The following is a 144,179-nucleotide window of genomic DNA, read 5'->3' as shown; positions in this document are numbered from 1 at the left end:
AAAGTGACGGAAAATGTTGTGTTCTTTGAAAAATCTGTACAGTTTGTCTTCAAGGTGTGAATTTAGTGAGAGATATTGTTTCCTACCACAAGGCTGTTTACACAAATGACTAAAAGTAGAGATTTTTACTCTGTTATCTAAAAGTTATGTGGGTTCTTCGAGCATTGGGGGCAGATTAAATAGCTGTGCAGCTATATACATTGAAAAAAAAACCCACAGGCGTGAAAAAGAACCGCTCACATCATGTCAGGATGAAGTTTGAGACTCAAAGAGGCAGAAAAGGTTTCAAATTGCATGAGATTCTCAAAAAAAATCTCTTCCCACCCCAGGCTGAGGTGGGCTGAGGTGCACCATGTCCTGAATCTAAAGGCTGGCACACATTACAGGATTCTTCAAACCTTCACAGATTTAGAGACCACACACTTGATGATAACAAAAGACAGATCACACAAGATCTCTCTCTTCTGATCTTATAGTGTGTGGTGTGCACAACGGAGCACACCACACTAACCAATTCTTCAGCAGAGTATCAGGTTCTTAAGCTCAATATTCCAAATCTCGTGTAGTAAAACGTGACATCGGTGTAAACAAACATGGCGGACCAACAGGAAGAGGCAATGATGATTGTTTTCGGCCTCTTACTTTCCGAAAAAAACACACAAAAAAGAAAAACGATTATGGAAAAAGTCATGGAGGCGGCGGCGGAACTGTGGGCTGTATGCATTACAGCGCGAGTTGTATTCATTACAGCGGTGAGTTTTTGCTGGCGTCATGCTTTTGTTTGTTTTTACTTCCTCTTCTGTCAGTCAGCTGAGTCAGCTCGCGTCTTGATTGGCTTTTGCTCCGGTACATGTGACATTACACACTCGGAGCATCACACACACTACAGGATCGCTAGTCACAAATATTAAACATGTTCATTATTCACAATCTCTCCTTCTGAGGCCTTCTAAGCGGCTCCGAAAGGACAAAATCACTCTTAACACACCCCACATCACAGGAAAATCACACACCATGTCGTTTGCAAAGATCAGACAATCGGGCCTTTTCTGGCTTTGATCGTAAGGGGGAGATCGGGACAAAAATCAGCCCGATTATCCTGTAGTGTGTACCTGCCATAAGGTCTGTCCAAGGGTGGAAGGAATAAATCACGGTACTATTTGGGGGACCCTATGATTTAGCCACCAATTTGGCTGCCCTCCACTATAAAAAAGCACATACTTATTCTTTTCTTTTTTAAAGTGTCATGAATCCCAACTCGTAGGGAGCATTGAAACTGCAAGGTAATATGACCATAGCTGACCGCTAAAAGCCATAATGGGGAACTAATGGCTAGCCTAAGACGATTTCTGTAAAGGTCTTGAATCATGACTACAAAGCTGTTTGAAAAGTAACACCAACAAACTGTGTCAACCTTTTTAAAAATGAGACTGATAGAAAAACTGTTCTCTTAACAGCAAAATAAACACAAAGATCCTTAACAGGCTTCATATCACCTTCTGACCAGAAGTGTTTCCTTTCAACACACCTCTTTAATTTTCCAGTGCTGCACCACATTTATATCCAATTAGTTTTCCAGCCGTGTTTTGCCTGTAGGTTATGACACTCTTGTTTATATCTGAAGGGGATTACAGGCCGGAGGAGTTTGCGAAAATATGCCGGTGGTTTGTCCCTCAGAGGTGATTTCTGTTTGGTTCAAAGAATGACAGATAGCCGCACGACACTTGAAAAAACCTGAGTATTAGTGAGGTGTGTAGGTTAAGGCATGTGTGAGTATGTTTGATGTGTGTCAGTCTCAATAAGCACCCATCGGTTATCAAAGCTGGTAGTTTCTGTCCCGTCTTTCTCTTCATCCCCTGTTCAATGTTTCTATTCCTCACCAGTTTCTCCAATCATCTCCCAACTCCATCTGTATCTGCTTTTTATACTGAAAGTATGCTGTCGTGAATGCAGTACAACATCAGTGCATCACGATGTATGCTTTTATGAAAGAACTCAATGCACTTGCATACGTCTTGAACTGTTTTTAAAGTACTTAAAGAAGCAGCATACTGCAGTCAAGGTTGTTCTAAATTTATCTCACTGACTTAATTTCCTTTTTGCGTTTTCCATCTGTCTCATTTCATTTTCTATCTTCACCTAAATGTTCCTCCTCCTCTCTACCTTTAAATCCCACCTCTCTCTGCTCTGTATCTCTCGCTGCTTTCAGTGTCCTCATGTAAACAAACATGACACACTGCTGTTCACTGCTTCAGTTTGTCCTCAGCCAATAAAAGCAGCTCTTCTGACAAGTGAAAGAGTGGCTGAAAAATAATAGGCACACACTCACTAAACAGATGACGGTGGTTTGGCGTGTTGTTTGAAGTGGCATCAAGTGCAGTTTCCAGGGCAAACATTCAATACTGCTGCTCACACAGATGCTCAAAGTGACCTTGGTCTGTCTGTGTATCCTCACATAACAGTGTTTGTGTGTGTTTGCGTCTGAGCCTTTAAATATTCTGCTTTCTGTTAGATGAAGCCGAGTCTGTGGCAGGATGATGAGGGCAAATGGCCTGTTGATCATATTCAGTGGTGCATGTGTTTGTATGATGTGCATGCAGGAAAGTAATGGAACATAGATAGTCATTATACACACGTTATTAAGTACCATGAATTCTTATGACATGAAGATAACCATTAATCAAAGCAGTTCACCCTTTCATCAAGCCATGTGCTGTATATGGAAACATAATTAACTACACAATGTTTCCCAGAGCCCCCATCAATACACCACAACCCACACCACCCACGCCTCACTAAATGCAGTGAGTAATATTTAGTGTAATTGCTTTAGTAACATGGAGGAAAGATGAAACAAGGGTAATGTGTTGCTTTTAGAGGAAGTATGTTTTATGGATCACTGATGAGGATCAATGGCTCTATCACTGGTTTTTTTCTGTTAAATGTGTGTTAAATCTATAAGCATGCGCCCCATTTACAGAGGCTATAGCCCTTGTTGCAGAGGTTGCAGGTTCGATTCCAGCCTCAACCATTTACTGCATGTCTTCCCCACTCTCTACTCCCCACATTTCCTGTCTCTCTTCAGCTGTCCTGTCCATTAAAAGGCAAAAAATATAACTTAAAAAAATAAAATAAAAATCTATAATCCAAGTGTATTCATTTGAAGTATTGATTTCAGTTGGACAAACCAAGCAGTTTAAGAAACACACAATGACACAACTAACAATTAATTTTATAAAATAGTGAGATTCAAAAGGAACTAATTTCCAAGCCCTTTAAGATCTTTTTAATTCTGGCTAAACAATCAGCCTAAAAGTAAGAAAACACTCAGAATTGTGTTTACATCCAGGTAGTATTAAAGCATTATGGCAGTAGCCATTAACTGGAGCCACAGCCCCTGCTAGTGGCAGGTGTTTGAACTACAGCGTGCACTCAACATATGGTGGGGATTGACAAACAATATTTGGGTTTTGGGCTGAAAATATAAAAATATTAATAACTGTGAAACTGTTCAGTAATTCTGGTGCCGACTTGCAAGTGTGACATCAGATTTTTTGTATTGGCTGTTTTATTACAAGTGTCCTAAGAACTTGTGGGCAATGGCATTCATTTGATTCAAACTAACAAATAAATAAATACTTCACTTTCTCAAGAAATAAAAGTGCTTATGTGGGTGAACAAGCTAATGTTGAGAAAGAATCTTCTAGAACAGGGGTTCCTAAACTTTTCAGCCCGCGACCCTCAAAATATAAGTGCCAAAGCCTCGAGACCCCCACTGTCCCTCAAAGTGATTTAATGTGGCTTCATTTAGCTGGTCTGCAGACAATTAGCCTACCTATATGAGCATGTGTCTGTGTTTCCTGTGCTGTTTATATGAATTATCCTACTGCTACTGATGCTTTTGATAATTCTCTGTTCACTAACTCTAAACTTAGGAGTCATCTGGCAAAAAGAAAGGCAGAAAACTCATTACATTTTCTATTTTCAAGGTTTTATTTCAAGTTTAGCTTCTATTTTTGTTGATATTTTTTTTACTATAATGGGTTTAAAAAAACATTCTGGAAGACATCTCATGACCCCCTATTTGTGTTGCGCGACCCCCCCGGGGGTCCCGACCCACACTTTGGGAACCCCTGTTCTAGAATATGTAAATTACAGTCTTGCACTAACTCTCTGAAGGGAGCACTACCAAGGATGTATGTATACAAACGTTATTTATTTATTTATTTCAGCTCCTACACACACATACACACAGAGACTAGTATAAATAGTGCGTCCATAATGGCAGCCATTAGTTATCAGCATCTGTCTCCTTGCTGTATCCTTCCACAGATCCCAGACCAGCAGCCCTGCGCTGACATTGAGGCCAGCTGTTTCTCTGCGGTCTCATGTGATTAAGACAAAAGGAGGACAGGAGCAATGGCAAATGTTGGGCTAAGAAAATATGAGAGAAGACACAACGTCTGTCCGTCCTCGTGAGGCAGACACGAAACTTTAATCACCTCACACATTTCTTCCATTTCATCCTCCCATCCCAGATGCCCACAGCAGCCAGCCAAAATCTGAGGAATCATTCTTTATGTTTTTCTCCTTCATTTTCTTTTGTCCTTCTGTGTCCTGTTTCTCCGCCCGTTCATTCCTCCCCTTGTCCTCCACTCTCCTTCCATCTTGTTGTCCTCTCTATTTATTACTTATTGACCATCTCTGTGTCACTTTCTGTTTCTCGTCCACTCTCTCTCTTTGTCTCAACGTGGTATCTATAAAGACAAATGTGACCCCACGGATATAGAGTATCTATTTTCCAGCCAAAGTCAATCTGCCACCATGTAACAAGGATAGATCCTCACTCGAAAGGACAGAGAGGTGGAGACGGAGAACAGAGGAGAGAGAAGAGAGAATGTCACAAGTATTTTCTACACACCGGAGCATCACTGGCCCAATCACATAACAAACACACGGCCTGTTTTGGCATTAGAGAGGATTTTATACATTAACTTGCCTCTTAAATGAAAATAACTTCCTCATTATTACTTTAAGTTGAGTTTTGAGCATCATCTCCATCAGTTATCTCACAAGAATAATTGTTGTTGTCTGGGAACAAAATTACATCACTATAACATCATCAGACAGGGTGAGAAACAAGCACTCAGACAATCAGACAGGTTGTAAACAAGCTAAGTGTCAACCTGGTCTGAAAAATGAAGGCCATGCAGAAGAGCAACAAACTGCAGTTCTTGGAGTTACCACTTAAGGCTGGCACCAAGAGTGAGTCAATCCCCATTAGACTTCATATTAGAATGTTAAACTTAACAGCAGAATTAAAAAATGTTATAAAATGGTCTGAATGAATATTAGATTATGAAAGGCTGCAGAGTGTTGATCAATTCCTGACATTAACATGACTCGCTATATTTACTTCAGATGCAGCAATAAGGTTCGTTAATGGTGAAAGCATACCGTTAGCTTTCAAGCAAAGATGGGATGGTTGTGACTTTCTAAAAAGGTATAAGTCAGTCCTCAAGACTTCAGATTGGTCTAAATTTCTTCTTTATGGTATGAGCAGGATAATGCCCAGTGGAGTTGTCCATTATCAAGAATTAATGGACTGCCTCTGCAGAAATGAAAAAAAGGTTCTGGTGTCTAAAGATAGTTTCTAGGGTCCCAGAGGATCGCCTAGTGCCGGTTAGGTCCAACCTCTACCTCTTTTATGACAGTCATGACCCAAATGTTTGATACTGCCGTTCATAGGTGGTTAGCAACCACTTTTAAACTGCATAACCCCAATCTGATATATTGGAATTAGGGCTGTTGCAAAATCAGATCATGATTACTGTGGCTGAAGAAAAATATGATAACAATATTATCACAGTATTTATGGAAAACTTGGGAAAAGCAACGCTCTCCTCTTAAGGAAAAGCAAGACAAGAGTGGGGCAGCACATTACTACATACTGTCTGCTTTACTAATAAACACAACTTATTTATTTGCACGTCATCATCTATTTCTTTTGATGGTCAAAGCTATGTTTAATCCGTGTTTTATCCCCCCCACATACACACACCCCAACCCCTCCTTCAATTCACACCCCCCAATTATATATCCATAGCTATATCCAACTTTGACATGTAAAATAACAAAATCCATCAAATGATCCATTTATTTAATTGCGGTTAACCACACAAATTGTCCAAAGTTAAATCAGAATTAATTGCACATTTTTTGTATCCCTTCTAAATGTATTTTAAAAGGAACTAATTTATAACAGGGGAGTTGACAAGTATACTGGCTTTATGTTTGACAATTGCCGCATGTATTGTATATGACTGATTTGATTTAACCGACATGGATCAACTCAAGATGTGACGCTACATCATGGGACCCACGAGCCTTGACAGCAGTGTGATAAGCTCAAACATGATTGATTTTTATGATTTGAAAAATGTGGAACCGGGGCCTTTAATAGGAATTTTGCTTCCATTTCTTGATAATTTTTTTGCTCAAGGAGCTTCATTTCTTCTTACCCTCTATAACGTTACTGCTGCACTGCTTACTGATTTCCCACAGGACGGCCGAGGGTCACAAACACAGAATGTACATGCGCTAATTGAGCTTCGAAAAAATTTGCATCACCTCATCTTGATGAAATCTTTCATTTCCAAGTGTAGTCCCAGTGTGTCCCCATCTTTCTGATAATGTAAAAAAAAAAAAATACAAACTGCTCATTATATTCACTTTGAGTTAAAAAAAAAAGGCATGCTTTTTTTCTGCTTTGGGAGTTTCTCTGGTTGTAGCTGTGGGAGATCTCAGCAGTTATTTTACTCACAATGTAAGCACACGCACAGATACAACTTCAGACATAAATCAGAGCCACAAAAACAAAAACTATAAAGAGCTTTTCCTCCCTGTCTGTCGTTTAGAAACATCGCATTATAGTAAGACTGAATGTAAGAGCATGCTGCTTGCTTTAATGAACTCAGTAAATGGCAATGTGTGTGGACAGAGGAGTGAGTAGCATACAGAGGTCGTGTTTGCCTCTGTGTGTTTGTGAGCGTGTGTGTATTCTGAGCATGACAGGGTAATCCATTCTGTTGTGACAGTAATTCTGAGGGATTGTATTGATTGGTCCTGATGGGAGCAGAGATATCAAGCAGAAGGACACTTGTCTCTGTCTGTCTTTGGCTCTCTCCCTCCCACACACACCCACCCACACACACACACACACACACACACACACACACACACACACACACACACATTCAGACACATCTCTCGAGAGGCCACATCGACGGATAGAAATAGAGAGTAATCACATAGTTAAGTGATTAGACGACCATTTCAGTCCGCAGTCTAAGAACTACTCTTTGCCGTGCCCTAATAAAGTCCATCGTGTTTAAACGACTGAAAGGGGAATTTGGTGGCAGCTCACTTTATCACTGCCCTGCAGGAAACAGATGTGCTCCACTGAAAAAAAGGTCCTTTTCATGTCAAAATGGGTCATTTAAAAGCTGCCTTTGAAGCCTCTGGAAATTTGGCTTGAGAAAGTAAAAATGCATAAATGATATCAAAGTCAAGGATCTCATTAATCACCCTCTTAAATGTGAGGATATGCAAACCCATAGCTTTAAAAAAACTGGATCAAAACAGCTCTCCATGGTGCAGTGTTTAGGAGTAAGCAGCATTTAGCAGAACAGACCTGTTAGAAATTGGATAAAACATTCATGGGTATGTTTAAAGTATAATTACCTGAATTAAAAAATCATTATGTTTTTGTTAACTTAGAATGAGCTTTTTATATCTACACAGGAGCAGGTCCCCTTCCACGAAAGATGACATCTTGCACCACCGTGTTTCTACATTAGCACAAAACAGAAAAACTAGTAACATATGTCTTTTTATATTTAGTGAATGCACCAGTCAGAAGACGAAGAAAAGAGGGTAGATGATGTGAGCAAAAGAGTTTCTACTGATGGACAGTTCTGATGGTAAAAACTTGACAAATCTCAGGAGCTTCTTGTCTCCAAAGGCCACAATTGCGGCAACAACGAGAGGGGGGAGAGCAAGGGAGGTGTTCAGTCTAGAATCTGACCGCTAGATATTGCTGGTTATCCAAATTTCTACATGCTGTATCTTTAAAGCTTTGTAGACCATATGGGTGCAGCCAATCCTGATTAGCCACAGCAACTATGCAGCCCAATTAGCAAAGTGCAGCTCTAAACAGCTGAATGAGTTGAATCATCCAAGTCCAATTAAAGAGGAAGTGTAAGGACTGCCATCTGAAACTGATTCATTCTAGAAGGTTCCTGATGATAACTCAACGTCACTGATTGGTGATAAATGGTATTCTTTGCTATCCATGTCATAGACAGCAGTTAGCTGTTTTTACATTACCTAAGCAAAGTAGCTAGCTGCAAGCATGTATCAATAGCATAGTGTTGCATGTTAGCTGAGACAATCCTCATTTTCTGAAGGGGATAGTTTTTTATCTTTTAAGTCAGGTTATATGAGTTAGTGGTCCTGTAAATGTATTGCTCACAGGAGATCCCGGTTAGCTTGGCCCCTTTGCTGAGAAACTGGACAGAAAACTGGGACAGAAGCTAGGCTATCCATTGATGCAGACAGGATCAGCTCTACCATGTCATTTAGCTAGTTTTAGTAAACACCAACCCCAAACAGTTATGTTGGTGTAAACATATGCTCTTTTTAGAAATAATTGCTTTCAGAGGTACGTTCATTTTTGTGCTATTCTCAGACACGACACACAAGGTTTTACTGTATTGAAACTGATCAGCTGTTCAGATCTGCGGCTCTTGTCTACACCTGTTGATAGCCTAGCTTTCATTCTGGTTCTCCTGCTGGTTCCTCATCAACAACATCAACAACAACAACAACAACAACAACAACAACAACAACGATGACAACGAAGGAACTGACTGGGTACCACTGTGGGTAATTTAAAATGTATCTTTGATAACTCCACTTAAAAAACATCTATGCCTTTAAAGCTATGAATGCAATGCTTAAATTTTTGCCCTTCACATTGTAAGCTAGTGCTAGATCATTGTGAAGCTAAACTCACCTGCCTCCCCTCAACACTCAAGATCATCTCGAGCAGTAAAAATAAGACAACCAGAAATTATTTGCATTTGTCTGTTAGTATTGCTATCAATTGTTTTTGGGTATTACACCAGCTCTTCCTGTAAACAGCCTAAAAGTAGCCACCATGTTACTTTTACTGCAATTGGATTTCATTGTTGGTTATTAAAATTTGAACAGAACATGCCCAAATTAAAAAAACAAACCCAGGTAAATTTGCAGAAACTGAAATTGGAAATACTTCAAAAGATGTTAAAAACTGTCTTCTTGGTAACACGGATGGTTACTATTTTCTTGGATCTGTGTTCCTCACCTGCCACTAACAGACAAAAAGGACACAGGTAAGTGAATGTAATGTCACGGGTCAACTACAAGATCAGCTGTGGCAGTTTGCCATGTCAGTTCAGCACTCAGGACATCCTCTGAAGCTGAGTGTGACGTCTGCACATGTGGCTGTCCAATAAAACAACACTGTTCAGGCATCAAGTCTTTTGCATTCAGACCTAACAGGCACTACTCCTCTCATTACTCTGCAATCGCTCTTTAATTGGTCTTCTAATAGAGCTTTTTATCTAGGCATTAATTGGTGTTTTGCAGCATAGCCAGCAGTCTTGTCCTCCTGCCAGCCAGACTGGGGGTCCTCAGGGCACTCTCAGGTGTCTGAGCTGATTGCCTACCTGCCTGTTTGCTCTCAATCTGTCAGCTCGGCGTCCACGCTGGCGAGAAAGGTGTTGAAATTGAATGAGAACATTGTGTGTGTGTGTGTGTGTGTGTGTGTGTGTGTTACCTCACCGATGTGGTATGCCATCCTTCAGGCGGCCACACGACAGGACCCATCTGCCAGCCAAAACAGAGAGACTGGTTGGAGAAAATCTGGCACAAACTGGTACAAACACAACTCACGTTACTTGTCAGCCTCCTTGTAACTAGTTTTTTCTCTCTGCCAGTCATCCTCCTCTGCTTTCATTCAGTTATTTCCCCCCTCTGTACTCTTTATTCATCTTTTTGTGTACATGCTCTTGTGATTTATCTTCCTCTCACTGCAAACTCTAAACCTCTAAAGTGTTTCATCTGGACAAAGAATTGTTTATATATATATAGTCTTAACTGAGATCAACTTTTGGCAAAAAAAAAAAAATCCAATATATTTTACCTTTAAATGAATACCTAGCTGTGTTACATACTTGATTCTGATTGGTCAAAATCTTTATAGTGATTAATTCTCAACAGCAAAAGCGTCTGCAGGTAAAACTCAATCATCACACACATCATATCAAATCAATCAGAGAAAGGAGTCCTGCACCTTTCACCTATGGCTGTTGACACTGTGGCAAACATGTTGCAAATGAGCAGGTTAATATCTTAACTCCTTGGATTGAAATGTTCACATTTATGCTAATTTTTTCCCACAAGGAGGCTGATAAGAATCTGTTCCTTTGGCTGTGTAACACACAGTGGGATTGGAGGGACGATTATTTGAGTTGTATAAACAAATCATCTTTAAATCAATATTTTGTGTGAACTTGTCTTTAGCAGGTAGCCAGCAGGTGATAAGCTCCCTATAAGGTTATTGTTAAGCGTTGGGGTCCTTATTTTCACAACTACATATTCACTTCACATTATCCTCTCTTTAAATCCCCTCTTCTACAATCATTCACTCCTTTTTTTGCCTCCCACTCACTCTTTAAACAGGTGGGTGGGTTCATACTGTATTCCTATTGATTTCTCTTGCTAAATAAAGGTGACTGCAGTGGGTGTTTGTAAATCTGTTAATGTTATATGATACATAGAGGCCTTATGTATCTTCATGTGACCTCTGGCTTTTCAGTGCTGGCTGATTCTACCTCTGGAATACAAATAAAGACAGTTCAAAAGTGTACAGTAGCACAGACTTGGTATTGAAGCCCTGAGAGGCAAGGAAAAAAAAATGATCAGTGATACTTTGTCTGATAGATTGTTTTATTCACCATTATTATGTCCTTAATTCAGGTGGAAACCCTGTCTATTCCTTTTTTTTTTTTCTTTTTTTTTTTGAGAAACAAGTGAAGAGGGATTTTTTTCATAGAATACTAAACTTTTGTAGTCATGATAAGACTGAACAGGGTTTGAGATAACCCCTTTTTAATGGAAGCCTTTTTCAGATTTTTTCCCTGTGAAAACAGGTTGCATTTTTTTTGTATGTAAAATGGAAAAAAACAGAGAAAAAAAAAAAGCTTCAGATGTCACACGTGATGAAACAAGGAGGACCCACATTCATACAAAAAAATTGAATTCATTAAACTAAAGATCTAAAAGGAAAACTAAGAAAACTTACTTGTAATGTCCAAAACACAAAAATCTCAAATTCACACAGAAGGAACAAGAGCCACAGAGAAAACTACAGAGACAGGTTTTACAATGAACCGACAGAGAAGGGAGGAAACACAGAGACTAAATACACACAAGGTGATCAGACACAGGTGAAACTTATGAGGTGCAATCAAAGCGGAGGGAAACACACAAGGGCAGGAGGTCAAACTAAACCAGAGACACAGGGAGCAAGAACTACAACATAAAACAGGAAACACTAGAGGCTTAACATGGATTAAAAAAACACAGAGAAAGAATAAAAGAACGCATGACATGGCACACAAGGCAAAAGACAACAAATAAAACAGAACAATACAGATACAAAACAAATAAGAAACAAAACTTAACTAAAGCAGCTCATTATATCAGGCTCAACCCTCCCAAGAGAACAATGAATAAAAGTGCACATCAGGCTCTTTTGGCAGAAACATGTTTTACATCTAACAATTACAAAAATATAAATAAATATTATTTTCTCCTTTTTCACAGAAAAAGCTAAGTAACTGAATAAATTTGTTTCTGGCACATTTTATAATCCACTGCTATAACTGTTTGATTATTATATGTTTCACTTATGAAAAATATTGAGAACTTTCAAGAATGATGCTTGCAGAATCTTATTTTCAGACTGTCCGTAAGCTACAAACACTGGATTAAAAACTATTTTTATTAGAATTAAAAATTAACCATTTTTTTCTCTTTTGCCTCTCTGGGCTACCGCAGTTAGACACCAGAGCAATACGATATTTAAAGAAGTGTGTTTTAATCATGAAATTTCCAATTAAAGCTACTGTTGGTAGTCGTGATATAAACATTAGTTTGGAGAGAGATTTCAAATATCAACACTACCAGATTTCCCCTACTTCTCGTGTGTGTTCTATGAGGAAGTAATGCCGGCTTCCCAGCCAATCAGGACAACGTAGAAGGGGACGCCACTCGACCAATCAGGACAGAGGGTCGGAGAGTAGCTCTGATTGGTCCGTGATAACGGGAATGAGGGAAATTATAACGTTGCTTGATACAAAGGCATTGGAAAACAGAGATTTCATCATAATATCAAATTACTTATATTACTGATGAGCACCGATGGGTATTGTGACTTTTTTTTCCAAACCCGGCACAAAAACAGTATATTTTATTATACCACATTCCTACCAACTGCACCTTTAAGTGTTATGTATTTGTGTGTCTGTGTTTTATTCTGATTGTATTACTGAATCAGGAAAGCCTCATTGAGATTAAAAAACATTTTTCTGAAAGTGTCCTGGCTAAGATCAGAAGCTACAAATTCAAACAAAGTTAGGCACATAAAACATGTAACAGTTGCAAATACAAGTGTGTGTGTGTGAGTGTGTACGTGTGTCTATGTTTGTGGCTGGGTGTGGGGGCTTGTCTGGCTGTAGTCTGCCTAATTGGAAAGTGATTATCAGCCTGTCACTGTTGGAGTGTTACTGACAGACTTTCTCACCAGGCAACAGCGAGTCTTTCACACAGCGACACACACACAAACACACACAGAGATTATAACGGCAAACACAAGCAGGTGCTTGTCCATTAATACTCACTGGGCTGATTCACATTAAGAACAAATAAAAACGAATAAACATTACATGAATACAACGCTGTACACAAATTTGTGAGGGCACACAGACAGATGCTCTGCTCTCTCTAACCTGCTCTGTCCACGCTCAGCCGGGCAGAAGGTAAATGTTTTTCTTTGAGCTTATTGAGGGTGAGCAGGTTTAACCTTTACTGAACATGTGGACAACAGCAGCAGGAGCCAATGTACACATGATAGACCAAACATGATGCTTTTAAAAAAACTGTATGGAACACTGCAGGGGGTTTTCACTGATTCGCTTTAACTGCTGTATTATTGGATGTGTGCAGTGGGTCAATACTAGATCGGTTTAAGCAATCAAGACCTCCATCCAGCGGTAAGCAAGTTTCTTTGAGGTTGGTACACACGAAAATATTCTTCAAATCTTTTCAGATGTTGAAAACGTGAAACACTACACATGATGAAAGATCACTCTACACACACTCAGATTCACTCACGAACACAGAGACTCACTCACCAGCTCTGCTGCCGTTTTCTGGATAGCAGGACAGGATGTTGTTCCACTTTTCTCTATCAGAGACGGTTGGAGTCCAGTGGCTCCTCAAGCTGCTCTCACATCTGTGCCCAGTAACTGTCAGTATTCCCAGACCCTCAAGACCAGCCTGAGAGGGAAACTGAAGTTTGTGTCTCAGTGTTCACAGATTGAGAATGCTAATGGAAACTAATGTTTTTGCCACAGTGTCATCAGGCAGAGGTGAAATGTTCTTCTGAGGATGGATAACATACAAGGTGTGATCAGGCTGTACATGGCGTCGCTTTTTTTTTTTCTTCTAAAGATATAATTTTGGGCTTTTCTCACCTTTATTGGACAGGACTGAAGAGAGACAGGAAGTGGTGATATCAAAATTTCAGGAGCAGGGCCACACCTCAACCGCGCCTCTTCTGTTTTCCACTAAATTCAAACCTGACAATTTCCTCCTTTCTCGCTCTCGTTTCCGCATCCCTCCATCCCTTCCCTTTCTCTTTCTGCTCCTCTCCTCCTTATCCATAGGGCCCTGAGGGGGTTCGTCGTGCCCGGGTGCTACGGCAGATCCCCTACGAAGCTTCCCCAAAGCGACTACAAGTTCAATATCGATCAATAAAGTAATCCGTAACCAATAGACTCTTTTTCAAATCTCATTCTGTTGTTGGTGTGGTCCTTGCTAGTGAAACGTTGGGAGTAGAGAGTGGGGGAAGACATGCAGTCAATGGTCGACCGGCCGGGAGTCGAACCAGCGACCTCTGCGACGAGGACTACAGCCCCTATATGTGGGACGCCCAGACCGCTAGGCCACCAGCGCCCCTGCTTTTGTTTATAAGAATAATCCTAGCAGGGTGAGCAGGACTTACAATACAATTTGTATTTTCCTGCCTTGACTTAATTTTTGTGCACATCTTTAAAGCTCCTGTGAGAAACTTTTGTGTTTGACAGTTTTGGTGCCCCTTCCAGGCAAAGCCATCTTAACTCATCTTGACTTGTTTATTCTCAGGCAGTGTCCTCTGACGTTCAGCTGCTTGTCTGACACCTACCCCACAACCACAGGTTACAGGCATTAAAATTACACCATAGAAATTGTCAGTCGTGTCGCTGATGGTCTTGTTTGCTTTTGTATATCATAATGAGGCATCACTATTAATCTCAGCCTGTTTCATAATGGTCAAAAAACTCCTCACAGGAGCTTTAACTAGTTTAGATGACATCATTACACAGTATTTATGAGTAATAGTCACATGTGAAGTGTGCATGCTGTGCAGACTTCTTTTTAGTCATGCTTTCAGTCCATGTTAAAGACTCGACTCAAACACACCCTCACACACAAACACTCACATACACCCATAACACATAATCCCACAGAGGTCCAGCAGCAGGTAATGAAGGGGCTGTGGTTATTAAAAAGACATCATCCATAAATTATCAGCCATATGTTACTGTGACATACAGTGCATGTGTTGTATATATTAGGCTAATTTGTCATTTTAATGAAGGTTGACATGAGAGAAATGATGGGTTGTACAAAGGCCACACAGACGGTGAGAACAAATACTCAGAAGAAGGCTTTATAGGAACTGAGTTATGATGTGTTTGATGGAGTTTGTCATGTGGGTAAAGCCTCAGAAAAACACACATCTATACATATTATATGCAATATTATCACCTTTATTGAGTTGTTAAGAACACAAAATCAGAGAGAGTTGAATTCAGCACATCCTCTATAGATCTATGGTTATTTTACTGAATTAACACACAGCCTTCATATCTCCAATCAGGGCAGGACTCAGGGCAGAGCGACTTTTTTAACACTTAGATATTAACAATTCTGTAATTATCATTAGTGTCATTACGCTCCTTCCTTCCCTCTCTTCCTCCTTCTCTTCCTCCGTCTCCCATCAGCAAGGTGTAATCATCAGAGTTATCAATCACAGTGTACTGCCGAAGGCTCACAACTGTAATACCTGTGATGACGGAAATGATTCATGTCCACCGCTTGCTCATTTATACCAACACAGACAGACAGCACAAGCTAGAACATCTATTCCCCGATGCACAGCTGACTGATTTTGATTTAGTGTTCAGGCAATTTCTTTTATTTATCTAGATCAGAGTTTTTGTTGGAAGTAAAGTGTTACAGTTATTGCTGTAACAAGTAAAAGGGGTTTCATAATGTTTCTATTATCAAATAATATCAGAAGTGTAGATAATTTCCTTTTTAAACAGTTTAAAGAAACATTTTTTGACGTGAAAGCTCACTTTCTGAAGGAATATTTTATACAACTTAAAGGATTGTTAATGTTTCCTGTTATATCTGGTGCAAACAATCTTTATTTACAGACTGCACTCAAAATGCTGTATTAGTTTTCAGGGGTCTGGACTTCAGTAAGAGAAGTGTTCTGGTTTCACATGTAGTTTGTTTTGTATCCTGACAAGGAGGACAATCTGCCTGAATGATCTCCATATGGTGAAAAGTGCTGCAAACACCCAAGTGATGCAAATCCACAAAGACATGCAGAAGTCCAGAACAAATGCAATGGCAGAAACGTACCGTGAATGAAAAAAAGTGCTGCAAAAACCTCGGAAACAACTGCGTCATCCGCAGAGGTGTTGCAAATGCATAAACCATGCAAAGACAAACATATAACATTAAACAACTGCAAAAGAAAAATGTTGCAAATCTAGACCTCACAACAGAAGTGCTCCAGGTCTGTTGGGTTGCAGTTGTCTGCCTCTGTCAAACACCATACCAAGTAGTGACCAATCACATGTAAGCAGGATTTTCTGTATGAAGGAGAAACAGCTTGTAAAGAAAGCAAAATAAATCTGTTATCTTATGACCATTGTTTATCTTGGGAGATAAACAAATGCATACAAGTGAAGCTAACAATCTCTTATAGTTCAAAATTTAACTAGAAAGACAAGCCTGTTGTCTAAAAGTCAGTCAGTGCTTAGCTTTCCTAACTTTCAGGAATGAAGAATAAATTATTGGTCCTGCCTTTTTTCAATTAACACACATAAAAAAAAATCATTGAAGAACTGGCCCATAAAGCTTGTTTTTTCTTTCTACAAATCCAGAAAATTGGCGTCTTTTTGGGTTCATACTAGTGATGAAAGCCAGAGTTGAGCCTCAGTGTAACTTGCTATTTACAGTGAAACTGAGACTCACCAGAAACATATAAACGAGTGCTACTCAGTAATGTAATGAACCAAGAAATGACTGTGTTTATTTCACACTTGGGCATGTTGTAAAGCTAGAGCTGAACTAGAAAACAAACAATGAAGCACACAAATAAATGTATTAGTCGCTAACTGCTAGCTAGACTGGAACACTCCAAATAGCTGGCCATCGTTCTCAAAGACATAGTTTGCCATCAAGCGAAACCCAATGGATTCAAAGTTTAGGTGCAAAACTGAAAAGATTCAAACTTTGGAGTTTTATTAAAGTAGAAGTTGTGCACAGCTTTAATAATAACACTACTAAGAAAAACTTGCAGAAAACAACTGAAAATGATGTTTTTGATGATCCTAAACAAGTCAACAAAGCGTATCTGTGGCAGGTGCAAATCTCTAAAAACAGCATATTATTAATGGTGGAGTGAGACTGTATTCCTGTGTGCAGTCTAAAGCATATGTTGCAAGTGGAATAATAATGTGAAAAGCAAGAGTATCATGTCCTGAGGTGGTGCGGCGGCCATATGCAGAACACTGTAGGGTATGTGCAGTCGACGCAGCAGCAGATTGTGAACATCCACTACTAGGCTAAGTTCCAGCTTACAGTATTACCGTTCTGTTGTGATTCTTTGATGTCTGAGAGTTTGGCAAAAACAGAAAACCTCTGCAAAAATAAAACAGTGGGGGAGTTTGGAAAGTTGTCCCTTTGCAATGAGAGGTAAACAGCATTTTAAATATCTGTAGAAATATTCAGATCAGTAAGTTAAGGCTGTAGTACCTGATATGCCTGGGGGTGGAAACTAGCTGTAAACACACAGTGACATGTTAAAACCCAAGGCTATTAAAGTTGGAAGTTGTAACTGTGTCCACATTGTTGATGCTAGGCAAGATAGTTGGTGCCAAAGTTCTGTCAAAGGGTAAAAGGGCAAGGGTAAAGGCTAATTTGGTGCCATCTATGCTCATGCAGAGTCGTTGAAAAATCAAAACATGAACTGAAAGATGATTCACAACTCTGTGAGGGACTGCGTGAGCAAATAGTTCAACAATTTCTGCAGAATGTTCCTCAGCATAAAGTCGCAAAGAATTTGGGGATTTCATCATCTGCAGTACATGAAGTAATTCCCCAAATCAATATTGCATGGCAGTGAGCTTCAGGCCCTCAGGTGGCACTTCTTTAAAAACAGACATAGAATAGAATAGAATAGAATGTACTGTATATTAATCCCTAAGGGAAATTCTGTTGTTTGGCAGATAAAAATCAAATAAAACAAGTAATTCAGGTGTCTGTCAGCTCATCTCCCATTGGCTAGAGAGTTAAGAAGCCTAATGGCTGCAGGGATGAATGATTCTCTGTATCTCTCAGTCCTGCAGCACAGAGAGATGAGCCGTCCACTGCTGCTGTTTCCCTGGTCCACAAAGAAGTTGTGAAGTGGATGATCTGTGTAATTTAGAATGGCCTCTAGCTTCTTCTGTTTGCATCTCTCCACCAAAGCCTCCAGTGAGTCCAACATGGTTCCAATCACAGTGCCAGATCTTTTCACTAGTTCGTCCAGTCGCCTCATGTCCTAGTGTTTTATACTGCTTCCCCAGCAGTAGTGGAAATCACTGCATGGTTTTAAAATCCCTTCCAAAACCTATTGTCTGAGAAAAAAGTTTGTCACTGTGTCAGATGGGGAAAAAAAACTGTACCATAAAAAAAGGAAACCATTAAAACATGATCCAGAAACGGCCATTCAAAATGGACCTAGATGTAGTGGAAAACTACTCTGTGGTCTGACACCGCATCTTCTCCTTTAACCAAAGAAGGCCAAAAATGGGAGGAGTAAAGTGAGGTACAGACTGAACAAATCTGTGCCACTTACATACAGCTCACGAGGAACTGGCACTGTCATGATTGATTTGCATACTGGTCTTGATAAACTGTGACTATAATAAGACTACAAGTTGTCATCTTCATAACAAGGTCATCTTTTTGACCAGTCAGGGTTTTTTAATGTGAATCACCATCTACAAACAACCTTTTGTGGTTCCGTGTTCCTGATCTACTACCCTGTTATCTTACTCTGTCACTTTGATCTACACCTCATCTCCTGCTGTCGCACTCTGACCTTCTGTGTGTCCGATGCGGCTGATTGTCTGCCGGATGTTTGGCAGACACCTGTATGGATGGATAGTGGTGTAATGGAAGCAGCTGAGGTATTGAGGCTAACAGAGCAGAGGCTTATTTCCGGTCCACTTTAGGATGAATAGGGTTCATCTATGTGAATATATGAGTGGGCTCATGTTAAGATGCCCCCTTTTGTCTTTGTAATGGCTGCAGTGAATCATTAGTCTCCTGGATGGCCTGTATTACAACTTGTGTCAGGTGTCCGTCATGCATGATCCCCCTTCCAACTAATTTTCACGGTCTTTCTTTCCTTCTCTCGCACTTTCCTGCTCTAGCTTTTACACTTTTCTCGAGCCTGGCTCACACAGAGAAGATGAAAATATGGAAGACGCTAAATCATAGCAAGCTGCTTAGCTACCTGGTTCATCCATTGTGGTCACAATATCTGTCCAACTCTTTTTCCTGCCAGTTCCATTGTGGTTTGTTTTACAGGACATGTTGTATGTCTTCATTGCCGCTTTTTTGTACTTCCCTCTTCAGTCAGCATGCCTCCCAATTGGCTTGTTTTCACAGAGCACATGCTTGGCTGTTCACGATGTCCTCTTGATGTGAAAATGAATAATTTTAACCAAGTTTAAGTATCAATTTAAACTTGAGGCTTGTTTCTGTGTCATCAGTCAGCTTGTTTTGATGTTTTTTGTCTGGCCCCTTGTGGCCAAACTTGAATAAAGCAGCTTTAAATATGTACTGGTCGAGCTTTGGTGAATGCAACAATGAGCCAGGGTTGTCAAAATAGCCCTCGGACACAAATGGATTACCACGTACAAACCACATGGAAAAACAAAAAATAATAACTCCCTGTGAAAGACAACCTCTGAAACAGGTTCCAGGTTTCTGCAAGTTGATTTTACTCCTGCATTAGCATAAGCAGAAACCACCGGCTGCCTAGAGGCTTGAAATCAAATTCACAAACGTTTTAATTTTTGTGATAAAATATGCAAACAGGCTGTGTGATCGCTTTAACCTCCCTCCCTAGCTTCCACACCTTCCTCCTCCCTCTCCTAATCTCTCAGTGGCCTCGTGTCAGTCATCAGCCCTGTGGTGAGCTCTAGGTTGCAGATCATGTATCAGGACAGGTGGGGGAAGACAGGGTGCTTTTTCTGGTAGACCCCCCTCTTTGGGTTCCCATCTGTTAGACAGTGGGGTCACACTGAACAGTGTTGTAATCTGCAAGTTGAGACTGCAGAGCAGGAAGAGTACTGATTAAAATCACTTATGAAGATGATTATAAGTCCTACATGTGTGTGTATAGAGATTGTCCTCACTTTAAAATGGTCTGGTGTTCAAAGGTTCTTCTTACACGATACAAGCAGTACAAATTTTCTATATAGAAATAGTCTAATCGTCATGATGGAAATATTTTGGACTCCTCTATAGTGTCTGGCAAGGACACCCTAAAACTCCTGGAAGTTGCAAATTGAGGCCTCCATGGATTGGCCTTGGTTGTCCAACACATCTCACAGATGCTTGATTTGGAGATTTTGGAGGCCAAGTTTACGTTGTCTTGTCCCTCCAGGCCACCTTTGTAAATATCTGTGGCATGCAGCAATGGAAGAAATATTCAGATGAGTAAGTTAAGGCTGTATAACCTGATGTGCCTGGGGGTAGGAAACTAGCTGTAAACACACAGTGACATTTCAAAACCCAAGGCTATTAAAGTTGGAGCCCAAAGCCAATTTAGCAAAAAGGTAGACTGCAAGAAGTACCTTAGTTTTGAAAATGTGTCCACATAGTCTAAAATAGATAAAGCAGCCTTCCATGACTAAAATGGTGCCAAAGTTTTATCTAAAGGTGAAAGGGCAAAGGTAAAGACTCATATGGTGGCATCTCAATTTGGGGATTTCATCATCTGCTGTTCATAATATAACTCAAAGATTCAGAGAACCTGGAGAAATCTCTTTAATGTGAAAACTGGCTTTTAGGTCGCACTGCTTTATTAACAGACATGACTCTGTGGTGGAAATCACTGCATGGGCTTAAAATCACTTCCAAAAACCATTGTCTGTGAACACAGATTGTCGCTGCATCCACAAATGCAGGTTCAAACTGGACCATGCAAAGAGGGAAAGTTCTAGGCACCTTCTCCCATTGCTCTGTGGTCTGATCCCACATGCCTGTTGTAGGCACTTCCAAGTCTTCCAGTCTGCAAACACGGATTCCCATGTGAAAGAAACTGCCATGCACAGTATGTCCTGACCTTTCTTGCACCAACAGCCTCAATTTTTTCAGCAGTTTGAGCTCCAGTTGCTCTTCTGTTGGATCGGACCAGACCAGCCTTTGCTTCCGAAGCACATCGGTGGACCTTAGCTGTCGCCAGTTCACTGGCTTTCTTCCCTTGGACCACATTTGGTAGGTGCTGATCACTGCAGACTGAGAACATGTAGATGCTTCCAAAACATCAACTATCAATGATATTCACTTCACCTATCAGTGGTTGTAATGTTATTGCTGCTATGTGTTTGTTCAAGTTCTATTGATTCAGTTTCATCCTCAGCTCTGAACTAGCTTGGTTGATATTTGTCTGATATAGCTGCACTGCTCTGTCTTGTCATACAATCATTTTCACCTTACCTTAGTGTGTCAGCGTGTTATATCATGTGCTGGTGGGAAGGTGTTTTGTCTGGTCACTAGGGAATGGTCGATATGTTATCTGATCTTGAAGTTGACATTAATCGATTTGTCACATACAGTAGGTAAGGACAAACGGGTGAAAGAAAGATTTACTTCATCCCTGTCATCCTCTGGTGCGACATTGGGGTCAGTGTATGATAGACGTCCATCTTGACCTCATCATATCTGGGTCACACTCAGCAGACTCCTCTCACTGCCTTGTACTGTAAGTGGACTACTTAAGACTTGGGAAACAGAGTCAGACAGTGGAGGCATGATCATGAATTACAACATGACTATGTAGCAGCATAGCTTAGCATGTCATTTGTGGTCATTGGGCTGGAACACACTGAATTTAAAGCTCTCCCATCTGCTTCAATCAGTCATCGGCCCTGTGGTGCACTCCAGGTTGGAGGTCACATATAAGGACAGTTAGGGGGGATGCTGGTTCTTGATGACCCCCTTCATGGGTTTCCATCTGTTTGACAATAAAGTGTCGGACAGTGTGTCCTATAATGTAAATATAATTTGCAATACGACCTAGCCTTGAGCCTGGGGGAAATGAAGACGCCATAGGTCATGCAGACTCTCCCCAAAAAATAAAAAACTGGAAGGACTGTTCAAAATTAGAGTTTCCAATTGGTCACTTGGAATCTAATGGTCAGGTTGGGTTCAGCACATTAAATAATAAATGTCCTAGCATCTACAGTACAGGCCTCGTTTGTATGCAGCTTTTTTTATATTACAGTAACTTTAAAAATGATCTAAAGCAGGGGTTCCCAAGGTGTGGGTTGGGACCACCTGGGGGGTCGCAAGACACAAATGGGGGGTAGTGAGATGTCACCCAGAATGTTTTTTGTTTTAGTTATCTAAAAATAGTACATTTTACCCATTATAGTAAAGAATATCATCAAAAATAGTAGCACAACTTGAAATAAAACCTTGAAAACATAAAGTGTAATGAGTTTTCGGCCTTTCTTTTTGCCAGATGACTCTTAAGTTTAGGGTTAGTGAACAGTTAATTATGAAAAGCATCAGGGAACATGTCCACATGCTAATGTAGGTAGGCTAATTGTCTGCAGACCAGCTGAATAAAGCCACATTACATCACTTTGAGGGACAGTGGGGGTCGCAAGTCTTTGGCACTTATATTTCGGGGGTCTCGGCCTGAAAAGTTTGAGAGCCCCTGATCTAAAGACACAGCTCACATTGATCGTCTCCTTTTGAGTGAGTACACTGTGCCAAATTTTACACAAGACAAATACAAGAAATACAGTGGACCATCTCTTTTCCTACATTGTCTCTGAATGGTCACCGTTTAGACAGCTCATTCGTCTTCTTCTTGTGTCACCTCAGGAGTTTCCAATTTTCACACATGATATTTAATCTAATACTCAGTTTGTCCTGACATTTGCTGAGCTTAACCATCAGCCCAAGAGGCCAAAACCTTTTGATATTAACAGTCTCATCGAGTCTCCTTTAGCACTACTCACAGCTTAGGTTTTCTTACACTACAAGCAGACAAACCTCAAGGGGCTGACCCCTGGGCTTAAACTGAAAATTGAAAAAGTTACATGATTCCTGTTTTGTCTGTCTTCATCACATTTATAAAGTGGTGTAAAGTCACACCAGGGAGTAGATCCTCTACAGCTACTGTTACCCAGCAGCCCAGCAGGTATTCTCAGTGAGATCTCATCCTTAAACCACGCTGGTTTCAGCATTTGGTTTCTCTCACCTAACCACATCATTGTTGCAGCTACACACACAACCAAGTTTGTGTACACGTGTAGAGACATCATTTTGGTGTCCCTCTGTGTGAGCAGGCTTACAGTTCTGATATTTGGCAGCAGGGGAAATGTTTTGGCTGAGAGTTGTCTGAAGAAAGCAGAGCTGCCAAAGATTAAAGCCAGACAGATGGTAACACACTTCCACGTCTCTGCTGTGTGTGACTGATGGTGAGGATGGTGTTATTTTATCTGTTTGTGTGCAAACACTAAAAAGGCAAAATAAAGTCTTTGGTTTCTGGATGGAACCTGAATTTGTTTAACAAACTGATGGTGTGTGTGTGAGTGTTTTGGTGTGAATTATCAAATTGTGCAAATTGGATTTATTTAGCCGATCATCACATGTTTCTTTGCTGGAGAAATCCATCAGTCTGAGGTGTGTTCTGACCAAATGCAAAGAAATACTTACAGCAGCAGTTTTAGACTATGGTAGTGTAACCTCCTCCCACAGCTCCACAGTAATCATATCTTTCATATACTCTTCTTTCTGTCAGTGAATCTCAGTAAACAGGTAACAGGTCCAGATACTTTCATTGCATGTATTACAGGGAAATGGTACCAACATATTCACGCATTTTCAACTCGCTATAAGTTCCTCTGCTGCTTCATCGCTCTGTCTGGTGTCTCCTTTGTCCACGCTGTCATTTCTGTGTAATGTTTATGCAGCCTAGAAAAAAGTAGCATACCCCCACAAGTTTGCATATCTGTTCAAATCTGAAGTGACTTCACGGGGACCATATGATTAACACCATCATTTCTTAATTTATTACATTACCAGAAGAAGATTTCTTTGATGCACTCTGACTAAAAAAGCCAGGGTGTAGCCTCTGTGTGACTGCCTCTTCACAGTGAAACTGAGATCCACCAGATACAGATGAGCAGGCACTCAGGAACATGTGAGTAGGCACATGAAATGGAATGCCGGTATGATCTGTTTCAGGTGAGTCTCAGATTCACTGTAAAGAGTCAGTCACACAGAGGCTGCACCCTGGCCTACAATGATGGTGTAATCCATATAAACCAGATTTTCTTAATAGGAAATAATAGGAACTGTGCCTTTTCAGGTCTGCAGAAGGACAAGCAAACAACTTTTTTAATACTTGCTGTCTTGCTATGTTATTATACTGTGGTACAATTTCAGTGTTAGGTCTGAACACACCCTAACTGAGAAGTTTGCTCTCTTGTCTTTGGAGTCCCACAGGGATATCCTCTGGAGCCACTTCTGTTTTTTTTTAATTGCTCACCACGTTCCTTCTGCTATTACAGCAGGAACAAGTTGTTTACAAAACAATATAGCAAACTCATGGACAAACAGCTCCAGTTAATACCCACTGATCATTACTTTGGGATTGTGCTCTATATTCTGCGCTTGTCAATAACGTGACTGCTGTCTTGTGCTGGGCAGGCAGTGCACAGTGGGTTACTGTAAAATACAACCCATCATCACTCTCAGGCTCCAGTTCTTCCACCCCTTAGCTCCTTTTTATCCCGTCCACTCTTACATCAGCCTGCCAGCCTGAGATCTCACTGAAATCCTGTTTCTGCAAACATGGCCTCTGTCCCTGTAGAGCTGCTCTGTGGCAGCTCATCCACACGTTACAAATGTGTTTGACCCTCCGTGGAGCATGACACAACACTCATCTTCGTATTCCTGCTGCTTTTTTTCTCAGTGCAGACACTTGAGCCTTGGTTTGTTCCTGTCTGAAGCCTCTTTTGAGATGATATTTTTATGCAGGTTTCAGGTTCTGAATTTTTATTTTTATTACTACTCTTTGGATTGTTCTTACTTTGATATAGCTTCAATTACTCGTTTTGAGCTGTCAAGTTAAGGCAAACAGACAGGCTTTTCTAAGACTGGATTTCATTCATTTATTTCATTTCATTTATTCCATTAATTTGTTTTATTGAATTGGGACAATGCACATTAATCAACATTAATGCATTGAGCATCAATGTAAATGCGCCGGACTTAGCACAGATGCTAAATTTCATCCGTAGTCCCAAGGCGAGTATCTACACAACATAGACGTAGTAAGACTTTCAAACCTCACAGCTACAAATCATACGATAGACAATTACAAAACAAAACAAAACAAAACACAGGCAGACAAATCAAGACTAACAAAACACAGGATGGCAGGAGAGCTTGCACACAGAACCCTAATACACTATGGGTGAAAAACAATTTTTGACCTAGAATGACTGCTCTGAATTGTTGCCTATCAATCCAGTTTAGACTCATTAAATGTGTTTTAAACATTAAAATCAGACAATATTTGTAAAAATTAAAATTCATATCAACACTTGACCTCCCCTGCAGCGGTTCCAAACAAACTCAAAAGTAAAGTTACTGCCTGAAACTAACAGATGCAACATTTCACAAAAGAATCCTGAGACGGTGCTAACTAACAGGGTACAAAATCAACACCGCCTAACCTGCCAAAGTCGAGTAAACTTTGGCTGTCACTGCATCTGTTACCACACCAAGCATTTCTGCAGGTGCAATTCCCAGTTCAATAACCTCTGAATAACTGAGAAATCCTCACATGATGACCAATTATAATCATAACTGGAGGATGAAGTCTTTTAATATTGATCAGAGTGTCCTCTCTCCTGTCCTCTTTCTATGCAATGAACCAAAACATGTCTTATTCACAAAGAATGGGGAAACACCCTCGAGCAGTTAGTGATTCGTCTTACCTTCAGTCATGATGTGGAAAATGGAAGAGGACCCAGAAAAATAAAGATTTTGATTATGAAGAAGAAAAAGTACAAATCAAACTTACTTAAAGGTCTAAAAAACTAAATCCAAAAGAAAACACTGGGAGCAGAAGGGAGACATACATCCAACACAGGGCAGGGGAAACAGAGAAAACTAAATACACAGTGTAATCAACACAGGTGTGGACACAGGACACAGGACACAGGTGAAACCAATCAGGTAAATCAAAAAGGGAGTTAAACACACAAGGGCAGGAAGTAAAACTAGACTGTAAACACAGGGATGGATCACCAATACCACAAGGAAGAGATAGGATAACTAATACAGAAAACAGACAGGGAGGAAACAAGGCATGCGTTTCAGACTGCTAAATATCACTAAAGATCAACTCATAACACCGTCTGCTCAGAGCTGGTGCTGCGCCATGATTTTCATGTTGATGTCATGCCTCTGGATGACTTTAAAATAACATATCTGGGGGCACTGGTGGCCTAGTGGTCTAAGCGCCCCATGTACAGAGGCTGCAATCCTCGTCGCAGGAGTCGCTGGCTCAATTCCCGGCCGGTCGACTATCTCCTGCAGGTCTTCCCCCACTCTCTGCTCCCCACATTTCCTGTATCTCTTCAGCTGTCCTATAAAATAAAGGCAAAAAGGCCAAAAAATATAACTTAAAAATAAATAAATAACACATCTTAGGAACTGAAGCACTCCGGTGGTGGATGTCTGAGACACATTACACATCGCTAGCATTTGTGGATTATATTTAAATATGATGTCCTCTTTGCATGATACAGTTGGAACCTGAATTTGTGGATGTGTTCACAAACATTTTGTTTTAACTTGATTTTGAGCCCATGCAGTGATTTCCACTACAGAGCCATGTCTGTTATTGAAACAGTGCAACCCAAAGGCCTAAACATCACGACCATCCCGTTTGGGTTTTTGGCCATGTTCCTTTTGTACAGAGATTTCTCCAGATTCTCGGATTTTTTTTATTTTCTATTATCTGATATTTTGTTATGCAGTTGATGAAAATCCCAAATCCTTTGAGATTATACGCTGAGGAACATTATGAGGCCCTTGAAGGCACACTTTCCCACACGTGGTGATGGTCTTGAGCTGTTGCACATGATGCACACGATGTGTTTTTTAATATGAATGAGCTGCCGGTGCTGGTTTGCTCCAGGGGGGATGCTTTGTTTAATCACCGAAATTTGCATTACATCTCTCAAGATGATTCCCAACGAAGAGGTAATAAGTTTCTTCTCCTTTGTGAGTACATCTTATATAAGTGAACAGGTTTAAGCACAGCCCAGCTCCTCGCAGCAGCGAGTGGGGGATGCCAACAGCTTCTGCTCAATGAGACACGAAACAAGAGCAAACTGTGAAGTGCTTTAAAGGTATTTCATAGGATGCCATCTTTATTTCAATGCATGTGATGCAAATAATGGAGCTTTATTTGTATGAATTACTATCTACTTTCACATCAAAAGCTCAATGTAAGTGTGACCTAAAGTATGGGATGACCAACATTGCCAGGGTGTTCATTTTCATGTGTTAAAACAAGGTTGATTCAACAGTACAGCCAGTCAGCTCTTTAACCTGTATTTTTTAAAGTTTGCCTTCCAGCAAAGCGAGAGAGAGATAAAGAACAGAAGAGGAGGAGAAGGATGGACGACTGATGTTCCCATTACTGCTCTGTTCAGTTGAACCCTGAAGGAGGAAAAAAAGTGAAAGAGCTGTAATAGCTGTACGTTTGTGGACAGAAGAGAGGAGTCTGAGTACTATTAGTCTTGGTCTGCCCAGAGGAGGAGACATTAGAAAGTAAAGAGAACATTTCATTTCACACACTTCATGTACAGTGTACTTTATATCTCCAGGCAGTTATAGTTTTCTTATGTTATGAGTCTATAGAAAAATGTGATCCAAACCTCCTGCAGGTGAGAAATTAATTGCCTTTTTTTTCCTCATCTCTGATATCACGTTCAGAGACAACACACGACTGAAGACAGATAAAAGGCAACTTGAAGGACGACGATTTGAGAGATCCTGTCAAACCTTTCTGATTGGTTTGACACGTGGCTCTTCAGGGGCCACGCACACCTGAGACTGGATCGCTTTCATGAAAAAAAAAAGGTATTTCATGTCAGTCAGTCAGCGCGGAGACGGCAGGAGATGTGGAGGTCATGCAGCTTCAAACGGTTGATTATTTTTAGCGGCAATTATGCAGAAATGTTTATCTCTGTTTGTTGTCAGTAGATCTGTTGAATCTGTCTGAATGGTTGACTTTTATGGACCTGTCTGAGAGTAAATTAAAAAGCTTGTAGACATAAAGGCATGTTCAAAGAGACCAAAGTGTAGTCATCAGAAATAGTTCAGAATCTGTGATAAGGTATAATAAAATTAAACGAATGTAGGTCACAGAAGACATGCTGTTGTAATTTGATGAAGGAAGATTGTGGGTCAGAAAAAAAATCTGAATCAGGTTCCTGCCACGTAGATTTATCCATAAAAGGAAATAAAAAAAAATATATATAGACCAAAATGGATATAAAGAATAACACTTTTATAAAATGATATGATACTAAATATATAATAGGTGTTTGAAGCTGTAAAAGTTATTTATAATGCAATCTTAATGGGTTCTGGGAATGATGAATGATGTAAAATGAATAAATGAAGCCTGATGAAGAACTCCTCTGATCATTTTATATTGGGATTGATTCATTTATAAAATGTGTCTTCTTTTATTTTCTGAAAAGATGTGACAACAGTTTAGTTCATTGCATAGATCTGGGTCTAACACCACCTCTAGTTTAAAGGTACAGTGTGTAGAAATGGGAATATTTAGTGGTCAGATTCCAGATTGGAACGCAAGTGGACAAGACTCTCCTGTGATTCATGATAAGTATGTTCTTCCTTTTTTAAGTTTTTGCGATCAAAAATGTCTATCAGAGCAAATTATTTTGTGCACAACAACAACAACAACAATCACTCTCTTCTTCAATTCAATTCAATTTGCTTTATTTCAATGAACAAAGACATGCTGTTGCCAAAGCACATAAGATTTATACACATACATTAAATATTATATACATTACATGTTTTATATGCATTAATAAACAATGGTGTCACCCATACAGCATATCTCAATGTCCTCACTTGATGCAGTATGCTCATAATAATATGCTTCTTCTACTTCTTCTTCTAGTCCATCTGTTCTATGCTACTGTAGAAACATGGCGGTGCAAGATGGCGGCCTCTGTGGTGGATGACCTGCTCCTTATGTAGATACAGTATAAATGACTCATTCTAAGTTAACAAAAACAATGGGATTTTTATATTCAGACTCATTTAAACATATTTAAGAATTTTATATTCCATTTCTACCAAGTATGCTCTGCTGAATGCCACTAAATACGACACACTGCACCTTTCAACTCAAATTCATCCTGATGCTTCTGTATGAGCCACAAAAGGAAATGAAACCATTAGAGAGAACATTTTTTATTTCTTCATTATGTAAAATCTGAGATGTAAGTTGCACCAATATCTCTGTTTTGGCAGGTCTCTCATAAGGAAGAAGTTTAAACAGCCTTTTTCATTTTAACCATCCCCCATGACCACATCCGGTCCCAGTTAATTCAAAATAACCACCACTTTTTCTTTCTGTCTCTTTGTGGTATTATTTTTTTATATATATATATATATAAAGTAAAAATGTAATATTTTTTAGAATTTAGCTGATCCTTTTTTGAACATAAACAATCCCCAAGTGTATTGATTTGATTTATTTTTTATTTTAGAACCAAAAATTAAATAGATGCCTTGAATTCCTTACATTAAGAGGAAAACAATTGGGCCCTCCCTATCTTATAAACCCCAGGATGACCCTGAGTAGATTGAGGGATTTATTCCAAACTGCTGTGTTAGACTTTAACCATCATCAGATTCCAGCCATGATTCAGAGGGACAACAAATAAAGCTTTTATCTCTTTACCTCTTTGTTTTTTCATATATCCAAAAGACATCACTAGAAACATGGACACACACACACAACCACACACACTCTCTTGGTTTGAAGTACTTTTAAGGCAGTGATGTAAATTTCCTCCCTGGACAGTTAACCTGAACTTAACCCCAATTACTAACCTTAACCCCACAATTAAGACAGAAACCACTTCACATTAGGCTGAATACAGCTGCAGTAAAATTCTAATGGGGACACCAATTTTGTCCCCAATTAGACATGCTGTCCCCAGTCAGCTGGTTAAAATTACCCTAAAAGCCACACACACACATACATGAACTCATACAGAAATGTCCAGGTGTATCATGGGAAACCTCATGGGCATGGTTTAGTTTGACTTTCATTTTCTAGCTATTGCACAGACCTATTTTTTTTATTCCTGAGGTTGGAGGGCACAGGAGATGGGGAGGGATGTAGAGCGTGAAGCCATTTAAGTGGGTTTGGGAGCCTCGCTGACAGTCTACAAACCTCACAGAGATATTCATTACTTCTCCTACAACCATCTACACTCTGGCTGTGTCCCTACTGTTTGTGCAGAGGGAGGATTGTTCAGAGCCTGTTGTGCTTTGAGTTTGATTACTTAACTTGAAAAACAAGCCTTGGACAGGTGATGCGTGTGTTGCAAAAGAAGTCTACAGTAGCTAGCAGCAGTAGTGGATAGAGAAGAGGTTTTCTTTGACTTAAATAACTTTGTTTCTCGTGTGATAAAGGATTAAACCTTGTTATGAATACTGAGAAAACACTATGAGAGTTCAGAGAAACACAAATTGAGCATAGTGTTACTGCAGGCAGGCCACAATACATCAGCTGATCTTAACACCTGCCGATATCAGTTGACAGCTCAGCCAATTACCATTGATGCATCCTGCTTCCTCTGCAAACCACTATGCAACCGGCCTCCTCCTTATTAAGCTGTGTATGATCTGACCAAAGTCATATGTAGTGTCACTGGTGTCTGCTTTGTTATGTATCCTGGAGGTATTCATTGCTGCTCTCTCTGCCTTGACTTTTTATGGACAAAAATTGGAGGGGAGGTGTGCTCTCCCCACCTCAGACTTTGGCATTCCTCACATAAACTTGGGAATTGTTCACTCTCAATTGCTCTCTACCATTTTTCATTCAAAGTACACCTTGTTTCTTTACCTTCTTTGACTCCTTAAAGTCCTGTACTGTCTGTTGTCTCTTTCTCTCTCCTGTTGTTGCTAATCGGGCTCTATTATAAGCGTGTTGTTGTATCAGGTTAGCGCCCGATGACAACCGGCCTCCTCCTTTTTAAGCTGTGTATGATCTAACCAAAGTCATATGTATTGTCACTGGCTCTGTGCTGCACCCTGGGGGTCTTTATTGCTGCTCTCCCTGCCTTGACTTTTCATGAAAAAGAAATGGAGGGGAGGTGTGCCCTCCCTGCCTCAGGCTTTGGCATTCCACATACGCACTTGGAAGGGCATGGAGCTCTCAGAATAGAGCCAAAATCGTCAAATATAACTTACTGCTGCAAATAATAATTATCTTTGATGAATTATTATGCACAACTTTCTACCTGGGGTTTATCACAAAGACAGCACGTCAAAAAATTCAAGATCAGGCTTCAAAATTCTCTTTGGACACCAGTGGGTGACATCGCTAAATCGTCCATGTTGTAGACAGTCTATGTTTACAGTGTTGATATGGCTCATGTGTTAGCAAGCAGGAGCTCTCAATATTAGCTAAATTGACTTGGAGTAATAATTTAACTATTTAGCAACTGAATAATCACTTTTGCCTGATACTGGTTACCTACAGTGGGTTTATGGGTGTTTTTGCTCTGCTGTGAAAAGCTCTACCGAGTAATAAGAGATCTTCATTTAGACAAATATGACAAAAGCAGAATGAATACAAAAAAGACTTTTAAGGTTTTCAGATTTCAAAAGTTTAACCTCAATAAAATCTAAGACTGGCAAAGCTTAAAGAATTATAAGAAAAGATACCACACAGTTGATCATTTTTGTTACCTCAGAGGCTTCAGACAATTTTATTTCAGTACAAAAAAAGAACTAAGATAGAAAGCTAGTCAGCACCTGTGTATTGACAGATTTCTAGATCATCCTTTTCATCACATAATTCCTTATTAAGACATAAAGACAGTCATATTGGGTAAACAGCCAAAGGCCTTCTAAAACAGACCCAGACATAGCGACAGTGTATAATGTGATTACACTGAATTAAAGAGTATTAAACGCTGTACTGCAATTACTCCCTTACTGCGTGAGCCTTTGTAATAGATGAATATATCAGGATTTATTTAAAATGCAGCCAAGCGAGCCGCTCTCTCATCAGAAATAAAATCAGCATGAATAAATAAGTCGACAACGGAGACGAGCCGGGCTGCGTGGTGATGAGAAGCGCTTGCTCGCTGGAAATTAATCGATGGAAGCAGCTTCCATTTTTCAATCCAGTGTTGTTTAACAAGAGAAGAGCAGCAGACGATTAACGTGTCTCAGATGAGAACTTGCTCTGTGTGGTTGGATTTTAAGTATTGTTCACTCTCAATGGCTCTATACCATTTTTCATTCAAAGTACACCTCTTTTTCTTCTCTTCTTTACCTTCTTTTACCCATTAAAAGTCCTCTTCTGCCTGCTCTCTCTCCCTCTCTTTCTCCCTCCTGTTGTTGCTAATCGGTCCCTGTTATCAGCGTGTTGTTGTATCAGGTTAGCGGTCGATGGTGTGAGGTGACAGCAGACAGGTAAGGATGAATGGAGTCCTGGTGGAGGCGGCGATTTGCACACGGATCAGTGGCGCTGCTAATTCAGGCATAAACAGATTCAAAAAGCACACAAAGGGACTAATGAAGCATGGCTGATTGGACAGTGCAGACACGGTCCTATCACACACATACACACACCGAACACACACACACTTTAGTGATACCCCAGAGAGGGATTCAAGCACACATTACAGAAATGGATACATAGTAAGTGTGCATTTCTGCTTTGGAGTGTGTGTTTACATGTTCACCTGCACATCTGTCTCTATACACTTTCTCTCCTCTCCTCTTTCCTCTTATCCACACTTCTTTTTCTCCTTTCCTTTATCTTATCTCGCTCGTCGTACTTTCCCAATCCTTTTTTTCTCTCCTCTCCTCTTATTACATTTGAACCAGTGAGTCTCCTCCTGATGCTGATCTCTCTCTCCCTGAGTGCTGACAGGTACTTTGGGCCTCCCATCCTCTTCTCCCCGGTGACTCAGACAGCAGAGTGATCAGAAAGGTGGATGTTCTTTCCTCCAGAAATGAACCTGTTCAGATACAGAGAGTGTGGGTACAGACATGTTAGAAAAAGAAAGTGTTTGCATGCATGCGTGTGTGTGTGTGTGAGAAAAAGACAGATTAAAGCCTAAGCGGAGGAGACAAAGACACAAAGTTCAGTGGGTCAGAGGTAATTGAGTTTCTGGTGATGTGGATTTGTTCCTTGTTACAGAATGTAAAGTTTACATATATGCAGTAAAGCACAGTCTGAATCTGTCAATACTCTGCTGGTTGAATCTCAAAATGTGTCTCGGTGTTTGTATTTCAGCCGTCCTTGCACAGTGAGCCCGACAACAGCACTGCATGATAACACACAGCTCCCTCATTCATTTGTATGAGGCCTCCGTATGTGCACAGCAGGGACGCCGACACAGAGGCTCATAGAAAAATAATAATCTCCTATTAAACGGGGCGACATCCCTCAAAAAGAGGCTGAGCTGGTCAATTAAATACATGAAAGTGTGACTGAGTAACCACTCATACAACGACCACTTCACAGGATGACATATACGCAAGAACACACCAGTGAGTGACTTTAAAACATCAATCACAGCTGACTGAGAACATATTACAGCAGATGTTGATCCACAGCTCAAATCCTCAGAACGTAAAAAACAGTGATGTCACTCACTGGTTTCTGAAGTGGTGATAGGAAGCCCAACAATGGTGGTTGCCATATTGGAAATGCTGACTCAAAGCCGCATGTGGGCTGATAGGTAGTACAGCCACTTCTAAATGTAATCCCTGATGTACCCAGACTTCTTTCATGCACCTGGACAATTTCTCATGATGATGATAATAGCACCTAAAATACATTACCCATGGTGCACAACGTTACACTTGCGGGCATCACCTGATGCTCCCTTGTCTGTTTTCACTGGTGAGTAACGTTGAGCTGGACCAATCAATCAATCTTTATTTATATAGTGCCAAATCACAACAAACGTTATCTCAAGACACTTTTACAAACAAAGCAGGTCTAGACTGTTATATCATTAACAAAGACCCAACAGGGTAAGATCCAGTCTCACCCCACCTTAATCCACCATGGGCATTGCACCTTGCAGTATAGCTAGTTACAGCTGCAAGGAAAAACTTCCTTTTAACAGGCAGAAACCTCAAGCAGAACCAGACTCATGTTAGACAGCCATCTGCCTCGACAGAGTTGGGTCTGACAAGTCTGTGCAGTGTTGGATAAAAAAGGAAAATCTGACTAAAAAGAAGACGACAGCGGTCTCATATCAGATGTAGAAACCTGCAGATGTAGAAACCTGCAGAACTAAATGGAAACAAGTCTTAGACTGTTACGTCCGAGCACGAAGGAAAACTGGTGTGTTCTGTCCACTGGTTATTAGTTGGCTTAACTGGCTCAAGAATTTGTCATTTACTGGACTAGTAAGAGACCCAGAACTAACACAACACATTGCATAGTAAAGTATGTATGCAGTCCGTTTTGTACACAAGGTTAAACAGCAAGTATATCTCTGGCCTCAATCATCACTACTGTCTTGATGCCCTTCTTGCCCTGTTTGTTTGGCACCATATCTAACCTTTTTTTACTACATCAACCTTCTGATGCTCCCCTCCTCTTTTGTTTTTTTTATTCTTCTTTTCAGACTTTGCTGGCTCAGTGTGGAAGTAGTGGAGCTGACCTGATTCAGAGTGAAGCTGCAGGAGTGTGTTTGTGTGTGGTGGGAAGAAAAACAGAGAGACAGAGAGAGGGATGACGTTCAGTGAGTCTGAGCCACATGAAACTCACTCTGGAGAAATAGGTTTTGTGTTTTAAGAGCAGGGATACTATCTCCTGCCACACACACACACACATACACACACACACACACACACACACACGGAAAGGTTGAAAACTCTATCAGTGCTGTCAGAGGTGGTTTGTGCTGACTCAGATAAGGTACAACCATCTTATCGGGCAAACTTGTCCCCACTCATTGGCTTCACTCTGATATCTCCCTCTCACACAGTCAGTCACACACACACACACACACACACACACACACACACTCACACACACACACACACTCATGTTATCACCTCTTCTGTACTGATGGCTCTCAGGTATCTGGTATTATTCATTATCAGCTGTTAGAGGCTGACCTTGTGATTCACTGATCAAATAAATGGAACATTTTTTTGTAGTTTAGTTTTAAGATAAAGTGGAATCAAACATTATGTTTAACCCAATTTGTTGAGATATTACTGCAGCTTCATGGTCAGGTTCTGGTGACGTTCTATAGACTTTACCAAATCCAAATTGTTTTTCCTTTTTTCTTTAAAGTTGGTAACTTTGGTCACAGACTCTGAGGAAATTCTATCCTAAGACAATCATGTCCGTCAGTCAGTCGGTCAATCTTTTTTTATTTGTTGTCTGATCAAAACAAAAATGATCTCATTACACTTTGAAAATAAAGTATAGCTCAAGCTCTTTGTAGTAAGACTCTAAATTGATCTACTAGGGAGCTAGATTTGGTAAAAGTAGCAAAGGAAACCTCAACAGGGAGAAACATTGAGCAGAACTGGAGTAATTTTTGGGCAGCTATCTGCCAAGCCACCTGTCCTCAAATTATGAGCCATGATGGTGTTTACAACAGCAGGGAGAAGGATCTCCTTCAAGAACTAATTAGCTTCAAATATTTGAAGCTAACACTCAAGGATCTCGAGAATCTGAATCAAGAATCTGCTCTGCTGCAGACTCTGCTGATGTGTGGGTTATTTGCAATTTTGTTTATGAGTTAAATGTGTGTTTTGGTTTGTGAAAAGGGGTGTGTGAAGTTTCCAGACAACTCAAGAGTTTTTTGTTTTTGTTTTAAACTTTTACATTCTTTTTTTAATTCTAACTGTATTGTATCGGATTCTTTTATTTGTCTTTTAGTCATTTGTTTATTTGTTTTTTTCTCATATTTATCTTGTTATGGTCCTATAATATAATATAAATGAATGTTCACACTTTTATTGGTAATTAATTCTTATTTGTTTAAATGTTTAAACACATTTGTATAATCAAATAATCATTTAACCAAAAGTTATAAATGAGCCCTGAATGTATACCTGGAATGTATGTAATGTAATTACCCAATAAAAAGATACGTGAGAAAAGGCTCCACCAGTCAATCCCTTTTGCGCAGACCCTGGTTCAATATACTAGTGCCTTATGGCAGCAGTATTTTGGCTTCACTTTGGAAAAAGATGGAGGTGTGTCAGTCACTGTATATAAATCACATGGACCTTTTGGCTTAATTGATGAAACAAGCATAAATTGGGCTTCTCTGCTCTCAAATGTGACTGTTGTAGGAACGTTTTAGGTTGTGTGAGTAAAACTGAATTGTCACCACCAGCTGTAGACGTTAAATAAATAAAGATATAAATGTGTCATCTTTGGGCGTCATGAAACAGGCTGAATGGGAGGACAGTCTTTTCATCTTCACATGGCAGTTTGACACTTTTACCGTGTATACGTCAAATCAACACGTCATGGAGGCTGCAGGGTGAGAATGTGCGTAGGAAGGTCACAAGTTTCTGCAGCAGAAAATGTGTCCTTCTGATCCCACTATTTGACCCTCATGGTGAACTGTACGATACAAGAAGAATATCTTAATTAACCTTTGTTTGGGTTATTTATGTGTGTTTCTTCTTATACAGACAGCTGAGAATGTGTCCTGGTGTCCTGAGGCTCATGTCAAACAAAAATAAATGTTGAACCTGGAGGTAAAAAGTGTTTTGGGTTGTTTCTGGGCGGTGGTGACAGAGGACTTGGTGTTATGAGCTGCTGTGTCTGTTTCTGCGACAAATAATCCAACAAATTTCCCCTGCCATTTATTGACTGATACCTCATACAAACAAACAAAAAACAATTTCTATCAAGAATAAGAAGGAGTAAAAGTGTGGTGTCTGTGTGTGTGTGTGTGTGTGATGAAGGTTGCTATGTCCCTGTGCCCACTGGGTCGGAATCATCGCTCCAAATTTCTAATAGTGGCTGCTTCCTTGCTGATTTCCTCGGGGGTACAAACTGAAATGGACTTTACTCAACTCAGGATATATCTGTGTCATTTTTCCCTGATTTTCTTTTTTGATCTATTGGTTGTCTTGATGTGCTGCTTCGCTAAACTCATGTTTTTGTCTGCAACACAATTTATCACCTGCTTATTGTTGGCACGCTTGCAATGCTGTTTTATGGGGTCAATGATTTTCCTCTGTGAACAAAATATCAGAAGCTTTAATCATGAGATGGACGTGCCAAGGCCGTTAAAATCATGAATATCTTACTACAGTTTGAACATCAGTAGTGGAGAAGACTTTAGTCTGATATTGGTGATGTTTTTAAATCTATTTTGTCCTTTAACAACTACAAAGAAATATGGTACATGTGACACTTCAAGCTACTGTGAGCAACATTCGGTTGGTGTGGATTTTGGCGCACCCTGTGGACAAAGCTGTAATTGCAGTTTTAGCAGCGTGCTCTGACCTTATAATGGAGGTAACGAAGGTCGTAAAGAGACATCGATACTAATTTTGAATCTTTTTCCTAACCAGCAACAAATTCCCATAGACTGTATAATACATTGACGCCATCCATTTGTTTCTGAAGCAGAGTTTTGAAGGCTATCGTCTGCGGTTGCCATATTGGAGATGCTAGCTCAACCCAACTTATGGTAAAGATTGTGTGAGGTAAAAGGATGGAGTTGAGGGAGGCTTTGAGCCTCCTCGCTAACAGCTACAGTTTGTCCTCCTGCCAAAAAAGTCAGCGGTGCTTCTAATAATGCAAACTTGCAATCTTCACATCTTCTAAACTGCTGAGTAATAAAAAAAATTTACTCCGTGTACCGATAAAGAAAGACTAAAACCATATTTAGAACTAGGGTGTAAAAATGTTTAATTTTGCTGTAAAGATTGTGTTGTGTTTGAATAGGTGTGTATGTGGTTTCTGGTACTTTTGGATCCAGCCTCTGGTGGACACTCGAGGAACTGCTGTTTTTAGCAGTTCCACATCAGCTAGATTTTTCACGGTCGTAGGTTGCCACATGAAAATTCCTCACAAGATCTTTAATACTCTTAACAAAAGAGACGATTATGTTGGTATATAAACTGGTGGCTGACTTGATCGTTAATGATTAATTATAAACGGAGAAGGGGTGGGATTCAATGAGTGTTACTTCTCCCCACTTTTTGTCAGATATGGAAATATAATTTGAATTAGTGATGAAAACGTTTTTTGCAACGTCTGTAAAGTTTGCTACTTTGTGTCTGTTGTTTTGTCTGTTAGTAGGTTGTTGTTTTCTCATGTTCAAAATAAACACTTTCAATTCAACATACTGTCTAACCCTTATAGACGTAGACTATCTTTGGGGGCGCCAGACTCTCCTGAAAATACTTTGAGTAAGTTGAATGAGACAAAATGTGGCTTCAATGGAAAGCTGAGAATGTCTTCTGTAACTGAGTTTTTAAAGCTTGTTGATAGGATTAGTGGTTCAAAATTTATCAAACATTTAAGAACAAGTGGCCGTGGCTGTCTAGGTCTTTGAGGGTTAAACAATGAAGACCCCAATGCAGGCGGCAATGGTTGAGCCATTGCTGTTAAATTCAGTCAAGCCAAAAAGAAGCACCGAATGGTCAAAGCAGAAATGGTCTAATACATAAATACAATAACAGAGGACAGGCAGACAATCACGTTCACACTTCAAGATTCTGCCGCAATGTTTCACGTGCTTAAAAGGAGACAGACGCTGAACTCAGGAACAAGGTGGGGCTTTGATCAGACACAGGTGCAACCAATTAACAGCCAGAATCAGGGTTGTCACAAGACGGTTCATAGAGGACTCACAGGGATCAGTTTACCAAGGATCAGAACAGCCCTGCTGCTTGCTCATGACAGAAAGAATACCAGCTCACACACCCTAGACTAAAGACCTTTCTCAAATCAGTGCCTCCCCAATTCCTCTCTGTGCGGGAGTGAACTCTGATTGAAGTCTCAGTCACAGCTGATTGAAAGTCTACTTTAAAGACTGTGGAGGGATCAATTAGATTCTGGATTTAATGTGAACTGTTAGTTATTTTACATATCTGTGTTGTATTATTTTACTGTGACTTTAATACTTTAATTTAAGAAGCATCTACCATGACAAACGACATTACCTTTTACACCTGGTCACTAAGCTAGCATCGGTGCAGACTAGCAGTTGGAGGGTCTTACAACCCAGAGGATTTGGTCGACTCTATATGAAGGAGAATCTTTCTGATAACACAGCTGCTCTTGGCTACTTGGTCAGTTGGACTGGTTAATTAGAGGGTTATGCTTTTAGTTTCTGGAGCCTCTATGTGTGTGTATGTGTGTTGATAGATGTTGAAGATGTCTGTTCACACTCTGGGGTAATATGACTCGTATGTGTGTGTGTATGTGTGTGTGTGTGTGTGTGGCCTGGTTCCTTGGCTTCGTCTTCAGCGACTCGTCGTGTGGTTTTGTTAATTTGTCAAAGTAACCGTTGCCAAAACACGCCAGGAGCTGTCACCTTGGAAGGACAAGATGAGAGGTGACAGTGTGTGCTCTATGGTGTCGTTCACAGGACGTCAGCAGGGCGACACATGCTAATCACAGATGAGACTTCATCTGATGACCTTACAGCTGCTTCTCAAGCAGGGCTTAAGCCAGGCAAAGTGGTAGATGATTCTTTCTATGTGTTTCTCGTTGACATGCTGTGTTCAGACTGATGATGTATAAGCTGTGTAGACACAACCCAGACCTGCATGAGCCTCACTGATACAGGAGCATCTCAGGATTGGAGCCTGTGGTTTGATAGACATTGGGAAGGGAATGACATCGAACCAGGTTATAATTATTCAGCCCTGTGAGATATAAGCATAAATGCAACCTTTTTTCAGACAAGTGACGGAGTCTGAAACCGAGTTGTAGTTGTGCTTTTCAGGGCCTGCTTCTGATCTTTGTTGGCCCACATGATGGTCTTACCTGGTGAATCTCCATCAAAGGTGACTAATACTTGGACTGTAGCTCAATTACAAACCAAAACACCTCAAAGAACTGTGTCCCGGCCTATACCTGTAGATTCAGTATTCATGTGCAGATACACAGATTTCCAGGTAAGTTATTTGAGATAGCGTTGGATTCTCCCATCATCTACCCGTTTTAAACATCATCCATTCAGCCATCCATCTTGTTTGGCCTGCAGGGCAAAGGCGCTGTGGCAGCCCAGTTGTCCCTCTTCCTAGAAAAGTCTACCAGCTCAACCTGCAAGATCCTGAGGTGATCAGTAGTCAGGATATTCCGGATCTTACTTGTTATCTCCTGGCTAGAAATTACCGGCTGGATGGGCCCTGAAAACCACCAATTGGAGGCATCCAAGAGGTACTCATCCATGTTTGGTGTCTTCTTTTTTTTTAAAGTTATATTTTTGGCCTTTATTTAATAGGACAGCTCAAGAGAGACAGGAAATGTGGGGAGTTGAGAGCGGGGGAAGACATGCAGGAGACAGTCGGCCGGCTGGGAATCGAACCAGCGACCCATGCGACAAGGGCTGGTAGCCTCTGTATGTGGGGCGCTTAGACCGCTAGGCCACGAGCGCCCCCATGTTTGGTGTCTTGTTTGGATGGGTAAAACCAGCAACTCACTGTAGAGCCCCCCTCATGATGTCTGAGCTCTTTGCCCTTGCAGAGAACCTTGGTGTAAGACTCGTGCTTCAAACTGACCTTGTGTCTGCAGGAGGTCACAGTTTGGTGAAGTGAACAGCGCCACGTCATCTGCGAAGAGTGGTGATGAAATTCTGAGTCGCTCCTCTTTCCAGCTGTGCCTTGAGAACCTGTCAATAAATATCACAAACAGACTTGTTGAGCTTTGTGGAGGCCAGGATCACTAAACAAAGCCTGCATTCCCATCACTAGGAGCCTCTATAGTGAGGTTCTTTAGGCCTACCTGAGAAAGAGGAAGGATCCAAACCCTGTTCTTACATGGTATGACAACTTCAGCAAGAGCATACTGCCTCTGTAGATTTGAAGTAATCCACAAACCTTTATGGATAGAATGTGTTTGGAATAAATCTTGTACTGGACTTTGATCGTAGTAGGGGGTCGGGTATAAAGATGGTCTGACTTTCAACAGGTTTTAACATTACCGTAAATGTTGACTTCCGTTGATCTAGTGGCCACCTCTGGTAATGTTTAATACCTGTAACCACATCAAGGCAGCATGTGTCAGATTTGTGATTTACAGGACAAGCTAGGCTAAGAAATAAGAGCTTTCACTTTGTCAACAGGGGGCGCCAAAATCGACACAAACAGAAAGTTCCTGAGAGAAGCATTCATTTAGATACAATCTGTCTCATTAAGTAACTTTACTTCTGTTTAGAAACCCTGACAACTAATTTTTTCACTTTACGCCCAGGAGTGATGATTAACATGAAAGCCTTTATTATTCACCATTGTCCCAGCTGTTCGTGAAAGCTCATTCTTTAAGAGCAACTCTCCCAGAGCGAACTAGCTCCGGACTCCATCTGTATTGTTCTGCTTCTTTGATTCCCTTTCTTCCTCCGAAACTGATTTGAATCGGAGCCTCGGTCTGGATCTGGGCTTCCTGAATGGCGAGCTCATTCCCTTCCCTGAGATGGGAGTGATTGTGGGAAGTGAGCCTGAAGATTGGCGAAGTAATTAACGTTCCCGCTGGCTGGCAGATCCAATCGTCTGCTCTCGGATAGGAAAAGGAGCCGCATGCACACACTTCTACACACACTCAGACACACACACACAACACATTCTCAAATTCAAAGTTTAATTGCGTACAATGAAATGTGTCCTCATATGCACAGACAGCTGTCACGCTCGGAATGCCGCGCTGCTTTGATGATTTAGTTAACGTGATAATGGAAGTCAAAACAAGCAGAGCGGCTGTCATTTACGTCACGTTCCTGCATGTATGTCAGTGAAATAGTAATGATGTTGTCTTCTGGCTTGTGTATCTGCCTTTAATAAAGCTTTCAGTCATCAAATGAGGATGTGTGGGAGCTTATCAGGCACTCATGGGAGTTTTTTTCCTGCATACTTTCCTGGTTTTCCTGCGGTCAATATAATAATCCTTTTTGGTACGCACTTGAAAAAATCCATCCTACCCTCCTTCTACCTGTTCTCACATCAGCTGTCCTAATATTTCCCCTGCCTCTCTCTCCTCCCCTCCCTTCCACTATCTTCTCTCAAAGCCTCCTCATCTCTGTCCTTCCCTCTCTCTTGTAACTATCTCTGCCCCTTCAGCCATCCCCACCTCCTCCTCTTCGCCATAATAATGCTCAACCATTGTCCCAAATATTTCCCTCCGTCTCTTGATTTCTCTGCACATTTTTTGTCTTCTTATCTTCTCCCCTCACTCTCTCTCTCTCTTCTTCCTCCTCCCTCTCACCTATCAGGGAGGCCAGGCCAGCCCTGCCTTTTGTCTCAAGGTGACTCAGAGCATCTGGAGCTGTTGCTGCGATATGTGAACCAATTTATTCGCAGGCGGGAGGTGTGAGGAGACTGGACTCTGGCCCTCTGGTGACTCCAGACATTGTTGCCGGTCGTCGACCCTGTGAAGGTTGTTGTTTACACACAAAGTAACAGCATCCGTGTGCTCTCAAATCAATGGGGGATCTAGTTTGCTTAATTTTTTTGGTTGTTAATCTTATTTAAAACTTCACAAGCAGGCAGATGTGCACCTTGGATGAAAGGGGTTGAATATCCCTGGTGGGAAATTATGAAGTGATGTGTGCATCTGAGTGAATAAATGAATAATGTGTGAGCTTGGAGGGTGGTCCTCGTAGACTCCCGAGTCCTACTCACATGAATATTAAATCCCTACGCTGCTAAAGGCGCCTAATTGTTCTTCATCTCATTTGCTTTCTGTGTCCTTTGTCTTTGTCTGAGTTTCAGAGTTTGTTTTGAGTGTGTGTGTTCATGGGGTGTGTGTGTGTGTGTAGGAGATTATTTGAATGTGTGCATGTTTTTTTATGTGGATATTTTGTGCGAGTCCGTGTTTGTGATGTCTGCAGCTGTCGCAGGTGCTCCATTGATGCTGTCGTATGCACAACTCTCATCTTTCATCATGAAGAAAGACGGGCTCTTCATCAGATCTGATGCAACCCCCACCCATGAAGCCAACACACACACATACACACACCAACAAACAAACGTATGGAGCTTTCAAGGCCACCAGATACATTTTGACTGAAGTGGATCAGTTTTTGTTTAGGGCGCCCAAAATAATTGCACGTTTTTCTAACATCAACCACAATGGAACCTAAATAACTGGCAGGTTATTTTCTAACAATCTCAACATGTTTCCTTGCTTGTTTCCAAAGTAACCCCTGCGTATAAATGCTGTTTCTCATCTAAAAAGCCTCCTGAAATCGATCTTCTCTACAACTGCTGTTATGTTGTAATACATCACAGATAGATCTGTTAGAACCACAGACTGTCAAAGACATGAACGCAGGCTCAGTGACGTCACCCATTGGTTTGTGAAGAGGGGTTTTGAAGACCAAAGATGGCGGTCACAATATTGGAAATGCTAACTCAACCTAACTTGCAGTCAAACAGGATAAAGAGGTAGAGCTGAGACAGGCGTTCGGCCTCCTAGCAAACAGCTAACATGCCCTTGTGTCGGCCAGTCACCTAATTAAGCTGATCTTTGCACAAGTCTTCACGTACATTTACAATCACAATGGATGAGGTATAAAAAAATCACCCCCTGTATGGTGCAGATGTATAAAGGAATGAGGAAAATATCTGTTTTTTATTACCAGGCTGTAAACCATACATTTTCAAAGGAGGCCCATGCCACCTCTGGCCCCTGAACACACCCTGCTGACTTAATGTGAGAAATATCTGTATTAAACTGGTAAAAATTAGCTGCTTAACTGATGTTCAACAATGTAAAAAGAAATGTGACTCTTGGGAAATTGGGGCCTTGAGTGATCAGAGTGTTTACTGTCTGATGGTTTCTGAAAAGAAAGACTTCCTGTTATTTGCTGGAGAATCTCTGGATGATGGGGTGTGATGTACAGTTCATGAATGCTTCTTTATAGCATCCTGTTCAACATATAATCAAGAGTACTGTATTCCCTTTTCAGTACATTAAGAAAATATTATATTGAGGTTTCAACAATCTCAAACTGACCTAGTGCCTGCAGGTCACAGTTTGGTGAAGTGAATATCACCACATCATCTGCGAAGGAAGAAATTCAGCACTCTCCTCTTTTTAGTCGTGCCTTGAGATCCTTTCCATATCACAAATAGAGCTAGATGGAGGCCATAGACTGTATAAAAAATGGACGTAGTATCCCCCATCTGTTTCTGAAGCGCTATTTTGAGGCCAATCGGCGGCGGCAGCCATATTGATTGTGATGTAAAGAGGCGGGCTTTGAGCGTCCTAGCCAACAGCGACAGTGTTCCCGCCTGTCAATCAAGTCAGCTGTGCCTCTCATTGGAAGATTGTAATCTCAATATCTTCAAAATTGCAAAAAAATTAACCCCCCCCTCACAATGTGTGCTGATCAAGAAATGAGCTATCCAGACTACACTCGTCTTTTGTACCAGACTGTAAAAATGTTTATTTCTGCTGTAAAGATCAGCTTTTTTGAATTGTCGTGTATGTGGTTTCCGGTACTTCCGGAGCCAGCCTCAAGCGGATCCTCAATGAACTGCAGTTTTTAGCACTTCCGCATTGGACTCATATTTTTAGACTGGAGTTTGCCGCTTGGTGGAGGCCACCCCCTGTTGGAAACACAGCAACAACTCTTTCTTTTGATACAAGGACCAGATTGACTGATAATCATGGCTCATTTTTTGATCTCCCATACCCCAGCAAATTCGTACTTATTACTCCACACCTAAACCGGCTTCTGGTAATGCTATGATCACAGTCCACAAGTTGTTGTGTAATTCTTGAACAAATACAAAACAAACTCCAGTCAGTGTTATATTTTCAAATAGATGAGACATGGCTGTCATGATTGCTTTCTCATGAATACTGAGAGTGTAAAGAGATATTTGACATTTGAGTATAAAAGTGCAGTTATTTTGGAAAAATTATTTGTTCCAAAAATACAACGTTAAATTCGACATCAGTCCCGTAACATTAAGTTTGTCTGGCTTAATTGTAGCTCTCTATAAATAGCAGGTTTAAAAACAGCGTCGACTGAAGTGAGGTTAGTCTTTGTTCCTTAACACTAAAGAAGAGGACGTCAGTAATGATGACCCAGTTAACATGATTATGCTCTGTAATGGAGATGGAGATAGTGATCTCCTACTGCCCTTCTTTCCATACACGAAATATCTGCACAATAAAGTGATGAAATCCACCTTCAGCTGCACAAACCCGGGGTTATTTAAGGCCATCGTGTGTTTACAGCTGAGTCTTATTTCTGCTCTTCACAGCTGGAGTCCAGTCACCTTAAACTCTTAAAATATGTGATCTGTAGCCAGGTTGAGGATTAAATCAATATTCTGGTCCAATCTAAGGCGATGCTCCAGTAACAAAGCACAGAGTAATGGGAAAATCAAAGCACTCAATGTTTGGAGTCTCCGGCATTACTCATCCGGCCTCCTGAATGGAGTCTTATCTGGTCATGACAACAGCATAGAGAGAGAGAGAGAGAGAGAGAGAGAGAGAGAGAGAGAGAGAGAGAGAGAGAGAGAGAGAGAGAGAGAGAGAGAGAGAGAGAGAGAGAGAGAGAGAGAGAGAGAGAGAGAGACAGAGAGAGAGTAATTGCGATGGCAACAGGTCACCTTCAGTGAGAGGAGTTTATCGCCACCTAAAGTAGTTTCAGGCAAACACTGCTGGGATTTTAAAGACAAGACATGTCTGAGATGCCTTCGGAAAAGTTCAAGAGTGTAACAGCACATTTAATATCGGAGAATAGAATGATTTCCGTTTGACGCAGTCTCCCGTCTGCAGTGTATTTGTGTCAGTCACCATCTGACATGTGACCCAGACACCAGAAGGATATTCCTCCAGGATGCCGCAGCAGATGACTGACCTCCATATGACGAGATCAGAGAGGGAGGTTTTGATCTTCACCTCCTGTGCTAATCTCCCCCCGTCTATCTCCTCATTTCCATTTGTCACAAGATAGTTTAACATTGTGTACAATCTGCTGTCCTGTATGGTTAGATTCGGAGATCAACACCAACATCACATGCTATAAAGTTCAAGTTACAGCCAGCAGCTATCCAGCTTAGCTTAGCATAAAGATTTGAACCTGGGGGATATGGCTAATTCTAAAAAAAATGCAGCTAACAACACCGTCTGAAATCAGTTTTTTTTTTTTTAAGTTAAGTTTTTTAGGTATTTTTGCCTTCATGACAGGACAGCTGAAGAGAGACAGGAAACATGGGGAGCAGAGAGCAGGGGAAGACTTGAATTACATGGTAGCAGCTGGGAATCGAACCGGCGACCTCTGGGCTATAGTCTCTATGTGGGGCGCTTAGACTGCTATGCCACAAGCGCCCCAGAAATCACTATTTTTAAACTTTGAGATTTTTATGGATTGGAAAAAAACACAATTTAACGAAGTAGCAACTTTCTGGGCTAAAACAATGAAGCCAGTGTGAAAGTCCCAAAGCTGCAGTTCCTCTGGTGTCCACTTGAGGCTGGCTCCAAAGGGGAGTCAATTCCCATAGTGGTCTATATAAAAAGGCCCCACTTTAGAGCTAATATCATCGTTTTGCCAGAGTGGTTAAAATAAGAAATGCTCTCCACAGCTAAGGGTGTATTCTTGACGACTGCACCAGATGAGAATGTAGGGTTGGAGGATTTAATTTGAAAACACAAAATAGACTCATAGATCCCAAAAATATAAAGTATGATATTATTTGTTTTTTAAGTACACAAAAACAGTGTGTTTATCTAGTATAACTTCCTGTTATTTTTCATATAGCAATATAGATTAAGAGAAATAGAAAATAGAGCCCTAAAAACTAGCTAGCTCTAACTTCATCATTAGCATACAGGCGTGACAGTGGCATCAGTGTCCCCCTAAAACTCTTGGTATGAAAGTTAATAGTTCAATTCTAAAAATATCAAACATTTCCTTCCACCACTTTTTTTAAAGATCATATTTCCTTCCACAAGACAAGTAAAGTTGGGGCTCCATAAAAAAGACACACACGTGCATGTTCATCCAAAAAGGCTCTTTAATTGATCTAAGTGATTAATTACAGGGTGAGGGAGCCAGGTAATATAGATACTAGAATAGCTTTCAAATACCTCATTTAGTTTGGATCATATAACAGTTTGAGGGAATGGGGAGGGAATATAAAAGAGTGGAAAAGAGGAAGTGATGAAAATTTTATATAGGCCAACTGAATATAGGCCAATCTTTCTGAGTTAATAGAGTAATAACACATATTTCAGTAAATCCGCAACAGCTTAACTAAAAGAAAAAATGTGCCAGAAGTGTGATTAGAAAATTTTAAGAGTGACTATAAATTCCTATCATATGCAGAGTACATGAATATGACACTAACCAGCCTGAAATAACACGTTTTCTCTATATCGATATAGTATTAAGATGCAGACTTGACTTAATGTGAGGCCCTGTGTGATGTTTGTGCTGTACTGTAGCCTCAGACTGAGACCCAGGGAGGAACGAGAACCCATGGATTAAGACACCTTGTGCTGGACAGTGCTTTTCCAATACTTTCATCTTTTTGCAGATTGTGTTCATATGGACTCCTTTACACAAAGTCTCTGACTCATCACTAAATCACCAAGACTTGAAGGGTTTAGCTCCACAACATTATAAATCTTTAAAGAAGATACCTGAAATTCATTAACAGATGTCTCAAAATGATTATTTCATCCTAGAAAACTGCTGCTCTTCTGTATCAGGAGACAAAGTGTTTTAATATTGATGAATTTTTGGAATCAAACTCTTCACATGTACGTCACGGCTGTCTTTTAAAAATCTTGCTACAGTTGCTACTTGTTTTTTGGTGGCTGTATTTAAGGACACAATCCCGAAATCCCTTCAGTGTTTCTCCCCAGCTGTAAACGGTTTCACGACTCCACGACACTCAAGACTGAACCCCCGACCATCCACGATTAAATATACACAACGAACACAGCATGAAAACTCTGGTTATAGTTTAACCATGCACCAACACTGCGGACTGTTGTAAATCTTAGTGCACATTGAAGCACAGAGAACAGACAAGCGTTGTCATAGGAAAGGAGCAAGTGAGTGAAACCTGCCAACTCCAGCTTTCCACAGCTTCACTGAGGAGAACAGTGCTGTCTTCGCTTCTCACTGTAGTGAACATCAAATGAGTCCGAAGTTGGTAAGCCAAACTTCTTATCTCCACCGCACAAAGTCACACAGAAACTCCACAACAACTTCAAGTTAACACTTCCCCCCGTACAGAATCCAGCCACTGATCCCTCTCTGCAGTCTTTCCCTCGTTTACTCCACAGTATCCATTTTAGACGCTCCTTTCGGTTTCCCATCAGACCTCTGACTCGAGACTAGACACCCGTCGCCAGGGACGAAGAACACAGGGGCTCCCAGTGGGCTGTACCCCAGCCCCCAGACCCGCCTGGGCATCTGATCCAGTCTGGGATCCCTGATAGACCCCGTAAGCCCCATAGACACTATCCTGGTACAACAAAGCCCTCTGGCTTCCACATCCCCCTCCACCACAAGCCAGCAGCTGGCACACTGGGTTGCCAGAGGCCTGGCTGTGGTGCTGCAGGTCCAAGGGGCCGTGATAGAAGGGTAATCCGGGGTATGAGTTCAGGTAGTGGGCGTACTGTCTGCTGAGCAGGCTTGTGGCTCTCCGTACCATCCCCCGTCCTAACCCTGTCCCCTGTCGCACTGCTTCTCCGTACGTGGGGAGGTGGGTGGAGTTGGAGTAGCGCAGCCTCTGGCCCTTACGCCCATTAGGCCTCCTCTGGTCCTCCCTTATGTGGAGGTAGGCCTGGTTCCGTGGGAGGCACAGGTTGTTTCGAAGGTGAGCGGGGTTGTAGGGCTTTGTGGCGGTGGTTGGTGTAACAATGCATGGGAACAGGTCTGGCAGGGTGGATGGAGACTGGCTTGATAAGGATGACTGGGACTCGTCGAGCTGGCGCATCTGCTCGCTGCCCCAAGTGGCTTTGAGGAAGGAAGGGCGGCGGTGCCTACGTCGTCCTCTCAGCACGAGGTCCTCTGGAGGCCAAGAGCCGTAGTTCTCCACCCGAGGACACATCCCCTCTCCAGGGTAGATGCTCTCAACGCTTGGAGCAGAGATGTGGTTCTCTTGGAGGTGGTTGGCTTTGAGCTCACTCAGAAATACCGGACTTTTGTTGCTCTTGTCCTGCTCCCTGTGTAATCTCCCCTCTAAGTCCCCCTCATCGTACTGGAAACTCTTGGACCTCCGTTTCCGCCTGGAGAAGGCCGCGGGGATGTTTTGGTTTAGAGGCGAGGACACAGGATGAGAGGCGTAGATGTCAGGTAGCTGGAGATCAGTGTAAGGTATGAAGGGTGAGTGAGTGTCCACGTAGAGTCTCCCGGTGGTCTGGTAGTGGTGCGGGTGCTGATGGGGAAGCGGTTCGCTCACGGCGAGGTGAGGGCTGCTCAGGCTGGACACAGGAAGCTGCCGATCATACAAACACGAAGAAGAGTGAGTGGGCAGCGTGTAGCGCAGTGGCGTCGGCCTGCTCATCCCTCGCTGCAGTTTCAGAGAGTTCACAGCAGCCAGAGGAGGAGTGAGGGAGCGCTGGGGAAGGGTGCAGTGATTCTCTGTGATGTACGCGAATCCTCCCGGTACAGTCTCTGCAGCGATTGGTGGAACACGAACAGGCAAGCTGCCGCCATGACGGCTCAGATGCTCAATGGTCTTAGTGGCATGGTCCAGAGACGTCTCCACATTGGCGGTGGAGACCAGGTCCTTAGCAGTGCGAAGCATTTTCAGCATGTTTGCTTGAGCGTAGTTGGAGGTCAGATCCGGTTTGGCCAAACCAGATTTATGCCCAGTCTCCTCCACTCCATTGCAGCAACTGTAAATCCCCTGAGAGACAAGAGAGAACGACAAGAAAGAGTAAATACGGAGAGAATAGAGAGTGAGGAGAGAATGAAATGGTAGAAGCAAAGTGAAGTATAAGCTGCCTAATCGTTTGTAATTAAATCAATAGTTACCCACAGACTGTTTAACCTGGAGACGACCTCAAGTGGTCCTTGAGGGACAATTTCACAGACGAGATTTCAGCCAATTTGTGAGTCTCAAAGTGACGCTCTACCTCCATGCTAATAAAAAACCCCACCGGCAGTTGAGTTTAAAAACTTCATTAATATCTAATTTTACCACTGAGGCGAGACTTAGTCACAAATTCATTATGCATTCTCCCGGGACTCAAAGAGAAGCTGTTTTTAAGCTGAGAGGATTGCCCCAATAAACGGACACACACGCGCCTTAAGTCCCCTGCAGAGGAAAGCGTCTCTAACTGCTTGGACAAACACAGAGCCAAATCCCATGACTGTTCTCTCCTTACAGTTGGCTGAGGGAACCTGAAAGAGCCAAATTTAATTTGGCCCTGGGGGCTGTCCCACACGGATTAATGATTAGATAGTCATTTAGCCCTTAATCTGATAAAACTCACATCCAGGCACAGTGGTGTAATTACCCAGCAGAAGTGCACACAGGCTGCGGTCCATAGACATTTCCATGGCTGTTTAACTTCATCCTGAGATTCTTGCTTCAATAACCACATTCATACTCGACAACATCGACAATCTAGGTACTGATTTAGGCTAATTGCGAGTGAAAATGAAGCAATCAAAGTGAAATGCTGAGTAACTGCTGCCTCTGTGGCCTTCCATCCCTCCTCTTTCTCCTTCCCTCTCACTCTTAATAAGACTGTAGTGCTATTTAAGCTCATATTTTAACAAGGCCCTTTAATGACACCATTTAATGACATGCAAATACAGACCCATTTGCACCAATCTGTTATCACATGAAAGCAACTTCATGTAAAACAGCACATTAAACGGAAAATGAACCGAGCAGCCAATTAAGAGTCAAAATGATCTGCCAATCTTTCAATCACTCAAACAGGCCGTTACTGAACCAATCCAATTACAGCCAGCCGATCAGTCATTCAGATCAATGTGTAAAAATCAGTGAGGCACAGCACACGTCTTCAAACCAAGCAATCAAATATCTATGAGCTGTCCACTTAAAGAAACAGATCAACTATTGCGTGAGACTCTCACCCTGCTGATGGCCAACATGAAGTCCACTTTCTGGGACTTGTGGATGTAGTGTCGGAGTTTCCAGTACAGCAGGTGCTCACAGGCGAAGACCAGCAGGCTGAGGCCCATCGCCACCAGTAACATGTAGAAGACGCCCGCCATGTTGTCGATGTCCAGCTTACTGCTCATCACTTCGTTCTTCTCGTTCTGGCAGATGCCCGACAACCAGACGGTCTCCAAACGCTGTGTGTCTCCTGGAGGGACGGAGGGGGGGAAATGTAAAAAGCTTGAGAAATGAAACAGTTCAGAGGATGAGCTGAAAAGAGATTGAGGCCCAATTACAGATTAGCTATTATATGTTTTGTTCTCTAAGTTTGTTTGCTGAAACAGTTGACCTCAAGGCGAACATTGCAAAAAGATTCCCATTTTTCACATTGGTTAACATACTAGGAGGGGCTGTGGATTGGTAGTAGAGAGGTCATCGCTCAATGGAAAGGTTGGGGGTTCAATCCCAGCTCCTGTTGTCCACATGCTGTAGTGTCATGGGCAAGACACTTCACCCCTAAACTACCCCTGGTGGCTGTGACATCCACGTGTGAATGGGATTAGTTCATACTGATGAGCACTTTTCACAGCAGTCTCTACCATCAGTGTATGAATGTGGCGTGATTGAATAAATGTGACGTGCAATGTTAAAGCACTATAAAATAAATACAGTTAATTTACCATTAACATGACACAAAAAGTCCAGTCATTACAGTAGAGCTGCTCCAGGCATCTCTGAGTCCCTGATCAGTGTAAAGTCACTCAAACCTTTAGTAATCATGATAACTGCAACAATGTTAAAAGTTGTGACATTTATGTTTAATTCAAATGTATTGATTGATTTTAATAGATTTTTCTGACTCCTATTTATTTAATTGTTTTACTATATTGATAACTATTTCTTTTAATTATTTAATCAAAATAATTATAATTATTTATTTTAATTTTCTCTTTTGTTTTTAACCACTTTGGGCTGCATGCTTTCATGTATTAAAGGTGCTATATAGATAAAGATGTGTTATGAGCGTTACATATCCCCTAAAACAAAACCTTAAGGACAGACAGAGGTCACAGTGTGGGAAAAAAACAAACTGCACTTAATAAGAAAATTAAAGGAAAAGAACCCTTCTGTTTTCTGAAAGATGCTGTTGGAAATATGACTTCCACTAGTTTTATCAAAAGATAGACAAACAAAGAAATTTAGCCAAAAACGAAACAAAAAGGAAAAAAGGAACAGAACTCATGTACCCAAACACATTCATCAAAGAAAGCCAACTGAAGGTGTTGACCCTCTAGTGCAGGGGTTCCCAAATGTTTGGTTTTTTTAAGTTATCTAAAAAAGGTACATTTTACCCATTACAGTAAATAATATTGACAAAAATAGTAGCTAAACTTGAAATAAAACCTTGAAAATAGAAAATGTAATGAGTTTTCTGCCTTTCTTTTTGCCAGCTGACTCCTAAGTTTAGGGTTAGCGAACAGTGAATTATCAAAAGCATCAGTAGCAGCAGGTTAATTCATAACGGCACAGGAAACACAGCCACATGCTCATATAGGTTGGCTAATTTTCTGCAGACTAAATGAAGCCACATTTAGTCACTTTGAGGGACAGTGGGGGTCGTGAGTCTTTGGCACCTATATTTTTGGGGGTCGTGGGCTGAAAAGTTTGGGAACCCCTGCTGTAGTGAGCAAAATCCAACTGAACAAAGAGATCCAGCCTCCTTATAAAACCTCTCTCCGCTGATTGACACCAGCTGAGGGAGATCACAGGTGCTCCCAGTAGTGCCTGATGAGTGAGGCAGCCTGTGGACCAGATTTGGATCTCCATGCAAACACGCAAAACACGTTATTCAATATAACAAACTAGGACCATAACATGAGTTATGAGGTGTGTCAACTGTAAAGCCCTGGAAGAAGTTGAGCTGAATGAGGACAGAAATGTCAACATATATGTTCCTGTGGATCTCCTGCTCACTTTGTCTGACATAACCTTCAGTGGAAATGCTCAGTCTTAATGTGAATTATAATAAATACAGGCTAATGTTTTAACTTGTCCATGAATTAAAATGCTCAGTTTAATTAAAGCAACTACTTTCTTTAGCTGTATAAATAGATTTTATGTCAGCTTGTTTAAGCTTTTGGTTGGTTGATAATAAGCAGGATTATGTGTGGTGAGCAGGTGGTAGAATCCTGACAGGGTGAGCAGGACCAAGGACCCAGACATGAAGGAGACTTCCAAGGTCGACAACATAAATATCTTTAAACTAAAGCTGAAAGTAAGTTGAGCCATCACAATGAAAAACAAACTTGTCTTTTTCTTTCCAGCTGCTTTTCTCTCTCTGTGTTCTTTTTTCAGCAGGCCAGGAAAGCGTTTTTAAATGAGGAGAATTTACAGCTCTCCTATACCTCTTATAGCCATCATTACCACATGAGTTCCTCCTGCAGGTCTCCGAACAGGTGGCCACCTCTTGAGCTGCGCTATCCTCCAGTGGCCTCCAGGGAGCACGGCCCGTTTTATCACTCAGCTACCGTATGTTGCCCACAAACACACCACTTCTTACATCATCATGGAGAGCTCAGAGTGGGTCAGAGTGTATGTGTATGTGTGTTTGTGTGCGTGTGTGTGTGTGTGCGTGGGGCACGCTCTTAAGCTCTCAGAGGAGGGAGGATATTAACTCCACACCAGAGGCCCTCATGGTGAGTGTGTTAGTGTGTACATAGGTAGGTTGGATGTGTATCTGTGTGTGTGTGTGAGTGAGTGTGTGATGGAGATAATCATATCCTTAACACTTCCTGCTGTTCTGCAGGATATTAACTCTTCCCTGTAAGCCCATTACCCTGCTGATACCGCACACGCCGAACTAGACTGTTGCCAGTTTCATGATCCACATGCCATGTGTCATAAACACAAACAGAAAAACAGAGCGATGTTTAAGAGTGTGTGTTTGTGTGTGTGCAGGTATGGTTTGTGTGATGTATCATACAGGGTTTGTGTCAGTGCCCACCGTCTCCGAGAAACTGCAGCAGCGCCAGGTCTATAAGCCGTTTCCAGCGGGAGTCCTTCTGCAGAGCGATGCCGTATCCCGTGGTGGCAAACACTTTCCCGCTGCCGATGGTCACCAGCTTGCAGCCCTCATCTTTCCCCGCCATGTAGTTCAAAACGGCAGCGTCGTAGATGAAGGCATCTAGCTTCCTGCATGCATGAAGACAGACAATTTAGACATCATGTTGAAACAGGTGGTGATGTGTTTAAAACCAAATATTCAGTGTAAATGTTGGATGTTAGGATGTTATGTTGAAGGTGAGCAACTATTCAAACTGTGTGTTGTAGTAATCTCAGGAGGAGACTCTGAGTAGCTTATTTAAAATGTCACAAGAGAATTACACGAGCAGAACACAAGACTTCCCCGATTTGTAATTTCAGTTTTGAGATACTTAAGAATAATAATAATAAATAATAATACTGTTATTTGTAGAGCACTTTTCAAAAGCCAAGTTACAAAGTGCTTTACATGGGCAGCAAAATAAAACAGGCAGATCATAAACTCACACAAGTCAAGATAAAGAAATAAAACATATTTTGAAAGACATAAAATTCCCCTCAAAGAACTATAAGAATACAATAGTTTTGAAATATATTTCTAAGGGGCGCTGGTGGCCTAGTGGTCTAAGCGTATTTGTATTAGTAATCCACAATAAACCTCTGCCTGAGGATCTCAATACACGCGTCAGCTTGTAAGGTACTAAAAGGTCTGTTATATAGTTAGGTTAAAGGTCCTGCTCTGCTCTTTGTTGTTCCAGATTGTCTTGTTGTTCCCTTTTCAAATATCAGATTTGGGATCAAAAACTGATGGCTACATTGCATAATTCGTCATTTCAAGTAAAGAAAGACTGGTGAACTCAATGACGAAGATTTTGTAGCACGGCAACAGTGGAGGAGGCTTCTGGAAAGCTCTTTAATCGGAGGAAAGAGGGCTCACACGGAGGAAACTTAAAGAGACAGTAGCTTAAATTAAGGGTTTTTGAAGACACCAGACAAATAAATAAGAGTTCTGAAGCTGTAACAGAACTACAGACGGGAGATGATTCTTTTTTTTTTTTTTTTACATAGACTGTATAAATAATGGATGTAGTATCCGTGACGACACCCATCTGTTTCTGAGCGCTCTTTTGAAGCCAATCGTTGGCGGGAGCCATATTGGAAAGGCTGAACTCATCCAAAAGAGTGTGAGGTAAAGAGGCGGCCTTTAAGCCTCCAACTGTCGCGTTAGAAAAAAATTCACCCCTGTACAGTGCGTGGCGATAGAGAAATTAGCTAGACCAAAGCCGTCTTTTAAACCAGGCTGTAAACATGTTTATTAATGCTGTAAAGATCGTCTTTTTTGAATGGGTGTCTATGTGGTTTCTGGTGTTTCTGCAGCCAGCCTCTAGCAGCTTCTCGATGAATTGCCGTTTATAACACTTCTGCAGGGGCTTCATATTTTGATACCGGAGGTTGCCGCTTGGTTTTTTAAAGACCCTATGGTTCTGCAAACAGCTGCCCCCATCTCTAGAAAACTCTGAAAGAGGTTCTTAACTGAACCAGTTGGGCCACAGAGAACTTTTTCCTTGTGGAGTGGAACCCTTATTTCTCAGTTCTTTGGCACACCCTTGGGGCAGACATGTTTTAAGAGCTTCTTGCTGAAAGATTCTTAAAGGAACTAAAAATGGTTCTTGTATGACAGAATCCATTTTTAGTCCCACTAAGCACCTTTGTTTTTCTGAGTACTTCTCACTTAAAGGATCCTCCACTGCCAGAGTGGATCATGTTCCAACCCATCAGATAAAAATAGTGTTAAATGAGCTAAAATAAAAGGTCACTAAATATTTCCCACTGCTCCAGAAAAAGTTTCTGCTCTCCAAAAATAAAGAGTGTGCACAGTTTGTAGTTTCAAAATGTGCAAAATCACCTCAGGTATTTTGGTATTTTAAAGAAGGGATGTTTGACAGCACTTTTCTTTGCAAATGAAGCTCCGGTAGTCATGATCTTTTCATCTAAAAATACAACCATCATGTTGGCCTAATTCACAAATAGAAGCTTAAACACAAAGAGCTTCAAATCTCTGCTGCATCACCTAAAATATGATCTTTTGGTGTTTTTATGTCTTCACTGACAAGAGGATCTGTTAAATATAACCTGTTATATAATCCTGTAAACAGTTGATATGTCAGGGACTGTACCCGGTTTTCAGGCTTTCCAGCGCTTCTTCCACCCCCTTCTGGTTGTATTTCATCATGTGCATGTGCATGTCGGGATAGTTGCTGCGGATGTTTCTCTCCGTGCTCCCGTTTGGGACTGTCCCGAAGCGGAAGGGGGGATAATGCTCGTGTGGCTTCTGGAACTGTGGGGAGAAAAAGGAAGAGGGGAAAAGGGAGGGGGGAGAACATATGTCATGTGAAAAAGGCAGGCGAGAGAAGTTTGGTTAGGAGATGGGGGAGAGAGAAAGGAGTAGGCAGAGACTGAAAAGACACAGGGCATACACAAGAAGGATGGGAGAGTGAAAGAGACAAGGAAACGGTGAACCTGTGAGAATTAAAAGAGTCAAGTAACAAGTGGAGGAGGATAAAATAAACTTGAGTGGGAGGAAAAAGGGAGGAGAGGTATGACAAAAGGGTGAATAAATAAGAGAACAGGGAGGATGGTGGAGAGAAAGAAAGACTGCAAGATCGGGGAAAAAACAACATAAAATAGAAGAGAAGAGGACACGGAGGAAAAAAAGAAAACGAGAGGGCCACAGAAGCATGGACAAAGATAAGGATAAAGAGGGGGATGATTAACGAGGGCAAGAGTAGAAAGGGAGAGAAAAAAGAGAGGAAAGGAAAGTAAAAGGTGCAGATAAATAGAAAGGGGATGAAAATGAAGGAGACAAGGGAATAAAGGAGACAAGGGTGTAAGGGGAAGGGTAGGAAAGAAAATGGAGGAGACACAGGTGGAGGGAGGGAAAGGAAAGGAAAGAAGGAAGATAAGGCAAAGGGAGGAAAGGAAAGGAAAGGAAAGGAAAGGAAAGGAAAGGAAAGGAAAGGAGGAACACTGGGGAAGAGGAAAGAAAATAAAGGAGGAAGACAAGGGGGAAGGGGTAATAAAAGAAAGGAAGAATACAAGGGGAAGGGGAGAGAAAGGAAAGGAAGAAGAAGACAAGGGGAAGGGGAGAGTAAGGAAAGAAAGAACAAGACAAGGGTGAAGAAAGGAAGAAGGCATGAGGGAAGGGGAAAGGAAAGAAAGAAAAAGGAAGATGACGAGGGGGAAGGAGAAAGAAAAAAGAAAAGAAAGTGGGAATGAGTGGAAAGAGATATGTAAGGGGACAAGGGAGGAGCAGACACGAGAAAATTAAAGGACAAGACAGGTGGGAAAGAGGAGGGGAAGTAAAGCAACAGGATTATGAGGCAAAGAGCAAAATGAAAAGTGGAAGAATAAGTAAGGAAAGGAAAAGAAAAGAAGGAAAAGGGAAGGAAAGAAACAGACGAGCAGGAACAATTGCGAAAAAGGACAAAGAGGGAACAGAATGAAGAAAGAGGATGAAGGAGGAGCTACACAATCCATTATAGTCATCCCAGTTCAGTTTACTTCATGACAGCTCACTTTGATTTAATCTGATACTACTCTACAAACACCTTCAACTCATTCCACTGCCCACAGGTGATCCTAATCCAGCTCCATCTGTGCCGATCGAAGTTCACATTTCTCGAGCTGACGTAGTAATGCAGGCCGAAGCAGAAAAACGTCTGTTAGAGCTCAATTAGACTGTAAACGGCAAAGATCCATTCATCTTGGTTACGGCATTGACCTTTTGAGCCGAATGCAAATGAATAGGCCGATCAAAAAGCGAGCGTGTGAGTGGGCGTGAGTATGCGTGTAAATATAATCACTCTTCAGCTGCGGCTCAAATGGATTCAGCTCAGATACAACACGTCCTTTCTTTCGTCTTTATCAATCAGCTGTTTGAACAAAAGCCCAGAGCACTGAGACAAAGCTGGAAATACAAGTCTGTCGTGATACAGTACCCCAGTTCATTTAAAGGACACTTCATGGGGACTGGAGGTGGGATCAAAGAGCCAGTCTTTAGATTGGGAGGCATTACAGCTTGCTCTCCACTCTTCATAAACAGTCTGCAGAGTTAAAGGCAGAATGACAAGTTTGTACCAGTGTCTTTTATCCAAAGAAACCCTGCAGACTCTCTGTACTTTCTTATCTTAAGAAGATTAGGTGTCACTTGTCATGTAGTTGTGTTGCCCCCCTTGCCAGGATACAGGAAAACATCCACATGGATCACTAAAGGGGCAAAACAGAATTTGTCATAATGCAATCCATTACTTCCTAAGCAGCCATCTGACAACGATTAAGCTTCATTTAACGTCTATTAACAGATTTCTGTGTAGAAGCATGATTTATAATCTGCTGTAAGACTCTGTTTACCAACTCATCAAGAGGCTGGTTAGACTATGCATAACAGCAACACGCTGAAATGAATGTGCCTGGAAGTCCTTTATCACTAAATGCTCGCTACATAGGGAGCCTCCAAAAGGTTGTCCATCACTCCCAGAGATGACATCATCAACATAAAATGACAGCTGGTGGGTTCAGAGGTTATTCAGAGTGGGTATTTCAATCTCAACAGCAAAAGTGACACAAGGGATGATCTGATCACAAACATATAAAATCAATACACAGAAAGGAGTCTGGCATTTTTAACGTCTGCCTGTTGACACTGTGGCAAAAATATTGTGGTTAGCATTCTGAATTGTGCCCGAGACATTGTTGTCAGTCTCAGGCTGGTCTTGAGAGTTGGGAAATTATGACTGTTACTGGGCACAGATGGGAGGAGCTACTGGACCCCAACCGTCTCTGATAGGGAAGTGGAGGAACATCCTGTCCTGCAATCCAGGCAACGTCAGCAGAGCTGGTAAGAGCATCGCTAAGTTGTCATTCGCTACAAAGTAACTTTAACTGCATCGTGTCTGGAACTTGCTTACCGAGTTGGGATTCTAGTACACATAACCGACCACTCACTATATATCATCCCCTACATAGCTGGATTAGGTTTCAACAGTAGAGTGTAATGGTTTAGATTTTAGTTGAAAATAATTTTAAATAAATATTTTTAATGAAATCATTTCCTCTTGCAAGTTATTACGTAACAAATTGGATGTTTTGCACATCTTGTCTCAAATACCCATTTTTGAGCGAGGCAATTTCAAGGCCGGTTTGGAGCCGGCGCTCAATTGAGAACCGTTTTTCCGTGTTTCGACTGCGAGTGAACCGGCTCCTGGCCGGGAAAACTGGTCCCAGAGCGGCTCCAACTCTTTGCTGGTCTAGAACGGCAAACTGCTTACATCAGGGGTAAGGGGCGGGGTTGCCGTGATTAAAGACACAAACCAAACGTGTTTCAGACATTGTCCTGCAGTGAGAACCGCCCCCCAAAAAACGAATGGATTCCAAGGCAAAGCAGTGGTCGGCCGTGCAGACGAGCTGCTGTTGTCCGCCATCATTGTTGCTGTGAGGGAAAGTTTGCGCCAGCGCTGCTGGAAAAAGCGGTCATCTAAATCTGACGTCATGACTTGCCTCTTCCACAGGCTCGAGCGGGTGGAACAAAAAACGGGAGCCGTGTTGGTTCGAAAAGAGGTAACAGTGAGTCAGGTTCCAGAATAAAACATTTTGGGGATTATTTTACTGGACGACACTCAGTGTAAATTATGTCTTATGTAGCAAACAGCTGCTAGATCTTAAAAGGAAAGCTGCTGTACTCGCCGAGCTGGGGGAGGCGTAGCTTACTTTCAATGTTGTGTTCAGAAACTGCAACCAAATATTCCCACTAACTCCACCTTAAACTGAGATTTTTAAATATGAATGAATTGAGATTAACTTTCAGTGACTAGAGACATTTCTCTTGTTTCCAATACTTCAATACAGACAGACAGCTTTTCCATTAAAACAAAGCATTAGTGGACTTGTATCCATTGCTCATTAAAGCGCTGAACTTTCCTCTTGTTTAGGATCTGTTTTGGTCGACTGCTTTCTAACTCTAGTTATCTTTGTTTCATTAAGGCTCCTCCATCCTGGTGTCCCTGAAGGACCCGTCTTCAATTAGAAAGAAGCTTCGCTTTTACCAGTTTCACTTCAGACAAGACCTTGATGGGAGGTGAAGTTGGGATGCATCCAGAGACTGGATCCATAATATTTTTTGTCTTTTTATGACATTTATTAACAATAAGACAAATACTGAATAACACTGGCCTCATCCTTTGAATCAGTGAGCTGTGACCTCAGCCAGCCTACGACCGAAACCCACCTAATCCTCTGTCACATAACTCAGAGTTAAGAGGCAGCCAGGGTTCTTCAGGCTAATTTATATTGGTGGGACATGATGAATCTGCATAAAGTTAATATAATCTGTTAATTCAACCATACATCACTGAGGTGGCTCTGCTGATCCCCGTCTGTGAAGAATGAAATGCTTTCTTTTAAGGCTCCTCTGAGGCTTGGGTTGTAGGTTGAATGAGTGTGCGTGTGTGTGTGTATAAGCATGTGTGCGTTAAGGGAAGTGCGTGGGTGCCGTTTTCTTCAACAGCTTTTTGATCATTTGACATTCGGCGATCTTGTTCTAACAGCGAGAGTGTGACGAGAGACGGGACGGCGCAGGGGGAATATTGATGGACAGACTGAAATACTGACGGATGTAGCGGAGACTCAGACACCATCTGTATCGACAGAGAAGGAATCGATCAGTCATTCATGCAACTGGGCTCCCCACTGGTCAGAAAAGGACAAAGATGTTCACAGTAAAAGTCCTTTTACTTGACTTTAGAAGCTTTCAGACAGTCTTTTGTCTCTCTTCTGTTTAGGGTTCATTAATCGATGGACAGAGAAAAGAGGAGAAGATGTGAGCTGGATTTAAACACAAAGACGTTGTTTGCTCCATATCTCACAGCACCACAAAAACAGCCAGCCCTCTTTTATGTCTGAGTTCAATAACCAACCTGCTTTATAATCATGTTATTTTTTTTCAAGAACAAAGTGTTTATTTGTAGTCCTTTACCTTCTTGTCAGAAAGCCCGGACACTGTGTCGATGTATTGCTCCTGGATCATGAAGGCAGCCAGGTTGGCAGTGTAAGAAGCCAAGAAGATGACAGCAAAGAAGGCCCAGATCAGGACCATGATCTTACTGGTTGTTCCTTTAGGGTTTTCAACGGGGACGGAGTTATTGAAGACGATACCCCACAGCAGCCACACTGACTTCCCGATGGTGAACGTTGGACCGCCAGGAGCTGAGGAAACACAGGGAAGCATGGAATATTCAACATCCCAAACATTTAACAACTCTGAGCATAACAACAAAACAAGCAATCATACAACACAAATAATGGTTATCTGCAGGTGTTTGTGTTAAATATTATGTATATCTAAAAGACAGACTCTGAAAAGCTACTCTGCACATTCAGCCAGAGTACTTCTTCATCCTTGTTTGGTGCGTCCACTTGCAAGAGTTACAATAAACCAACAGAAGCCACTCAGTCTCTTTTTCAAACATTAGCACACCAAGCTCTTTCTGTGACAGGAAATCCTGTTTTCTGTGGAGATTTCTCCAGCACAGAGTGAGTGGCTCTGTTTAGGAATTACTTTAAGGAGTAGTTCAAACTGACTCCAAACCTCATGTCCAAAGAGATAGTGGTGTACCAAAGGGATAAAAAGGGCCAGATCAATACATGTAGATACCTTTGTTCATATTTGCATGGGCTCAGGATTAAAGCATCTGTCTAAACACAAGAGTCAAACGGGGATGTGATTGTGGTGCTGAAAGCAACCAACAACATCTCAAAGAAACATTTCCTCTGCTACTTTACATATCAGAAGAGCAATCTGTACATTGTGTCTGGATGCTTTTCAAAAGTCAACTTTCCTCATCTTAATATGAAATTATTGATAAGGTTTGGTTGAGTTTAGGAGCAAAATCAACTTTTAGTTTTAGTTTTCCACATGTTGTCCTTCATCATCTTTGTGTTTTTTTACTCTCTGTGTATATATTTTCACTCATGTTCCTTAGTGAAGTCTTTTGAGTTTCAAGTTTTATTTTGTAGTTCTTTCTCCTAGTGTCCATTCTTGTGTTACTTCCTGTCTTTGTTTGTTTTCCCTCCCTTGTGATTGTGTGCTGATTAGTTACACCTGTGTCTCGTTGTTTCACCTGTGTCTGCCTCAGTGTGTATCTAGTCTCTGGCTGTTTTCGAAATGGCCTGCTATATGAATGCAGTATGTAGTACATACTGCATACTGCATACTGCGTTTGAAAGTAGTATGTAGTATGACTGTTCTGTTGGATCTGTTCTGCAGTATGCTGGGTCAGGTGTTGCTGGATTTCCAGTTTTGGAAAGCGGAAGTAAACAATTGCCAAGCTGATAGCGAAACTGCTTCTTTAGCATCGCTTGTGTTTTAAAAAGTTAAGAAGTGGTTTATATGGAATTTAAACATTTTCACAGCACCTAAAAACTGAGTGCCCCCCAACAAAAAAGAAGAAGCGGAACGTTAGGGCTGTGCATTATGGGAATCAGTATGCGAGTGAGACTGGCTCGATGCATACTGTGAAATTTTCCTGATTCAGTACGACACCCGGGAAGTTTTGGCATACTGCAGATTTTGCTCTTTTAAACATACTGCATACTACATACTGAATTTTGGCCAAATCAGTACGTTTTTCAGCCTGATTTATAACCAGCAAAAATTCCTGACGGGCTCTTTCTGGTAAGACTATTTTTTCTATAGAAAATTGTGTTTTGAAATTTGATTGAATTGACAGTCCTTTAAGTCTACAGAATGGCAGAGCAATGTGATGTCAAGTGTAAACAACATCTTTGCCCATAAAGGCAATGGACAATGGAATCTTAAATCCCAACCCTAGTACACAATGAGCAGCTCTGGTCTGCGGTGTGTTGACTGTCCTGTGGCTTTGTTTAAAAAAAAAAAGAACAAGTATCACCATAGAAGTGTCCATGAACTTGCCATTCAGCAAACTTAAAAAAAACCAGATCAGTTTCACGTCTTCACACTGTTTCCATCGCTCTCTGCAGCTGTTGCTCATGTGCAGCAACTGAAGGCGCCGCCATCATCAATCACACTTCGATTAGTGCAGCAACGACTTCTAATTAAAACAGGAAAATGACCTTTTGGACCTGGAGACGAGGAACGCTCTGTCAGCACGTGCATTCTTGGATTGATTAGCCCTCTCCCCGAAATCCAGTTGAAGAACTCGAAACGTAGGAGATTGTGCAGACCGGGGTGGATTTAGCAGCATTCACAAAGGCTTACTGTGAGGAGCTTTCTGAAATGCTAATTAAAGACGGTTCATAGATCTTTTATTTAAACTTTTTGACTTTGTTTCATCAAGTTTGTCCAAGAACTTTGATTTCTTTTTTTTTTTTTTTTGCCACATTTCAATAAAACTGAAAATACTGCTAAAAAATGTGATATATATTTATATACGTATCTGTTTAAGAAATATTGAGTTGGTCAATTTTAGGACTTCTATTTTAGAATGAAAAAAAAACTTCTTTATTGTGAAATGTCTGAACTTTTTGTGACTTGTCAGGTTTGGTAATAAACTAATTTTAACTCTCCTTCAGAAAAAGGTTTTGATGCAAATTAATTGATGTGATGCGATAACTTAGAAACCAATACAGTCTGTTGCAATCCAATATGATACAATGCAATAGGATATGATACAACAAACTATAAGTTATGATATGACACAATACATTACAATATATAACAATATGATATGATCCCGAGACAGTGAGGTACCTAACAAGACGATCAATATGAAGCAACATGACACAAGATGACAACACGGCACGATAGAGTGTTAGAGGATATGATAAGATATGATGGGACATTATGTCGAAGGTATTCTACAATATGATGGAAAACAATATGACATAATAGGATATGATACAATACGAAACAATATAATGTGGTACAATAAAAAACAATAAGATATGTTTAGAAGCTATACGATACAAAATGATATGCTATGATACATAACAATGTAATAAGATATGATATGGTATGAAATAGTGTCATTGGCTACGATAATATACTCTGACGCATGTCTGTTAAAGATGCGACATGATATGATATGATACAATATGGTGCAATACAATGTGATATGGTCTGATATAATACGCAACAATGCAATATGGTACGTTACGATATGATAAACACAACACGATACAATATGACATATGACATGCTACGATACATCATGATATGCAATGATAGGTCATGATATGTCAAGATAATTAATGATATGTTATGATAAGATACCATACGATATAGTACATAGGATATGCTAATAGTGCCACTACGCTCCCAGCATGCTGACATGCTGTTTGTGCCTGAAGTCTCTAAAAGTAGTATGGGAGATACAGCCTTCAGTTATCAAGCCCCTCTCCTTTGGAATCATCAACCAGTCAGGGTCTGGGAGGCAAACACTCTTCAAACTTTCCTTATAATTAGGGCTGAGACAGGTTTGGACTAGCCCTAAGTTATGCTGCTATAGGCTTAGACTGCCAGGGGAACTGACACACTGGGATCCTGTCTTTCCCTCTCTTTAAGTCTTCCTGTTCAATTTAAGTTACTTACCATAGATATTTCTGGAGTCCCTGAGCTCCCTTGTCTCGTAGGTTTCTTCTGGATTGCTGCTTTAGATGTGCCAGACTCCAGCTGCTACGACTACCACTATCTGTCTCACCAATATCATCTCTCTCTTTCTCTCCATCTCCCTCTACCCCTCGTTTCAACCCAAACACAGTCGAGGCAGATGTGTGTCTAACATGAGTCTGTTTCTGCTCAAGGTTTCTGTCTGTTAAAGGAAGTTTGTCCTTGCCGCTGTAACTTGCTAAATGTTGGATTAAGATGAGATCAGACAGAGTTCTGTCTATAAGAGGGAGAAGTCCTGTCTTGATGTTGGGTCTTTGTTAATAATATAACAGAGTACGATCTAGACCCGCTCTGTTTGTAAAGCGACTTAGGAAAACGTTAGTTGTGATTGGGCACTGCAATTTCTGGTTTAACCTTATTCTCCTATAAAATCACTCCTCATTATTTATCAACTTTTTCAGTAAAAGTGAATCAAAGAGGTTAAAAACTCACATTTTGCGCTGACCAGACTCCGGTTGTAGCCGACTGGACTGAAGTATTCAAACACAAAAACCGTCACTGCCACCACGGTCAGGCACATCACAAACATCATGACCCACACTGCCGGGCTGTACGGCTCTGCGGCAGGAGGATAGGAGGAGAAGAGAAGGAACAAACATAAAGGATTAAAGTTAGTCTCCTTTGTGCCTCCTGCTTCTAAACCTCAGCCTGTGATGGGAGTCACCATATGTGGCAGAAGGATAGCAGCAGCAGCAGCAGGAGGAAGAAGAAGAAGGAGAAGACGAAGAAGAGGCAGCTGATGAGAAAATGCAAAGACAGAAATTTACTGTTGAGGATTTTGTGCTGAATTTTCTTGTTTGGGGTTTGGAAAGGGGATTTAGGTGTGTGTGTGGTGAGTAAGGGGATTTTGTTGTAGGCTTCAGTTATCGGCAGGATGAAAGCTTAATGAGAAGTTTCCTGAAGCGTCTGCAGAGATGGAACTTGTTTAAGTAGGCCATCCTGAGAGAAAGTGGCAACATGGCCCAACACGTACTGTACATCAAACCTCTGGGATAATGGAGGTTACAATGACCACATATGGAATCAAAATGGTAGTAGAGGAAGCTGTTTGTGTTTTCTCACCAAGAAAGGCAGATGGGGACACCGTGCCATTGCTGCGGGCGACCATGACACTGATGCCTGTCTCTACAAACGGCACAGAGAAGTCGATGATTTCTGAACGCTCCTCATTGATAGTGAGAGAGCCGATGGCCATGTCGGCTCTTCTATACACAACCTAAAAGATGAAAGAGAGAAAAGAAAGTACAGGCATAGATTGTAAAGAGGTGTAAAAAAAAAAATCTCTGCTCTGATCTTCATGTGTTCCCAGATATTTTTGTTTTCTATAGAATTCTGCAAAATAGACCTGAATGGTTGTATTTTAGCTCAACAAAAATCTGCTTCCAAGCGTCTCAGAGGACGGGCCGCTTCCTCGCTTTAAAGAGAGCAAACTCTGAATTTCATGAGCAATTCTTTTTGAATGCTGACGCCACAATGCAACAAACACTGTACTGTGAAGCATGACTCTAATAACGGCTGTCTGCAGAGATCGGAAAAACATCTTTCTCATAATAAGAGCATCCGGCGAGAGTGAATGCTGCATCTCAGGAGTGCTTGTATCCAGGCACGCTTTTCTGAAAAGCAGGAATTTTGCAGAGAGGAATGTGGTTTTTTTTTAATAAATGGAGCACACACACTAACACACACACGCACACACACATACATACAGATACAGACGGGGTAAAGCGCCTGAAGGCACAGAAACACAAGCTTGAAGGCCTCTCCTGAGGAACACCTGTTCGGGGCGTTTTACTTTGAGCTGCAGCTGTGTTTGATGTGGCTTGGTGTGTGGGAGAAACTGTGTATTAGATCCATATGTATATGCATGGCCCCACACCACTGGCCTAGATAAAAACCCACCAAAGAAGCTCCATTTGCCACGGTGTCACTTAAGACACTGTGCATCAAAGAGCATGGAAGTCTTTAGATACATCTAACTAAGAAGTGGCCTCCTGTTTAGCCTCCAGGTGCTAAATCTGAGCTACAGCTGTTACAATTACTTCATATTTTACTTTTGAAAACAAGAAAAGGGGATAATATTGGATTGTTAATGAATCAAACACTTATTTCAAAACAACTTCAACTCTTGTGAACTCAAACAACACAAACAGAGTTGTTTGAGCTTGATAACGCAGAGCTTTCAGTAATTATTTCAAGACTTTAAAAACAAACCAAAGACTGGTCTGAACGCATTCAAATCCACAAACTACTTTTCACACTTTATCCTCTCGATGCCTTTCGTGATTTCATGTTGATTGAAAGATTCGGAGGCTTCTCTGTGAAATTAAACTGAAGGATCTGATGGTGATTTAAGTTTAATTATTGTGTCTGCGCTTTAGTAGCAGTTATATCTACTGTTTTAATTTGGAAAAGCTAATCGCCAACTTTACATTTGAAAGATGCCAAATGAATGTGGATAAGGATGAATAATGAGTTATGTTCTCTTGTAGATACCGCTGGTCCCCTTTCCATTCAGGCAGATTTCCTTTTTCACTGTCCGTCTGTTTGATTGAATATAAGACAGTTTCTGCCGGCTGGTTAACTGTACAGAGGACTTCAACTGAGCATTTAAAAACATATGGGGACTGTCTTTCATGTGGAATGTTCTTAGTCTACTTTCATATCACTATTGAACAACAGGATGGTTCGTATGTCACACAAATGCACTTCTGCTTCCATTTGGGCCTATGAAGTCTGTTTTCAAATGCTCTGTATGTTAGCATACAGAGCCATTGTTGTGGACAAAGGTGATATCAGAAGCCCCGCCCCTTCTTGAATAATAATAATAATAATTTTATTTATAAAGCGCTTTCAATCAAAGTGCTTTACAAAGCTTAAAAACAAATAACAAACAAAGACACAACATAAGAAACATCAGCCATAAACAGCAGTAAACAGGTGGGTCTTCAGCTTTGCCTTAAATACGTCAACTGAACATGCCCACCGAATGTCAACAGGGAGACTGTTCCATAGAGTGGGAGCACAGAATGAGAAAGCCCGCTCACCAATAGTCTTTTTATGGACCTTAGGGACACTTAAAAGGCCGGTCCCCAGAGAACGAAGTGCCCGAGCAGGCACATATGGATCCACCAGGTCGGTGAGGTAAGAGGGTGCCAAACAAACCAAATATGATTGGTCAATGAGTGCAGTCGTGTTCCAAAAGTTGAACTATTTTCAGCTGAGGGTGCTGTGAGCGCATCAACATAAAACATCTGACGCTGAGGGCATTTTTTGCTTGACAGCGTGTGTTGTGACCAAAAAAATAGGCACTGCTGTGAGTGGACACAGCTTCTTGATCAAGTGTCCTGTGTGGAAGTCCAGGTCAGGGCCAGAAAATGACTCTGGATTATTTAAGTCCAAAATCCCTCCACAGAAAAATATTAGTCAGGAACAATGCTCAAATGAAAAAAAGCTTGAGACAAGTCCAAATTAGGGTCAAAACTCAGGGGACATTCTCGCTGCCAAAATCCATCCAATAATCCAAGTCTTATCCAAAAACAAACAAAAAAAACCCTGATGATTCAGCTCTTTATATTCATAACACAACTCCTTATATTGACGTTTTGATGGTGAGGGCATATGTCACCTCCTCATTTCACGCCTGAAAACAAATCCAGTCCCCTGATGATGTCATACAGAAACTGTGACCCCCCCCCCGCCTTTCAGACGCCCCTAATACTGTGTGTCCCGAGAGTCAGATCTGAATATAAAAAAGGAAACTCCACAAATAAATCTGGTCTGAACCAGCTGTACTGCCTGGGACTTTCTGCGGTCAGAGAGTTTTTATCACCTGCTGTACTTGAGATGCTCTCCTTCCATGTCTCGTCGTTGTTGTTGCTCTTAATTTATTGCAACAGTGTCTTTAAAAAAAAGTGATTCTCAGTCTCACATTGATTGTTTTGGTTAAATTAACTTAACAGATAATTAAAGAAGAGTAACTAAAGTAGTGCTGCTAAGATCAGGGGTGAAATTTAAGTACATCCACCTTCTCAGCAGAAGTAACCGTTTATGTAATAAGGCCGTCACATAGCCACAAGCTATACTTAGATAGCTAGTTAGATCTGTGAGTATTTTTGAACACCTTGTTCTTACAAAGTGTCAGTCATTTGGAAACACAGCTACACTAGCATCTGCATTCAGGGATCTCTTTGAATAACTCAAAACTCGGCCTCACCTCCCCGATCATCCCGTTCCAAGTTCCCCGAACCAGCTTGCCGTGCTTCCCGTTGGTGACCAGGTACAGATCGTAGGAGAACTTGATGGTGCGGGAGAGCTTCTTCAGGATGTCTATGCAGAAGCCCTTACAGCACAGTTTGGTGTAGGAGTCAGAGTGGCCAGCAATACTTGGGAGGAGAGAGAGAGAGAGAGAAGAGGCATAAGTTTTAGAAACACAGTGAATACAGCCCTGTCTCTGAAATCTTGACATCAAAAACCCTCTCTGGCAACTGGGACTGTTGTTATTTTTGGAACCGTAGACTAAAGCAGTTGTTGTTTCAGAGAGTGAGCGCTAAATAGTCGTCGCGCTCACAGTGACCCTCGTCTATGACAGAGGAGTGAAAGGCAGGAATGGCTGGTTCATTAGCCGGAATCAATATGTGTTAACAAGGAGTCTGTCACAGAGACAGAGGAGATGCCTGGAAATTGTAAACACAAACACATACTCACACACACACACGCAAAGAAGCTGTGTGACAGTAGATGTCTGAGCGACTGTGATGGCCTCTAATCAAAGGCCATTAAGGTGTGAAGCATGTGAGGGACGTTCACTTCCTCTATGCGGCCTCGCTGACTAATGGGGTGTAGACGAGGAAGAGGAGGGAAGGAAGGGGAACGTTAAAAGAAGACGGTGCAGCAGAGGACAACGGAGGCAAAAGCAAACAGATTGAAAAAGAAGTAGAGAAACTTTTTTTTTTTTCATTTTTCCATCTCTGCAGCTGGAGGCCTGAAATCTACAGGGGCTGAATCACGCTGTGTGTGTGTGTGTATGTGTGGCTGCCTGTGAGTGCGTGTGTGAGTGAGATAACAGCAGCATGTCAATGAGTCAGCACTAGAGCAGAGGCGTGATAAAATAAGTGCATGTGAGTGAATAAATGAGCGGGAGATTGAATGAAAAGAAGTCAAGTGAGTAATTAACATTCAAGTTGATTATTTTCAACGGTTCATTTTAGGCAAAAGTGTAAGTGTTTTTGAAAGCCTCACTTCTTTCATAGGAGTCAATAGCTCCCATAAAGGCAGCGTTAATTAATTGCTGCAGGAGCTGGCCACCTGTCGTCATTATACACACTCTGCTGACAACACACACACTCTCAAACACACCTAAATTAGGCCGTCTCCCTCCGCCACACACACAAACGCATGCACGCATAGTACAGTATCCTTAGAGGATTAGCAGCAGTTGTGTTGTGTTGTGTTGTGTGTTCCTTCACAAAATGCCCAGAAACTAGCGCAGCGTGGAGGGAAGCACCATGAGGGATTTAGACCAGAGAGAGAGAGTTAGAGAGAAGAGGATTCTCAGGTGAGCGGCAGACAGGAAACACACGGCGAACAACAAGACAAGGCCTGACAGGGCTGCAGCTTCAGACTGGAGGGAAAAGAGGGCAGGAGCACAGCGGAACAGATGGAAGAGGAGGATGAAGAAGAGGAAGAGGAGGAGGAGGACGTGAAGGGGGAAATCTGAAATTACCGCTCATGTAGGAATAACAAAGACGATACAATAGGATACAATCAAATGATACGATACGATACGATACAGTACGAAACGATAGGATACGATACAATTCCATATGTTACAATATCATACTATATAGTACGATATGAGACAGTGTGATACAATACAATACAACACAATACGATACAATACGATACAGTACGATACGATACAATACAATACACAAAGATACGATACAATACAATTCGATACAATATTATACAATCCGATAAAATACAATCCGATACAATACGATACATTACGATACAATACAGTACGATACGATACAATATGATACATTACGATACGATACAATACGATATGATACGATACAATACAATACGATACAGTACGATACAATACATTACGATACAATACAGTACGATACGATACAATACGATATATTAACTACAATACAACACGATACGATACAATATGATACAATACGATACGATACAATACAGCACGATACAGTACGATACAATACATTACGATACAATACAGTACGATACGATACAGTACGATATGATTAAATACAATACAACACGATACGATACGATACAATATGATACAATACGATACGATACAATACAGCACGATACAGTACGAGACGATACAGTACGATACGATACAATACGATACGATACAGTACGATATGATACAGTACGATACGATACAGTACGATACAATACATTACGATACAATACAGTATGATACGATACAGTACGATACGATACAATACATTACGATACAATACAGTACGATACGATACAGTACGATACAATACATTACGATACAATACAGTACGATACGATACAATACGATACGATACAGTACGATATGATTACATACAATACAACACGATACGATACATTACGATATAAGATACACTACAATACGATACAGTACGATACAATATAGTACGATATGATAAGATACACTACAATACGATACAGTACGATAAGATACACTACAATACCATACGATACGATACAGTACGATATGATACGATACAATACAACACGATACGATACTATACAATACGATATGATTAAATACAATACAACACGATACGATACGATACAATATGATACAATACGATACGATACAATACAGCACGATACAGTACGAGACGATACAGTACGATACGATACAATACGATACGATACAGTACGATATGATACAGTACGATACGATACAGTACGATACAATACATTACGATACAATACAGTATGATACGATACAGTACGATACGATACAATACATTACGATACAATACAGTACGATACGATACAGTACGATACAATACATTACGATACAATACAGTACGATACGATACAATACGATACGATACAGTACGATATGATTACATACAATACAACACGATACGATACATTACGATATAAGATACACTACAATACGATACAGTACGATACAATATAGTACGATATGATAAGATACACTACAATACGATACAGTACGATAAGATACACTACAATACCATACGATACGATACAGTACGATATGATACGATACAATACAACACGATACGATACTATACAATACGATACGATACAGTATGATACATTACAGTATGATACGATACAGTACGATATGATACAATACAATACAATACAGTACAATACGGTAATATATGATACAGTCGTCCGATACGATACGATACGATACGATACGATACGATATGATACTATACAATAAAATACAATACAATACAACACGATACGGTACGATACAATACAAGCCAATACAATGGGATATGTTACAATACGACATGATACGATAGGATAGAGTACGCTACACCTTAATCTTCCCTTGGGGTAATTTGTTCTCAAGTGCTGCACATGCTCCACTGCCTCCATATTATTAATCAATACATTATTCACCAAACATCCATTCTAAGACTAACCGGTGGCCAGTGAAGGTAGAAAAGAACATGACTTATGTGCTCACTTCTTCTTGAGTTAAAAGCCGTGCAGCAGCATTTTGTACGAGCTGTAGCCTCTGAATGTTTCCCTTACTTGTTCCAGAGTAAAGGGCGGTACAATAATCAATTGATTGATATCTGACATGGCTCCAAAAGCCAAAGGAATCCCTATTGGAGCCCATATTATAGAAGAAACGTACTTTATTAATCCCCAGGCGGGAAATTCAATTTTTTCACTCGTGTTGTTTTTTTGGTCATGCTACACGCACAGTTTTTTTGGTACATAGCAAGCTGACTGAAGAAGGAAGCACTATAAATCTAGCAAGGACCAACTTCTTGATTTGCGGTAACCACACAAGCGTTTACACAATCTGTCCAGTAAAACATACCACAATTCAAGTGGCAAGGAGAGGAGTTGAACAAAAATTGCAAATATAATGGATATCCTATATAATCAAGTAGCTATCAACGCTGTCAACATCCCTTTGTTCACTATGTTTATTTACTCTAAAGTCACGTTTGACTTCAGCAAGATTTTGCAAGATTTCCAGTTTTGAGATCCAGGACCTTTTTTCAACATCTGTTTAGATTTTAAAAACATTGTGTTGTGTGCCCGACTTAGATTAAAGGAAATCTTCAAGAATACGATAAGGAAAAACCAAGGTAATATAATTTACAAGTACGTACACTGCAAGTCAAGTTATGTAGTTATTGTTAATTACTCAAAATATCTCTTTTGCCACTTTACTGTAATCGATTCTCTCTGCCTCGTATTATATGTCCCACGGCTGATGTCAATTAATCTTAAAATATATAAATTAAACCCAATAACATGCTCTTTTATTTTTCAGAAATACAAGGGGAAAAAATGCTGGTGAAGAGATTTTAGATCTGACTCAGAGAATCTAGAGGAACAGAGGTTTAGAGAGTCACAACATCATGACCTCAGCACTCTATTACAGCCTCTGATCTTGTGGTTTCAGGCTTTCTTCCACACATTGGAACCAAGTGGCAGGTATTTCCTCCTGTTCAGCAACAGGAGCATTAGTGCCGTGTGTCACGGATCTTGGGCGATCAAGACTGACTCAGAGTCAGCGTTACAGTTCACTCCAAAGAGTGCTGAAAGGGTTGAGGTCTTGTGAGTCCACTCACGGACACTATGAAATCTTAAGGGCCGTGCTTTATGACAAAGTATCCAAGCAACAAACTATTCCCCAAGACATAAAGAAAGAAAAAAATATATTTATGAGCTGCATCACTCTTTACTACCCTCATAGTGGTTGAATCTGCAGTACACAATTCAATGTACAGAGAGTTGAGTACCACTACAGTAAAGGTCAGAGTGTTGAATAAGTATGCAGCTCACTTGCAATTGCAGACATGGTCCATCCAAACCTAATCTGAGCTTAATGTCCCTGTTTCAAAGCTGCAACTCACTTTGAATAAATGCTGCTGAAGGAGCATATTCCTTACTCATGGTGCCAATGTTGTTATGACGTGACATTTTGATACAATTCTCCCTAAAAGGTTTGTTTGGTTCATTTGTTCCTGTTTAAGTTCTTAAAAAACTTGATGTACTTCCTAAACAACATGCATGCCCGATGAGAACTCTTTAAGGAGGTCACTTTAGTAAGTATTTTGTGTTTAAACCCAACATAGTGTCATTTAACACTTAGTGAGGGTAGATCAATTCCCCCTGAGTCAATGTAACACTAATTACAGAGCTCCTCCCAAATTGGTTAAGACAGAGGGTAACAGTGTATAAAAGGTATGTGAAAGAAAGCAAAGCATAAGGTGTTGGTTTGTCATACATTTAGAGAAGACTGTGAGGAGAGCCAAGTAGCAAATAGTGCAGAGCCTAAAAAGTGCAGTTCTTCAGGTGACCACTAGAGGCTGGCTCCAAAAGTCAAGGAAACCCCATCAGAGCCAATATTATAATACCCAGGTCTGCAGCAGATTTCAACATCTTTAAAGCCTGGCTCCAAAATGGTTTTGGTCTCATGTCTTTATTCATGACAACTGTACAGGGGTTGTATTTGTATGTCATCAGTTCTGATTAGATTAAAGCAAAGAGTTAGCATGACAAGGGGCTTGGTTGATTTGACTGACAGTTGGGTGATGGCCTCAACTCTACTTCTTTGCCAGTTTCTAGATTAACCTAAAGTTAGCTGGAGTCAGTATTTCAACATGGCGACTACCATCTTTGGGCTTCATAATGCCTCTTTAGACATCACTTCAAACTCCATGCTTTATACAGTTTAATAAAAGAGTGAGGTCAGGTCAGGCACTTTGGTGATTGGTCATTTTTTCGATTTTTTCCTGTGGTTGGCTTGAATCCTTTTTTTTTTTAAATCTGAAAAAGAAAATTCTGCATGCTTGTCCATCCTTTCCATTCACTCAGCGGGAACAACATCTGTGTTTCACAAACAGATTCAGAACAACAACTGCTTCCACATTGTTTTTGCTATTCAGTGTACGAAATGAACAACAGGACACCCAGAAAGCAAATCCATTCCCCAAATCCCAATTCCAGCTATCATATTGTTGAAATAACGCTAACATTTAGCATCTTGTAGCTGTATGATGAATTGCGATAGCGGATAGCCAAAATGTTCTACGTTGAAATTTAGTGTTAAGCTCAATTTCTGACAGACGAAGCCATCATGTGCCCAAAGAACAAATCTTTAACGAGCCAGACAAGTTTTTAATCACACTAAACATCTGCTCCAAGCACACGACACAATCAGCTGATTCATACAGCAGCAGTCTCCTCTCCCTCTTAACGTCTCCCCGTTTGTTGGTCTGTGTCCAAATAATGGGATGTGCCAGCCGCAGAAAGAATTGTTAAAGAGAAACAGAGAGAGGGTAAGACGGGATAACACTATGCCATGCCGATGACAGATGTCCCCGTGTTGCACAGATAAATCTTCTTTACTGGCAATCAATGTGCCATCGCACCCAACAACGGCTGCTACATATCTCCCTAATTAATGTGCCAGCCGTGGTCAGCTCTGCAATCTGCATACCCTCGCTAACACACACACACACACACACACACACACACACACACACACACACACACACACACACACACACACACACATACACACACACACACACATTGGAGTCAGTGAACATGAACATGGCGTTAATAGTTTGTATCGTTTGTCTTCTGTTGTCCTGGTGATGAATTCAAGCGTATTAATCAGTCATTAATGTCTCATAATTCAACAGTGGTACATGTGCAACTTGGTGGTAACCAAATACAGAGTCAACTCTTAGATAAGAGTAGAAGTTGAACATTTTGGTACAATCTTTACTTGCATAAAAATTGACGTTAACACTTCATGTTTAGCTAGTTAGTTTAGCTTATCATGATCATAAACATTGATTGTAAACAAGAGAAAAATGCTAGCTTACTAACCCCTCTTTTTTGTCAGGAACATAGACTGTATAACACACGGATGTACTCTCGATGACGTCACCCATTAGTTTCTGAAGCAGACTTTTAAAATCTATCCTCAGTGGGCGTCATATTGGAAATGCTGACTCAACCTAACTCCGGTCGAGCTAGCTTGAGGCAAAGAGGTAAAGTTGAGGCGTGCTTTTAGCCTTCTCACTAACAGCTACAGTGGACTCGCCAGTCAGTCAAGTCAGCTGTGCCTCTAATTATGCAAAACTTATAATCTTATATCTTTTAAACTACTGAGTAATTAAAAAAATCACCACGTACAGTGTGTGCCGATAGAGAAATAAGCCATTCAGACTAGAAGCGTTTTTTGAACCAGGGTGTAAAAATGTTACATTTTTGCTGTAAAGATTGTGTTTTTTGAATGGGTGTGTATGTGGTTCCCGGTACATTTGGAGCCAGCCTCTAGTTGCAGTTCTTAGCACTTCCACATCAGCTTCATTTCTCACGGTTGTAGGTTGCCACTTGAGAGCTTTCATACTTTTTATAAAAGAGACGATTATTGCACATGTTGGTATATAAACTGGAGGCTGACTTGATCGCTTATGATTAATTATTAACGGAGAAGGGGTGGGATTTAATAAATGTTTCTTCTTCCCACTTTTTTCAGATATGTAAATTTAATTTTAATTAGTGATTAAAAAGTTTATTTTGTGTTTTTTGCTGTAAAGATTTTTTTTTTAATGTGTGTGTATGTTGTTTTCAGTATTTCCGGAGCCATCCTCAAGTGGACACTTGAGGAACTGCAGTTTAAGCAATTCTACATTAGCTTCAATTCTCACAGCCATAAGTTGCTGCTTGGTTTTCAATGAAATCAACAAAAGTTAAAATGTGTTAAATGATGAGGTTTGGAGGTGTTCGTATGCAGATTATTTTACTCTCAATCAGAGCTAGGCTAGCTGTGTCAAATCTTAATGCAATGCTAGGGTGATAGAGAGCTTGCTTCATGGAGTGCAGATACGACAGTGATATTTATCTTTTTCTGTGAAACACGACATACTCGAGCCTATTCTGACCAAATAAATGCTTTAATGTTAATTATAACAACTCTGTACCAAACTTCACAGCAGTAGCATGTTGGTCTGAGTACTTTGGGCTTAAAATAAAAATAATAAGACCCTTTGATGGCTTTAAATCTATCATAAAATACAGCTAAGTTCAGCTGCAGGTGGTAGAATACTTTTTTCCATACAAATCTGGTGACAAAATAAGGATATATCTATTTCTGTTAGGTTTGGCTTTACATTTGGAATGGTTTTACTCTTGAATAAGCTCCTCGCTGCAGGTGACCGACACAGCAGCAGGAATACATGGTCACATGATCAGTAAGGAGGCAGACAGGAAATCCTCCAGACAGAATTTAGTTAGAAAAATAAGAAACTCAGAATGCAGAGAGGAGCAACTGCAGGTGAAGTCTGAAGAGAAGGAGTCTTTCGCCCAAAGCAACAAAGTAGAAAAAAAAATACATCATACAAAGAAAATGTGAGCCTAAAGGCCTTTGAATAGATACTAAAGTCAGTGTTGGGATGTGTGGTGGGTTTGGCAGGTGAGCTGTCAGACGTTTTGTGATGTTTCGTCTGACAGCACAGACACTCTTCATAGTTAAACGGGTGCAGAAGTAGCAGAGATGTTTTTATTTTTTTCTGTTATGATGTGATTCTTGCATCTTTTGACATGTTGAACAACATGTGTGTCCTCTTCTCACAATGAGCCTATTATTTAACACATCATTGGATCCATGTGGTGCTCTGGTTTGACCCTCACAGTGTTGCTCTGTTGAAGTCTGCTGCTACATCTACGGTGTGTGTCTCTCTGTTGTTTTTTAATTCAATTTTCAACTACCTTTAAGGTCCTTTTATAAGAGACACTGTGGAATAAGTGAGGATGTGAGGTTTGAGCTGAGGTTGTTTTGTTACCTTCTGTTTTCAGATGAAGAATGAACCGTTGAGCTTGAGTCTTCTTCTTTGATCAGGAAAAAGAAAAAGGTGGCAGATATTGGACAGCTTTGTTGAGGAAAAAGTTGTCGTTCTGCTGCTTCTGTTCAGACAACCGTTTCAGAGCTTTGGTTTCTTAAGTTGTTTAGAAAACTGCTTTATAAGTCATTCTATCTAAGTGGAGTAAAGTGACATTTTGGTACGGGTACTAAAACTTGCTTTGGGAAAGTGTGAAATGATATTCAGTCCTGCACACAGACGTCTGCCCCCTCCCTCTCTCTTCCTCTGCCCTAGTTTGGAACTGAGTAGTCACTGCAACCCTCCACACTTCATTAAACACAGCGTAATTGTGTGTGCTCAGTGTCTAAGCACTTTAAAAACACACCTCCGGTGTCAAACACAGATCGCAGCACGGCACAAAACAGCCATTAAAGAGCTATTAACTCCGTCTACCTACAAATGGTGCACACCAGGAATACACAACATCTTCATTAAGTCCCAACAACCACAGACAACAGAAAATATGTCATGAATATAACCGCAGACGGCTGTTGTGTCAAACACTTTGTTAATTCTACAAAGCAGAGCTGTGATGAAGCACATCAGGTATTTGACTACTATCAGACTGCCCTGGAATCACAGTTAGGCTGATGAATAAGTAAACACAAACATGATTTATGAATGTATTCATGTTTTTACGAAGTAGGAGTTACGACATCTTGCTTAAGAAATAAGCAAATTGTCTTATTAGACTATAAGCCACATTCACCTGACAGCTCCAGAAAATACAAGCCAAAAATAAGACCTGAATCGCTTGTAATAAGTAGAAAAAGTCTGCCAATAGGATAAGAAAAAATCAACTTGTCAAGTTTCATGAAATAAGAACTGAAATGAGAGTTTTTGTCTTCGTTCAAAAAACATTTCTCGGAACTTTTCTTACCCAAATGGCAGATTTTTAAAATTCACTTTGAGGGATCCAGGTCTTATTGTTGGGTTCTAACATCTTAAAATGAGACGCTTCTGGACTTATCAGATGAATGTGTCTTCTACTAAGCATAATAAGACTTTCTTTTCTTTTTTTACCAGAATTAAGACAAAAACACTGGGAGTTGAAATTATGACAAAGTAATCTTAGACAAAGAGGTCTTTCTTTTCTTTGTGCTCTTAGTACTCTAAATAATTCCTAGGTTGCAAAAACAACAATTCCATGGTCCAACTGGTTTGTTACGGTGGTTTGAAGATAAGATTAAACAGAAGAAAAGTGTTTGAGTGTTTCGATTTCCATCTCAAAGAGCGAACAGGCTCAAAGTGAGCGAGGCTACAGTTACCGCTAAGCACCAGCAGTAAGGCTAGTGAGCCAGTTCTGTACTTACATTTGTGTTTTAAATGAAGAGACACCAGTATTTTTGTTTAAATGTTTAAAAGAAGGTTAGAAAAGTAGGTTCGAAAATTTTGAAATGTTCAAGAGCAGAAGATGGCCACAAATTTAGCTCAACAAGCCATGAGTTGAAGCTGTTCGCTAAATTTGGCTCATTAAAGATGCCACAATGCAAAACAGCAAATCATTTAAACAGCAGAAATGTAAGATAGGGAGTGTGTTTAACGGAACACTGTTTAACATCATAGTTACAACCATAAAGGCAACAGTGGTAACTAAATCTGCAAACTGTACATGGCGTTTTTTTGGTTAGTCGTCCTCCTGGAAGGGACTGTTGTTGTTAGCATGACTTCACAGTGATTAATTAAGATCCCTAAACTTCGAAATAGTCAGCGCTAAAACCGTATTAGCATCTGTATTTTGTTTTATCACTACATGTGCAGATTCGTCAAGCTCCTACCTCTCCGTTTGGTTGGACTGGCGCCTGCAGGGCACGGTGTTTCGGACACATGTGCCGGTGCCTGGGTCCACGTTCTCCACCATGACGAAGGGATGCTCCTCCAGCGTGGCCACGGTCAGGTGACGGTCATCTGACACCTGCTCTAGGAAGCTTCCGTATCGAGGCCAGACGGGGTAACGAACCTGAATGATCCCTCGAGCGAAGGTGCCCACCTGGAGAGGGATGGATAGCTCTTTGTTAGCAAGTTCCTGTGCATAGTGGTTTTAAAGGGAACTGTGTTAGTTATATCTCATACTATTAATGGGGGCGGCTGTGTCTCAGTAGAGTCGGTCGTCTATCAATCGGAAGTGTTACGGTTCGATTCCAGCTCCGGCAGTCACATGCCGAAGTGTCCTTGAGCAAGACACTGAACCCCAAATTGCTCCCGCTGTTGTTCAGCGGTGTGTGAATGTGTTTGAATGGGATTATCTTATACTAATGGCTATGATACTACTATATAGCAGCCTCTGCCATCAGTGAGTGAATGGGTGTGAATGAGTGAATATGACCAGTAGTGTAAAAGCTCTCTGAGTGGTCACAATGACTAGAAAAGCACTATATAAGTACAAGTCCATTTACCATTTAATGCAGTTTTTGAGTGTTTTAATGTATGCTAATTAGAAATTTATCACAGCTCTACTTCTGTGGCAAATATTCTTTTGATGTTACTATTTCACTTTCAAAACTTCATTTATTTAATTAACTTGGATTTTTTTCAACAAACTATGATGTACTATTACAGATTTAGAAATTAGGGATGTGCATGTCTACTCAACTGGACAATTACTAGTTGGTCTAATGACTTATTCATATTTGTATTATTGTAGGCCCAAAATGCTAGTCTTATGTTGTGTTTAAGCTGTAGTGTAGTCACCCACCACTAGCCAGGGCAGCTGTAAAGCCATGATGCTCTACTACCCGGATGTAAACAAGCACAGATGACTGATGGCATCCTGTAGCGCAGCACATTGGCAGTATTTTTATCTAGAAATGGAGATAAAGTTGTAGGTTGTGTCTGGGTAAACTGGCATATAAACACCCAACCGGAGCAATGAGTAACCAGCACAGACATGTGGACGTTAAACTGCAAGGAAGACGGAAGGCTGGTGGTCTCCACACTCTGCAAAACTAACAGCTTCTATGATCCTGTGTTGAGCCTTGTTGAATAAGCTGCAACTTTAGAGTAGTCAGTTAGAAGGAGTCTAGACGTCTGTTTAAACGACAAAGACGTTAGTCACTTCCAAACATCCCAATTTAGAAGCAGTGTAGCTTAAATTAGCTCCACATTCAGCGACACAAAGATGAGTAAACTGTACAAATTGAAGCAGCATTTTCTCGTATACTTAGGAGAATTCACACGCAAGACTTTTCTTATTTCCTTTTTTGATCCCTTGCTTTTTTTTTTTCTTCTTTTGCTTCCGTTAAACATCTGAATCCTTCCTCCGCCACGGCATCTGTGTTTGATTCTCCGCTGTGACATTCTCTGCTTGCCAACCCCGCTTTCTTCACCTGTCTTGTTTTCTCCTACTTCATAAGACGAGGTACTTTGAAAAAAAAAAACTTTATGAAGGAAAAATTAGCATGTGCTGACCTGGATGAAGAGGATTACGAGATCAAAGAGGAGCAGAGTTGATTTATGCATACGGAGGAGACTTAGAAGTCTGGGAGTAAGACAAAAAATAAAAAAAGACAGGAACTAAACAAAGAGCGGAGCTGACTGCATCACTTTAATTATACATCCAAGCATGTGTAGCCTTTAATCTGTGTTCATTTTGTAGACTGGTTATTCAATTATTAATTTTCTTTTTCATCTAAATAGACAAATTGAAATGTCACTGCTCGTTAACAGGAACGGCTCATGTTATTTGTATCTATTTTCTGTGTTTGTGTGCATTTCAAACGTGCTGCTACCTCACAAAGTCTCACGAACTGATCAGACCTGTTTTATAAAAAGTAGTATATTAAGTTTTCATCACATTGAAGAAAGCCAGAACTGCTGTGTGTCACCTTACACAATGAGTAATTCCATCAATGTCACCACTACGCTCAGAGTAAACTCTCTATGCCAGAGCCAGCACCGTTTGTCACATCATCTGAACCTAATGAGCCGTACTGAGCTCAGCCAGTGACACTCGCTCCCTCACAGCTTTATAAGACCTCTCTTTCATATCAACTCAAACACACTGGAGCTCTTACTTCGTCGCACGTGGATAATTCAGAATCTGAAGGTACAGTAATGATGAATGTGGGAAGATGATGTGTGTGTGTGACTGTCGGTTGTGAATAATCATCCATTTCAATTTATCTGTAGGAGATTCTAACAAGTCTTGTCCTCTAACAGAGCATGTTAACAATCGCTCATCATCTTCATCTACCTCTTATTCTCACATTCAAGACGTAGTTAAGAGTGAAATTGTAATAGATTACTGGACAATGGTGGAAATACAGTGTGAAGGTCTTTGAATTTCCCCGATTCATCTTAATCATTTAGCGCGACACTTTCCTGTGACGTCAGGCAAAACGGGGAAAATGTTAAATTGACCGCCGCACACTGAAATGACTTAGGGCCAAATTCCACCAGATCTGTGTCCTGTCTGTCTCTGATCCTTCACTGCACTGGAGTTGATAGGTTTCTATTCTAGTTGATGTTTTAACTTCCACTGGATCCGCTCCGTTATGTTCTGGCTGCGTCTCTGATCCGGCAGGTCGGAGCCCTCCGGGTCAGATACACAAGACTTCTATTTTAGCTGGCTGACGGAGCATGACACATAAATCTCAACAGAGCAGATGGAGCAGGACAGGAAGTCAGGCGCCAAAACAAAATGAAAACATCCGATTCATTTTCAGAATAAAACACTCTGTGTTATCACCAGATCGTACTTCACTTAACTACAACAACAAACCGTCATGACGAGCGGAGCCAGGCCTGGAGTCAATAGGTCTGGGGTTTTTAGAGGATGATAAAGACAACATGGATGAGGAGAGGATAATCATTGATTCAGTGATTAAAACTCAACCCGTGGGTGTTGACGGACGAGAAAGCACGGAGCTGGACCGCAGTGGATCGGAGACAGACTGGACACGGATCTGGTGGAAGTCTGATGTTAGTCTGACTTTGTTGTGAGCTAACATGCCTGTCGGTCCCTCAGGTTGACTCCTCATAATCAAATGGGCATTCACAGCTGTGATATATACCTTTGGTCACATGACCAATTAACATTTTCACAGTTTAATATCACGACATGTATAGTATGTCAAAACAGCATGACAGGTCCATTACTACAAAACGATCTCAAATACAAGGAGTTAGGGCGCTGGTGGCCTATAGCGCCCCACAAACAGAGGCTATAGTCCTCGCTGCATCCATCTACTGCGTTTCTTCCCCCACTCTCTACTCCCCATGTTTCCAGTCTCTCTTCTGCTGTCCTATCTAATAAAGGCATAAAAGCTCCAAAATATAACTTAAAAACAATACAATAAGCAGAGTTACAAAATCACAACACTGAATACACTGATATAAACTCCCCTGTTATTGAACACCATAAACAAATAGGTGTCCCTCTGTTATTTAAGTGACTTTTTCATCTTTCTGTCTTGTATTTGAAAATGTTTTGGAGTTATAGGAATTCCTGCAACCGACCGACACCTGGGTACATGAGTCGTCCATGCATGGAGAGCCATACTTAGGTAAAGGGGCAATTATCAAAAGCAGCAGAGACAAATATGAAAATTGAAAAGCAGAGATGTGTGTCAGTCATTCGGTAGACTGACAAGGAATTGAAATCCTGTGATTCACTCTCAAATATTTGAGAACAAAGTGATCAAATAATGTAAAGAGGGAGCATTAGTATTGACACTCCTGGTTGTACCTCGTTTTGTTTTTACTTTGGTATGAAATGCTTTGTCACTCAACTTTTGTTCTGCTCTATGATGTCGTAACTTGAACCTATTCGTTTAAAGATGGCCAACTCTTGATACCAATATCTGTCTCTCCAGCCCTGAAATGCTCCTCTATGTTCACAGGCGAGTCTTTAATTTAGTCTGTCTGCAATTTGGTGCAGGGCAGTCAGCATGCAGACACGCTAATAGAGTCTGTCTTTTTTTTTTTTTTATGCTGCTGCAGCAAGCTTCTGCTGGAAATGAGGTTAATCAGAGTTGTGAGTGAGCACTTAAACAGTAAAGTAACAGAAAGCCAAACAAGCAGACACTTGATCATTTGTGCTTTGAGGCTTTGGCCACACAGTTTGGATGAAACCGTCCTGTCAATTATGCAGTGGGTTTGAACTGGAGGGCTGTAGAGCTGAACGGAAGTGTCAAGATATCTGATTTTCAGATTGAAGATATATACAGGTGGATGACACATCTTCAACTTTTGCTGTACAAAAGTGAAGCCAATTACTCTCCTGTGATGGAAGCTGACATGTGAGGAAGGGATCAGCTGTGGTATCGTATCTCGTCCCTTCCATGTAACCAAAAACACATTTACCTTAGCGGTGAATCTGCAAAGATCCCTCAGGTCAGAACAGTCCAAGACGCAACAGATCCTTATGTCAGTTTGAGGCAGACACTCACAGTTGGAGGACAGGTATCAGGACTCTTGTGTCTGTGTTCTTTATGTTTCCTTACACTGTCTTCCTCTAATCTGCTGATCTGATGCAGACGGCACCATTAGGGTCTACTATCAACACATCTGTCAGTCATGGTACTATAACCTTCTGTTGTTAGCATCAAATAAGTCATTACAACTAAACTTAGACAAGACTCAATATGACATCAAATAACTATAATAATAGAAATCAGATTTAGTGGAAAAATATTTGATGTTGATTTGTGTTTTAAAGTTCGAAACATGTTCCATCTGTTAACATGGAGGAGGTGGACACCCAAATATAATACTGACTCTTTAAAACTTTTTCTCTTTTTACTAAGATCCCCATCCGCGATCAATTAACTAGACGACCTCTCATCACTCTCTGCTCCTGCAGCGCCAGACACAAGCTCTGCAGGTGATCACAGAGAGAGAGAGAGAGAGAGAGAGAGAGAGAGAGAGAGAGAGAGAGAGAGAGAGAGGAAGGTCCTTCAGAATGTCCCCCCTGTTAAAGCCTTGATTAAAGTGTGATGTCCCAGGTTACATTTGAGCCTTCTCATGCTGCTGTTTTAAAAGTTATGTGCAGCCATTAACGCACAGATCACCTGTTGCAATAACAAGAATAGGGAGTGAAACATTCACAACCCAAGTTGTGTTATTGGGGAGTATTTCTAAAATGTGCTACTGATGAATATTGCTCAATCAGTACCTTCTTTTAAATAACTCCTTAAAACCTACTTTTAGAGAAAGGCCTTTTAGAGTAAATCTGTTGATTGCCTGTTTTTAATTTAATTTTTATTTGTAATTTCACTTTGTTTATTGTGAATCTTGTTTTACTGTATTATTGTTTTACTTACTTTTAATTTCCAGCACAACCTGCCTGTATTATATCTTGCACTTTTAACAGCTCAGGCACACCTAATGTTTTTCTATGCTTTTTAATGTGGTGTAAAGCAAATTTTGAAAGGTCCTATATAAAAATGTACTATTATTATTGCATGCAAGGAAAGACAAACAGTAGGAGGCGGGGCCAGGCTGCTGTGTGCATGAAGAGAGGAAAGCTGTTGCTGCTGTGTCAGTCTGTGTTGGGGATAACTTTTAAAAAATGAGTTGAGCAAATCAAAGTGGTTTGTAAACACAAACTAAATTAAGTTGGAGAACATTGCAAAATTAATATATAAGCTAATCTAATAACAGAATTACTTGATAGATAACTTAATGTAGTACAGAAAGGGTGATGTATACCAATAATTTGGTAGCCACAGGTAGAGCTTCATTCTGTGTGAAGCACTGGACTTTATAACAGAGCTGTTTAGACAGGCATTTGGTCAATTATGGTTGATCATCTATACAACTTTAATTGCACTATGGTATTGATGCCTGCTATCGGGAATCTGTGTCAATGCTGTCATCAGTGCTCTAGGGACCATCTTTTTTTTTACAATTTTTATCTTTTTAATTGTTTTTCAAACTGTCTGTCTTGTCTGTTTAAAGCAATTTGTGACATTCTCTGTCTGTGAAAAGTGCTATATAAATAAATGGTTATGTAATTATTATTATTATTATGACCTGCAATTTTTGGCTTCACTTTCAGGCAACTGTTATGTTGTTCATCTTTTAATTCAGTCTATCCTTCTGTACAAGAGCACATTGCCCATCATATTCATTATACTGGTCATTTCTATTATAAGCAGCTCTTAGTATTTTTATTCTCTGTGTTCACTTACAGGTTTAAGAGTAAAGTTTAGTTAAACAAGGATTAGAGAGCCCAACAGTTTGGTAAAGAGAGTGAACTTTCCCTGCTAAACTGTCACCCAGCAGCCTCCTTCAGACAGTGAGGAGGAACAACATCATGTTAAACTGTCAGAGTGTCATGACTGAGGACATGCAATTAAAAGGAGCAGATACACCACTACCTGACACTATAAGGGTTCAGAAACATGACAAGGAAGAGAATCCAGGAGGAGAGAAGAAAAATGATGAGAAACCAGGGTGTACTGGAGGGAAAGAAGCCACACTTGCTCTATGTCTTCCTATAAGTGGTGTATCATTGCTGTGAGTGTGTGTAAACAACCGTGATACATCTGAAAGTCATGAATACACAATGTAAGGATTAGGTGCATGTGTGGTTAGCTACTGGCTGCACGAGTGCGCCTGTAAGATCAACACACACATCCAAACCGAGCCCCACTCCAGCACTATTACATGTCGACATTCATACACACATACATACGTACACAGCAGCCGGGAGGTGACATTGATAAAGTGGGTTGGTCTTTGCAGGGTAGAAATAAATGAGTTCAACTGTAGCTGTGAGATTACATTCAGGTCTCTCTGTTTAGGCGCACTTTTTCAATACAGCCTCAGGCTTTGAGATGTGTGTGTGTGTGTGTGTGTGTGTGTGTGTGTGTGTGTGTGTGTGTGTGTGTGTGTGTGTGTGTGTGTGTTGAGTGTGTGTGTAACAGGGACTGAAAATACTCGAGAAAATTGCAAGGCACCCTAGCGATGAAATGGGAGTAAGAGTAAGCTATAGCAAGATGAAACAAACATAGATGCATAATATAATATGAACTACCTTTTTAGTCTCGCTTTTAACTGAGTTTTAGTCTCATAACAGTTTTGTTTATTTATTTATTTATTTATTTATTTATTCATTTATTTATTTATTTATTTATTTGTTTATTTATTAATTAATTCATTTATTTACTTATTTATTTATTCATTTATTTATTCATTATCTAGTTCAAAATTTTAGTCACTTTTTATTTTATTTTATGTTATTACTTATTTTAAGTATATCATCTTATTTACTTTTAATGGTTTAATATTTTAGTGTTTTATTATCTTAGAAATGTATTTTATTTTGGTGAGTTTAACTTCCTGTGTTGAGTTTTAACATCTTGTTTTACCTCCAGTGTTTCCTCATTAAAATATCCTGACAGTGTATCCTAAGTTCGTTCAGCAACTTCTTCTTTATCCTTCATTTATTTATTTTATTTTATTGTTATTGTTATTATTGTTGCATATATTGTGTTCTTAACCTTAGGGTTGTGGGGTGGGTTTCGGGTCAAGGCTGGGGTTGGGATTAGGATGGGGGGATCTTTTTATTTTCACTTTTATATATCTCTAATTTATTTATTTATTTATTCCATTTTAAGTTGTTTTTATGTACAGCACTTTGTGTTTTAATGTCATTGTATTAAAAGCGCTTTACAAATAAAGTTTGATTGATTGATTGATTGATTATTGAATTGAAATCATCTCTTCACCTGAAGCTCTAAATCATTTTAAAGAATGCTACAGTTTACTTTATGGTCACACACATGTTGAAAGCTCCAATGCAACAGGCACAAACATGTTGCATCCAGAGTGGAGGTCTGAGCCAAATATATTTGTGTAAGGTAAAAGACACAAGGGCATGCACACCTTTGAAACAACAGGAAGTTAGTTACTCTAGTTTGTCCCGCTGATTTTGGCCGTTCACCAACACAGACTGCGCAGCTGGGGCTGCAGCAGATGATGTGACACACAGCTAAGGGAGGACATTAAGGTACTTCAACGGTAATAGCACATGATTGTAGTAGCATTTATCAAACTAACATAACTGGGTCAAGTCTAAACACGAAGACGTGATACAAATATTTTTAGATTCTGTGTGACTTACACTCCAGGTAATGTTTGAGCTGAGAGAAATATTCAAGGGTACTCCTTGAAACTCAAGATATGACGTGCTTATAAGACAAAGGATGTTCTGAAGTGACTCATATCCTGTTGAATTAAATGTATTCCTACTAACAGACTAGTCTAAGGGTAAGAAAATACTCAGCACTGAGCACAAAGTATGTAACACAGCTAAACACGGGATCACTTAAAGTGGCTTAAGTTAGCAGAGCTAGCTCCACCCACCTTCAGTCCTCCTTGCAGGTTAAAGGGATATTTCAGTGTTTTTAAAGTGAGGTTGTATGAGTTTTAATTCACTAGTAATTCTACAAGCCATGATAGATGTCGCTCAGCTCGGCCCCTGTAATTAGCAACTCCAGGAAGCTACAGCACGCAAGCTAGGCTACAGATTTCTGCAGATGGGGCCACTTCTGCCTCGTAATTTAGCTAATTTTGAAAGATTCTGACCCGAGCACTCATCTCAGTTTAGGTGTACGCTCTACTTGGATTTTTTCTAAACTTTTCTTTGCCACCAGAAAGCCTGTATGTTTTTGCACTATTTGCAGACACAACACAGACGTGCTCATACAGCCCCAATTCAAAAACACTGAAATATCCCTTTAGTGTTCCTGCGTTGGTTACACAGTGCTCCTGTCTACTGCTTATATGCCAGTTTAAGCAGACACAGCCTGCATACAACTTTATCTCCACTTCCTAGACCTAGATGCACTATGAGATGCAGTCAGTCATCTGTGCTTCTTTTCATCCAGGTAGTAGAGCGTTAGAGCAATTTGGCAGACACTATTAACCGGAAATACCAGCCTGCTAGTGGTGGGTTGCTGCTCAACGGCTTAGACACAACATATGACTGACATTTTGGGCCTACAATAATACAATATTTTGTACCAGGCTGTAAACATGTTCAATGCTACCATTAAATAGGCATTTTAATACAGGCTCTAATAGGAGTTCCTTGGATTTTGGAGCCAGCCTCTAGTGGACACTCAGGGAACTGAATGTTTTTGTCACTTCAGTACTGGTTTCATCTTTCAACATCAAAGGCTCCCCACTGATTTGTATTTGTTGGAATATTCATGGGTATTTTGCAAATTGGACTTGCCAATAGCCAATCAAGACGCTCCAAAGCAGCAACCTCTAGAGCTGCAAAATTAAGTTGATGTGGAAGAACCAAAAACTGCAGTTCCTAAAGTGGCCATTTGAGATCAGCTCCAAAAGTGATGTCATCTGAGTTAATGTTAAAATATATTACAGCCTGTACAAAATGTAAAAATGCATTGATATTACTTTGCGATCAACAGCACCTAACTGGGCATAGACTGTGTGCCTGTATTGCTTTGATAACCTAGCACTTTCAAGGTCCAAAGAGAAAAAATATCAGTTTTGCAGAGCGCATGATGATAGGTGTTTCTGCTCTTTGATTTATGCAGATGTGAGAGGCTATATTTTTAGATCCCTGATATTTTAAAATTGCAGATGTTTCTAAATTCGAAGCAAATGCAGCCGAGAGCCTCAGCAACCTGTGTCCATATTTGATTTGATGCATCTGATCTTTGTGAGATTTATTCTGCCATGGTCGGCTGTTTCAGCTCATGCCAGTCCACTGTAGAGTTATAACTACTCTGTACTCTGTGCCATGCAGTGTGCCAGCCTATTAGAGATCAGATCTGTCATTGTTCCTGTGCCATCAGAGTCTGCATGTTTTCCAAATTTAGTTTCAGGTGCTCATTACCTTGTCCCAGAGTCTCTCCCGGTCCAAAGCGACTATGACCATGGCCGGGTTGGAGAGGAAGCCTTGGTTGTTGAATGACAGATCCCTCCTTTCCCATGTTACATTCATCATGTGCCTGAAACCCACAGGAACATAAAGTCATTCCCAAGAATGCAACCAAGGACTTTGAATCTACATCACAAGAGAATTTGCATATTCATTTACACAGATAAACACACACAATGATCACCTCCTAATTAAGCCTAAAGCTCCCTTGGGGGCCAACGTGTGAGACAAGGAGTAGCTCATTAGGGGATGATACAGGCGGCTGATTGGTGGAGAGCACAGTGTTCCTGCTGAGTGATTTTCTGGCTGTTACGATGTACATCCATGACAGATACGGATATGCATAATTAATCCAAGCTAATTTGTTCTTCAGATCACGTGTGCTGATGATTCTAAAACCTTCTTATTATCCGCAGCTGAAGTCACATTTAAAGTGCTCCTCAGTCCGTGCATCAGAGATGATCACTCCAATAGGAGCTCTCTGGAACACTTTATGTGTAAGCTGGCAAAGTGCACCTCACCTGAACAGAGTGATGTTCTCTGAGTGTTTCGACGGTTTGTTGCAGTCTCCATGTCCCTCAGGAATATATCCATACTGCTTCTTGAAGCTCTCCGCTCCTTTCGCTACGATGGCGACTCCTTCCCTCACCCTCTGCCGCAAGCTCTTCCTCCACTGGTCTGTAATGACGCCAATAACACCGACAGGGAAGCTGGCAGGTGGAGGGCTGTCAGGGTTGCCCACGGCCGGGCTCGGGAGGATCCAGATGTAGCCAGGCCCCAACAGACCCACCTCACCTGCCTGCCGAAACAAGTACTGCGCCTCCTCGTAGGAGCAGTACGCCAAAAGGACCTGAGAGTCAACCTGCAGACACAGAGGAAGTCTGTCAGTGGTGACTAACAGAGGAGACACAAAAATCACAACATTAACATGATGAGGAGCAGAGGGTTATCAGGAAACTGAAGCACCAGTTGTTACTGAGATCAAACTCAAGGAGAGCTACAAAGTTTTGCTAACGCTACATTGAGGCTTCACTAAATCTTACTCAAATGAATGAATCACTGAAAAACTAGTCCTTACCTATATCTAAGTTATTAAAAAGTAACAATAAGTCACTGTTATGTAGCTAATCTTTCCGGACAAACTGATGCAGCTAAAGTCGGGTACACACTACAGGATAATCGGGCAGATTTTTGTCCCGATCTCCCCCTTACGATCATAGCCAGCAAAGGTCAGATTGTCTGATGTTTGCAAACGACATTTTTGTGTGATTTTCCTGTGGTGTGGGGCGTGTTAAGAGTGATTTTGTCCGGTCAGGGCTGCTCGGAAGGCCTCAGAAGGAGAGATCATAAATAATGAACATGTTTACTATTTGCGACTAGAAATCCTGTAGTGTGTGAGATGATCCGAGAGGAGCTGAGCATGCACAGTGTGTAATGTCACGTGCACTGGAGCAAAAGCCAATCAAGACGTGAGCTGACTCAGCTGACTGACTGAAGAGGAAGTAAAAACAAACAAAAACATGGCACCAGTGAAAACAAAAGTCTCTTGGACCTCCGAAATGGAATACCAACTGGTTGATTTGTGGCAACAGCATGAATGTTTATATAACGTTTCGTCCAAAACCTACCACAACAGGACAGACAAAGAGAAGAGTTCCGTCCGCCATGTTTGTTTACACCAAAGTCACGTTTTACTATGCGAGATTTGGAATATTGAGCGTGAAGAACCTGATACTCTGCTGAAGAATCAGTTAGTCCTCTTCACACACTAAAAGATCAGAAGAGAGAGATCTTGTGCGATCTGTCTTTTGTTATCATCAAGTGTGTGCTCTCTAAATGTGTGAAGGTTTAAAGAATCCTGTAATGTGTGCCAGCCTTAAGGTTAGCTTATGCACATGCTAACGAGTGAGATAAAAAAACAGTAAAGAAGGTGGATTTTATCTTGAAATGTCTGTAATTAAACTTGATCAAAATTAATTTATATTTTGTATTAAGTAAAGTGGAAATATTTGAAATGACATTGTACAAAAAGTATGCTAAGAATGAGCTATAAAATAACTTGATATGCTGGCATAAGCTATCTCAGAAGGCTAACTAAGCTAAAACACGTTAAACCATGTAGACACTACTCAGACCCTCCTGTTTGTTATCTTAGCAGTTAAAGCTAGTGACGTTACATCTTCAGTTCTTCATCTATTTTTACTGAAAAGCACAACTGATGTTTCCTGGTAATCCATTTACACTCATCACAACATTAAAACTTTGACTTTCAAAACGTTTTTCATGTAGGAACACAACTTAATAATGTGCTAGTGTGAAATTACCTATGAGTCAAGAACGTAATGACTGTACCAGTTGATGGGTTTGACAAAACTGGTGTAACCATGTCCGCGATTCTTCTATCTTATCGTACCTGCTGCAGGATTCGCCTGGTCCTTGCGTCATTTGCATCAACAGACATTTCCAGAGACATGACGTCCTGGAAATTCCACAGGAAATAAGAGGTATCTGTGTAGGATTCGACGATATCCACAAAGGTGTCGTAGCCCGGTAGCAAGCTGGTGATCACCGCAAACTCGCCCCAGTCGTACTCCTCCATGAGCTAGAAGAGGGATAAAGAAGCCAGATTATAGGCACAGGAGGTAATGATGCTACAAAATCTGGCAAAATTAAAGAGTTCTGGTGATGAAAGGACCAATAGTCTCTCATTTGAATCTTGAACATCCAGCTTGAGCAACCACTTAGCTGTCAGCTTAGCTTAGCATAGCTTAGCTTAGTTTATCTTAATTTTTCTTAGCCCAAACTTGTGTACAGAGCAGGTACAGGAAGTAACCAGTATCTGTAGTATAGCACATGACACTAAAGGGCAAACTGCTGATATCTAGGCTATAAATTCATTCTACTTTGCTTCTTGGCAGGATTTCCCATGACACTCTAGTCTAGACAGTTTCTCTCAACAATACCTTGCATAATATGACTTTTACTTAAAATAGGTTGTTTTTTTAAGTTAATTTATACAATAAGAAATGCAACTTTCACAGTGGATGTTCCTGTCAATGTTGAAATAGATAAAGAAGCAAAGCTGAAGTGCTAGAGGTTGAGAATCAGTTAAGGCAGGCAAGAAGTCAAGCTCGGCCCACAGTATATCAGCGGCTCTTAACGCCAGCCTAACACCTCAGACTAACACCTCACCTCACCACATCCACCCATCCAATTGGCAAAAAGCACAATGCCTATCGTATTTAAACTGCTTTAGCCCGCCTGCTCTTGCTGCTTCGCCTGCCTTTGCAACCCACCACCACCCCAGCACCTCCTTTTGTGCTGTCTCATTATTCCAGTGTCGTATTGTCACTGATGCCTGCTCTGTTCAGACCCTGTTGGTCTTTTTTGCTGCTGCTGCTGCTCGGCCTGCCTTGGCTTTTCATGTATGCACAGGAAAGAGAGGGGAGGTGTGCTCTCCCCGCCTCAGGCTTTGGTGTTCCACGTAAGCACATGGAAGGGCAGGGAGCTCACAGAACAGAGCCATGCAGTGAAATACAACTTACTTTATGCAAATAATTAATTATTTCGATGAGAGTGGTCGTGACTGATCCAAGATTGTCCCATTGACTCTCAAAACATTATATACTTCAATTACTATTATCACATTGAAACTGGTTCCATAACAAAAACCAACCTGGTGCAATTTTATATATCTGTAATATTTGCTATATTTTATTTTGGTCTATTTTTACCTGTATCATTATTATTATTATTATTATTATTATTATTATTATTATTATTATTATTATTATTATTATATATTTAACTATGTAAGTACAATTGTTGTATTCTCCTGTACCGTGTTGTAAGCTGCTGGAACTAAATCATTTCCTTTAATGGGGGATCAATAAAGTATATGTAATCTAATCTAATCTAATCTAATCTAATCTAATCTAATCTAATCTAATCTAATCAACTGAATGTCCTAATGTTACTTGGCCTGCACTTCAGATTATGTATCCCACTGATGACTGGGATGTCCCTACATGATGCTCATCTCCCAGAGACATCCCAGTTGTCACATTTGACTCTCCAGACAAGTTTTGTCACTGTAACATATTAAAGACATTTCTTTACCTTGAACATGCAAATAACTTGCTGCTCCAGAGACGCTCCCATCTGCAGGAAGGAGGATCCTTCAGCCTGAAAAGAGAGAGGGTGACACATTTAGGGACTCAGATGTGGAAGAATCTTTCATGGGGTGAAAGGTGGAGAAGTACAAACATCTCTAGAGGTGGTTTTACATGAAGATACCTCAGCAGGGTGGATGTTTGCTGTCATAGAAGTTTCGAGCACCTTGACATTTCAGTACAGGACAGTATTCCCTAATAAGACTTTTGAATATGTATTTCTAAAGGTACATCATGACTTCTGGATAGGTTTCGTTGGCAAAGGGGTTATAAAATATTTTTCATCATAGAGAAAAGTGAAGTATCAGCTGGCCGAGATTCGCTGTTCAACTTTCCGCCATAGAGGAAGTGATCAGAAAAAAGCTTTTCAAATTAACTCGTCTGCTGCTCCTCATTTTAGCAGCACCTTTAACATTTTTACCACTGCGGAACATTTACATTTGGATGAAACTTTGCCACTGCAAGGACAGTACACTTTAATCATTTGTCCTCTTTTTTTTTTTCAATAAGCATACTTTCACTTGTTAAAACAGCTTTCTTAAAAGTCCAGAAGCAGCACACAGGAACAGACACCAATTAAGTTGATGAGAAGTGACAACTTACAAAGGATAAAGACTACATTTTAGTGACCTGTGCTTGGACAATGGTACTTAAATTGGCTTTATGTAATGCTTTAACATCCTCATGAAAACCTGCGATGCCCTCAAAAGTGTTGAAAGTTTATTAATTGGCAAAATGTACAACCTGACCAGCAAACATATGAACAAAATAACTTAATACTTGGTTTTGCAACAGTCAAATATGCACCAAAAATGAAGATGCAGAGTGATGTGTCCTACAAGAAAGGGTTTCAGTGTATATCTGTACGACAGTCCTCACCTTTATCATCCCTCAGATTACACAACACAGCTCTGATTGCCCATATTCAGTCTCAAGTGTCTTCAAACTGCTAACACTCACTCCTTCTGTTCTACTTCTGTCAAAGTGGGAGGTCTAATGTGGTACGGGTTTGTGTTAGCATACATCTGCATACAGTCTCGCTGTGTGTTTCTGTGTGCCGACAGATAAGATGGAAGTTATCACAGCCTGCTGAACCCGTGTCCTTCAAAGAGCATTCAAAAAGTAGGCTACAGGGATGAGAGAGGGGGGAGGGGCTATCGGGGAGTGAGAGAGGCCCTGATATAACAGAAGACGGGATGAGAAAATCAGAGGAGGAAATATCTTTTAGTGGGTTAGCCGTAACAAACAACCTTAATTGAGAGATTTTGAGATAAAACTGAATTAAGATAAACTAGGACGAAAAATGGTTTAAATTGGCTTTGAGGTGAAATTCAACTGTTGTTACAAAAGCCTTAAAGGTGACATATCATGCAAAATTGACTTTTTAATGGTTCTTTACCTGAAATATGTGTCCCTGGCATGTCTACAAACCCCCCGAGAATGAAAAAAATCCATTCTGCCCTTGTTTTGATTTCTACACCTTTCTGTAAATGTGTGTGAAACGAGCCGTTTCAGACTTCCGTGTTTTTGTTACGTAACAACAATATCAGGTCTGTCACGGAGTCAGAGCTCGGAGCTTGTTCAGCCCATAGACTGGATAAAATAATACTGAATCCCTCCCCCGTTTTTCATTACCTGCACAAATGTGTGCTAACAAGGAGCTTAGGAGGGAGGCATGCTAGTTGTAGGCTGTCTTAATAAACACAAAGGTCGGTTTTACTCCCCACGTCTGCAGATTTGAAGATATAGTGGATGATTTTTATTTGTCATGGATAAGTGCTAGCGCTAATTAGCATAGCCACATAGCTATATGTTCATAGCTGTAGCTGTAGCTGTAGCTGTAGCTGTGTACCAAGACACACGTCGACATACTGACAAATAAAGCAACAAGAAACACTAAATCTGTGACCAATCCTTCATAAAAGGTCCTGCTGCCTTTCTGGCAGAGGTCGGTTTTACTCCCCATGTCTGCAGATTTGAAGATCTAGTGGATGATTTTTATTTATCATGGATAAGTGCTAGCGCTAGTTAGCATAGCCACATAGCTACATGTTCGTAGCTGTGTACCAAGACACACGTCTACATACTGATAAATAAAACAACAAGAAACACTAAATCTATGACCAATCGTTCAGAAAGGTCCTGCTACAGGCACCTCTCCGTCAGGATCAGATTCAGAGGGTTGAAGTAACGCGATCTCTGAGCAGCCGTGTATATTCAGCCAACATGTAAACATTAGATCAACGTGCTGGAGAGCCGAGGCACATCCACTTCCGGAGGGGGCGTGGTCAGAGAGAAAACAGAGTGTTCTGATGAGGAATGAAGAAGAGGACTTTTCAGGCATGCCAAAATCTGATTTCAAAGTGTTTTTTTGAGCATAAAAAAAAAGCGTGATATGTCCCCATTTTTTTCCTTTATCGGATATATGCTGGAGAGAGACAGGAAACATGGCGAGTAGAGAGTGGTGGAGGGGCTATCGGAGAGTGAGAGAGGCCCTGATATAACAGAAGATGGGATGAGAGAATCAGAGGAGGAAAAATCTTTTAGTGGGTTAGCCGTAACAAACAACCTTAATTGGGAGATTTTGAGATAAAACAGCATTAAGATAAACTAGGACGAAAAATGGGTTGAATTGGCTCTGAGGTGAAATTCCACTGTTGTTGTTGAGACCAGAACAACACGCTCAAATCAAGTCATATAAATGCTGATGGATGAGATATTACAGGGTGAAAAGCTTTCTGTCACAATTGAGGCACCTTGTGAGGAACTTATGGTTTGTGCTGACTTTGGTGCCCCCTGTGGACAAAGCAGTACATCTTCCCCCCTTGCTAATCTTAATTATTTTTTTAAGTTATGTTTCGAGCATTTTTCCCTTTATTGGATATGAGCTAGAGAGAGACAGGAAACTTGGGGAGTAGAGAGTGGGGGAAGACATGCAGAAAATGTTCGAGGCCAGGAGTCGAACCGGCAACCACTACGACAAGGACTGTAGCCTCTGTACATGGGGCACACGCTTAGCCAAAGGTGCATCCCTTGCTATTCTAATCTTGTACACACAACAACATGCTTTCTTTGAATCTTTCTTAGTCAAACATATCTCATTAAGAACATTGGCTTTCGTAAATGTTAGAAAAGGAAGCAGTGGTTACAAGTGTGAAACGTTTCCGTTTAAAAAAGTTGAGCTTGTCACTGATGGTCTAGTTCGCTTTTGTAGATCACAAAAAAGCATCAGCACTAAATCAATTTGGGGTCAATCGGTTATCATCATCATCCAGATGCCAACTTTTCAGTTAGTCCTGTGTAGACATCAACGATATCAGCCAAGACTTGATTTTCTACACTGCGTTTATGTTTCCATTTTTTATCTATTTCAAGAAGTTCTCATTAGAAAGTGCATTAGAGGCTTACTTCAGTGAAACAAGCCTGAAATAGAAACAACTTTTTCATTATCTACCTACAGTTTACTGCTCTTACATGTGCTGAAATCATAACATCGTGATTAAGATGTGTATAAAGTAATAATGCAAACATCGTCAGGTCTTTCCTCAAAAGGAGAAGAAAACTTGAAACTACAGTCGAATGGATCATTTCTGATGCATTCTAGGAGTCGGGAAATGTAACCACTGATCAGCTTTTACAAAACAGTGTAAGGCATATCTTTTACTCAAATTTAAGAGTTTGATTCAGAACATTTTGTATCAATTACCTCAATAGAAGTTGGATGTTTTACAGCTCCACCACCTTTTGCATATGGATTGTTTTGCATGCACATTCTAAAGCCAGCTGATACATGATTGGTCAATACTGTGGCTACAGCTGTGGCTGAGTGGGTAGAGTCGGTCGTCTTTCAATCAGAAGGTTGGTAGTTTGATCCCAGCCCCGGCAGTAACATGCTGTTGTTCAGTGGTGTGTGAATGTGTACGAATGAGATTAGCTAACACTGATGGTCCCTCACTATATAGCAGCATCTATCATCAATGAGTGAATGGGTGTGAATGGGTGAATGTGACAAGTAGTGTAAAAGCGCTTTGAGTGGTCAGACAGACAAGAAAAGCGCTATATAAGTACAAGTCCATTTACCATTATTTTAACCATTATACTACTTGGACTATAAATGCACTAAAAAACAGAAACCAGAATCCTTCACATGCTGAAAATCCAGACCCCTGAGTACAGATTCTGCATCTGTAAATAAAGATTATTACGAAATACTATTTACACATGTACATCAAGAGACAAAGGTTCCACTTTGTTCACAGGAGGCGCTAAAATCTATATAAACTGTGAGTTCCTCACGGGAGCTTTGTGTGAATTTGTGTAATAATAGACGTCGGATGAAAACTGTAAAAGGTCTGTATTCGATAGGCCTCCAGTAGATGTAAAAGTATTTACTTCTACTTGATAATGGACGTGAGCCGGAGCAAGAGTGTGAAGTTCAGGGTAATAAAGTCTATTTTTCTCAGCACCCTACAAAAAGCGGCAAAAGCACAGCTGTGAAATCACAGAATACAACTGCACATGTATGAAGATGGAAAAGTCATACATGATAGATGAGAGGGGAGGAGAGAGAGAGAGAGAGAGAGAGAGAGAGAGAGAGAGAGAGAGTGGAGGAGATAGTGTTAAACTGTCAAGAGCCACTTGGGACCAGGTCTCAGATCCTCTCGTCTCAGAGGTGACTAACTGTCATCCCTCCTTCCTGTTGCTCGGAGTCTCTGCAAAGCCCCAGAGACACGTTCAGCCCGAGGAGTACCACAGGAATATCACAGCTCAGTCTCTTCTTCACTCAGTTTAACCAGTTTTATCTCAGCCTGAGCCTGTTTGAGAGAGACTCACCTCCGCAGGCTCAGACTCTAATAGACCACTGACTGGGCTGCACACCAGAATAGCTATAAAAATAGCTGAACATAAGCATGTCAGGCTGACACTGAATAAATAAATTATGCCTGTGGATTGGCAGCACTGGTTGGGTAAATTGTTGCACTTTGTTTGATACCTGTTTTGTCTGAGCTTAAATTGAAATGTGGCTCACGACAGCATCCTGAACTTTAACAACTAAACAGATATTGCTAGGATTAATAACAATGAACAAAAAGACTAAAAGCAGAGTTTTGAAAAGTCAACCATGTGTTTGGATATTTGTATTATAAAATGTTTTAAATTGTGAGAAAGCAAACAAAATCAGGATAAAAAAAGTGGTGAAAGATCCATCATTCAGTGAAATCAAGCTAGAATTTCACTTAATTTACCTCCATACCTGTGTCTTCTTCTACACTCCCATAGGAGGACAGAGTTAACCCCTCCCCCTCCCTTCTTCCCCCTTCCCGGCCGTCTTGCTCGCACCACCTTGGCAGTGCGGCTGTCACATACAGACGTAATTAGCAGTCCTGCTGCAGGAGCGTATGGTAATGTGACAGGAAGACAGCGGACACGCTGGTTGCTCGCACACTACTCTCCTCCCACAGGGGGGGAGAAAGCGTGCTGTTCCTCCCCCCCCCTGGTGCACAGACGAAAGTGTGGGTCAAACAGGAAGCAGGTCGCACACACATATGCTCACTTACAAATGGACTCGGATATGACTACGTGAGCAGTGTGTAGTGTTTTTACATTTCTGTAGAAATGTCTACAAATGAGAGCTTCAGTCGTTTCAGAGATAACAAGAACTACTCTTACGTCTCATTTAAAGGGGTGTGTATTTTAGGATTGCCACTTTTTGCTACTAAATATTTCTACGTCTAGTGTTCATTTTATATAACTACATTCTTCTGATGGCTAAATTACTTTGTGTATCTATAAACATTGCAAATATTAGATTGTACAACCCATCTGTTTCTCAAGCGCTGTTGGGGATCGTCGGCGGGGGCCATATTGGAAATGCTGAACTCAACCTAACTTCTGTTGAGCTAGTGTGAGGTCAAGAGGCGGGCTTTGAGTCTCCTTGCCAACAGCTACAGTGTTCCCGCCTGTCAATCAAGTCAGCTGTGCCTCTCATAATGGAAAACTCGTAATCTTAATACCTTCAAAACTGCCGTTATGAAAATATTCAAACCCCGTACAGTGTGTGCCGAGAGAGAAATGAGCTATCCAGGCTAATCTCATTTTTTTTTACCAGGCTGTAAACATGTTTATTTCTGCTGTTAAGGTCAGCTTTTTTGAATTGGTGTGTATGTGGTTTCTGGTACTTCCAGAGCCAGCCTCAAGTGGACAATCGGGGAACTGCAGTTTTTAGCACTTCTGCATTGGCTTCAATTCTTTCGGCGGGAGGATTCGGCTTGGGAGCTACATACATATCCCCACCTAGCAATGTAAAGCACTTTTGAATTGCATTTGATTTGTATGACAGATGCTGTATAAATACATTCTTTCGAATCCAAGAATCATGGCACTGAAAAAACCCACAAAAGACAACAACCCTGGATATACTAACATGGTCCATTACTATTCAAGTACTTGTAGAAATGTTTGCAAGAATTAAAAATTTTGGAGGAGACATTTGGAAACAGGAAGTTTGAGGAAAAATGATGTGCATAGAAAAAGTTTGTCTTCTCTTGCAAGCAGCGGAGTGTTCAAAAGACTACTTTAGGAAAAACTGTCAGTACCTGTTGAGGTCTACGAAGTAAATTATATAGAATATCTGAAGATATGAGTATTGTCTGCAGTAATAGGTGTGTTTTCTCCTCAGATAAAGATGTGTGGTGAACTGAGAGAGATACACTCCTATGTCTAGTGTTGGCAAAAGCGAAGAGTTTACACTGTTGTATTCTGAACATTCATATCCTCAATTTGTTGGCAGAGGTGAATTCAATTCAACACTCAAAGGAAACTTTACAGTCGTTCAACCTTCAGGTAGCATCGTCTACTTTAACTCTGACATTTAAACACGTTTGTTAAGTAGTTTGACCGACTACCCCAATTATTTAGCTAGACCATAATGTCTAGAGGAGGCCATAAACGCACTATAGTTCCCAGTGATCATGACCTGTTTACGAGGAATCTGGACCACGAGGCCAAGAGAGAGACAGATGTGGAGGAGAGGGAGGGGAGGGACAAGAGTACTGAAGGTCAAACAGAGAAATGGGTCACTCACTGGGAAGAAAAAACAAAGTTTCCCAGTGATCCAATGAAGGAAGTCTGGTTTGTTGACACTAGACTGCGACTCCTGACAAACAATCTTCCACTGACAGCGTAGAATCATAAGACGTGATTTTGTGTGCATGAATATTAAAGCTTGACACTTCCTTTGCTTCAGAAATCCATCACGTGAAAGCTGCATTTATGAGGCCCTTTTTGTTCCTGTCCTGGCAAACGCACAAGTCTGTCAACTCTGTTTATTCCAGACTTCATCGTTATCTACAGCCACGATCATCTCTAATTTGATGTTTGCAACTGTAATGAATAAAAACAGGGCGGTGAGTGATCAACGTTCATTATATAGTGCATCAAGGGGACGGATTCAATAGTGTTTGATTATGATAGATTTGTCATCTGTACTTAATTTGTTTTCTCCCTGACTATTTAACTGAATCCTCATTTTTATATTTACAGCACAGCACATTTTACAAACCCAATTACACACTTTTTAAATACCATGTTGAGTTCATTTTCCTTCTGTCGTCTTTTCAGCAGTCAGACACATTTTGAAGCTCAGTGTATTTTTAAGAAAGTGTTTGAACGTTTTTTTTTTTTTGTTTTCTGAAAGCTTCGGGGTCGGGGAGTTTTCTCAGCACCATAAAGTTTCTGGTGACAGTCTGAAGGATTTTCACCACTTGTCTCAAGACAGTCGCACAGAGAGCTCAAGTTATTAGTGGACTCCTGGCAGCCTTTACACCATTTCAGTACAGGCTCTAAGAGCTGCGTGAGGCCTTTTGAGAAAGAGAGAAAGAGAAATCTAAGGTTATCATACGGTCTCTTACAACAGGGGTTCCCAAACTTTTCAGCCCTGGACCCCCAAAATGTAGGTGCCAAAGACTCTCGACCCCCACTGTCCCTCAAAGTGATTTAATGTGGCTTTATTTAGCTGGTCTGCAGAAAATGACCCTACCTATATGAGCATGTGTCTGTGTTTCCTGTGCCGTTATGAATTAACCTACTGCTACTGATGCTTTTGATAATTAACTGTTCACTAACCCTAAACGTAGGAGTCATCTGTCAAAAAGGAAGGCAGAAAACTCATTTCACTTTCTATTTTCAAGGTTTTACTTCAAGTTTAGCTACTATTTTTGTCGATAATTTTGAATATAATGGGTAAAATGTACTATTTTTAGATAAATTAAAAAAAAACATTCTTGAAGACATACCGAAACCACACTTTGGGAACCCCTGTCTTACATCATCCAGTGTAACACTCCGGCTCACTGATGTGTTTTTAAGTTTCTCTGATGGCATTAAAACCCTGAAATCTTTTGTTTATCACAAAACAGGGATGTGAACGCCACTATGGAGTCTGCCAATTGCTCCAATCCTCATCGATTCCATTGCTTTGTGCTAATGTTAACATAGAACAGGAAAAACATATCTTCACTGCTCTGCCGAGACAGGGAAACCGGTGTTCTGCTTCAAAGAGCAACTCTATTAACTGGTGACCAGCTATAGAAAACTCTTGTGAATGCCTTTAGGTTTTCATGGGGCGCTGGTGGCCTAGCGGTCTAAGCGCCCCACATACAGAGACTACAGTCCTTGCTGCAGAGGTCGCTGTTTCGACTCCCGGCCGCGACCATTTGCTGCATGTCTTCCCCCGCTCTCTACTCCCCACTACTCCTGTCTCTCTTCAATGTCTTATCAAATAAAGACAAAAAAGTCCAAAAATATGACTTTAAAAAAGGGTGTTTTATGGGTTTATTTTGTCATATTAAAAAAACTAACTAGGATGAATTTTAAAAGAACTGTCGTCTTTGATGAACATTTCTTTTTTTAGATATATCTTCTGATAGATTAGATATATATTGACATAGAGTGGTCTAGACCTCCTATGTTTGTAAAAGCGTCTTGAGATAACGTTTGTTGTGATTTGGCGCTATACAAATAAAGATTGATTGATTGATTGATTGATGAATTCACGAGGACTCTTTTCAAGTCTGAACCAACAGCTGATGTAACTGACGACTTCTGATGCATTCAGCTGAAAGTCGCCAGAGAAAAGGGTCACTCTTTTAATCAAAACACCAGCGGCATAGATCGACAAATGTTCAGCAGGTTGGTGGTGTTTACACCCTTCCTTGAAATCACACAACCACAGACAGTGCACGTTCTTCTGTTAGCATCTTTTTGCATAAAATGAAGCCACACTGATTACTTCCTGGACTTCCTGGTTGTTGTTCATGCTGACTTCCCCTCCCCAGAAAGGGGACGGACTCATTGTTTCTGCAGGTTTCTAATAAACTCAGAATCACCTGCAGCCCACACACTTTAAGGTTGTCCAATGGTTCTTTCACACACTGAACATGTTGCATTTGTCTTGTTTGCATTCAATGTGACTCATGATTTGTTGTACCTCTTAAAAATCTGGCAAATGAATGTACAAACTTCCAAAAACAATAAGTCTGAGTCCTCCTCTCAGTCTTCTGAGTCCAAGTCATCAGTGCTTGAGTCATGAATCCTGATTTTTCAGGACTCCATTTGGACTCCCTGCTGAGTCCTGGACTCAAGTACTGCAACACTTATCCAGCTTTAATCAAGCTGAGGAAAAGGGAGCTATAGGGTACCAGGAGGGTAATACTTACTGCATCACTCTCTTAAACAATTGGAACTGTAGTCATAAGTGAGAACTAGCGTCTGCAGCTTGACATCGTTAACACACAGCTTATGATGTGTTATATAACATGTTGACCCAGGTAGCTCTGACACGTTTGAAGCTTTGGATGAGTCTGTAGCTGGTTATGAAACAGACTGAAAGTAATATAATGAGAATATTTGAGCTACAAAAGCAAACAAGACCACCAGCTTCATGACTGACTGTTTTGGAATTCTTAGAAACTGTCTTACTTTGACATTTTTCCCAGGAAGTATTCACAAATAAGTTTGACTTTTGACTGTTAAAGAAAGCTGATGTTTTGTATGACACATGCACAGGAGAGCATTAGCTAAGAGATACAGCAAAGTCCAAGGGGGTCTCCAAAATCGACACACAAACCAAGTTCCTCCTTTGAGCTTCAAGCGCTTCTTGACTTCAAAAACAAGGTACGAACCGGCTAGCGAACACAACCACATAATGCTGCTGCTACCAGCTGACATCAAATTTGGAGAGAGGAGAAGTTTACCTGATGACTGAACCACTGTGCTCTTTCACTGTAGACATTAACATCAGTTTTGACACAAGAAGAAAGTGACATATTATGCTCTTTTTCATCAGAATATATTGGTCTAAGAGGTCCCCAAAACATGTCTTTAAAGTTTATTGCTCAAAAAAAAAAACTTTTTTCAGCCATGCTCAGAACAGGCTGTTTTCTGTGTCTGTGCCTTTAAATGAGAATGAGCTCTCTGACCACGCCCCCTCCGGAGGTGGATGTGGCCTCGGCTGTCCAACACGTTGATCTAATGTTTACATGTTTGGCTGCATAGACACGGCTTCTCACAGACCCACGTTACTTCAACCCTCTGAATTTGATCCAGAATCTGATCCTGGCGGAGAGGCGCCTGCAGCAGGACCTTTCTGAAGGATTGGTCACAGATTTTGTGTTTCTTGTTGTTTTATTTGTCAGTATGTCGACATGTGTCTTGGTACACAGCTACGAACATGTAGCTATGTGGCTATGCTAACTAGCGCTAGCACTTTTCCATGAAAAATAAAAATCATCCTAGATCTTCAAATCTGCAGACGTGGGGAGTAAAACCGACCTTTGTGTTTATTAAGACAGACTACAACTAGCATGCCTCCCTCCTAAGGTCCTTGTTAGCACACGTGTGCAGGTAATGAAAAACGGAGGAGTTGAGTTGTATTTTATACAGTCTATGGGCTTATAGACCGTTACAGACTGGATGGCGTCGTGACGCATGAAAAACACTGAAAACTGAAACGGCTGAAAGGTGGAGAAATCAGAACAGGGACAGAATGGATTTTTTCCATTTACAGGGGGTTTGTAGACATGCCAGGGAAACATATTTCAGGTAGAGAACCATTAAAAAGTCGATTTTGTATAATATGTCACCTTTAAATCAATTATACTGCGATATGACACTTTTTTATCACATGGAAATTTATACCGGTATTACTGTGGTCAGTATGATACGCCACAACCCTTGTCAGCCCTGAGATTGACATGTGAACCTATCCAGGGTGTACTCTGTCTTCCGTCCAATGACAGCCAGGATTGGCGGCAGACCCCTGTAACCCCAACCTGGATAAGCAGTGAAGATAATGGATGGATTAAGCATGCAGACCCTTCTAACCCTGACCTTCAGTTTATATGAACTGGAACACAGAATGCAAACAAGGTCTCGTAGCTTAACATCAATACCTGATTATAATAATGGGGGCAAATCCCTGCACCCAACATCTTCCAACGTCATGTGAACAGTCACATCTGGCTGTAATGAATGGGTGTCCATTTACTTTTGGCCATGTAGCTAAAAAATGTCACTTTCAGAACACATTAAACATTGTTATCATAATCATTTACTGTTATCTTGTCAGAGAAACTCATTAATCAGATAACAGAATATCGAGCAGAATCAGTTTAAGTTCTTCTGTTATCAGGAAATGTTTTTCCTCCCTCCCTGCCTTCCTCGTCTCCTCTCCTCCCTCCCTCGTCTCCTTGTCTCCTTGTCTCCTCCCCCTCCTTCCTCCCCTCCAGCTCTACTACTCTCACGATTCAACATCTGGAAGCAGCACCCTCTAATGATCACCCAGCACACTGCAGTGACTCACAACCAGCCAGCCAAGAACAAACACACACACACACACACACATACTCTCACACACATACACACACACACACACACTCACACATTAAGACAAAACACACTGAACCTCTGATTTCCAACTCCTCAGAGAGACACGTTGCAATATTTTTCCTGTTCCCCTCGCAGGCCCTATTGAACAGTCTTTACGCCTTTTTTCCCCGCCGTTCGCCGCTCTCTCTCATTTCCTCCTCTTCGCCTTCGCTTGATGTGTGTTCCGCCTGACAAAAGACACACTTCCTCTCCTCCCTTCAGTCTTTTCATCTTTGTCTCGTTCCCTCCTTCTGTGTTGTTTGCCATAGAGAGATCACTAAGACAGGAACCAGAAATAGGCGGCACAGGCGGGTGCTGCTCCTTTTTTAAAAGCCGCCATCAAAGATTCTCATCATCATCAGGCTATTGATAATCACGCACTATTGAGCTCTTTTATCCCCTGGGGAATCACACATGTCTTTTTCCATCCAATCCACCTGTCCCATTGTGCCAGACACCTCTGACAAGCTTTTTTTCTCCCCCTCTCCTCGCTGACAACAAAGAGGGCATAAGAGAGAGGAAGAGGCCGAGGGGGAGAGTGAAGAGGGAGGCTGAGTGAGGCCTCCGACAGGCAGACCTCAGATGAGAGTGCTTTACTCTCCGTGTTATACAGAGAACTGTCACTCAACACTTTTGGCTTGTCAAACAAACGGTGCTCGGTGTGGTAGATAGCATCTAATCGCTGCATTTTGCTGTCGAGCAGGGAGATTAAATAACTTAAACTGAGCCAGCATGGATGAGGTCTGCAAATTACAAACATGAGTGTTTATAACTCAAGAGGGTTGAAGCTAACGAGGTTTCTCTCCCCAAATTAAAGAGGCAGAACCCCTCTGAGGACCCCCTCTCAAGAGTTATTTTAGTACAAGAGCAATCATAGAATAAAATACTTTACATGAGGATATTTATTTGTCTTAATTCTTATTTATAAAAAACTATCTTTATTCATATTTTCTAATGCTAGTTACGTTCATAAAACAGGAGTGGTCTTTGGATGACAGTTTAATCAACTTAACTACTAAACGTTGTCACCCTCGTTAGGCTCCAGAATCTCCAGTAAATTCAATAAACTCTTCATATTTGTATTATTGAAAGCCCCATATATCAGTCATATGTTGTGTCTAAGCTGAAGCGTAGCGACCCACCTCTAGTCCAGACTGCAGCTCCGGTTAATGGCCACTGTCAAAATGCCATAATGCTATAATGGTCTACTACCCCGATGTAAACAAACACAGATGACGTTGCGTTTTTGCAACATTTTGATCAAGAAAATGGAGGTCAAGTTGTTTGTTTCCAACGGAGCAATGTGTGACCAGTACACAAATGTGGATTAGGAATAGGACATGATTTTCGAATATTCAAATATTCGTTGACTAAGTAAAAATTGAAGAGTTACTGCGAATATTTTCTCATTTTAAAAGCAACATTTTACATCGTTTTTACCGGTGCCTGGTTGTAATACGGTATTCCCGCCAGACATATGGAGCATCTTATAGCTATTTCCTAACCGCATTGAGTAACAGAAGATAAAAGAATGCTAACTGCATTAAATAGCAAGAGAAGAAGAAAACATTAGTGACAGTCACAGCGATTTTCTCCATTTCTGAATCTCACACTACCACACATAGTTTTGGACCTGAATGGGCAGGTAAGGGGCCGACAGAAGACGTTAGAGCATGAGGACGCTACAGACTGTTTTGTGAGAAACCTTTTGTGTTTGATAAGACATCAGAGAAACTGCAGCTTTTCCTGGACATTTAAAATGTGTCTAATCCTTTGTATGATCACCGTGGCCGGTTTGATTTTCAGTTTTGATTTTAGTAAATTGACAAGGTCTAATTGCCACTGCAATGAAATTCTAACGAAATCCCGCTGGTGTGTCTTGAGAATAATTCATGAATTAAGTCACAGCGCTGTGCACCATGTGTAAATGCGCACTGCGCTTCTGTTAACGAGGGGACGGGGTGAGAGATTCTGGGATCACTGCCGGTGTCCAATAAACTCAGCCCAAACACTATTAATCAGAATTTTCACTGACCAAACAACTCAGACCCAAGGGTTTAGTTATTTGAGATACTAATATTATCATATTATTAATATGAACAGTCTCAAGAAACTTTAGCATCTCTCTAACTATTTGGTTCATCCTGGACAGATGTCTGTTAAATTTGAGCTTGTCTCTTTCCTTTCCTTGATGGGTCTCTTAAATATCAAACATGTTGCTCTGCTCGCTGCATTTACTGTGAAATCTTTGAAAGAAAAATGCTCAGCTGGTAGCGTCTTTTAATCCTGGCAGGCGGCACGTGAACGCACAGGCAGGCAAACGCTCGTGCCAGCCCTCGCTCTGAATGGAATACATTCTATGAAACACACAAAATCTAACATGAACATTAAAAAAGTCTATATCAATAAGCCTGAGTCCTCCTCTCTATCATCCGAGTCCTTATGCAGTCAACACTCGAGTCTGAGTCCAAGTCCGAGTCATCGATGCTCGAGTCCAAGTCGAGTCATGAGTCCTGGACTTGAGTACTACAACACTGGCTTGTACATTAAGTAGCATGCATTTCAACTATAAATCCAATCTAACTGACAAATATTAGTAGTTATTAATGCGACAGATGTCATTAGCACTAGCTATAAGCTATCCCGACACCCGATAGCTTCCCCAAATCACCATTTACTGCTTCAAAGAGTAAAAATATAACCTGAAACAAGCATCAAAAGCACATCTGAGGTAAATATGAACACCTTCTTATTAATTTGAGGTGAAAAGCAGCTGGTAAAAGGAAAAGGAAAGCTATGAAAGGTACAGGCAGCAAAATTAAAGAAGGAAAAGAGAAGTCAGAGGTTTTGATTTTGGGATGAAAGATAAGAGCTGTGGGGGGGTGTCAGACTCCTGAAGGATCTAATTAACAGTTTAATGGGGTCCTGGAGCTCTGGGAGAAAGAGCAAAGAGAAGCACAGGCCTCTCGCTTCAAGCCACAACCTTGATGAATTCAGCTGGAGACACAGCAGAGCCTAAAAAAGTGGATTCAAATGTGTCAGAGACTAAAGGTGATGGAGAGAACGATGGAAGGGAGAACGAGACAAGATGAGACAATGAGGGAAAGTCAGAAAAGGCGCAAAATTGAAATGGAAATTAAAAGAAAGAAGTGTGAAAACAAGAATAACTACCTCGCTTTAAAGGAAGGAAGGGAAACAGTAAAACATCGCCTTCAGGCAGCTGTCAGACGAGCCTCATCGAAGCATCTTTTCTCCTCTCTCTGCCTCTCACTAACTCACTCTGCCTTTTCCCGCTCCGCCATCAAAACACAGCAAATCAATCACCCTCCTGCAGCTACAACTCCTTCTGTTTAAAACTCATCTATGACGAGACATCTGCAGATACCTTTTGATTAGCAGGAGGATGATAAATACAACATGCTATGGTTTACAAAACATCGCTCGTGGGTGAAACCTACAACTGGCAGACACACGTTCCTGCTCGGTTTTGGATGTAGTAGAGCGAGTGTAGGAATGCACGCGTCGGGCTGTGTCTGTGTGTGCTGAAATGTGTGAGAGTGTTCATTTGCATGTGTGTATCTATGTGTGAGAGTTGGTTCTATAAATATAAGGTGTTGATGATGGCAGATAAGCTATTAAAGGAAAAGAGGGGAAGAAGAGAGGAGGGAACAGAGTGAGAGGAAGAAGGGATGGAGCCATTTGGCAACTAAGTGGAGAAAAAAAAGTAGATTAAGAATCTTTGTGCTGTCATCAATCTCTTTACAATCTAACTACACAGCTCACTGCCCTCCATCTCTATTCATCAATGAGATACATGCTAAATCATAGCAGGAAAAACCTGCTGCTCTTAAAAGTGCTCAAGGGTGATGGATTGAGATGCAGATCGCTTGTAGCAGAGTTTTCCTCCCCGTAATGCAGACTTTTCCCAGCCGGAGATTAGAGGAGCTGATGAGGGTCGATGGCTGATAATTCACCCATCTGTATCGCTCATTTCCAAATATTTGCATGCAGAGAGTTGCTTCCCGGAGTAGGTTTCACCGCTCTGACCTACTTAAGTTGTTTTAAGCTGAATGACGCCGGTGAGGAAGAGTTCTGACTAAGACAGGAGACAGAAGAAGAGCTGCTTCTGCTGACAAGATTTACATTACAGGTTCATCCTATTACTACAATCTTTTTCATTTCGCTTCTCTAATGTTCGCTTATTCGATTTATGAGGAATGTAACGTAAACAACTCTGGGCCACAGCATGCACTGTTTGTCACATGACCACAGCTTAGAGGAGGACAAACAACTCCAGCCTTGGTTCAAGCTGCAGTGATAGTGAGGTGCCAGTGCTCATTATTTTGACAGTACCTTGAATGGTATGACAACTGCAGATCCGCCACTGATGCCTACGATGGGCAGAGCTGTCTGAGTGGAGAGGAAGTCCAGGATCTGTGCCACTTCAGCCACCTGAAGACAAAACACACAGATTTAGTGTTCGCATGGAGAAACTTCCACAGATAAAATATGACTTGTGTTTTGATCAGATTGAAAAGTTAAAGCTCCTGTGAGGAACTCTTTGCTTTTGGGTGGATTTTGGCGACCCCTGTGGTCTTATTACTTTCTAAACTTTTCCTGTACATTTGTAAGTAGTATTTTTTCTACCATTAGAATCCAAAAATATTATCATGCAATGAAAAAGTGAAGAAAAGACAGTGCTTCCTTGGACTCGTCTGACTCCTGCCCCTGTGGCAGCTGTTCCAGACAACACAGAAATAATCAAACTAGTCCCCAATGGTCTTCTTTGCTTTTGTATGTCATGAAGAGGCATCATTATTATTTCGGTCTGTTTCAAAACCAGCTACTAACTCTTCACGAGGAGCTTCAAGCTGCCCAGGACCTTCAAGTAGTTCTAGTGTTCACATTATGAGGGCCAGTGGAAACACAGCACTGCCAATGGTGTCCTCCACATGAAGAGGTAAGACGGCAACTTCAGAAGAGGTTTCAAATCCTTAAGTTTTCTCCATCAGCTGATGACTGAATATTTACCAGTTGTTAATTAGACATATATGTCTTTCAATTATCTGCTTCACGTCCTGTTTATTACTGAACTTAGACTGCTGTCTATGTCAGCCCTTATACTTAATGTTAATAAACTTCTGGCAAAATGTTCTCAAAGGCACCTGTTGTCCATGTGGTGTACATCAGTCAAACAGAAACAGAATTAATGGCAGCAATGAAAGGCATTTAAAACCATTTATTAGAAATAATTTATAAATGGTTTACTTTGCTTTGGTAGGTCATAAAAAAGTTATGGTAGTAATTTGAGACTAATCTGTTTACATGTGGGTTGTTGAATTGTTCATGTTCTGGTGCTAATATTACTACAGAGGCACCTTATCATATTGTATCGTACCGTATTGTATCCAATCATATGTTTTTGTGTCTTATAATATCCTGCAATACCATGTTGTGTCATATCATAATGTATCATATGGAATTTTAGCGTATGGTGTCGTATTGTATCGTACCGTACCGTGTGGCATCATGTCATACAGTGTCCTGCCATATATCCTGTCATGTCGTATACTGTTGTATCAAATCAAGTTGTGTCTATCCTATTGTATCGTTTGTTTCGAGTTGTGTCCTGTTGTATCTTATTGTGTTGAGTCCTGTTGTATCTTATTGTGTTGAGTCCTGCCGTATCCTATCTCTTTGTGTCGTATCATGTCATGTTGTATTGCGTCGGGTCATACCGTGTTGCGTCCTGCTGTATCCTGTCGTATCGTATCGTATTGTATCGTGTTATGTCTTGCCATATCCTATTGTGTCTTATCGTGTTGTGTCCTGCCGTATCCTGTTATGTCTTGCCGTACCCTATCGTTTTCGTTTCGTATCATGTCGTGTCGTACAACTCATATGATTAATGGTATTGTGTATGGATGGGTACCTTTCACATTTGAACCGATACGGTACCGATACCTGGTACCTGGGAATCGGTACCGGTACTCAACGGTACCAATTTTTTGTACTTTTGTGTGTTTATGTGGTAATAAATATTAATTAAAAAAAAAAAAAAATCTCAAATTAGCTTAATTTAACATATTTCTTTAATTTAACATGAAATGAACAGAAACAGGATTATATAGGTGATTAGATATATTAGCTGACACGTGCTCGTGGCATCTAATTGCTCTTTGGGGAGTTTATCAATGAACACACGTGAATGGCTGCAGACGGAAAAAAAGTCAGTTCTCCGTCTCTCTATAATAACAGGACACACAACTTACTTATTGGGCATTCACGCACACAGGAATGGTTATAAACAGGGCAGGTAGTCGGAGCAAGAGAGTCCGTCTCAACCATAGACTGTATGAAATAAACTTAATCCTTCTGCAGTTCTGCCTCGCAGTGAGTTCTCGCGCCCGCGCAGATGCAGAGTTGCAGAGAGCAGAGACGTCCACCCAGTCAGTCCCTGACTTTATTACAGGGCGAAAATTTGGAAACTCGCCTCCTCTTCCAATCCCTCACAGTCACAGGGATGCGTTTAGGTACCGAAACATGGTACCGTTGGATTTTTCGTGAGTCGGTACTCGGTAGTACCGACGGAATTCGGTCGGTACCTATAAAAGTACCGAATTCGGTACCCATCCCTAGTATTGTGTCCTATCATGTCATTTCGTATCTTGTCATGTCGTGTCACATCTTGTATCATATCGTATGGCATTGAACCATCTGATATTCTATTATAACATAGCTGTTTCCTATTGTATTGCATCGCATCAAATCTTATCGTATCCTTGTATGTCATATGGTTCACTGTTTCATAAGCAGTAAAAAGTTCCCAAAAGTAGCTTGAAAACAAACTTAATAAGTGAAAGTATTGCGAGAACTTCTTCCCCTGGTGGACGCACAGTTCAGGTTGCCATCAGATTTTCAGGACTTGAAGTCTCTTCCTCTACCCTCACAATAAGGAGAAAACCAACATCACAATATAATTACAATGCAAAGACCTAGCTTTTTTAAATTCTTGCAGGTGCACTTTGTGATGAAAGCTGACAGCGTAAGACGAAATATTGTCCTCTGCAGCTTTAAGAAACAAGGCTGTGGGTGACTGAGCACCATGACACCTGAGTAGATGTTTTATCGTAAAACCCTCCAAATGCATAATTCATTTTTCATATTTTACCTGAGCACCAGCGCCCGAGCCCACATCATCCTCAAACACAACGCCGTGCAGCTTCTCTGTTGCCATGGTATCACAAAGGTGTGTCAGCAGGTCGCGGGGGTTGGTGTCGTTGACCAGCACGGTCACCGGGCTGACCACTATGGGCAGGTCGACAAAGTTTTCCCCACTGAGACGACCTCTGACCTCGTTCTGGTAGCTGGAGCCGCTGAACACCACCGCCACGTTGATGGACGAGTGGAGGAGGAGCGGCCGGGCCTGCAGAGGGAGCGGGGAGGAGATGAGGAGGAGGAGGAAGAGGAGGAGGAGGAAGAGCGGAGGCCAAGGGGAAGGAGGAGGATGTCCCCTGGGAACGGCCATGTTGGCAACCTACTGCCTGGAAAAGATGGACAGAAAAGGGGCAAGGGATGAAAGGAGAACGAAAGACAGAGAGGAAGAGTCAAACATACAATCTGCTTTAATGTTTTGAACATATTTTATTAAAACCTGTTTGTAAATTCATCACTTATCGCTCATTTTCTCATTTTTATCCGACCCCTTTTGTTTGACAGTATTAGCCCTGCTTTTAGCCTCTTGTGTGGCACATAAAAGTATGTGTGTGTTTGTCAGTGTGTGCAAGTGTGCATGCGTGTAATCCTCTGTAATCCAACCCCCCAGTGTGATGCCTGTAATCACCTCTCCATCTCTACCCATCTCTGAACCAACCCACACACACAAACACAGAAACACAAGCACACATTAGAAGAAGCCCCACACTGTCACTGCAGTGCCATTGTAACATTGAAACATTTAAACTTGTTGGTAATATTCTAATAAAACACCTGGTGCAATTTTTTTTAAAGTTAAGTGTATTTAAGTTTGCACATGTTGGATGATTATTGTGTTATTGAAGTGAAAATCGTAATTTTCTTGATAGTAATATCTTCTTTAACGACAGGATGATCACACATTAAGCTTTGTTGAATCATCAACTTATTCAAGAACCCGACTGAAAACCAAAGGGGACAGAGCGTTTTCAGTCAGGGCTCCTACACTCTGGAACAGCCTGCCAGAGGATATCAGACTTGCAGAATCAGTCCCTTGTTTTATGTCGTTAATGAAGACACATTTAAAAGAAAAAAAAGCTTTTATTGTGTGATTTTATTTAATTTTAACTCTGTTTTTAAGGGTCTTCTTTTAAGGGTTTTTATTTCATTTTATTTGTTATCGCTCCATTTTGCTTTGCACTTCTTCTTGTTTTTATTGCCCACTGTGAAGCACTTTGTTACCTGTATTGAAAAGTGCTATATAAATAAAGACTATTATTAATATTATTATTGACAACACTGTCGAGGCAACTTTTAGCAAAAACCTAATTGGCCACTCCTGCAGGACATGATACTTCTGACTTGAGCGTTGTAAAACAGGTTTGCTGAAAAATGAAATGGAAGCCGTATAAAATTAAACAAACTGAGAATTTATTCAAAATATCGACAAACAGGGCGCAGACTTAGCCTAATGGTTGAGTTGCACGCCCACGTAGCAGGTGGCCCGGGTTCGAATCCAGCCTGCGGCCTCTTTCCTGCATGTCATTCCCCCACTCTCTCCCAGTTCCCTACACTATCCACTGTCCTCCCCTCTATAAAATAAGGATGTAAAAGCCCCCAAAATATGACTTTAAAAAAATATTGACAAACAAAAATCACTTTTCTAGTCGCTATTAACTTTTATTTCCACAAAAGCAACAAAACTATAAAAAAAACAAAACAATGCTACGGTTAGAATATATGTTGCTCCTTGTCCTGCTCAGATAAAACCACACATTGCATCGCACATGTTAAGTTGCTCCCATTTAGCAGCACCAATTACCTGCAGCATGACAATGAAAGGCACATACACTCGAATTACTCTACGGCTCTAACAAACACTGAAAGTGCTATAATTACTTGGCAACTTCAGGTCTTTAAATATGAAGCCGATGCAAAAGTGCTAAAAACTGCAGTTCATCGAGCGTCCACTTGAGGCTGGCTGCAGAAACACCGGAAACCACATACACACCCATTCAATAAAGACGATCTTCACAGCAATAATAAACATGTTTACAGCCTGGTTCAAAAAAACGGTTTAGATCTGAATAGCTAACTTCTCTCACGGCACACACTGCAAGGGGGGGTGATTTTTTTTATAACTCGTCATATTTGATGATATAAAGCTTACAATTTTTGCCCAGATAAGGGCATAGCTAACTTGATTGACAGGCGGGCACCCTATAGCTGTTAGCGAAAAGGCTAAAGGCCCGCCTCTTTACCTCACACTTGCTCGACAGAAGTTAGGTTGAGTTTAGCATTTCAAAATGGCACCCGCCGACAATCGGCTTCAAAACAGCACTTCAGAAACAGATGGGTGATGTCACAGATACAACGTACATTGATTGTACAGTCTATGGCTTTAACACAAACTTAAAATGATGATACTGTTTTAAATGTACAGAACCCATTGAGTGTAATCAGTAAGTCTCATGCACAGGTGACGCACTTCTAAGTTCAACAGTGTTAGGGGTATATAACCCCACTTTCAGAATTTCCACTCAGCCTCATTTCCAACAGATTCAAACAATGTCGTCTCTGTGACTCCCATCATGATCCGCCACGTCATCTATCTTTCCTTTGATTGCTGTGTCATAGTTACCATGTTTGCTCTAGGGTGGCTCTTAGGGCTCGCAGAGACCGACAAAAACAAGCCACTTCACACACAATTGGGCTTAATACTGAGTCTGTGAGAATTACTTTTCTTTCCATCTAAGAGGGAACAGCCACTCTTGGCGATGGGAAATACGTCACTCATTGAGAAGGCTTTCATCAGTGGGCCACAGGCGTGATAACCACAGTGATAAGTCACTATCAATGGGTTCAACACATTTGTTTAACTGAAAGTCTTTGGAGCTACGAAAAGAAGACCAGGGAGTCGAAAAAAGTGATTTTTCTCCCATCACAGATTCATGTTGATTACATTTTTATTGATGTCACATAATGAACATCATTTTAATTTAAACCTTGTAAAAGTGGGTCTTACTTTTAAATTGTTTGATCTACAGCTGGAGCTAGCTTAATTCCCCATGAGAATCAATATTCAATCAGTGGTTAATTTAGAATAAATCATCAAAATACATGTATTGATTATATTTTGTATACCAAATCTGAAAAGTTGTGACAAAATGACTTTTTTAGCTTGGGAATTGTAAACCATGGCAGAAGACGATCAAGGTGGCCTCCAGATCAAACTACATTCCACACAAGCAGATTTACAGATAACCCTCCTGTGATCTCTGCTGGTTAAGTTACCATCATAGTCATGGTTTACACACAACAATAACAACATAGTAGGAAACCAGGAACAATCTTGGTATCCAGCAATAAAGGTTCAATGCTTTGTTGACCCATCCATACAACTTTTTCTTCCTAAGATAAGATAAGATAAGATAAGAAACTCCTTTATTCGTCCCATAACGGGGAAATTCATGGAGTTACAGCAGCAAAAAAAAAAAAAAGGTGTACAGTACAAGAATTTAACAAGAATATATATAGAAAATAAATGTTCATCAAAGATGACAGCTTGGCCATAATTCTCCTGTCAGCCACCACCTCCACAGGGTCCAGGACTGAGCTGGCCTTCTTCACCAGTGTGTTCAGTCTTGCTTTCCTGTATCCTGTCCGCCCACAGCAGATGAAATCTTTCCAATGTGCCGTTTGTGTCCGGTGTTAGCTCTGTTAGCATTATGCTATTCTGCCAGTATTCCCTCTGGTGCTGGGTTAGCTCGTCCACCTTATCATAGATAGATCTTACGTTCCCCATAACGGTGGGTGGAAGGACAGGTCGATGTCGTCCTTTTTAGCTTGATCCTCAGTACCATTGGTTGCTTAGCGCCGCTTGAGTGGCTGCTTGTTGCAGCAGCTCTCTCTTCGTTGTTCTTTTTTCAAACTTTTTTCATATCTGTTTAGTTATCTTTGTATTTGGAGCCTGTCATGACTTTTAATGACTCATTTGTTAGCCATAGACACCAAACTGGCTACGTTTGCAGTGGTGTTTTTGCTATTTTTGTTCCTGTCTGTGTCCGGAGATCCTGCGTGTATCCATGGTAACATTGTTTACATACGAGATCAGCTGTTAGCTGCCCGTAGCATGTTGATGCTAAATGATGCTAGGCCTGATGTTCCCTGCGAGCTGAGGAGAAGGTAGCAAGGACAATGTGCTGGTATTGAGGTGCAAGCTAAAAAAGACAACATCGACCTGTCCTTCCACCCACCGTTATGGGGAAAGTAAGATCTATCTCCACGATAAGGTGGACGAGCTAACCCAGCACCAGAGGGAATACTGGCAGAGTAGCATCATGCTAACAGAGCTAACACTGGACACGAACGCCACATTGGAAGGATTTCCCCTGCTGTGGGCGGACAGGATACAGGAGAGCAAGACTGAACTAACTGTTGAAGAAGGCCAGCTCAGTCCTGGACCGTGTGGAGGTGGTGGCTGACAGAAGGATTATGGTCAAGCTGTCGTCTTTGATGAATATTTCTTGTTTTTAGATATATATTCTGATAGATTAGATATATATTGACATAGAGTGGTCTAGGACTCCTATGTTTGTAAAAGCGTCTTGAGATAACGTTTGTTGTGATTTGGCGCTATACAAATAAACGTTGATTGATTGATTGATTGATACCAGCACGTCGTCCTTGCCTCCTTCTCCTCAGCTCACAGGGAACATCGGGCCTAGCATCAACATGCTACGGGCTGCTGACAGCTGATCTCGTATGTAAACAATGTTACCAAGGTTACACGCTGGATCTCCAGACTCACACAGGAACAAAAACAGTAACAACACCACTGCAAACGCAGCCAGTTCGGTGTCTATGGCCAACAAATGAGTCATTAAAAGTCATGACAGGCTCCAAATACAAAGATAATTAAACAGATGTAAAAAAAAAGAGTCGAAAAAAAGAACAACAAAGAGAGAGCTGCTGCAACAAGCAGCCACTCGAGCGGCGCTAAGCAACGGGAAAAAAAAGAAAAACAAACGAAACACAAAGATTCGATCCCGATCTTCAATCCTTGAAGACACCCAGCCCAATCTTTTTTGTATCAACTGTGAATGTTCCTGTGCTGCTACAGCGAAAGTATGAATAATCAGAAGATCACTGACCAGGTCATTGTGGGGCAAAAGGTTTGTGACCGTTACACTGCCAGAGCTTGTTTCCCCTGTTAAAATTTGATTTGTCAGCAATAACTCAAAGTGCAGTGGAAACTTAACAACCAAAAAAGCCACTGGAGGGATCCTGATGTCGTTCCCAACTCATGGTGGTCACAAAATGAAGTCTGTCATGGAATAGGTTTAAACTCTTTCTCATTAATTAGTCACTTTAAAGCAACTGGTTCTCAGTGTGTACACAACAAACACCTCACAGCTTTACGTATACCCCTCTATTTCCATTTGGAGCGAGCCTCTTTGATCAGATGTTTTTTTGAAGATTTTATTAAATCAATACCTTTGAACTTTTATTAAAGCCAGGTGAGATTTCTTAGAGCTCATAAAGATCTCCACATACACTTTTACTTTGATGGGAGGTTTCAGATAGAGTGTCGGTCTCATCTGTGGCCTTCAGAGACGCCCTGGTAATTAACAGCACCTCCCATCTTTGATTCAAAGCTCCTTTCAAAGCAACACTGGGTTGAATGTGTCCTACCTCTTCTCACCATTCACGCTCTCGGTATATCAATCATTCATCTTAATGAGGTTTTAAGCTCCTGGGCTTTAAACGGCCAACGCAATAAATATATAAACCCTTAAAAAGCAATATATTCCTGTTATTAGATTCTGTTGATCACACTTCAGTCAATACAGGGTAAAGCTGAAAGATGGACCTGGAGCACCTCTTATCAAGAATAAGGTGTTAGTTTCGTCTGTAGTTTGCTTATCATTCTTCAGGTTATATGTAAAAGATCCATTACCTTTTATAAAACTCTATAGTGTATTGAAATGTAAAAAGCAGCGTCCTCTGCTTACAGAGACATTTCAGATATATAGGACTGTTCATTTTTGTACCAAATCCATATAAAATAGGCTTTATTAGGGATAACACAAAAAGTGAAACCACATCTGAAAATCTGAGTATGATTTATGCAGATCCCCCAGAGAATATATATGTAGATCCTACACATAGCAGCCAATTGTCTTACACTATTTTTCTTATGTTAATCCTTGCATTGCTTGTTTTGACACACTAATATTATTCATATCAAACGTATCATTAAATCTGGATGTAAGCACACAGCAGCTTTTAACCCTCCACCCACTTAAAATATGTGGAGATTAAAAACAAACAAACCTTCACCCAGAGGGACTTTGAAAATATTCCAAGTGGCAGATGAGAGATAAACATCACCTGATAGTGCTTTAAATAATTTGAGGAATTAAAAACTAATTAATTGTACTGTTCATGTCAAACTTTATGTGCAGCCAAAGCAGTGAAAAATGTTACCAACGCTTTTGTGTGCGTGTTATTCATTTCATAGCCTGCTATAGAAACAGAGCTTCAGATAGATACAGAGTAAGACTGATACTACAGACAGAGACAACTTGATATGGCTTAATGGTTTTTGAGACGTTGTTGAAAGTCTGAAATGTACATATCACGAGGTGGCTCACAAAAGTTTCAAATAAATGTAGAGTAAATACACTGGGCCTGCATTAGAGAGGACAGCTGAAGAGAGGAAATGTGGGAAGTAGAGCATGGGGGAAGACATCACGAAGGGTTGTGACCCGAAGTCAAACTAGAAACTACTGTATCCTGTACATGGGGTGCATACCCTTACCAATTGGCTACCGGCGCCCGAGGATGTGATTTAAGTTAAACAGGACAATATCAGCATATATGAGGTGATGCTTTGTCCACAGGGGGTGCCAAAACTAACACAAACCAAATGTTCCTTACTGGAGCTTTAAGTTTCATTTTATATTTAAGTTGTGTACTAAATTTCTGCTAGTTTTTCAACAACGAGAGGGGACAACTTGCATTACTTTTATCCACTGTTGGATTCTTGATAAGTCAACGAAAGTAGTTTAACATGTAGGTGATTTGTTTGAACCATTAACGTTAGAAAAAGATGGACGACAAACAGCACCTCAAAAGTGACGTGAAAAGATTTAGAGCTCCTCCTGCTGACTGGCTGCAGTATCAGTCATGTCACCTTTTCTCCTTTCTCATTTTCTGACATGTAGGAACCGAAAAGCTTCTACATGTAAGATTCAAATGCTGCTGAAGCATCCACAATTTCAAAATCATCTCTCCGTCCCTTGCTACTAATTCCAGTGTCTGAAATTTTTACTGTACTGCATCCAAGGCAGCGATCAGAGCGCAAAGGATGACTTACAGGCATGGGACGATCGTCTCTTTTGGTCCCACTCTTTGCCCAGAAGACCTATTGTTTTATCCAGGTCCACGACGGTATTGAAACACTTGTTCTGACGATATTGCATAATTGACAATACCATTACACCCCTATAATGCCATGCCTGAAGGCTCCGTTGTGGTTCCTTGGGTGCTGTATGCACAGATTAGCAGAGGAGGAACGGTGAGAGAAGATGTAACAAACCCAGCGATTTTGTACAGTGCAGACTTTGGCACCAAATGTTCGATATGTTGGTCTGTCACAGGCAGTATTTTGGCTTCATCTTTGTAGAAAGACATGTTGTCCATCTTTGTATGCACTCAATGGTTTAAACACTTGCAAAGTGGCCTGTAATTTGTATTTGGGGAAGTTGAAATATGAGTAAAATGTTATATCAAGAGAATGGTAGAGGGAAATGTTAACTTTTGGAGACAATGGGATGACTGCAAGGGCAACAACAAGGGCAGAGTGGACGAATGCTGACTGGAGAGCAGGTCAAGTGTTCATTTTACAGGGTAATCTCTGGAAAAGGGCAAGATAATAAGGCTTCAGATTAGCAGTGAGTATGCCCGTGTGTGTGTGTGCGTGTGTGTTTAAGTGTGTGTGTGTGTGTGGTGGGGGTGGTGGTAGAGAATTCGAGAGGGTGAGTATGTCTGCTCCAGATTAGCAGCAACATAACACAGCGTGATTAGGACTGAGAAAAGGATGAGAACAGAGAAAGGGTTTGACAACAGTGTGAAGCATCTGAATTTCAATCACACACAAACACGAAGCCGCCGAAAACAACAATCAGCTGACTGTCAACTTATCTTCAAATAAATGACAGCAGATGATTGTGGAAGACACAGAGAGATTAAAAGGATAACATATGAACTTATCATCCTCAAATCCGATTGTGTGTGCTTTTTTTTCCTCCAAATTATAATGAGCGTGGATCAAGTGAGTGTGGAGTGCATGCTGGTTTAGTGAAACCTTCCTACTGGGACTTATTTATGTCGTTCCCTCCTTGCTTGTGTTGTATTAACTCTTTCTGTACATCAATTTGGACAAATATAAACATAAGACTGTACTGGAATCTGAGCTCATGTTCACATTTATATTGAGATAAACAAATCATGTCTACAAACATCTCAAATATATCTTCGTTACATACGAGATCAGAGAGCACCTCTCCACCCCTGATTCCTACGATGAGTACCTTAAGTGCACAGGGTGTCATTTTTCTTGTTGATCTATCCTCTTAAGAAAGAGTAATGTTCATTTTTCGAAGCAGATATCTGTCTAACATGAGTCTGGTCCTCCTCGAGGCTTCTGCCTGTTAAAGGAAGTTTTTCCTTTCCACTGTAACTTGCTACAAAGTGCTCTGCTCATGGTGGATTAAGATGAGATCAGATTGAGTCCTGCATGTAAGATGGGACTAGATCTTATTCTGTCTTGATGTTGGGTCTTTGTTAATAATTTAACATAGAGTACGGTCTAAACCTGCTTTGTTTGTAAAAGCGTCTTGATATAACGTTTGTTGTGATTTGGCGCTATACAAATAAAGATTGATTGATGAATTCAATATATGAAGGAAAAAGAAAATTCATTGTCACAGCTGACAGTGCATATTTGAGAGCCACATCGTCCCAGTAATAAAGGCAGGTTAATTGTTGTTCTTGAAATATTTGTTTGATTTTTACTCTCCAATAATAATGAAATCAGGGAGCAAAAATCACTACAAGCTGGATTGGATAAGCAGAACTAGACCCAGACCCAGAACCAGGATTTGAAATCAATGAACTTGATGAAATAGTAACCAACCGTAGGCATGGTTCACCTGGCGTGACTTTGGTGAAAGCTGAATGCTACCTGTCAGCTAAAAATTAACATGAGCTGGCTGACGGTTCAGACACTGCCAAGCTAACCCAACACTACTCACAGCACTCATTTTTGGAGTTATCATAGTTTGTCTAAATCTGTGGTTTTTAAACTAAAGATCTTTTTAATATCACTTTTCATTTGGAGTAACTGGTCTACATTTTAATCATTGGTTTTAACAATAGATTTTGTTTTATTGTGATTTAATTTTGTATTTACTTATTTGGCAAGCACTTATTATTATTATTATTATTATTTTGTATTATTATTATTATTATAAATACTTTTCACGGATTTAAGTTTACTCCATTGTTTTCTTTTTTTTCGATTTTTCTTTCTTGATTTTATTTTGTTTAACACATTTTATTTTCATCTTTCTTGCCTTACTCTGTAACTATTTATTGATCGCTGTAACTCTTCTGTGAAACACTTTGGGCTGTGTGCTTGTATGCATGAAAGGTGCTATAAAAATAAAGCTGAATTGGATTAGATCATTTGTAAAGGTTTAAAGACAAAATGTTATTTTTTGCTGAACAGGCCTCAGATCTGTTTCATTGCATTTTTTGCTGCTGTAAAACTGTCTTATTTCTTGAACATTTTCTCAAGAAACTCAGTAATTTCAGCCTCTTAGCCTCTGATTGTTTATCAAATACAACAACCTAAAAACTCTATCTTTCTTGCATGTATTCTTAAGGTGTCTAATAATAAACGAGACTGAAACTGCATATGTTCCCAGGATAAACAATATCGTTTTGTGTACTTGGAGAAAACTTGTTGGACCACATGTTCAGCTGATGCTCAAACCTCTCCCTTGGTTAAGTTCCTCAAACCTCCTGGGAAACACAGCGTATGTACAGAGGGGAACTTTCAGTCATTTAGCTACTTAGCTCAGATATGCCAGAGTCGCTACACTGAGTCCCCAGGGGGTGGAGAGGAAATGAGCAGAGAGGATCTAGTTGATGGGATGAGCATCATCACCAGAGAATTATCAACATGTCTGCCTCCAACCTTGTTTTTTTTTTTGTTTTTTTTGCTGCACCTTTGAAACTGATTTGATTGCATTAATTAGGGAGCCTGAATTAGTGGGCCAGTATTAATGTAGTAGACGGCCCTCCTCTCATCAACATACTGCAGGCACAGCGCTCTGACAGCTGTATAAAACATCAGGATCCTCTAGAGCCTCATTTATGCAGACTTGATATTCAGTCCAAGAAATTACAGTATGAAAATTTATTCTGCAGCAATTACTTTATTTCAGGATACTGATATTTAACTATTTCTAACTGATAGTGGAAATGCTTGATTTTTTGCCTTTGAAGTGCTTTGATGACTGGAAGATAAAGTCAGTGGTGTACAAATGACCTTACTCTCTTTAACAGTACTCTGATGACAAACCTATACTCAAAGTAACAACAGTAGGAGGTCCCTTAACAGAATGGCCCATTTCACAATCATGTATATGTTTCTATTGGGTTACGATCAGGACGTTAATGAAAGCATTGTGTTGATTTTGCAGCTGATGGAGCAAATCTTAATTACTTTGTAACTGGGTAGCTATTAAATTTCCCCTGGGACTTCATACAATATTGCCTTAACCTTTTATAATACATCATAATTATTATTGACTGCATTGTGTATCATTCATCCGAGTCTGCTAAGTAAATTATGAATGGAGTCAAATGCTCAAAGTTTGCCTTTAGCTGAAAAGTAACTTAAGTATAAATATGGTGCTTTAACATTGTCCAGTATAGCGCTTAAGCAAATGTACTGACTCAGTTTTCACATTTAATAAATATAGAAAATGTTCAATACATAGACTGTATGAAAAAAAGGACGTAGTGTCCGTGATGTCTCCAATCTGTTCCTGAAAGGGTACCATATTGGAAAAGCTGAACCCAACCTAGCTTCATCCGAGGTACTGTGAGGTAAAGAGCAAGCTGCAACCTCCAGTCCCCAAATATGAAGTCCATGTGAAAGTGTTATAAACTGCAATTCATTGAGTGTCCACTTGAGGCTGGCTGCAGAAACACCGGAAACCACATACACATCAATTCAAAAAAGACGATTACCAGTTTTGCCCATTTAAGGACCTGACGGACTTGATTGATAGCCGGGAACACTGTGGCTGTAGGCGAGGAGGCTCAAAGCCCGCCTCTTTACCTCTCACTAGCTCGACAGAAGTTAGGTTGAGTCCAGCATTTCCAATATGGCTGCCGCCGCCGATTGGCTTCAAAACTGCGCTCAGGAACAGATGGGGTGATGTCACAGATACTACGTCCATTATTTATACACTCTGTGGTAAAAAGACAGGCCTTTAGCCTTATCGCTAACAGCTACAGAGTGCCAACCTGTCAATCAAGTCAGGCATGCTCATACGTTATCAAAAAATTCACCCCCGTGCAGTGTGTGCTGATAGAGAAATTAGCTTATCAGACCTAAACCGTTTTTTGAACCAGACTGTAAACATGTTTATTATTGCTGTAAAGATCGTCTTTTTTGAATGGGTGTGAATGTGGTTTCCGGTGTTTCTGCAGCCAGCCTCAAGTGGACGCTCTATGAACTGCAGTTTATAACACTCCCGTATGGGCTTCATATTTTAAGACCAGAGGTTGCCTCTTGTTTCTTATGTTCTTTGGTTCCCAAAGTGGGGGTATAGCTTTGGCTTTATAGACTGAAGGTTGCCGCTTGGTTGCCCTGTCCACTCAGTGCTACTGTCTAAACACAGAGGAGACTTGTATTCTTCTTCTTGCCGTTTATTAATTACTATAAAGTAATATTATGGTTGTTTGGTTGATGTAGTCTTTTCTGTTGTTTGAATGTCCATTTCTAGATAGACCTATTAGTGCATGTGCACGGCAGTTCCTAAAGTAGGGGTCAACAGTCTCTGGCATCACTATTTTTTGGGGTCATAGGCTGAAAGTTTGGGACCACCTGTTCTAATATTACAGCCTCAAGCCACAGGTGGCAGCACTGAGCAAACTGTTGCTAATCAGCGCAACACACAGTGAAAAAGAAAGAAACAAGGAAACCAGAGACTCAACCACTGAACCAGTTCAGTCAAATCAGAGCTCCTTGATTGGCACATATTCCATCAAATGTTTGGCGGATGTGTGTGAGCGTTGAAGTTATATGTAGAAGACCGTTCTGTCTGATGATGCATAAAAGCTCCCACTCAAAACTCATATAATAAAGCAACTTCAATAAGCACTTCTGATGCATCAGCATGAACAATGCTCCTTGGGCAAGTAAGCAGAAATAATTATGCAGCATCTGGTAGGCCTGCATGATATGAGAACAATATCCGATTTAAACTGTTCCAAACAATGTTATGAAAGGGGATAAATACGTACTGATCAAAAAATGCTTATTAGATATATTTTACAGTTTCTGTGTCCAGCAGAACACCTGTGTTTGCAGCATGTCCGTCTCAAATCCTACAAGCACTTTTTTCCACCATTAAATTGGTACCAATTGGTCTTTCTGGACCTTCCAATGGAGAGACAACAAGCTACCACTGAGCTATCCCCAGCCTTTAAGATGTGTGTTAAAGAACATATGATCGAGGCCGCTCAATGGTCTTAAGTTAGCTTTGTTTTGACATCAAAACTACATGGTCAGGATTCAAAAAGGTCATGATTTGGAAAATAATACATAAAGAAAGTGACCTACTTACATGAAGTAGCATATAGGCGTTTTTCGACCAGAGGAACTTTACCCCGGAACTAGGGACTTTACCCTGGTACTACGTGCGTTTCGACCGACGGACCCAGGGCAAAAAAGTAGTCCAAGGGTAGATAATCTCCCCCCTAAAAAGCCCCTGCTAGGGGGGGTAGTACTTTTCAAAGGTCCCAGGGCTTTTTGGGGACAGGGCCTGCAATGCTGAACGGGTCTGATTGGTAGATTAACCGCAGTGTTTTTATTCCGCCCGTCGTCCACAGGAACATCACACACGTCTGTGATTCACTTGATTTCTCTCTCTTTCATGAGTTCTATCATTTTTGTATGTGTGTGTATTTTAAACAAAAAAGAAGAAGCTGTGATTCCCTTGATTTAGCAGCTTGTAACAGTAGTCTTCTCTCAGCCCATCACAAATGCGTCTCTTACTGTTTTAAAAGTGACCCTGTAAACTGAAGACCTTCAGCTGAACGTAACAGTGTTTGTGGAGTTTACACAGTTGCTGAAACACAGAGGGAGTTTTAAGATTCAATATCTTCATCAGATAAGAAGTTTTTAGCACTTCTGCATTGGACTCATATTTTTAGACCGGAGGTTGCCGCTTGATCGACACACACTGTACGGGGGGTCAATTTTTTTATAACGCAACGGTTCAGAAGATATTAAAATTTAGAGTTTTGCCCAATCAAGAGCATGACTGACTTGACTGACAGCCGGGAACACTGTAGCTGTTGGCGAGGAGGCTCAAAGCCCGCCTCTTTACCTCACACTGGCTCGACAGCAGTTAGGTTGAGTTCAGCATTTCCAATATGGCTCCCATCGACGATTGGCTTCAAAACAGCGCTTCAGGAACAGATGGGTGACGTCAAAGATACTACGTCCATTATTTATACACTCTATGTTTCTCATTTAACATCAACACAACATCAACTCAGCCACTGAAGGACATTTTTCCATTTAAGAAACTTTTAACGTTAGGAAACCTTTTACCTCAAACTGTCCTGCAAGAAACCACTACAGGCTTTGATCATGGGGGCAACTACACAGACTGTAGTCACACTTAAGATTAATGAGACTACAACCAATGGAACTCTTCCATCACACTTCCCTGAGGTCATCTAGTACATCAACATTTTGTTTATAAAAACAAACAAACAACCCACAAATTCTAAACCAGGAGCAGCCGCTCTGTCAATCAGCTTCACTGCTTCCCCCCTCCTTTCCTCTTCTTTCTCCCTCCATCCCTCCCCCTTTCTGCCTTTTGAATGAATTTTAAAAAGACAATTTGTGAGTGTTGCACATGCAGTTCTCACAGACTCATGCATGCTGCTTATAAACATACAAATTAAACTCTGGATATAAATAAATGAGCGTGTCATGTTTAACCCCTCAGCTTATTATGAAACATATCACATGACGTGTGCCTCATAAATTTATCATAATTAGGGTTTTAACCACCAACAGTTGCCACCCGGTCTCTCTGTGGGCTCCCGCTCTCACACATAAAGATTTGACAGCTTTACAGGAAATCGTTGCGGGCTGAACGTAGCAGCGGAGATGAGTGACGTTGACAGGAAGGGGCCATTTCTACACGAGCTTGGCCCCCTGCCAATCAAACGTATAGCCATCAAAACCTCTACGACAAGCTATCTACCACCACACCTTTAAGACTGATATGTAACCTCTGCAGAAACATAGATGGAAGTATGCATTCACACATGCTCCTCTTTCTTCAGGATTTACAACATTTTCATGAGACGCTTTGACAAAAAACTTGTTGTAGTGAAGTTCTAAACAGCCTGAACATGTTAAAGAAAGAAAGAAAGAAAGAAAGAAAGAAAGAAAGAAAGAAAGAAAGAAAGAAAGAAAGAAAGAAAGAAAGAAAGAAAGAAAGAGCATGAGGGAAAGAATATACTTTGACAAGACAGAGACAAACAAAGGCAAGAAAAAAGAGCAAACAAAACCAAGAAAGGAGGAAAGAAAGAAAGAAAAATCCAAAGAAAGAGATACAGAAGAAGAGTAAGAAAAAGAGAGAAACAATAGAAGAATGAAAAAAGATAGGGCAAATAGAATGAAAAGTAAAAGAAAAAAGAAAGAAGGAAAGAAAGACAAAGAAGAATGAGAGAGAGCTAAAAATGAGAAACTTACACAAAAAAAGAGCAAACAAAACAAAGAAATGAGGAAATACAGAAAGAAAAAGACAGATATAGATGACAAAAGAGATACAGAAAAAAAGACCAAAAGAAAGAAAATAAGGCCGAAGAAGAAAAGAAAAAAAATACAAAAAGAGAGAAATAATGAAAGACAGAAAAAAGATCTGGAAAATAGAGTGAAGAGTGAGAAAAAAATGAAAGAAGGAAAGAAAGACAAGAGAGAGAGAGAGAGAGAGAGAGAGAGGAGAGAGAGAGAGAGAGAAAAAACGGAAAGAAGAAAGAAGGAAAGAAAGACAAAAAAGAAAGCAAAAGAGCTTAAAAAGAAACCTACACAGAAAAAAAGAAATAAAACAAATTTTGAAAGAAAGAATTTACAAAGTTAGGAAAAAGAGAAAGAAAGAAACAAAGAGAGTAAATCCATGTGAGGTTGTAGTGTGGTACACTGGAGTAGATAGCTTAACATATAATATGCCTCTACCTATTTAAACTGAGGAAGGCAAAAAATGAAAGATCATTTTGTGTGGGAATTTTATTAATTATTATTTTGTCATCTTCTTTTCCTCTGAGCTTTATCACTCCATCATTTGATCCCCCAACCCCAGACTGAAACCCACAGGATGTGAATATTGATGTGAAAATCAATGCTTTAACATTGTATTTGTAAAAAGCAGCAGCAGTATTTAAGAGGTTAAAAAAACACCGGTACTTCACTTGAGTTCAGATAACTTCACAGCATAGAAAAAACTCAACTTACTACGACAAACAGACGATTATGATAGCTACGTTTCAAATCAAATGTGTTCAGTGATTTTTCCTCCAATACTCCGCAACTAAGTTTGAGACCTTCTGCTTTTATCTCTAGGCTCATTTTTGGGCAGCAAACCTCATGCTGAATACCAACGCACTGTAAACTGGGAAGCTAAAATCTAGTACATAATGTTGCATCATGACATTCATTAGTAGCAGCAGTTTGAAGTCTAATTTTATTCCTTGAATCTGCTTGAGACCTCTTAGTTTAATCACAGGACCCTTTGAGGGGCCCCAGGCCTTATATTGAGAACCTCCTGATCAATGTAACTGAATTGTGCCCCTGAAAGAATGTGCAGTACGCGCAGCTGTAAACTGATCTATGTAAAGTGGAGCAGAAAGCTCATGTCACTTATGGTGAAAAATGAGAGGCGCTGCATTCAGCTTATGGGACGAATCAATGAGCATTACCAGATAACTGATACCACAGTAAAACAGTCAAGTATGACATCCATAATCCATAAGTGAATGTGTCAGGGTGCATGCAGGTATACACACACACATACACACACACAGTGCACACACTCACAGTGAGAAATGCTAATATGTCCTGTTACAGAGGTTCCTGTTTTAGAAACAACTGGCTGCTCTGTTTGTGTCAGCAGCAGCAGCAGCAGATGGGATCTTTCTCTCGAGGAAACTCTTCACTTATGAAAATTGAAGGAATGACTGCTCTCATACTGCGTGTGTCTTCACTCACATTTCCCCTGAGCTTCTTATTCTCGTATCTATTCTGTCTCTTTCTCCAAATCTGTCGCACTCACTTTTACATAATTCCTAACAGATTAAGTGACAAAAAAAAAAGGAGTGTGAGAGAGTGTGTGCGTGCTGTGGACTTACCTGTGCTTTCTGCCGTCATCCAACTTGAACTCCTGCTGTTCCATCCTTCCTCCAAATGTCTTTTTTTTCCTTTTTTACCTGCTTTTCACTTGCCTCTCTCCCCTCGCAGCACCTGTAGGAGTGTGCATTTAGACCTAGTCTCTGTGTGCGAGCGAGTGTGTGCGAGTTATCACTGACTCTCTCTCTCTCTAGCTTGCTCGCTCTCTCTCTCTCTCTGTGTTTGGAAGCTTTTGGATGTCTGCACACTCCCCTGGAGGACTTCACGACGTGACAGCGAGCATATGTGATCTCTCCCCCCCCAAAAAAATCCAAACTCCTCACTTTCTCTTTTTCTCTTCTTCTGCGTTTGTCAAGGCGCCAAAATGTGCAAGTGGTCCAGGAGGTGAAGACAGGACATCAAAAAGGGAGCGAAGAGGAGAGGGGAGAAAAAGAGGGTGACAGAATATGAGCATCCAGCCGGTGTGTGAATATGTGTGTTTGTGTGTGTGTGTGTGTTTAGCTCTCTGTCTGTTTCCCTCCGGCTCCCTGCTGCTAGAATGAGGAGAGGAGCGAAAGACAGAGGGAGGGAGGAGGATGAGAAGAGTGATAAAATGCCTCTTCAGCGGAGGAGCAGAAAACGCCGGTAACACTTGAGCTTCAGCAGCAGCAGCAGCGGTGGTGGTGGTGGTGGTGACGGCGGTGGCGGCTGTGACGCTTCCCCGCCGTCTCCTCCTTTCTCCCCCGCTCCTCCACCTCCTCTGCCTCCTTTTCCCTCCTCCTGCTCAGGGGCGAGAGACACAACAGATCCATGGGAAGTTGAGAAATCTCACACACGTTTTGGCATGTTCGGAGCAAAAACTTTTCCCCCTTTTAGTCCAGTTTCCAGTGATGAAGGTACTCCGCAGGAGGAGATCCCCCTGGTGATGAGGATGATGATAATGCAGCTCCTGTGTGAAGAAGAGAGATGAATTAGGAGGAAGATTTGGGTTTTTTCGCCCCCCTTACGTCCCCCTTTCCCATATGGATGCAAGTGATCCAGATGTTTGTTGATGGTAAGAGCGTCAGAAACACAGCGGGACAGATGGCAGGTCTGCGGGGTCGGGCAGGCTGTGCACTAGCAGGTCCTCATCCTGTTGCACTGATTTCTCCTTTTTCCAGTTTCTCTCCTTCTCTCTCTCTCTATCTCTCTCTCTCCCTCACCGCTCTGTCACACCAGTAATCCTGCTTTCCATTTCCTCTTTAACTCCATCTTTTCTTTATCTCTTTCTATCTCCTCTCACTCCATCACAGGAGGGACTGCAAGTGCGTTCTGATAATAATGGTGTGAGGATTTAGCCTGCCTCCCCTCCTCTCCCTCTCCTCCCTCTCACTCACTCACTTCAGAGCGACCCCTCCTTCTCCTCCTCATTCCAGCCCTCTTTCACTCCCATTTTCTCGGTATAATTCACCTTCATCTTGTCACATATCCTGCCTTCTTTTCCTTAAATCACCTCACTGTATTCCTCCCTCTCTCCCTCTCTCTCTCCCTCTCTCTCCCCCTCCCTGTTTCAAAATAAATCCCATTAATATTATTGTTTTTCCACTCGGAGCCCCCACGGCTCTGTCCAGTGTTTATCAGTGTGAATACATTTCTGCAAAGTCAATAACCAGACAAACACCACGTTTACCTTGGACCACTGACAGGGAGACACACAAGCCAGCAGCATAACCAACAAGACACTGCAAACATTACAATGAACTTGATAATGCTGAAACAAATTTGTCTATTAAAGGGGATTTACACCAATTTTACACGTTAACCTCAGCTCCATTCAGTTATTTCAATTGTATTTTATGTGATACTGTATGTTCAGAAAACTACTTCTCATGACGTCCAATTGATTGTTAAGAACGTACTCCACCACCGTAGACGTCCTGCTGCTGTCCTACGATGACTACTACTCGTCTCATCACTATCATCGCTCCATCTCTCTCTTATTCTCCTCTATCCCTCTTTCCAACCCCAACTTGGTTGACGCAGATGGCTAACATGAGTCTGGTTCTGTTCAAGGTTTCTGCCTGTTAAAAGGAAGTTTCTCCTCGCTGCTGTAACTAGCTAAACACTGTGAGGTGCAATGCTCATGGTGGATTAAGATGAGATCAGACTGAGTCTTTCCCTGTCTTGATGTTGGGTCTTTGTTAATACTTTAACATATAGTATGGTCTAGACCTGCTCTGTTTGTAAAAGTGTCTTGAGATAACGTTTGTTGTGATTTGGCGCTATACAAATAAAGATTGGTTGATTGATTGATTGATTGATTGATTGATTGATTGATTGATTGATTGATTGATTGATTGATTGATTGATTTTCTATCACGTGGAACAACCATCATGTAGTCTCATATTTCGTGAATCTATCAGGGAGGTGTCTTACGTTTAAATCACGTTTGGATCTGGACCAAGCGGCAAACTCCGGTCTCAAGCGATGAAGCCAATGCGGAAGTGATATAAACTGCAATACATCGAAAATCTGCTTGAGGCTGGCTGCAGAAACATCGGAAACCACATAGATATGAATGGGAAAAAGACGATCTTTGCAGCATTAATAAACATGTTTACAGCCTGGTTCAAAAAACGGCTTGGCCCTGCAACGCTAATCTCTCTAATGGCACACACTGTACGGGGGGTGAATTTTTTTCTAACGTGACGGTTAAGAAGATATTAAGATTATGAGTTTTGCCCAAATAACACTACGTCACACTCTGCCTAGTTGAGTTCCGCATTACCAATATGGCTGCTGCCGTCGATTTGCTTCAAAACAGCTCTCAGGAACAGATGGGTGACGTCACGGATACTACGTCCATATTTTTTACAGTCTATGATCTGGACACTATTTTTTGGAATAGAGGATGTGTGTGGCGGCTGCTCATCTTCTTACTGTTGAAAACATTATTAACCTCCATTTTACTTTACAAAACCTATGACTGTGGAACTTTTTGGGAACTGTGTTATATTACAAGTCTGGCAATAATGTTGATGTTTTTGTTTTGTATTTGTTTTTGTTTTTTGTGTTTCCTTTGTCTTTTATTTGTGCTTAAATTGAAAAAATGGAAATAAAATCCAAGTAATAAAAAAAAAAAATTCATGTTTGGATGTGAATCAGCTGGCTTAAGATGACGCTCAGCTAGGGGATGTGGCTGTGCAACAGGTCTCTGTACCCCTTTCCACCGAGGCGGTTTCAGTGCCAATTCGGAGCTTGTGCTCAATTGAGAACCAGTTTTTTGTGTTTCGACTGTGAAAGAACCAGCTTCCAGACAGGAAAACAGGTTCCAGAGCAGCAACAACTCTCCCGCCTTTTCAACCAACGCAAACCTGGTTTTAGTTCCAGGGTGGTACTCATGCTGGTTCGAAGCTGGTTCAACTCGCGAACCAACTCGGCACCAGTCTGTTTTTCCACCCGCTCGAGCCCGTGAAGGAGAAAACGTGGAAAACGTATATACTTTTTTTTAATGATTGATCAATTATTGATTGTTAATACTTCCAAAAATCGATCACGGTGAATACTTGAAATTGACATCCCTAAATCAGAGACATGAAATTTGAAATCTTTGTATTTACAAAGCAGAAAGTATTTAGACTGAACTCTGAACAAATGTTTACTTTGTGGTATACATCTGAAGTAGACATTAGGCCTTTACTAATGCACTGTTTGTACAGGTGTTAACCATCATTTTCTACAGTCTGTGTTAAATACTTGATTATGATCGGTCAATATTCCATAGCAACGGTCTGTTATTGGTATGAAGAACGTACCGTTGCTAGGGATGCAGACTCTGGCAGACTAAAGGTGGCAGGAAAGGTAAAATTGAAGAGGAGTATGACACAAAGGTATAACAAAACACGGTATGGGACACTGTTGTGTTTAAAGACAGGAAGTAAAACTTGTGTCGTTTAAAGAATGTTCCCTTTAACGTGAGTAATAAGCTAGGTAAGCTGAAAAAGGCTTGAACTTGTCCCATGGTTGCAACATTTTGAGTTGAACTGACTATTTTCATCAGAATAAATATAAAGTGTTTTTAAATCAATAAAATGATACCCAAAGACAACAAATTTGATAAAAAATTGATAATTCACAATTGTGCTCACCTAACACACCTTTCTTCGCTAACAGCAAACACAGCATGTTTGTGTAGAAGATGTCAGACCTTACCTTTAAGTCCGTCTTTTTTACCAACGTCGTTATTGAAAAAACTGGATGATATGAATGTTTTCTGGACATATAGGAACAACTTCTTCGATAAAGTTCCCAACAATTACCTCTCAACTGACTTTGGTACGTAATTACCGTTGAATCCCTCTATGCAGTAAGTTTTGTTGTCGAATTGCATTCTGGGAAATGTAGGATGCTGAACACTGTAAAAAGAGAACATTGTTGTATTGGTATTTATCTTTTATTTACAGTCTGGTATTTATCTATTAATTCACAATCAGTCAGTGTTTAAGCATATTTCAACTTAAAATACATGCGAGGTTCATAGGCCCAGTTGTAAAAATTCATTTCAAGATTTGGTTTGTTAGAAATATTTTTTATTGTATTTTATTTGTATTTATTTTTTATTTCATTTCTATATATATTTATTTATTTTAATTGTCTTTTATTTTTATTTATTTATTTTATGTATCATATCTTCTTTCTAATTCACGAGTCCTCCCAGTTTTGTTATTTTTAAGATATTAAAAATAATAATAATAATAATAATTATTATTATTATTATTATTATTATTATTATTATTATTATTGTTATTATTATTATTATTATTATTAAAATTATTTCAAAACACATTGGACTCTATTGTTAGTCTATGTATGATGTGTTCTTGTTTGTAAATATATATAATTGGGTAACATTCACATTTTGATTGATGTATAGTCTTTAGCAGAAAAACCTAATAAAAATATATTATTAAAAAAAATAATGCACGTGAGGTATAGGCCATTTGCATTGTTTTAAGTTCAATATGATGTAACAACAGGTGCATCAATTTTATTTTTCTGAAGAGAGCAACTGAAGAAAAAACTACAGCAGATTATTTTCAATTTACAGAGCCTTTATTCAAGCATATCCCTTGGGATCAAAATGTATTTTTCAAAGGACACATCACAAGATATGTTCCCTACCCAACTCATTTAAATGTCTGTTTTACACTAAAGGTCCCCAGAGTCCATTCTGTATTTGAAAAATCTGCCTTTTCCTATAGTGCTCCTGATTCTTGGAACAACCTTCACAATTCTTTAAAGATCAATAGCCTTCCAAACTATTTACAAAACCATGATCACAAACCACTGTGTATCATTCTGCAACTGTTTTAAGTGAATGTCTTGTTTTATCATGTATTTTATGGGATGTTCCTCCATTTTTATCATTGCTTTTGCGTTTGTGCAACTTCCTCGACGTCACTGTAAATGAGGGCAACCTCGAGGAATTTTACGAATTTAAATAAAGTTTCTAATAACAATATTGATTAAAAAGTTACAAAAAGTATTAAATAATGCAGATTTTAAATAGACAAGCTACAGATGGCAAAATATTTTATAAGGCAAATGCAGGAAATAAATGCACAACAAAGATAGTGGAGAAAAGTGTTTCAATAATGCTCTTTGAGATGCTTTCAATACATTAAAATAGCTGGTCAGTGTAACATTTTTTGGAAATAATATTAAATTTAGTGTTGGTTTTATGCTTATGATCTTAGTACTTTGATATGAATAGTGATGTTGTACTTGTGTACTTTGGATATTTACAAGCTGAACATAAGCCTTTCTTTCCATGTTTTCATATTTGCGGCTTGTTTTTCTAAAGTAATGGAATCGATAAAGAAAATCATTGGCTGCAAACATCAGCCCACAAACAGCACATTTACCTTGGATTATCGACAAGATAAACACACAAGCCTGTAAAACCAAAGAGACAAAACAAATATGACAATGAACCTGGAAGAGCTTCACATATACAAATGTGTCTCAGTATTTTACGTGTCTGTCATAAACCAGGTGCTTGGGAAAGCTCAGAGGAAAGTACTTCATTGTAGCTCTTACTTCTTCCATTCTGCAAAAAAGAAAGCACATGTTTCTTCGGGTAATGTTGACTTGAGAAAATGTGTGTTTGTGTGCTGAGAGGAGTAAATAGTGAGTAATGCTGAGTGAGTGTTAGAGAGAAAAATATCTGATTACCTCACACTTTTTTTTCATCCCTTCATGGCTTACTTGTGACAGTTATTTCACAGAGAAGAAACAAACTATTTTGCTTTCACTCACATTGTGGGACAGGCGTTTGATGGTTTTCAAGAGTGCTGTCTTTTGCAGGTTAGCGTCACTCCTAATAAAAGCTGTTTTCTTCCTTTTTTCTCGGTCAGGTGACAGGCCTTTTAACACAGCACTATAAATACAGACGGGTGTTAAAATAGAGTGTTTGAGATGAGAGACATGTGACTGAAGCGTCTATATCTGTTCGAGGTGTGTGTAGTAGATACAGTGATACCTCTGAAGAATGCAAACAGACAATAGAGGACAGATGTTTCAAAGAATAGTATATCTCTCTCTCTCTCCCCTCTCTCTCTCTCTCTCTCTCTCTCTCTCTCTCTCTCTCTCTCTCTCTCAGCAGCTGGACAGCCTGCAAAGAACATATGTACTCCGGCCAGCAGCTCGATCATGTCCTCAGATTAACTCTGATTGATTCTGTAAGAAACAACATTATGTTCACCGGGGAAAAGCTTGCTTGCTGACAGAAAAATAATTAAATCTACAATTTTGAGTGTTGTCAAGTTGGATTTATGTGAAATATATCACTTGCAAGATGTGGATTTGAGGAGAACCAATACAGTTTTTCTCTACAGTGTTAGCTCTCTGAGATTGTCAACAAATCCACTGACTGCAATAGATCCTGGCAGATCATCTGCAGCTCATAAACGCTACATTAACATCTGAGGGTGTCATGAGTAGTGATGAAACAGTGTTGTAGTTTAAGGAAAGAACATTTGTATCTTTTTCCGAGCCAAATTGAATAAACATTACAGTTTTAAGCTCGTCAAAATCCATAATTTAGTGCTATTTTCTGTTCAGTCATCATCTATCATTTGAAATTGAAGTCATTTGCATTTTGTTGTGGTTGCTGGACAAAACCAACAAAACAAAGATCTTATCTGTAGATATTCAAAAGGATTATTGGCCTTTTTCATGTACTTTTTGGCAGATTTAGACTGTCACCTCAAGATAATACAGAATAATAGACAGTTCAGCAACAATAACACACTCCCCTGGGAGCAAAGATAGAAAAAGCTAAATGTTGTTCTTCAACGTTAGGTCTTGTCTTCTAGAGCCCAACAAACAACACTGGTGCCTTTTAACCCTGACCCTAATTGCCCCTTAACTTAAACAAAACTAGTTTTAATGTGTCATCTTACCAAACATAAGAAGAAGTGAGTCAGTGAGAAAAGGTAATAGAAATAGTGGATGTTTTATGTTAGTGAAGGTTGTCACTTTAGAGGAGCTTTACAAATTCCCTGGATGACTAAAAACACTGTTATTTGTTGCTTACCTGGAAAACAATGTTGTACTCAGAGGTGTCAAGTAACAAAGTACAAATACTTCATTACCTTACTTAAGTAGAAATTTTGGGTCTCTATACTATACTGGAGTAATTATTTTTCAGCCGACTTTTTACTTCTACTCCTTACATTTTCACGCAATTATCTGCACTTTCTACTCCTTACATTTTAAAAATAGCCTCGTTACTCCTTTTTCACTTTGGCTTGACTTTTTGCACCGTTACAATACTTATAGGCAACTAGTCAGCATCTCTTCCACTCCATGAAACATGTTAATGCTCAGTAGTACACATATATGGTTCTTTAATGTATTTGCATTGTACAACAATGCGTTCTTTTTCAATGGGCATAAATGCGGCTGAAATAGGTGCAACCCAAATATTTCAACATTAACATATATAACACTATAGTCATTATGGCCTTTAGAAATATGTTTTTTTGGGAGGTGGGGTCATGCACTATAGGCTCCTGTGGCGCAGCCTAAGCTTTTGTCCTTAATGGCATTTTTTCCCCTTATATTACTTTTACTTTTATACTTGAAGTAGTTTTGAAACCAGAACTTTTACACTCTTACTTGAGTAAAAAGCTTGACTTGATACTTCAACTTCTACAGAAGTCTTTTTAAACCCTAGTATCTATACTTCTACCTAAGTAATGAATGTGAATACTTTTGACACCTCTGGTAGTAGTAGAAGTTGTTGTTCTCCCTAACTATATGCTAACCCACACTAATATATGAATCCATTTTGAAAATCCACTTCTGTGAAATCAACCTCTCCCAGCAAAGGATTCAGCACCATGGACAGCGCTTCACATTGGGACCAAGACTTTACACAGGACAGTATGTAGACAGAATGGCAACAAAAAAGATGGTGACTAAACTCTCTATTATATGTGAAAACACTTTTCCAAGACGTCTGAAGAAGAAACTGTCTTAATCTTAATACCATCATACACTGACTTCTAAAATGCAAGCCTTTAAGACATTCAACCAAAGAAGCTCTAAAACTGACAGACAACATGCAATATGGATAATATGATCCAGCTATAAGGTAGATGAAGACCCTGCATGGTTGAAATCGCTTTGATAGTACGGAACACTGGGAGTTCCATTAGCCTAAAATAGTCTAAAATAAATGTAACAGCGCTGAAACCTGTAATGGAAGAGTTATATCAATGCTCTTAAGTCAAAAGAGCTCATTAATAATTAACCATTGAGGCTATTGTTTTGGATTTTTGTGCCCGTGCTGGTGTTAAAGGTGACAAACTAAGAAACTTTTGAATAAATGTCTCTAAGCTAAAGGATGTTCAGAGACATCTTAGATTAATGTCTGAAAACAACAGGCTAAAGGGTGGCTGAGATTTCCGGCATCACTGCGTTTCAGTTTGACAAAGGGTTGTGTCATCTGCATAGCAATTAGAAACAATTTTATGCTCAGAAATTACGTGCCCCAAAGGAAGAATACAAATTAAAAATAATGCGTCAAGAATCAAGCCCCAGGGAGAAGTAACAAGTGAAGATAGTCGGGGATGAGCCAGTGTTTGCAAAAGTGAGTTATTACAGAGAAATTTTAACAAGGAGTCAGTCTGTGTTTCCAACCACTTTATTTCCAAACAGCTGATCAGGATTGGTCAGCATCATTGCAAAAGCTTCATGTTGTTCATATCTTTTCTATTAACGTATTGCTTATCATAAGGAACATGTGCAATATGGGACATTTGCTTAACTAAGTTGTACTCATTGGTATGTTCTTCTCTGTTTACATGTGGTCTGTTAATTGTGGCGTATCATATTGTATTGTATCATCATATTATGTCGCATCACATCATATCATATTCATCACATAACACCAAATCATATCACATAACCCATATCCTATCATACCGTACCATATCCTATCATACCGTACCATATCCTATTGTATCATATGGTAACTTAACTTTAAATAATGAAACATAACTTTGGGCAAAGTAGCGTATCATAACATAACGAAAATGTATCCAATCGACATATATACTAATTCATAACGTATATTTTGAAATGAATGATGTCGTAACAAATGACGATTTAATGACTCGTGTCATAATGAAATACTTTGTAAGGTATCACTTCATAAGGTATCACTTCATAAGGTATCACTTCGTAAGGTATCACTTCATAACATATCACTTCGTAAGGTATCACTTCGTAAGGTATCACTTCATAAGGTATCACTTCGTAAGGTATCACTTCGTAAGGTATCACTTCGTACGGTATCACTTCGTAAGGTATCACTTCGTAAGGTATCACTTCGTAAGGTATCACTTCATAAGGTATCACTTCGTAAGGTATCACTTCATAAGGTATCACTTCATAAGGTATCACTTCGTAAGGTATCACTTCATAAGGTATCACTTCGTAAGGTATCACTTCGTAACATATCACTTCGTAAGGTATCACTTCGTAACATATGACTTCGTAACATATCATGTCGTAATGAATAACGTGAGGTATCACTTCTTAACGTATCACTTCGTATCAATAACTTTGTATAAATCACTTCGTATAAATCACTTCGTATAAATCACTTCGTAAGGTATCACTTCGTAAGGTATCACTTCGTAAGGTATCACTTCGTAAGGTATCACTTCGTAACGATCACTTCGTGTCGATCACTTCGTAACGTATCACTTCGTAACGTATCACTTTGTAACGTATCACTTCGTAACGTATCACGTTGTATGTAACAAATCGCCTCATAACGAATCAAGTCATACGTAACGAATCACGACGTAATGAATCACGACTTAACAAATCAGGTCATACATAAAGCATCATGTTGTAACGAATCACGTCATAACAAATCAAGTCGTAACGAATTACGACGTAAAACATCACATTGTTATGCATTACATCATGATGAATCATAGCATAACGAATCACGTCATAACGCATCACGTTGTAACGCATCACGTCGTAACGCATCACATTGTGACGAATCTCATCGTTACGAATCACATTGTAACAAATCACATTGTAACGAATCACATCGTAACAAATCACATTGTAACTTAATCACTTATAACAAACCACATCGTATTGAATCCAACGTCACATGTCACGTCCTAACATATCCACTCGTGACATATCTTGGCTTAACATGTCATATTTGCCTCACTTAAACAAAGCAAATATGATGTCCAAGTACTAAAATTTTAACTTCCTCCTTGAGACCAAATACAGCTAAATTAATGATTTTATATTCAAAATAAAACATGATGAAATGTTTCATCTTAGTACTACAGTAAACTATCAAAGGGTCGATTCTGGATTTGAATCAGCACATCTTTCTAGTTTTTCAAAGCCAGGTAGACTGTGATGTGTCTGGCTGTCTGTGTTATTATCAGACATTGAGCTGAGCGTGTTTGTGTGTGTGTGTGTAGCTGTGTACATGAGTGTGGACAGATGTTTAAACAGGCAATCATCACTCAACAAGTAAACAGCTCAGATGATTGGACTGATGTGTGTAACTGTGGAGGTGAATACTAAGAGAGGAGGACAGGGGATGAAAATGAAAAGACAAAAGCAATGGACTGATGGAAAAGTAAATAAACTCTGTCAGCTTATATCAGAAAGCAGCCATCAGGGCTGAATGCAGATTTGTGATTAGCCCACATTTGTGATATTTTTATCTCCTGATGCAACTCTTTGATCACGGCCATGTGTCAGAAACGGAAGAATAATCCTGAGGGACATTTTACCCCAACTGTGGGTTAAAAAAAACAACTCCTCAGGGCTGTAGAGGCTGATCTTTTGAGCTGCTGGCACACACACCTTTTTCCCTGTGCTCGGTCAGTCCGTCATCTTCATCTCTATTCCCCATCTCCCCTCCTCCTCCTCTTCCTCGTCCTTCTTAAGACACACTTTGAAAGCAAAAAATAGCTCAAGAGCAGGAAGACATGAGAAGTGTCAGATCCACAAATAAATTGGGTCTTTGTGCGCATTGTTTGAGACTCTCTGACATTTTAAAGCCGGCAAGGTATTAATACCATTCCTCATGAGACAAAGATTGTATGCGTGGGCGTGCATAAATCTGTGTGTGTGTGTGTGCGCCTGTGTACGTGTGTGGGCTTGTGCCTGTGTGTGCATACATGTACAATATATGTGCATGTCAGTGCATATTTTGGAATCCATGGATATGTGTGCGATGAAATGAGACAGTGGTTGTTTTTTTGTGATTGAAAACTTTACCCTTGGGCAAAGCTGACATTGATTTGAACATTTTATTTACGCATAATTTCATCTGACGTCCTGAATTAGTCAGATTCCCTCGCCTCTCACTAATACTTCAAGTTTAGATAAGTAATATTGGCATGGATGTCCAAGACACATTATTTCCCAATGAAAGTGACAGCTAACAGTTGAGGCTGGGTTTCAGGATGTGTCCTCAAAGGACAGTTTGTGGTAGAATGATTCACTGTGGCTTAGGTTCCTAACAGGTTCACCTCTTGGAGACTTGGTCTGGGTTTCTACACCAATCACAAGTTTCATTGGTTTCTTGCCTCACACGTACTGTTCCAGAGCATAGACTGTAGAAATAATGGACTTAGTATCCGTGACATCACCCATCTGTTCCTGAGCGCTGTTTTGAAGCCAATCGACGGCTGCAGCCATATTGGAAATGCGGAACTCAACCAGTCAAAGTGTGACGTAAAGAGGTGGTGTTTGAGCCTCCTAGCCAACAGCTATGTGTTCCTGTCCTGGAGTCAAGTCAGCCATGTCCTTATTTGGGCAAAAACTTGTAATCTTAATATCTTCTGAACCGTCGTGTTAGAAAAAATGTACCCCCCTGTACAGTGTGTGCCGACAGAGAAATAAGCTACATAGTGCCAAGCCCTTTTTTGAACCAGGCTGTAAACATGTTTATTAATGCTGCAAAGATCGTCTTTTTTGAATTGGTCTGTATGTGGTTTCCTGTGTTTCTGCAGCCAGCCTGAAGCGGATTCTCGATGAATTGCAGTTTATAACACTTCTGCATTGGCTTCATAGTTTGAGACCGGAGGTATATTGTGTAAAACTTTCAGTGATTGGTTTCTGGAGACGTTCTGAAGCCCAGTGATGGTGGGTTCCAAGTCAGAAATTCTGACTCAACCTAACTTTGATCAACCTAGAAAAAGGCAAAGACATTGTGCTGAGGTGAGCTTTAGGCCTCCTGCCAAACAGCCACAACAATAGACTGTATAAAAAGGGCGTAGTATCCGTGACGCCACCCATCTGTTTCTGAAGCGCTGTTTTAGGCAAATCTTTGGAGCTTACCATATTGGAAATGCTGAACTCAATTCAGATTTGTCCAAGTTAGTGTGAGGTAAAGAGGCAGGCTTTGAGCCTCCTAGCCAACAGGTCCAGGGTGCCCACCTGTCAATCAAGTCAGTTGTGCGTCTCATTATGCAATACTCTTAATCTTAGTATCTTCTAAACTTCTGAGTTATAAAATAATAAACAGTTTTTTGAACCGGGCTGTGAACATGTTTATTAATGCTGCAAAGATTGTCTTCTTTAAATAGGTGTGTATGTGGTTTCCGGTGTTTCTGCAGCCAGCCTCAAGTGGACGCTTGATGAACTGCAGGTTTTAACACTTCCGCATGGAATTCATATTTTAAGCCAGGAAGTTGTCGCTTGGCTACAACAAACCCACCTGTTACATTCCCCTAATCTATGCATTACCGAAAATAATCACCCTGCAGTGTGTACGGATAAATGAATAAGCTACATACCCAAAACCTTTATTTAAATCAGGCTTTAAATGTGTTTAATTCTGCTGTATATGGAACAGAATAGGATCTACTTGGCTTTTGCATTCAGCCTCAAGTGGACACTCAAGGAACTACAGTTTTTTTAACTTCCTTTTGGCTTCATTTTTCAACGCCAGGGGCTGCTGCTTGGTTTGGAGTCTGCTTTTTTCCAGATCACACAGAAAATCATTACAACTGTGAGAGACAATGTTTTAGGATATTAGGAGACTATATGAAAAATGTATGCTGTTACATAATTCAGTTTTTAAATTGGTTAGAAAATGATTATCTTGGTTTTCAGCTCAACAAAGACTTGAACTTTATGTCATTTTTTCCTGAGTTAATTCAGGATGTTATCAGGTCCCTTCACAATCTTGTCTTTTTGTTTGAACTTTTTCATTCCACTCAGGTTTTACCTTTTTTAACACCTACTTCTACTTGCTTCTTCTCCCATTGCTTTGAAAAGACATCTCTCATTATGTGCATGAACAAAAGTGTTTTATGT

General features: G+C 40.5%; 1 protein-coding gene and 1 long non-coding RNA gene across 4 annotated transcripts in view; both read right to left on the bottom strand.

The window, feature by feature from the left end:
* The window catches only part of LOC117829688, a 25,374-nt gene extending 13,856 nt beyond the window's left edge, over positions 1–11,518 (bottom strand). For 2 of the 3 annotated variants that reach the window (XR_004634668.1, XR_004634667.1), the window contains exons 1-2: positions 11,408–11,506; positions 9,886–9,976 (exon numbers count right to left, since the gene is read on the bottom strand). This is a non-coding gene — a long non-coding RNA (uncharacterized LOC117829688). Of the gene's footprint in view, positions 1–9,885; positions 9,977–11,407 lie in introns of all 3 variants that reach the window. The other variant, XR_004634669.1, reaches the window with a different exon arrangement.
* Positions 11,519–47,460: 35,942 nt separating this feature from the next.
* LOC117830433 (glutamate receptor ionotropic, NMDA 2C-like) lies at positions 47,461–134,681 on the bottom strand. Its single transcript, XM_034708546.1, has 17 exons — positions 134,508–134,681; positions 130,339–131,264; positions 113,582–113,954; positions 110,764–110,862; positions 94,433–94,498; positions 92,727–92,915; positions 90,835–91,175; positions 90,269–90,383; positions 80,232–80,443; positions 69,513–69,681; positions 66,362–66,515; positions 65,732–65,857; positions 61,628–61,857; positions 56,775–56,935; positions 54,560–54,747; positions 51,531–51,763; positions 47,461–50,328 (listed from the first exon to the last, which is right to left on the bottom strand). Exons 3-17 carry the CDS (start codon positions 113,936–113,938, stop codon positions 48,790–48,792), a joined length of 4,179 nt encoding a protein of 1,392 aa, XP_034564437.1. The 5' UTR covers positions 113,939–113,954; positions 130,339–131,264; positions 134,508–134,681; the 3' UTR covers positions 47,461–48,789.
* Between the last annotated feature and the right edge of the window lie 9,498 nt (positions 134,682–144,179).

The sequence above is a fragment of the Notolabrus celidotus genome, chromosome 18, assembly GCF_009762535.1.
Source record: "Notolabrus celidotus isolate fNotCel1 chromosome 18, fNotCel1.pri, whole genome shotgun sequence".
Classification (NCBI taxonomy): Eukaryota; Metazoa; Chordata; class Actinopteri; order Labriformes; family Labridae; genus Notolabrus; species Notolabrus celidotus.
Note: the sequence above shows the minus strand (reverse complement) of the source record. Positions and strands in the feature narration are given on the sequence as shown.

Excerpts from the sequence above, each read along its gene's own strand:
- LOC117830433 (XM_034708546.1), bottom strand. The coding sequence starts at position 113,938 with ATGGCCGTTCCCAGGGGACATCCTCCTCCTTCCCCTTGGCCTCCGCTC. Across the intron at positions 92,916-94,432 it reads AAGTTATTTGCATGTTCAAG|CTCATGGAGGAGTACGACTG; the intron begins GTAAAGAAATGT and ends TCCCTCTTCTAG. Across the intron at positions 50,329-51,530 it reads TCATGTTGGCCATCAGCAGG|GGGATTTACAGTTGCTGCAA; the intron begins GTGAGAGTCTCA and ends CTTGTCTCTCAG.